The sequence below is a fragment of the Sabethes cyaneus genome, chromosome 2 (assembly GCF_943734655.1).
Source record: "Sabethes cyaneus chromosome 2, idSabCyanKW18_F2, whole genome shotgun sequence".
Taxonomy (NCBI): Eukaryota; Metazoa; Arthropoda; class Insecta; order Diptera; family Culicidae; genus Sabethes; species Sabethes cyaneus.
Window position 1 is genome coordinate 5874841 of NC_071354.1, and position 123104 is coordinate 5997944.

The window sequence follows — 123104 nt, forward strand, 5'->3', positions numbered from 1 at the left end:
TTCAAGTCAAGGGTCGCTTAAATTGATGAATTTAATGCAAAAAAATAACTGCAACATTTCTGTAATACCACATTGGTATTATTTTTTTAAAAATTTAACTGTAAACCGTTTTTGTAGACTATTTCGATTACCCTTCTCCTTTGAATGAATAGATGGAAAATGTTTGACATGCAATCCCGGAAAACGCCTGAAATCAGACAATTACTTTCGAGTCTGGTTACTTTTCACTTCCATGGCTTTTGAACGGTGGGTCGAAAAATCAAACAAGCGGATTTGAAAGCATACAGCAAGCTGTTTCGACCGGTCGAAATTTAGAACACAAACAGTTTCGCGTTTCAATTTTCGTACTTTTTTAAACGTCTTTAATTACATCATAAAAACAAATATGCACTGCAACAAATGAAAATTTGATAGAAATATTGCCTTTCCTTCTTCTTGCCTATAATAACATATAACATGAATTCAGTGTCCTAATATACACAATTTATGGAAATTTTGATTCCGTATCTGTTTTCACTAGACGAAAAGAAAACACTCGAACTCCAGTCCCACTTTAAAAACCTTGATTATTTGGACGTATAAACCCAAATTTTGGTGGGGTATTGCAAAATTTCTAGCAAAATAACAACCTTGACAATATCCTAAATAATAGCTTTTCTCTGCCTTTTTCTTAGGAATCTATTTGATGAATGTTTCAGCAGTGGTGCGAAAACTAGCACAGGGTCGAAAACTAGATCCCTTACCCTATTAGGTATTAAATTTATTAAATATTCTTAGATTTAGTTCTGCAAATTTAGTTTAGCTTGGAGATGCTCTTTCTTTTGATCCTTTTCCGTTTTCTTACAGCCTTAGCCCGTTCGTTTTCTTCGCGTTTCAATGTTATAGCCAGTTTATATCATGACATCGGAATCGCGTTTCTGCATTCTGGTCAGCCTATCCAATAGTTTAAGTTCCTTTTGCCTGATCAGTATTGATCGTGGTCCCAAGGCAATCTTGTTTGTTCCATTGCTCAAGCGGAACTGTGCCATAGATATAGGAACATATATTTGCAGACTGCAATACCATTTTTCTCTTTATACCAGGGCAATCCATATTTGATCTTTTGTATTATTTTACTGCCTTACACCTGTTGCAGCGTTTGAGTAATTTTTCCACCCTAACAAATAAAATGATTGTAATTGTTTAAGAGTGGTAGGGGAACTGTGGGTAAGACGAACAGGTTAAGAAGAACAGCTAATATAATACAGAGAACTTATGATTTATAAAACCTAAATACAGTTTACTTCAGTTCAACATATTGTTTTCAAAAGGAGCTAGTAAAATATTTAACAAAAAATGTTTTTCAATGTGTATTTTGAGTTTTAAAAATGGTCCGAAAAAGTGAACTTTTTTAGTGCTGCGGGTGAAACGGACAATGTGTGGGGGTAAGATGGACAGGTATTATGAATCGCCCCAACTGAGCGCATATTATTATTTTTAACCCTTAACAAATTGAATACGTAAAATATGGTGGTGTAGCGTGCAAAAAATGAGGGGGGCAGTCCACCCCCTCCCACTAGAGGCAGCCAATAGAAAGTTTTTTGGCAGCGGCAATATGAACAAGCATTCCAAAAACTGTTTCATGCCTGGCCGCTACTGATTTGTTTGAAGTTCACGTTTGCCGGTTAAATTTTCATTTATATGCATGAGATATCACTAAGAAGCAAAATCAACAATTTTAACATAATATGTTCAGTGACCATCTTACCCACACTAGCAGTTGTCCATTTCACCCCATCATTATACATTTTTTTAAAGCGTTCACAATTTTTCATACGCAAATGAAATTACGTATTATTTGAATGGAGACGTTAATTGAAAAGGTATTAAATCGAAATTCTTCATGCTATGGGCAACATTTTGGAACTAAACCACTCAAAAATCTTAATTCCGATGGAAAAAAAGTTACATCCAAACGCAGAATCTTGTCCAATTTTTAGTTTTTTTGTACTTTATCAAAATTGGAAAGTTTTAAATGATGATGGAAACGTTCAGACATCATGAGATAGGAAGATGGTTGGATGCCCATCAAAACATTTACGAATTTTAATGCTTAACTGGTAGAATCAACCACCTGTCCGTCTTACCCACCCTGTTCGTCTTACCCACAGTTCCCCTAATAGATAATACTAACCTGAAGTAATGATACAATATCGGATTATAACCACGAAAATTATCCTGAAGTACTACAGATAACGACGACTATCGACCACGTCCTTTTTATATATCAACCATCGAATTAGAACAAAATTTTCCAGAGATTAAACACAACGACGATTGTCGACATTGTTTGTTTATATTCACTATGGCGACAACTGGCATTGCAAATTTCTTTGCGCGCTATGTTCCACTTCGCATGGTGCCAAGTAAAGAACAAAACGTTTTTTTGCACCAGTTATGAAAATAGTGCTAAATTAAGAAATTTATCAAAATAATGAAGAATTTCACAGTTTATGCAAAAATACAAGTCTTTGCAATGTCTTAGGTGAAATCCATTACCTGGTATTGTGTTTATTCTTTTGTGAGTAACTATTTTAAAATGATATGTGCGTTAGCAAACTGATAGAAATATGAACAACTTGATAGTCGAGTACAGGAAAGCAATTCCTGCTTAGTAAATCACTTATAATAACCAGCTAAAACAAGCTTAAGTAATGCATTTGCCAATATTTTTCAAAGCTTGTAAAGCTTTATTGCCAGAAACTGTTTGATATCCTTATATTTTCGATTTTCGTTACACTATAACTGTAACTGGTGCTATCGCCATAACTGGCACACCTTCCCTACTTCAGGATTATTGATAACATACTGGAAAAGCGCAAACTCAGATTGAATTTTAAATGCAAAAGAAGGAACTAAAAATAAGCGCGAACATTATCAAAACGTAGTCGCATACTACGAAAAAACAAAAGTAAACTAGTGAACCGACTATTTTAAACTTACTAAAAGGAACTAAGTATTATTTCATAAAGATCTTACTACATATTTCTTTTCATTAGAACTTCTAAATACATAAAAATGTGTACCCTATATCCTGGACTGCATTTTTCGCCTTTGTATTTATCATTTTCAATGATTTTTAGGACTACTCAGAACAGTTAATATTTCGGAAAAGTTAATCGACCCATTCCCCAATCGATTAACTTTTTCGAGAGTCCACTGTATCTCTGTTATGCTTACCCAACTACAACTACGAGTATATATTGGTATTTGAGCTGTAAACCAATTGCAATTGTTTATTTCATTTAGTATTGGGGAACTAGCTGACCCGACAAACTTCGTATTGCCACAAATTTACCGGTGTTGTACATAAATCATGAATCTCGGATGATCTTTGTCACAATCTCGAGTTTTGCAAGCCCCCCAGTGGGCGGTGCTTCCGACGGCGGGTCACCGGCAACACTCACGACCGTCTCGTCCTGAATGATCTAGTGTTACTATAGATAGTTTTTGTGGTCTTGTATTGACTAATGTTTTATGGAAGAGTCTCGAATTTCTCGAGCTCGATTAGTTTTTGAGTTTCGCAAAAATTTCTGTTTTATTTGTATGAGAGTCCATATTCCTCTACCACAGGGGTGAGAGGTCTCTAACTATCGTAAAATAAATTCTAGACTCCAAAATCTCCCACATGCCAAATTTGGTTCCATTTGCTTGATTAGTTCTCAAGTTATAAGGAAATTTGAATTTCATTTGTATGGGAGCCCCCCTATTAAAAGGGGAAGGGGTCGTAATTCACCATAGAAAAAATTTCTGCCATCTAAAACTCCCACATGCCAAATTTGGTTCCATTTGATTGATTAGTTCTCGAGATAAGAGGAAATTTGCATTTCATTTGTATGGAAGCCCATCCTCTTAAAGGGGAGATGGGCCCACTCCAAAACCACTTACATGTCAAATTTGGTTCCATTTGCCATTTCCATTTCCATTTGCTCCTCTTAAAGTGGGGAGGGGTCCTAATTCACCATAGAAAATATTCTTGCCCTCGAAAACTTTTACATGTAAAATTTTGTTCCATTTGCTTGATTAGTTCTCGAGTTATGAGGAAATTTGTATTTCGTTTGTATAGGAGCCCCCCCCCCTCTTAAAGTTGGGAGGGGTCCTAATTCGCCATGGAAAATATTCTTGTCCTCGAAAACTTTTACATGCCAAATTTTGTTCCATTTGCTAGATTAGTTCTCGAGTTATGAGGAAATTTGTATTTCATTTGTATAGGAGCCCCCCCTCCTAAAGTGGGGAGGGGATCCAATTCATCATAGAAAAAATTTTTGTTTCCAAAAACACCCACGTGCCAAATTTGGTTCCATTTGCTTGATTAGTTCTCGAGTTATGTGGAAATTTGTATTTCGTTTGTATAGGAGCCCCCCTCTTAAAGTGGGAAGGGGTTCTAATTCACCATAGAAAATATTCTCGCCCTCGAAAACTTTTACATGCAAAATTTTGTTCCATTTGCTTAATTAGTTCTCGAGTTATGAGGAAATTTGTATTTCGTTTGTATAGGAGCCCCCCCTCTTAAAGTTGGGAGAGGTCCTAATTGACCATAGAAAATATTCTCGCCCTCGAAAACTTTTACATGCAAAATTTTGTTCCATTTGCTTAATTAGTTCTCGAGTTATGAGGAAATTTGTATTTGATTTGTATGGAAGCCCCCCCTCTTAAAGGGGAGAGGAGTCATAATTCCCCTTCTAAAGAGGGGAGGGGTCCCAATTTACCATAGAATAATTTCTTGTCACCAAACACACCCACATGCCAAATTTTGTTCTATTTGCTTGACTTGTTCTCGAGTTGTGCAGAAATTTGTGTTTCATTTGTATGGTAGCCCCCCCTCTTAGTGGGGGGAGGGGTCTCTAACCATCACTATAACCTTTCCTGGCCCCAAAAACCTCTACATGCAAATTTTCACGCCGATATGTTCAGTAGTTTTTGATTCTATAAGGAACATCCCGACAGACAGACAGACAGAAATCCATTTTTATATAGTAGATAACAATGCTAGGAATTATTTATAAAAGCATCTAAATGTTGTGTTACTCTTTTGCGCGGGGTAAAATGCCCCACCTGCAGTATAACATGCCCAAAGCGGTAATTTGAAACAGACCAACGCTATTTTGCAGAAAGTAAAACTATTTCCGATGTTTTCAAAATATCGTATTTTAATATAAAATAAACCTAGTTCCTGCCTTCTGGTGCACTTTTTCTTTTTTGCATGGGGCACATTATACTGCAGTTGTGGCATTTTGCACCGCGTAGTTGAATTACCCGCAATTTGGACGTTGGTAATAAATTATTCCCACCACGGTTACTCTACAATACTAATTGAATTAAATAATGGCAATTGACTTCAACTTAGATCTGTTTACCTATGTTTATAACCATATTTGCAAGGGGGCAAATTGCACCATCGCAATTTCTTTGAAAAAATATTAAATGCTAAAGCAAATCAAGCGTTTCATACCGTGTTTTTGGCAGGGTCTTTTTGAAGCTCACTTCATGCAATCTAATCGCAACAACCGGTTATTTACAGATTTTGACAAGAAAATAGCTTATTACATCGGAAGCTGCTCAAAAACAAATTTATTTTTGTTTTGTGTTTACAGCATGTGACAACTGTCATACTTGCATAGTAGGCTGGTTCCATCAAAATACTATCGTTTTTGGGTGGTTTTGCATTTTAATTCCGCTTGTTTAGGGAAAAACGAAGGGGGGGGGGGGGGTCCAATAGGCCAGGGAGCGCACGTTATACATAATTCCAATATACAGATATTGACTGAAGTTTTTGAAGCGTCTTAGAGGAATACGAAACCTGAAATTAAAGAAAAGAAAAAACTTTATCCAATTAAATTCCCCTATTAATATTTATTCGCGACAGATACGTATTTCGCCTACGACTTGCAGGCTTCATCAGAATCGGAAGAAATTTTTCCCTTTTCTTTAATTCCAGATATTTTCAGAAAGTCAAGCAGCTCTCAAGCTAATAGTACAGAAGTAGATCCAATGGCCAAATGTCATATTCAGCCGACAATATTCACGTCCTTCAACCAGCTCATATGTTGGGTATATACTGTGGTGCAAAATGACCGAGCTCCTCAGCAGTGTGCGTAAATGCTCGGTCATTTCATTCAACCGCAAAAAAAGTCCGATTCAATGGAACTACAATATCGATGGCGAGTCGCGGGATAGAGTCTTCGTTATCAAAGATCTAGGTGCACACCGCGACGAGAAGCTCTCGTTCCCTGAGCGTTACATAATAGCGAAGCTCAATAAAAATTTGGGATTTATCTTTCGAGTCACCAAGGAATTTCGGGATCCATATTGCCTGCGCGCTCTTTACTACTCTCTTGTGTGATTTATTGAATACGCAGCCCTTAGGTATTTGGTCGTCCAGATTGGAAGCCATCCAACGCAATTTCATTCGATACGCGCTTAAATATCTTCCATGGAGTAACACATCCAATCTGTCTTCGTATCAAGACCGTTGTCATTTGTTGCATATGGACACATTGGAAAGAAGACGAAAATTTGAAAGGATTCTCTTCTTTGGGAAGGTTTTTGAACAGCGAATGGGATTTGCCCTGCGATCCTGGCTCAAATCAAAATCAGATCAACGAAATAGAGAGCTTCCTGGACCGGACTTCAGACGCACCGAATGACTAAGGAAAGCGAATAAATCCTCCGTAGTGGCCGGCACTTTCGCCGATGGGTCGTCGGTTTGATATACTGAAAAACTTAGTAGAACATTAAAAATTGTGTGTAAACTGATTATTAAGAGTTGAATTGGTGTTAATTCTGCAGTGATTCTACGATTTGAAGAGGCCCACAAAATACAACTAGCGATGAAGGGTGTAAAACTGCGAATTAAATAATTAAAGCTCTTGAACCTGTTTGAGGCACAGTAGAGCATCTTCAGCGGTAAGGAAGGCAACCGTGATGCAACAACATTGTTGGCTTTCCCTTTATTAACGTCAAACGTAAACGTTTTTGTAGAATCCTCAGACGGCTCACTTCCCCCGGCGATGTACGCACTTCTAATAAAAAAGAAAATCCGTTTACCTACTATCTACTGTTTCTATTTACAGTTGCCCTTCCATTGACACACGTTGTACAAACATATTGACCCTCTTCTGTTACTCATCCTAGTAGCCCTAGCGTAATACGCTAGCTAGATTGATTGTACTCTCGAACACAGCAATAAATGGCGTCCATCTGACAGCACTGCGAACCTATCGGCCCACAATTGATGAAGATAATATAACTTTTATCCACATTCGTTGCAAATTTTTTCCGTTTTTCCCTTTTTCTTCTTTCAGCTAAATATAGACGAACGCGAAAAGTTTCCCACCCACTGGCACCGAGCCACCCGCCCACGGAGGGGGTGAGGGTTGGCTGGAAAACTTTATTACAGCAGCCAGCCTCTTGTTGAAAAAGAAAGCGAAGGGCGCGTGGTCAAACCACGGCGGACTAAATCGGTTCGTTCGGTTCGGAGGCTTTTTTTAGAATAATTGCCGTTTGGCTCTGTGGCCCTGTGCGAAAAAGGAGAAAAAAGTTCAATGAAAAACTCGGCTGTTCGATTTGCGTCCGCAGAGCGACTACAAGCGCTGAGATCGGATACCGGATGGACCGCCACGACAGCAGGGGAGAGTCCGGATCTTTCCGAAGGTCGGTTGGGAAAGTACACTATCCATCATCATGCCGGTGGTGCTAGTGATGATGATGTTCAGCCCACTCGGGGACAACAATAATCATCATCGCCGTTGTCGTCGTTCCCGCGGTCGTCGTCGTCGTCGTCACCGCTGCCGCCGTTGTTATTATTGTTGATGTTTGTTCGCGTTACACGCTGGTCGGGAACTTTGGAAGCATATATACAAAGAAAATATTTAGGAGCTAGAGAGGAGACAATACACTAAGAAAACCAGCGCAAACAACACACCGTCATGGGTAATGGAATGAACAAGGTAATGAACTCGTTATTGCTTGTCAGGGTCGGTTATTCGTTCGAACGGGATGGAGATGGGCTATCCATAACCTCCAGTTTGTTCCCGGCATTCGGCATGCGACATTGTTTGTCGAGCAAACTGATTGGATTCGAATTTCCCGATAGAATAAATAACGCCACACAGCGCAAAGCAGAATGCAAATAATTCCACTAGAGCTCAATGGTAAATTTTTAATTTCTCCTTTTTCTTTTCCTTTCATTTTTTCGGTTTTGCTTCGTTTAGGTTATGCCGGGATTGTACGTTGGCAATTACCGGGACTCGAAAGACTATCAGCAGTTAGATCGTTTTCAAATCACGCACATCGTCTCAATACATGATAGCCCGCGGCGATTTCATCCGGTGAGTACGGGGGGGATTGTTGGAGTGCGATGGCACCGGTAATGGGATTATGGGATAATCGGAATTGTTATTCATGCCTATTGGATGTACTGAAAATTGCACTTTTTTTTAGCAAATAGATTTCGAGGGAAACGTGTGACCTTTTTTAAGCGAGATGATGGCGGTCTTATTTATCACGAATGATTATCACTTGTCGAATGTATCAAAGCCTAAATCCAACCCCAAATATAAGTCCACCCTGTCCATCCAGAAACATGATTCAAATCCAGGGTCATATCCTAGTAAAGACTCAGATTCAAGTAAACGGCAGTGCCTGTAGCTGCCGTTTACTTGCGTCTGCACTGCTTGGAGAGATTTCCATCGTACACCTGGCGAAAGTTGGGAAAGTTGGGAGCTCGAATCCAAGTCCAATGACACATGCAAGTACAAGTTCAAATTCAGTTCCATGGCGTGGGTCTAGATCTAGGTCCAGGACTAGATCAAAGGCCCAGGTTCGGGCAAAGGTTCATCCAAAGGTCTAGTCAAAGGTCCAGGTCCAGATCCAGGTCCGAATACAAGCCTAAGTTCAAGTTTCAGCGCGAATAAAGCACTGCTATCCGTACAAGTCCAAATTTCAACTCCGTGTTCAAATTTAAACGCAAGTCCAAATGCAATCCCAAGACTCCAAGTACAGATCAAAGTACAAATTAAGTCCAACTCCAAGTCAAAGTCCAGGCTCAGATCCAAGTCCAGAGTCAGATCCAAGACCATGGTCAGATCCAAGTAGCCGCAAGGTTACCGAGTCTGCCTTGACAAGCGAATGGTCGTGGGTTCGAATCTTAGTAGAATCAGGTCATTCGATGTTAAGTGACTTTAGCATGGGTTTATTCCCAGGCCCCTCCTCATCCTTCCTTCTGCATTCTGCGTTTACTAACAATGAAAGCCTCTTGCCAGGGCAAGTTGTAAAAGTGGTACTTGCTCAAGGTGCGAATGAAGCCTCTTGTCCAAGGACAAATTATAACTAGTCTTCGCACTACCTGGCTCTAGAGCTAGATTGGTTGAAAAGTAGTAAGAAGCGTAGAGGGAAAAAGGGGTGAAAACACACCGACACTTTAAGGACGGATAATAAGCAGTTCGCTCACTCTATAGCGATACTGCAATAACAACGAAGTGCGGAACAACACCTGGATAAGATTACAATAGATCAAAATGCTGGTCGTAGTGATAATATCCACACACACACAAAAAATGGTCATATCCAAGTCCAGGTCCCGTTCCAGATCTAGGTACAAGTGCAGGCTTAGCCCAAGGTCAAGTCCAAGATAAAATCAAAGAGGAAATCCAAATCCAAGCCCAAACTAAAACTCAGATGCAACTCTATGCCCAGTCTAGATTCAAGAACAAATCCAAGTACAGGCCAGATTCAAGCCAAGGTCCAAGTTTAAATTCTAGCCTAAATCCGAACCCAAGTCTAAGTCCACCCTGTCCAGAGTCAGATTCATATCCTAGGGTCAGATGGAAGTAAAAGGTCAAATCCAAGTTCAAAGTCAGATCTGAGTCCAACCAAGGTCAAATCCAAGTCCAAGGTCAAGGTGAAGGTACAAACAAAGGTTCAGGGAAAGTTCCAGGCGAAGGTCTAAGCAAAGGTACAGCTCCCACCTTGGTCCATGTCCAAGTCCAAGTTCAGGTGAGGTTTAGGCCTGGGTCCAAGTCTTAATCCAACCTCAAGTACAAGTCCGCCTTGTTCAAAATCAGATTCAAGTAAACATTCAGATCGAAGTAAAGGGTCAGATCCAACTCCAAAGTCGGATCCAAGTTCAAGGTCAAATGTAATTCCAAGATCAGAAGCAAGGCCATGATCAGACCCAAGTGGGTGCAGGAATAGGGTTAGGCCTAGGACTAGGTCTAGGCCTAGGAGTTGGTCTAAGCCTAGGACTCGGTTTGGTCCTAGGATTAGGTTTAGGCACAGGTGAAGACAAAAGTTCAGATAAAGGTCCAAGCAAAGGTCCAAACAAAGGTCCAAGCATATGTCTAGGTCCAGGTCAAGGTACAGGTTTGGGTCCCGGTCCAGATCCAGATCCAAATCCAAGCCTAAAGTGCCAATTTGACAGTTAACCCATGGAAAAACTGTCAGAATAACCCTGAGGGACGTGTTGACGCAGCATTCTGTTTCTACCTTAAGTTCAATTTGCAGGACAAATTGAAGCACTGCTTCCCGTACAAGTCCAAATTTCAATTCAGTGTTCAAATTTAAATGCATGTTCAAATGCAATCCCAAGATCGAAAGCAACCCAAGCCCGAACCTAGGAGCCTAAGGCTAACAGTGCAAACCCAAGAGTTCAAGTCCATGTCTAGGTGCATGTATAAGTACATTTCCAGGTCCAAGGATCCTAGTTCAATTGCAATTCTCATTTCAATTCGAAATCGAAACCCAAGTTCAAATTTAAGTCCGTCTAAGTCCACATCCTAGGCTAAGTCCAAAATAAAATTAAAGTCAAAGTGGAAATCCAAATCCAAGTACAGCATGTAGTGTCTGTCTCGGTTGCCTCCGACCGAGCCCTCCAGAACACGGAACAACGTCCGTAAACGTCTACGTTCGTCCAAAAACTGACTCTTTGTTTTTAGAGCAAGCTTTATCATGCCATGTGTCAGTATACGTGAGTCTCATATTGAGCGATTCAAAATTGTTCTGATTGTCTCTTACCGTTCGTATGACACATTCTCGCAACACATGCAAAGCAATTTCAGTTACACTGAAACAAATGATTTAGTTTCATTAGATTTATTTTTACGTTAATTCTTCTAACTTCGTACGTTCCCTACATTCACCCCCTCTCCTACTCTTCTGGTAAATTATCTTGATAAAACATTATTTTCATCAATTTTTTGTCTTCATCATCATCTTCAGTTTCGTCATTATCATCACTTTTGTCATTTTTATAATCCTTTTCGTAATTATAGTCATTATTTTCGTCATTTTCACGATTATTTTTATCATAACCATCATCATTTCCATCATCACTATCATCGGTTGGGTCATTATCATCCTTCTCATTGTCCCGTTTTCATCATCATTTTTGACATAAATATCATTTTCGTCCTTACCATCTCCATATTCGTAATAACAATGATCATTTTCGTCATTTACATTATCATTTTTGTCATTACCATCATTAGTTTTGTAATAATCATCATCATTTTTATCATTACCGCAATCATTTTCATCATTATACGAGTAGTCTTCATTTCAATCATTACCATCGTTTTCGTCATTACCATAATCAGTTTGGTCATTCCTCATCACTTTCGTGATTACCATAATCAGTTTCGTCATATTCATTATTTTCGTCGTTACTATCATCATTTTCGTTATTGTTGTCTTCGTTTTCCTGATTACAATAGCCATTTTAGTCACTTTCATTATCATTTTTGTCATTACATTACCATCATTAGTTTCGTAATTATCATCATCATTTCCGTCTTTGCTATGGTCATTTTCGTCATTACCATAATCTATTCATCATTTTCGTCGTCACTATCATAATTTTCGTTATTATTGTCTTCATTTTCCTGATTACAATAACCCTTTTTGTTATTAGTATCATCATTTTCGTGATTCTCATCATTTCCGTCATTACTATTATTATTTTTGTCATTACCATCATCATTTTCGTAATTACTATAATCATTTTCGTCATTTTCATTATCATTTTTGTCATTACCATTATTAGTTTCGTCATTATCATCATCATTTCCGTCATTGCTATGATCATTTTCGTCACTACCAACATCATTTTCGTCATTACCATATTTTACATTACCATCATCATTTGCGTCATCACCACCATCATTTTCGTGATTACAATTAACATTTCCGTCATTATCATCATCATTTTCCTCATTTTTATCATGATTTCTGACATTACAGGCATCATTTTCGTCTTTACCGCCATCATTTTCGTGATTACAATAATCATTTTCGTCATTATCATCATCATTTATTATGATATCCGTCATTACTTTCATCTTTTTTTGTCATTACCATCATCATATTCGTCATTACCAAAATTATTTCCCTCATTACCATCATTTCCGTAATTACTATCATTATTTTCGTCATTACCACTATCATTTTCGTGATTACAATAATCATTTCCGTCATTACTATCATCATTTTTGTCATTTCGCCATCATTTTCGTGATTACAGAAATTTTCGACTTTGTCATCATCATTTCCGTCATTTTCATCATCATAAATATCATTTTCGTCATTACCTTAATAATTTTGGTCATTACCATCATTTCCGTCATTACTATCATCATTTTCCTGATTACAATAATCATTTCTATTAATATTATCTTTTTCGTCATCATTTCCGTCATTACTATCATCATTTTCGTCATCATCCTCATACCAAACTGTAAAAAAAATTGCGCTTTGGTTCGAAATTCCACTGTATTCCGTCCTTTTCATAGGAACTCAAAATACTCAGAGGAACATGTGGTAGAGTAAAAGTTGCCAAATTGCGCACACTAGTTACTAGAAAATTCCCCTCCGGGGAACTACAACCTGAATTCGTTAATTGGGCCACGACTGCACTCCAGCTGATTCGCTAATTGGGCCGACTTACAGTTGTTAGAAATTTCTAAACTCGAAAATTCCATACAATTTTGACATTCAAGTTGTCACATAGCCCAATTAGCGAGCACCCAATTAACGAACCGCCCAATTAACGAACCACCAATTAACGAAACTTTGCTGTATTGCACACAGGCGATTTCCCAAAGCCTTCCCAGAGGCGATCAAACTACGCATACCAGCGTATTCAATAAAGTAACACGCGCACAAGCGAATTACTAAAACCTAAAACTTCCCTCTCAGGGGAATTATCCAAGTAGCTGGCAGGAAATCATGTTTTCGATGCCAACATGTTAGCGTCAGCGTAAACGAGATATCATATATTCGCCACTCTTCACACAAGTTAGCTCTTCAGCTGTCAGTGGGGCCCACGACTCCTGAACCCGCAGTGATGTTAGCCCTTGTCAACGCAAAGCAAATGAGATAAAGGTGCCAGTTAGCTGGAATTAGAGGCGCACAAGCTACGCATACCAGCGTATTCAATGAAGTAAAATGCGCACAAGCGAATTACTACACATTTCTCTCATGGGAATTATCGCACACAAGCGATTTCTCACAGCCTTCCCAGAGGTGCACAAACTACGCACACCACTACGTCCACGGGAAAATTCTCATTCAAGAAGTTTGGCGCGCACACACTGATTGGGATAGCAGCGTTCCAGTAGAGATTGCCTCCCGTTGGATGGAGTGGTTGGTGGTTCTCAAGAAAATGGTCGAATTGCGTATTCCTAGATGCTATGATCCGCGGTATGATCCAGTAAGCTTCAATAACCTGGAATTGCACGTGTTTGTTTACGCAAGTGTTCAAGCCTTTGCAGCGGTAGCGTATTTCCGCATCGTAGACCAAGGACGGATCAGAGTTGCGCCTGTTTCGTCGTAAACGAAAGTGGCACTATTGTTGGCTTTCTACCATCGAAAGTACGGTCATGCTAATGATGAAACCATAGTCAACGAAGTGCGTCAGAAATTCCACGTTCCGCGATTGAGAGTCGAAGTTCGTTTGACCAGAAAGCGCTGTATGTGGTGTCGCGTATACAAAACAACGCCGGTTGCACCAAAAATGGGGCCACTTCCCGCGGTACGATTATAACCATACGTACGCCCATTCACTTACGTAGGCATAGACCTTTTTGGACCGTATCTAGTGAAAACCGGACGGAGCGTAGCGAAACGATGGGTTTGCCTTTTTACTTGCCTTACAATAAGAGCTATCCATCTTGAAGTAGTTGCCGGTTTAACCACATGCAAGATGGATGCCAGAAAGCGATCAAAAGGTTCATAGCATGGCGGGGAGCTCCGCAAGAAATTTACTTCGACAACGGTACAAATTTTGTAGGGGCCAGCCATAAACTATAAGATGAAATTAAAAGAATTCATACTGATTTAGGAAGTACTTTCACGAATGCTCAAACACAGTGGTGGTTTAATCCTCCTGCTTCTCCCCATATGGGAGGCTGCTGGGAGAGGATGGTTCGGGCTGTCAAATCAGCGCAGGGATGCGTCCCAGTAGAGCGAAAGCTGCATGACGAATCTTTTCTCACAGTACTGACAGAAGCCGAGAGCATGGTTAACTCCAGACCATTAACGTTCATCCCACTGGAAACGGCCGAGAAGGAATCTTTAACACCGAAACATTTTCTACAGCTCAATTCGAGCGGTGTGCGAGAACCAGAGAAATTTCCAACCAATACTGGAATGGCACTGAGAGGAATAGCTGGAAGGCATAAGGCATACACTGAACAATTTCTGGCGTCGTTGGCTAGTGGAGTATCTACCAACTATTATTAGGCGTACGAAGTGGTTTAAGGACGTGAAGCCGATCGAGGAAGGAGATCTTGTTTACATAGTAGACGAAAATATTAGAAACCGGTGGATACGTGGACGAGTGATTCGTACAATTCTAGGAAAAGATGGAGTAGCACGTCGAGCAGATGTATAGACCTCAGTAGGTGTTTTAAAAAGGCCTGTTGTGTTGTAGGACCTTGTGACGCTGAATCAAAAATTTGATGCGGCACGGGGGGGAGGATGTTCGCCGCAACAGACCCTTGAACTGAACAACCCTAGTGCGACTCAACATGAGCCACTATCATTGCCCAACAGAAGTTTAAGGTCAAATTCTGGGCCAAGTCTAAAGGTGAAATATAGGTCGAAGTAGAAATTAAACAAAAGAGAAACGAAATGAAAAGTAAAGTGCAAATAATGAGTAGAAGATATGGAAAAGCAAAAGCAAAAGAAGATAGTAACGCAGAAAAAGAAAAAAAACATAGAAAATAAAAAGAAATATAAGAAGAAAAATGAAAATATGGCAAAAAAATCAAAAGATAAAGGAAAAAGTAAAGAAAAAGGAAAAACGAATCGGAACAAGTTAAGAGAAAAAGAGAAAAATTAAAGAAAGGAGGGATTAGGGAAAGAATCAAGAAAAAAGGGAAAGAGAAAATGAAAAAGGGAAGTGAAAGGGGAGAGCGAGAAAAAGAATACAAAGAAAAGGCAAAAAAAAAGGAAATGGGACAAGAAAAATGGAAAGCAAAGTGGAGGGAAGGAAAAGAAAAAAGAACAGGGAATAGGGAAACCCCAAGGAAAAGGAAAGGAAAAGACGAACAAAAGGGAAAGAGAAAAAGAAGAGAAAAATGGAAAAAGAAAGGGAAAAAACAGGGAAAAGTGAAAGAAAAAGGAAAATAAAATATATAAGCGAAAAAAAGACGAGATGGACTATCCCACGGCTAAAAATCTCGGAAATAAAGAGAAAGAAAAGTTAGAAAAAATGGACAAGAGCCGAGAAAAGGAAGATAAATGAAAACAAGCATAGAAAGGATAAGATGAATAAAAAGGAATATAAAGATTGGAAAGCAAAAGAGAAGAAAAAGCAAAAAAAGTGGAAGGAAAAGGTATAATAGATAAGAAAAATGAAAAGTAACAGGAGATGAAGGGGAAAATTCAACTTTTCAAATGTTTTATGCTACCAAATTGAATTATTGCTGTTGTTGTTATTTTATTTGAGAGGTTTTACATATTCGTGCATTCGCCTCTACAATTAAATTATCGACCTGTTTTTTTTAATTGACATTGCAGCACGATATGTCGTTGTGCAAAATATGCCAAACAAACGGTGTCGAAATTTTATCAAATCGTATTAGTTTATCGTTTATTGTATTAGTTAATCGAGACCGCTGTCACCTGCAGCCAGCTGTCGATTTTGCTACGATTTTTGCGTGACGCGTTTCATCCGCCTGCTTTACATATTTATTTTGTTCTATAGAATAGAGTTTGATTATCAAATCAATAGGTTAAATCCCTCGATGCTTAATCTCAAACAACAATGACCATCTTAATGAAGTGCTAGTTTTACTAGACCTCCGGTCATTTTGACGTTTCAGGTTTCAGTCAGCGAGGTACTTGAGGTTCGATTTCATCGCATATAACAACCACCAACAATCACTTATAACGAAAAAATCAAAGTAGGCTGCAACGCTTCATGCAGAAAAAATTAACTTGTTTGTTTTTCACATTTAAAAACAAAAAATCTATCAAATATTACACCGAGCCGATTCAAATACTCTGAGAGTGGAATGTACCGATATACATATAACAATTAATATTCACATTTCATTCCATCCACAATCCACAGGACAAACACTACCTCTGTGTGATGGCCGCCGACACGCCGGACCAAAACCTGTCGCAGTACTTCTCGGTGTGCAACGATTTCATTCACGCCGCCCGGCTCAAGGATGGCAACGTGCTGATCCACTGTCTGGCCGGCATGTCCCGCTCGGTCACGGTGGCCGTTGCCTACATCATGTCCGTGACGCCGCTCAGCTGGAAGGAGGCCCTGAAGGTGGTGCGCGCTGGTCGCGCCATTGCCAACCCGAACCTCGGCTTCCAGAACCAGCTGCAGGAGTTCGAAACAAGCAAATTGTTGGAGGTACGATCGGTTGCAGATAAGTGGAGTACCGATAAACTGATGGGTTTTTTTTCTTGTTTAACTTGCAGGAACGAAAGCGCCTCAAAGAACGCTTTCCTAGCTTAGCTTTGGAAGAAAATGATAGACAGCAATGTTTTGTAGCTTTAGACAATTTCGAAATTTTGCTAGAAAATAAAGGTGTTTGTGAAGGCCAGTGCAAGTTTGGTAAAGACTGTCCTACAGGTGAGATCTCCAGCAATAGTTTGTAATAGAAAAGAAAAATAGTTCAACTAGTCATAGTTTATCTATCGCTTGTAGTGTGTATTAGAAAATCTTCATTGTAACCACGTAAAGTTGCTTAACTCACAGCATTTCATTTAACCATTTTTCACTCTTCCACTTTACAGCAAAGCTCATAATTATTTCATTCAAATGCTGAAACAATTCATTTTCACCTTTCAAAGGTATGAACACACATTCCATAGCACTAAGCGACTGTCTTAAGCATTCATACAGTCACTTAGCACCATCTTAGCTGTTGTTCGTTGTTGAAAAATTCATGCACACCGCCAAAAAGGTACCTTTTTGAACAAAACAAACGCTTGGTCGCACCCGCAGGAATCTGCCGGTCGGAGTCGCGCGGTCTCCGCCGGAAGGCAAGCCCACCGTCGCCGAAAAAGCAATACAACCTGTCATCGTCGCCGTCGACGTCGTCGCAGCTGTCGGTGCGGGGTTCCACGGCGCCCCAGTCCTGCCCGACGTCTCCACGTTTCTCGAAAGCCGCCGCTGGACAGAATAGTCCCAGTAATCCTCGCTCGGCAGGAGACTATGCGGCCGAAATCGATATCGGTGAGTTGGGCGAACTGCGGCGCAGTTCCAGCATCGTCAGTACGTTCCGACCGCGGAGTAGTCCGGCGGGTTTGTACTCGTACACGGGTAAGTGAATGAGAATGAGTCCTATCTCAGATTGAAGCAAAGTTAATTCCCAAATCTGTTTTATTTGCGGCAGGCTCGGCACCACCCTCCATCCACGGTTCCCGAGTCGATTTGGCAGGTAATGCCAAAAACACCGGCTCGGCCATTTATCTCGGGACCAGCAGTCCCTCTGGAGCAGCTTCTCCAGGTGTAAGCCGTCGCGTTAGTCTAAGATCAACACCAAAATCTACACCAAAGTCTACACCGAAGTCCACGCCGGACTCATCACCAAAGCCTTCGCCGAAACGGACCGTTTCGGTGAAAGCACCATCCAAGCCGCCAGCGGCTAACACTAATACCGGTAGTACTGTTAAACTTGACTGCATCGACACTAGCCCCAGTCCCAGTAGTAGCGCTTCTCCAGCCAAGAAAAGTGGCAGCTCAAAAAGTACTACTACAACCGCCACAACAAAGCCAACCGTCACATCCGTAAGTTCTTCTGTCAGTAGTAGCAGCACTGATGCTATTGCAAACACCAATAGCACAACAACTAGCAGCAGCAACAGCACCAAACCAACTGTCAAAACATCCTCATCGAAGCAATCGTCGGCTTTGGTAGAGAAAACCAACACCGCAAAAAGTAGCAAAAAATGACGGGCCATTTCTTAAGAATATTAATAGCTTTTGAATGCTTGTTTAAACCAAAACAACTAGCTTAAACCAATCACAAGTGTACACGTTAAGAAGTAGACCTTGCAGTTGCAAACTATATCCATTACTAGCAAACAAAAAAGCAAAAAAATCAAATGTCGATATTTTATCTCAATGATGATGAATCGTAAACTATATATTTTATCCCACACTGCAAGTGGAACACAAATGCAAACAAAAGAGAGTGTGTAAAAAAAGAGTATTTAACGCTTAGCGAACTTATATTGAGAAGTGATCGAATGCCACGCAAATGTGTTATAAACGCTACTGAAACGCTAGCAGAACAATAAGAAACAAGTTACGATATATGTAATCAATTGGTTAGGTTGATAGAAATGAGAACAGAAAGTGGAAAGCCCGAAAACAAACGGGATGAGTCGAAACGAAAGTAATCCACGCATACATACATGCATACATACTATACAGAATAACTTTGTGAACTTTTTATTTTATATGAAAAAACAAAGGCGCAAAAATAAAAAAGAAAAAATATTGGATTAGCTTTGAAGCGAGTTTGGGGGGAGGAAGTATAGGATAACGTTCGTTTGTTGTTTTTACAATCCTAAATCCTTGTGAATTGTTTTCAGTTCTGAACAAACTGAATCAAACAGTCAAAATGTTAAAATTTGGAAAACATATTTTATGTTTCCGGCTTAAAATGGAGTGTAACAACTACCTTGTAGTTGTATTTTTACTCAGACCTAATTAGTCGTAATTTAAAATTCACATTGCCCACACTTAAGGCAGTCACAAACAGAAACATTTACCCTGCAGCCAAATAGCCATACACATTGAAGACATCAAGTGTCCTATCTCATACGTACACGCATCGCTTTTCCGGCAATGTAATCCATCAGCCATCCTGCTGCGACTGCGACAGCGACAGGCCCCATTTATTGTGTGTGATGTGCAGTCCGTGCGCACTTGCTCTGCGTTTTTATGCATAACTTATACCTACAATGCCATTTGGTCATACAAAGTATGAATCATCATCACCGCCGACCGCCGATTCTGTGATCGCCTGGTGAATTTGACATTTACACCCTTCGCATAAATCACTGTTCTTACGCTTACACAACGCACTGTTGGTGTGCAGTGTCAACACGACACTCATCCTATCCTGCCACCCTCTACCACTACTACAGACATTCGTCGGATGGGGTGGCGCGCTCCCGACATCATGGGTGGCGCTGACAAATAGAAATGCAGAGCGTAGCTTGGGAACTCACGCTCGGGAGAGAAGTTTCGATAGTCTCTTATGGGAAGTTATCATAGTATGCTTCTTTTTGGTTCAAAAAACCGAGGGGTGTTTGGCGATGTACAGCATCATTGATGCATGGATAAATGGCCTAAGTGACTTGATAATTTGATAGAAATACTGTTAAAATAAACAGTGCAGTGTTCTTAATTTCTACTATCGAACGATGGTATGCAAGCTGACGCATTTTCTTGGGAACGTTCTTCAAAAGGTTCAGTACACACTTATTAGCAACAAGTTTTGACACTTTTTCCAGTCGTTTTCAAATTGTTAGATTGATTCTGCTAGAGAGACATGTTTCCTAAGAAGTGTTATGCCAATTCCCAAAATTCTTCAAATGGTCGAATTTGCGGGCCATTAGAGAGATTCATGTACTTTGGAACGAATGCTTTCTTGGAGAGAAATACCATTCTATCGTTGATTTTGCGTAATGGCACGACGTTACATCTAGCCAGAAAAGTACAGGATTCTTGTGGCTGCAAATCATGTCACAAACGGTTGCGAAATTTTATCGCAGTCACAAATAGCTTGCCAGATCCTTCTAACCTTTAACCAAATACTTGGCATTTCACGATTTCATTATACGCCGAATTGAACGCCTTCGTTATACGATAATCCAAACAGGGGCTATCAGGATTTTTTTTAGCCGTTTTCGGTTTATCCTCACTGAATTTTCTGATCGCAGTTCGCATGGATTTCTCACTTACAAGGTGTAAGTGTCAGTAGTAATAACAGGTGACGATAGTAATAACTGTCAACGTTTTTTGGACGTCAATGTGTCAATCACAAATGTGTCTGCATTCGAATGTCAACAGGCTAATATAGCCCCAATGATTGTCCGACACACAAAATACAGTCAAATCCATTATCAGTCTTGCATCAATGCGCATGAAAACAGATCTCTTCTCCATCAGGCACCTATGCAACTCGAACTGCTTCTAACCAATCACATCTTTAATAAGTCAATTTCGTTAGTTGAATTGTACAAACAATTGACTAATATAAATATGACATAGCGATAACTAAATATAGACTATACACACTTGTGTTTATCATCATAGGGACAACCACAGAGAACAGACTACCAGGTAATTGACAAAAAGTGTGTAAAAGGTTTTTATGTAATTTACGAGTAATCCTTCAATAGAGCATCCCTCGAGCAGTAACTAAACAGTGGCAAACTAAATCTTGATGTTGCCGCCATCGTTGCTATGTAACTCCAGCACAAAGAAATATTGATAAAAGGTACATGGATATTTTGTGATGCGTTTGGCAAACTATTTCTGGAGGGCGCTACCGACAGATTTTACACACAAAAAATCAATTACTTCCTTCGAGCCTGTTAATCTGTTCTCTGTGGGACAACTTTAACTGCGGATAGGTACCGTTGGTAGAATTTCTTTTCAATATCTTGTGGAATAAATGAGCTAATGACAACTTCACATATGTATTTACTGTCATTGGTACATAATGAATTCAGAAAGACAATGCAAGAGCGAAACAACCCGTTCTGTAATATTAGGAAAGATGGCCTATTTTCCGTCCATCGATTCTCCAGCTGACTTAGAAGAGGTCGTTGAGAAAACAAATTCCCTAATAATAGAAGCATATGAAGAAGCTTGTCCGCTTCGAACAGTGAGTGCTACAAGAGCTACCCCTTGGTGGAACGCAGAACTTGCGAAACTTAGGAAGAAATGTCGAAGGGCTTGGAACCGACGTTACAGAGATGGTCAGGATGCCTACAAGTTAGCTCGCAAAGCTTACAAAAAGGCGTTCCGGGCCTCTGAGAGAACTGGGTGGAGAAACCTACGCTCTAATGTCTCGAGTACAAACGAAGCGTCTAGAATTAATAAAATTCTCTCCAAGACGAAGGATTTTAACGTAAATTCACTAAAAACGGCCAGTGATGAATACTCATCGGATGAAGATGAAGTACTTAAGTGTTTGTTTGACACTCATTTTCCAGGTTGTACGGAGCCAACTCCAACGATTGATTGTGAAATCTTTTCGGCAAACTACGAGTCTTGGGCATTAGCCAGGAAACTCGTAACAACTAAATCGATTAAATGGGCAATCGAGAGTTTAGCTCCGTATAAAACTCCTGGAAAAGACGGAATTTTCCCTGCTTTGCTTCAGAAAGGGTATGAACATTTCAAACATATTTTGAAAAAGATTATTGCATGCAGTATTGCCACCGGTTATATCCCGACACCGTGGCGGGAAATAGTTGTGAAATTTATCCCCAAGGGTGGTCGCGCGTCTTATGAAGAAGCGAAAAGTTTTAGGCCTATCAGTTTGAGTTCTTTTCTCCTCAAAACTGTAGAACGAATTATTGATCACCATATTCGTGATGTTAGCTTGAGTGATTATCCACTTCATGATATGCAACATGCATATTAACGTGGTAAATCTACTGTAACTCTGTTACATAATGTCGTTTACAAAATCGAGAAAGCATTTTCTCACAAAAACTCCTGTTTAGGAGTATTTCTCGATATCGAAGGAGCTTTCGATAACGTATCTTTCAATTCTATACTGGAAGCAGCACAAAACCATGGAATTCCATCTACTATAATAAGCTGGATACACCAAATGCTTAGCAACCGGATTCTTTGCTCATCATTGAGACTAGCAGGAATAAGGAAGCTGAGCATCTGTGGCTGCCCTCAGCACTAAATGCGACAAATTCTAAATCAAAAACTGTAGTTGAATGTCGGACTCAACTAGAAGTTTTGAGCATCTTAAATGCTGTTTACCTTTTATGGGTTCCTGGTCATTCTGGTATATCTGGAAATGAATTGGCTGACGAATTAGCAAGAGCCGGAGCAGAAATCGACTTCATTGGTCCGGGACCAGCTTTGCCTATTTCCTGCTGTTGGATAAAGCAAAAGATTCGCTGCTGGGCTTCAACTGAACACGCCTCCTATTGGCAAAATTCTGAAACATGTCGTCAAACTAAAGTATTTTTGGCAGAGCTTAATCTAGCGTTTTCAAAGAATTTATTAAAATTTTCTAAGCAAAATATGAAGATTCTTGTTAGAGCATTGACTGGCCATTGTAAACTCAATTATCATATGGCCACTATTCAACGTGCAGAGTATTACTCTTGTGATCTTTGTGAGTCCGATTATGGAACTTCGTATCATTTGATATGTGTCTGTCCTACAAAAATGCAATTGCGTTTACGGGTCCTTGGACAACCCTATATAGAGGATCATACTGTTAGACAGTTGAAACTAAAAGACATTCTTATGTTTTTGAACCAGTGTGGGACAGAACTTTAGTTCTCTCTGAAGTTTTTGACTCGAAAGAGAAAAACACTTCTGATATATGTATGTGCTGTCGTTTTCCTAGTCCTCGCTATTCCCATATCCCTACTACCTATCCCTATCCTTCCCTTCCCATCAGGAAAATGATGAGAGAGTGCGGCAAGGCACAAATTTCCTTATAGGTATGGGGAGCGTGCCGTTTGAGCCAAAATATTCTGATTCCTGATTCCGAACCCCTTACTCTGCTGTATATTGTATAAGGGGCTTGTGGAAAGCAAACAATTAATCGGCATGCGCATCTGGATAACCCAATTTTTATTCGAAAATCACGTCACATCTAACATCGTTAACATAAACAACACTTAGGACAGCACAACAAAATCTCAACTAACTTATGTGGCCCTCATCATATCAAATCAGCAAAATGAGAATTGGTATATAAACTTAACAGATACATATGACAAACAAATGCCAAATTAAACCGATGTTACTCGCACTTCCCACGACGTATTTACGTTAGCAGAGCTGCTGGATGCAAAATAAGGGTAAGCGTAAGAGATAGAGATAGTTTCTGCGCAACTGTCTCTGCAAATGTGTGAGTGAAATAATATTTCTTAGATAGAAGTAGAGAACTTTGACTTGCGAAACCGCGAGGGGGCTGCAGAGTGCAGATGTAATGGAATCAAAGAACATGTAATGAATCAATTTCATTAACTGCGCTGATGCATTGCAAAAGCAAATCCAGATAAAAAATTAAAAGATTAGTTTAATGATAAATCTATACCTATAAAGAAGGATTTCTGTCTGTCTGTCTGTCCGTATGTTCCTTATAGAATCGAAAACTACTGAACCAATCGGCATGAAAATATGCATGTAGAGGTTTTTTGGGGCCAGGAAAGGTTTTAGTGATGGTTAGAAACCCCTCCCCCCACTAAGAGGGGGGGCTCCCATACAAATGAAACACAAATTTCTGCATAAAGGCCCCCATACACGTACGCATATGTTGGGTTGGAAATGAACAAAATGTTGGAGGTTCATTCCGACCGAGCGCCGAGCCGAACATTTCCTTCTGCCAGTTTGGTTCGTGGCACTCACACACAAGCGAGCGTGTTGGACGAACATGAATTCACCAACATTTTCGGCCAACATGTACGTACGTGTATGGGGGCCTTAACTCGACAACTAATCAAGCAAATAGAACAAATTTTGGCATGTGGGTGTTTTCGGTGACAAGAATTTTTTCTATGGAAAATTGAGACCCCTCCCCTCTTTATAAGGGGAATTATAACTCCTATCCTCTTTAAAGGGGGGGGCTTCCATATAAATTTCCTCATAACTCGAGAACTAATCAAGCAAATCGAACCAAATTTGGCATGTGAAGGTTTTCGAGGGCAAGTATATTTTCTATAGTAAATTAGGACCCCTCCCCACTTTAAGAGGGGGGGCTCCTGTACCAAAGAAACACAATTTTCCTCATAACTCGAGAAGTAATTAAGCAAATGGAACCAAATTTGGCATGTGGGTGTTTTTGGAAACAAAAATTTTTTCTATGATGAATTGGGACCCCTCCCCGTTTTAGGAGGGGGGGATCCTATACACATGAAAGACAAATTTCCTCAGAACTGAAGAACTATTCAAGCAAATGGAACAAAATTTGGCATGTGAAAGTTTTCGAGAGCAAGAATATTTTCTATGGTGAATTAGAACCCCTCCCTACTTTAAGAGGGGGGGCTCCTATACAAACGAAATACAAATTTCCTCATAACTCGAGAACTAATCAAGCAAATGGAACCAAATTTGACACGTGGGTGTTTTTGGAGACAAATTTTTTTTCTATGATGAACGGGGACCCCTCCTCACTTTAGGAGGGGGGGCTCCTATACAAATGAAATACAAATTTCCTCATAACTCGAGAGGTAATCAAGCAAATGAAACCAAATTTGGCATGTGAGAGTTTTCGAGGGCAAGAATATTTTCTATGGTGAATTAGGACCCCTCCCAACTTTAAGAGGGGGGGCTCCTATACAAACGAAATACAAATTTCCTCATAACTCGAGAACTAATCAAGCAAATGGAACCAAATTTGGCATGTGAAGGTTTTCGAGGGCAAGAATATTTTCTATAGTAAATTGGGACCCCTCCCCACTTTAAGAGGGGGGGCTCCTGTACCAAAGAAACACAATTTTCCTCATAACTCGAGAACTAATCAAGCAAATGGAACCAAATTTGGCATGTGAAGGTTTTCGAGGGCAGGAAAATTTTCTACGGTGAATTAGGACCCCTCCCCACTCTAAGAGGGGGGGCTCCTGTACAAATGAAATACAAATTTCCTCATAACTCGAGAACTAGTCAAGCAAATAGAACCAAATTCGGCATGTGGAGGTTTTTGGAGGCAAAAATATTTTCTACGGTGAATTAGGATCCTTCCACACTTCAAGAGGGGGGGCTTCTACACAAATGAAATACAAATTTCCTCATAATTCGAGAACTAATCAAGCAAATGGAACCAAATTTGGCATGTGAGAGTTTTAGATGGCAGAATTTTTTTTCTGTGGTGTATTACGACCCCTTTCCCTTTCAAGAGGGTGGGCTCCCATACAAATAAAATACAAATTTCCTTATAATTTGAGTACTAATCAAGCAAATGGAACCAAATTTAGCATGTAGGAGATTTTTGAGTCTTGAATTTATTTTATGATAGTTAGAGACCTCTCACCCCTGTGGTAGGGGGATATGGACTCTCATACAAATAAAACAGAAATTTTTGCGAAACTCAAAAACTAATCGAACTCGAGAAATTCGAGACTCTTCCATAAAACATTAGTCAATACAAGACCACAAAAACTATATAGTAACACTAGATCATTCAGGACGAGCCGGTCGCGAGTGTTGCCGGTGACCCGCCGTCGGAAGCGCCGCCCACTGGGGGGCTTGCAAAACTCGAGATAGTGACAAAGATCATCCGAGATTCATGATTTATGTACAACACAGGTTAATTTGTGGCAATACGAAGTTTGTCGGGTCAGCTAGTAAGATATATAAAGCATGTGCTTGAGCGTGATAGTAATTCCGAGTTTGAATAGGAAACTGCTCAACAGCTTCGATTGCAGTAAGATTTGTGCGTGCCATGATGGCTTTTATATTATTTTGTCTAGCTCGTTCAGGGTAGCTAACGTCCGTTGTTTTATGTGCTGCACGGCAGTATACACTTTTCCGGTTGATTACACTCGTTGAAATCTTCTTCCTTAACGTGTGTCTTTGAACAATTGTCACAACTTCGCTTGCTTTTGCAGTTTGTTGTTAGATGATTGTACCGAAGACAGTTCTGGCATATCACTACCCAGGTAACCAATAAGCATTTCCAATGCAATTTAAAAGCAAGCCAGTAAGCATTTAAGTTGCCTTAAATGCTACTTAAATGCTATTTTGGCAAAATAAGCGGCTAATTTACTGCTAGCCCTCTTATAGTGCTGACAATGCTTATTTGCAGCTAGTTACCAACAAGAAGAATTTAAATAGAATTGTGGATGCCAATTTACAACAGTTATGCAGTCAAAAAGCTGATAAACAACAACCTGCAGTATAAAACGCCAGGGATGCTAATAAACGACTGATTTACTGCTTATTTTAATGTTTATTGGTTACCTGGGTAGTAATCACTTTCACTCGCGTTGCAACACATTTAAAATACCTCCCCAAGCAGCACCATTTGTTGCATGAAGGGTTACGCAACTATAATTGAAACATTCAAATATGGTAAAAGTTCGCATCAGTTACCTTTATCGAACTGTTATGTGATTGAAAAAGCGCAAGAGGTGGAGCCTATTTGCAATCAATTGTTACACATATGTTTTCTGGGACATCAATGCGCGCTGTCTATCCATTCGCGACTACAATACTAAAAGAGATTTTAAGGATGTTCACACTCGCACGAAATCCTATATGTCGCGTTGTCAAAACTTTCGTGAAAACAAAAACAAAAATACTTTCTTCTCTTTTTTCCTCGCACAAAAACCAAACAATTATGAGCAACTTCGTAATCGCGAATTATGTTTAGCGGGAACCGGGAAACAAATTTCCTCTCTGGTCTCCAAGACGAAAATTATTTACATTAATATCCTTAATGCGAAACAAAACTTTAGTTTTTTGGGCCTATTATGAGCTAATCTTCATGCCATTCAAAATTGATCGTGCAAAATATAATTTTGCATTGTATTATTTGATGCGCCTCGTGAAAGTTATTAATTTATTGATTTTCAAGTTTAAAGAATTAAACCAGTGTAACGATGTTACAAAATAAGTAAGGTAACAAACCCTATAAACCAATCCCACACACAACCTTCACTAAAAGCCAGTTCGCGTTACCTGTCGTTATCCCCAAAAAAAGGTTAGGGTACCGCGACAGTAAACAAACCCTGTTAATGCCCACCGGAGGGAACCTGGCGAAACTAGCCGAAGCTGAATCGTCGGTCCCGTCGTGAAGTCCTGTGCTTGACAGGCCAATCAGTCTGGGGAATGAGCCATTCTTAAGACAACCACCTACGAGATAATACGAACGCACAAAAAGTTTAAGTAAGCCGGAAGACAGAAGAGAAGAAAAAATTCACTACTTAGAGTGAAAAAGATGCAAGTGCATATCTTGGAATCATATTACAATCATCTTCATTGAAAGGTAGGTTAGCGGGAAGCCAGCAGTAGTACAGGATTTTCTTACGCTACTTACGCTTCTTACGGATATCTTACGCTACTGACTATTTAGAAAGTTGCAGTCTTCGGGAAGGTTGTTCAAATGACTGTCATCTCGGAGATGGCACTGAAAATAGTTCAGAATGTTCTCAACATACGGCGGTAGTGTATATGCGACCTCGTTTTATTTGCTGTAGCTTATAATTCATGTAACCTTAGATATTACTTTCTTAGGGAAAGCTGTTTGAGTAATAGCAGCCTACCGTATATGCAGTAACACTGTACAGGCTGTAACTAACGCTACTGATTACCTAAAAAGTTGTGTTCTTCGAGAAATTTGTACAACTGACAATCACCTTCAAGATGGTATAGAAAATGAGTAACCAAAAATATTACTTTCTTCGGAAAAATTGTTTAAGTAATAGCAGCCTTGCAGATAGTATGGACAATAGTATAGAATTGTCTCACTACGTGGCGTCAGCGTACATGTAATATACTTGTGTGGGCTGTATCTTGCGCTGCTGACTTTCTAGAATGCTGCGGCCTTCGGAAATGTTGTTCAGGTGACTTTCATTTTTAAAATGATTTAGAAAATAGTTCATATTTTTTTCAACGGGCGGCGCTAATTTATATATCATTTTTTTGTAGTTATCTTAAGTCATGATATTAGAAATCCCCCTTCAGTAGCCCTACGGCGGAAGGACAAATACGTGCATAAACTACATAAAATATTTGTAAGGGCCTAACTTCAGAACAGCTGGGCCTAAGAAAAAAGTTTATACAGTCAGTCCACAATCATGGGTCACACACAATTGTAGGTCATTTTAACTTTAACTGTCGATTAAATGCATGAATGTTATACTAATTTATTGACATCGATACAATTTATTGATCGCAGTAAACAGCGCGTGTGGACGGCAGCAAAATTTTTCGCTGTCAAAATTTTTCTTACAGTTTGTAAAACAATATTTAATAAAACGAATTATCGGTTCCGTACGAATTGGGAAGTTGGAAATAATCAAGCAGACTAGTTGTTAAAATAATCAAACAGATTAGTTTTTCGGCCAGCGGCAGCAGATATAGAATTAGCATGTGCCTTGAAGATAGTGACAAACAAGTTACATGTTTGGATGCAGACGGAATTACTGGAGGCAACTGTTACTGGAAGCGGTCCGAATTTACGCTTGTGCATACGGTAGTGACTTTTGCGGTTTATGAAGTTCTACCCCGGAGGCACCCAAAACTGAGCTTTCGAATAGGACTTTAAACGGTTTCAAGTTTAATCGAAAATGCTGTTCAGTGGCGGGATTTAATGGAATGGACGAAGAAACAAATGCCGGTGAGGTCGTTTCATAACTTCACTCGTTTATCTATTTGATTTTCCTGCATTCATATATTTTATTATTTCTAAATTTTATTCTTTTACTAAGTAATTAAAATGATGCCAGGTAGACGGAATTTTTCAATTTTCAGAGAGCGAAAAAAAGGCGCCATAACCTTGGCCTATTGCAGCCAGACTATGGTTAATGCCATAAGTTCATCCCCGAGGGTCCGGAGTATCACTTAACCTTTATTAGCAAAGATTGACTACAATTTGTAATCTGTAATCTGGCCGTTGACAAAAAAAATGACCGATTTAAGCAATCGGCATTTTCCAGGATGCCTTCAAGTATTGGCTGCGTTAGTGTGAGATAAGTTAAGATAAGATAAGAATGTTATACTAATTTATTGACAACATTGTTACTCATAGGTAGAACTAATAAGGCCATTGCAAATCATTTTAAAAGTTTTTATCACCCCCGCCCCTTGGAAATTGGCTTGAAAAATCGGGGGGCAAAAAATAATTTGTAGAATATGAGTTAATTTTTTTTTTATAAAATCAATTGTCTGTGGGCTCTACAGCCTGAAAAATGAGTGTACGAGTTGAGTTAACGCTTCTAGCATGAAATAGAAATGGAAATTCAAACAGCGGAATTTCCGAAAATCGACCAAAAAAATTTTCTTTCGTTTTTGTCTTTTTTTCGTAGATTTTTGCATGGAAATTAACAACGTATATATTAAAAGCAAGAATAGATTTGGTTTTCACGTTTAAACTTAAAATGAAAATGCCTAAAATCCATATTTTTTTTGCTCGATTAAAAAATTATTTGTTTTTTTTCACCCCCCCAACACCGGAGGGACAAAAACTTTTTAAAACATTTGTAATGGCCTAATTTGATCAATTTTAGGTGGCATTTAAACGGAAATTAGCAGCTAAAGCTAAAATGACCCATGATTGTGGACTGACTGTATGACATAATTTGTTCAACATTATGCGTAGAATTTGATTTTGTTTAAATTTTTACAAAAAAAGTATAATTTGGATATTTTTGAAAAATTTGTCATATTAAAAAAAGTTGAAAGAGTGTACATCTATAACTCTTCGCCAGATTTTGCAAAACATGTTTTAAGCTATCTTTAATAAAAATGAGAAAAATCTAAGGGGACATATTTTGAGATAATTCACAAGTTATAATTTTTATTTTGATTTTGCAAATGTTTTTTTCGTTGTATTTTTTTCCGAAGATACACCTAATTTCCAACAACTTTTCCGTTGACGTCATTTTTTTTATAAAAAAGTAGTTTTCGAGATATATGTTGAAAAATAAATCTATACCTATAAAGAAGGATTTCTGTCTGTCTGTCTGTCCTGTGTTCCTTATAGAATCAAAAACTACTGAACCAATCGGCGTGAAAATTTGCATGTAAAGGTTTTTGGGGCCAGGAAAGGTTTTAGTGATGGTTAGAGACCCCTCCCCCACTAAAAGGGGGGGCTCCCATACAAATGAAACACAAATTTCTGCATAACTCGAGAACTAATCAAGCAAATAGAACAACATTTGGCATGTGGGTGTTTTTTTTGGTGACAAGAATTTATTCTATGGTGAATTGAGACCCCTCCCCTCTTTATAAGAGGAATTATAACTCCTCTCCCCTTTAAGAGGGGGGACTTCCATACAAATTTCCTCATAACTCGAGAACTAATCAAGCAAATGCAACCAAATTTGGCATGTGAAGGTTTTCGAGAGCAAGAAAATTTTCTATGGTGAATTAGGACCCCTCCCCACTTTAAGAGGAGGGGCTCCTGTACAAATGAAATACAAATTTCCTCATAACTCGAGAACTAATCAAGCGAATTGAACCAAATTTGGCATATGTGTGTTTTTGGAGACAATTTTTTTTTCAATGATGAATTGGGACCCCTCCCCACTTTAGGAGGGGGGTCCTATACAAACGAAATACAAATTTCCCCATAACTCGAGAACTAATCAAGCAAATAGAACCAAATTCGGCATGTGGAGGTTTTTGGAGGCAAAAATATTTTCTACGGTGAATTAGGATCCTTCCACACTTCAAGAGGGGGGGCTTCTACACAAATGAAATACAAATTTCCTCATAATTCGAGAACTAATCAAGCAAATGGAACCATATTTGGCATGTGGGTGTTTTTGGAGGCAACCATTTTTCCCATGATGAATTAGGACTTCTTACCTTTTTAGGAGGGGGGGGCTCCCATTCAAACGAAATACAAATTTGCTCATAACTTTAGAACTAATCAAGCAAATGGAACCAAATTTAGCATGTAGGAGATTTTTGAGTCTTGAATTTATTTTATGATAGTTAGAGACCTCTCACCCCTGTGGTAGGGGGATATGGACTCTCATACAAATAAAACAGAAATTTTTGCGAAACTCAAAAACTAATCCAACTCGAGAAATTCGAGACTCTTCCATAAAACATTAATCAATAACAAGACCACAAAAACTATCTATAGTAACACTAGATCATTCAGGACGAGCCGGTCGCGAGTGTTGCCGGTGACCCGCCGTCGGAAGCGCCGCCCACTGGGGGGCTTGCAAAACTCGAGAAGTGACAAAGATCATCCGAGATTCATGATTTATGTACAACACAGGTTAATTTGTGGCAATACGAAGTTTGTCGGGTCAGCTAGTAATTTATAAATACGCCCTTTTGAAAAGTTACTCGAAAACACGAAAACAATCCAGCTTTCCACGAGTGATAATGGCAGCTATCCAGCTTTCCATAAGCGATAATGGCGGCTATTGAGCACAAGTGGGCACAATCTTTTAACATTCATTGCAATTGTTTCATTTTGCAAATCATCTGAAGTGGAATATAACAGAACGGATTCAAACTTTTGTAGTGGTTTGCGGTCATAATTTCCTGAATGCACCGGCTCAGGATACTTTTTACAATCGTGCGAAATAAACACTCGAGTGCACTCGGAGGCAAACTTTAACTTCATATTGGTCGAGCCGTTGACAAGTTTACTCTCGAACAGTGTGTCGTCTTGATAAGAAACTTTCCGTTGCGTATTTGGCCATTCTCCCTGAAATGTCCGAAAACTGCGAAGCCACAATCCATAAAACTTCTTATCCCTACAATTATGTCGAACAACAAACAATCATGGATGTTTCCATAGTAACTTCGTCATGGCGAACTCGACGCTTCTGCAATGAATGTCAAAAGATTGTGCCTACTTGTGTTCAATAGCCGCCATTATCGCTCGTGGAAAGCTGGCTTATGTTTCATGGAAAATTTCATTTCAATAAAAAATCAGAGGGGTTGTGTACAAGACACGACCGCATATATAGGTGACGCAGAACTACGTAAGTCTCTTTGTAGTGATAGTAGCATGTATTCATGCTTGTAATCATTCTCATGATTCTTCATGTATACGTGCTATATGCAACATATATACATGCTACATGCGTTGTATGTAACATTTATCAAAGTAGTGACATTGCATACGTTCAATTCTCAAAAGATTGTGCATTTGAAAACAATTTAACAAAATCAAGAACACAAACTATTGCTTTCCTGCTACCTTACTGAAATTAAAGATTGTTTTTATTACCCATGCTTCCCCACGTTGAAGGGATTTTACCAATTCAATCCTATTTTTTCAACAGCACATCTTTTCAATACACTTCTAATGAAACGGTAAGCAGGCGTATTCACGGGAAACTAGCAGTCATTGACTTTTCGTCGGAAAGCCCAATTTCGGAAGCAGCTTTTCGGCCCAAAAGCGGGATTGTGTTTATAAAAATGTATATACTGCATTCTTCTTGCCAATCTGAACACAGCGAATATGTTTTCATAAACCGAATTTTTGTTTCAAACAAAAAAACTGCTTTTGAAATTGGCAGAATCGATGATGACTAATTTCACCTTCATATAGAGTCGTATTATAACCGAACACTACAGCTGTAGCACATTTTTCCAACACAGATATCAAGTTCGCCGAGGTTTAATCGTCTCGCAGTAAAGAATTTGCGTTCTGTTGGGACAACGAACTTGTGCCATTTTTTCTTGCACACTTCCCTAACACAGACATCAAATTGGACTAGGTTTAATCGCGTTCGTAAGAAATCTGTTGGCACGAAGGGGCTTTGTCACTCTTTCTGGCGTACTTCCCAAGCAAGGACATCAAAATGGTCTAGGTTTAACCGCGGTGTTAAGAAATCTTGTTGAAATGAGGAAACTTGGTCACTTGTTTTGGCTTAACCCCCCAAGCACAGATATCAAATTGGTATAGGTTTAGATCATTACAAAGAATCTTCCAACCAATCACGAAGCGAGAATTCCGGTAAAACATAGGTTCATTATTTTCAATGTTTCAATAGTTCAACATCAAGAATCCATACTTTTCTTCATTTGGGTCAATTCTTAGAAGATTTTCCGATCGATTGGTGTAAGAATATTGAAAATCGATAGGAAAACCGCTGAGCTATTAGCGCTCAAAACCTTTCATTTTTCGTGACGCTCGCATTTTTCGATTTTTTGGAATGACACCCTATCTCAAAACTTGCCGTAAGACGTAGTCCTACGTCAAAATATTCGAGATTAACCGTTTTGCTAGTTAAGCTGGAACATCTCACATTGTGCACTTACACCCCTTTCCTTCCAAGCGAAAACCAACTTTTATTTTGCTGATTTTTTCATGTTTCTAAAAACGTTTTGACGCGAATTTTCTAGCATGCATAAAACCATGCTCAACTATCGTTTCCTACGATTATCTCGATTTTTTCAATTTTGTCACTTACACCCCTTTCCTTCTAACCCCCTCTATTACCGAAGTATGTGAAACTAAATTGCCGAGATAATGTAAAATGTTATTTTTTAACGAAATATCGTTAAAAATAATTTTTACCGTTGGGGTCAGTCCCGGCGTAGTGGTTAGCATTCACGCCTCTTACGCCGAGGACCCGGGTCCACATCCCAACCCCGCAGAAGTCACGAATGACCCAAGCTGGTTAAAGTGACTATAATCTAACACAAAAAAAAATTACCTTTGAATTCGGCACGAAATTTTACCGAGAGGAAAAATTAAAATTAAGTGTGCATCGTAGTCTCACAGGCAAATTCATAATTTTAGAAATGATATTTGAGTGATCTACCATAGGTATCTGGCAACCCTTCGCTATCTGCCGTCACATTACGATAGACCTCACGGCGCGGCGTTGGGGTTTTTCCAGCGATTGTTTGGCGTAAATATTTGCACATGCTACTGCCTGCCTACAACCGTACCGTTACCCTCGCCTGGAGCAACCGACAACGGTGTTTCCATTCCAAATTCCATTTAATTGATTGGTAACTCACTCTCCCACGGACACTCAGCAGAAGCCCACCCTATGCGTAAAGACACCATCCCCGAAGGGTTGCTACATTGGACTGGGTTGGGTTGGGTTGGTGTTGCACGCATGTACCCTCACGTACACAGCGGCAAACGTCAAACGCATCCTCGCCGATCGTAAAGGGGTGGCTTGCACACACTTGCGATTGCTGGCGCTTCGTTGCGGAGTTTCCGTCCCACCAGGAAGGTATCTCTTCGTGATACTGTTCGCTCTCTTGTATTGTACTGTCTTCTCTTGGGGGTTTTTTCTTAAAGGAAAATGTCACTTCTCGCTACCCTGCTGCTGTCTGGTGGCGGTTACGGAAAGTGCCACTCTCGCTGCGCTAATCCTTCGCAAGGATTTCCATCGTAGTCACCATTGTCGCCGTCGTCGGGCATTGTCGAACGCGGTTGGAACGGAACGACGGAGCCTAATTTAATCGACGTGCAAAGTTGAAAAGTGGGCCGAAAGTAGTGAAATTCAGCTACACTGCAAGTGCGGAATCGTGTGACGTTCGAGAAAAAACGATTAAAAGCCAGGCAAGGCACAAAATACAACACACGAACAGGAAGACTACTGCCCCTTTTTCACCGAGATTGCTGCTGACAGGCTGCTCGGTTTGGCTCTCGGCGCTCCGACTGTGCTCCTCGCGTTTACGTAGAAATATTGATTTTTCCAATAAGGTGGAGAATTCAAGGCATTGAATTTCGTCTGTTTCGGTTGGTTTTAAAGTGGAAAAAGGAGCTAAGCGATGATTTACCTTCCGTGCGGTGATGGAAATTGCCGGATTCGGTGGTGACTAACCATTATGAGGCAGAAAGTGGTATTGTGATAAAAGTTCTCGATTTCCAATAGATTTCGCTATTCGGGAGCCCTACTTGTGCCGAACGTGTGCGTGATATTCCGAAACCATATAAAGTGGTGGCATTCGTAACTGGTTTCAGAAGATATTTTTGGGTAGTGAATCAATTCCTTCCTAGAAGGTTCTAGCTTAGAGTATTGCCGTGACCCTCGCCAGGATCGCTAGATTTCGTCCACAATGAGCAGAGAAGTTCAAAAGGAAAACAGCACCCCATCGACAGAGGCCCACCAATACGTGGGGCCGTACCGTCTGGAGCGAACACTGGGGAAAGGTCAAACCGGTAAGAGGATCGTGCTTCGAAAGTCCTCTCGAATTTATGCAGAATACGTCAATACCCTAAAAGTGCCGACGAAGGTCAACATCTCACTTGGCGATTTGTTTCTTCCCTTTTGCAGGCCTCGTGAAACTGGGAGTGCATTGTGTCACCGCGAAAAAAGTGGCAATTAAAATTATCAACCGGGAAAAGCTCAGTGAATCAGTGTTGATGAAAGTAATTATCCGTTTTCGTGGAACAAAGAACTCCACTCCAGGATGGCTACAAAAATCGTTCTAATTAATTTTCTTGTTATCCTCTTTCTGTCTTTTTCTCGATTTTTCCTCTTCGCTCGCCGCCTTCTTGTTGCATACACTCGCGCTAATGCGGGAATCCCCGATACTAACGACGACTGTTGTATATACGATTATAAAACCTTCGACGACTGACACGCGGAATGGAAAACAAATCCGTTCACCACACACTTGCCGACTCTGCCAGGTGGAAAGAGAAATAGCTATAATGAAACTAATTGACCACCCACACGTCCTTGGCCTGACGGATGTTTATGAAAATCGGAAATATTTGTAAGTTTCAACTTCCTCGAGCCACCCAGTCTACTGAGGTTTTTAGTTTATTTGTATCTACATTGATGTTTGTTTTTTTTTTTTGTTGCTCCTTGTCTCCCCTTTACGGGGCTCGTGTTTTGTTTAAGCGAATCGAACGAGAGCGCCTCTGCTCATTCGATAACCATTCATGGTTCGATCGGTCCTTCTAACCGCTGGCGCTGGCTGGCTGGCTGGAAACTGAAAGTGGAAGGCCAGCAGAAGCACGAGAAATTAAATATTGAAAAGTAAATCAATAATGCAGCACAAAACATGTGGCCCCTTCCCGCTACCCTGACGCCACCACCTCTTCCTTTCTTCGGTAAAATCCGCTTCCAAATTGGATGCTTTTTGCCTGCGCTCTTGTGTAACGTGGATAAACAAAGCTTATGTGTAGTGTTTAGCGAGAAGACGGCAAACGACCGACGCGCCGGCGGAGTCGTTGTGCCGTGAGGCGACGACTGCTGAAGTGACTGTATTCTGTTCTAAGCAAAGTATCAACTGCTTTTCGCAGATATCTGGTGCTGGAGCACGTTTCCGGCGGGGAACTGTTCGACTATCTGGTGAAAAAGGGCCGACTCACACCGAAGGAGGCGCGCAAGTTCTTCCGGCAGATCATCTCAGCGCTGGATTTCTGTCACTCGCACTCGATATGGTGAGTAACGATCGTTTTATTTGGGGAAACTGGGTGCTTTGAACCTCGAAAATTATTCTAAAAGCCTTAACAGAGAGTCTTAACGGAATAAACGAGAAAAGTTTGAAGGAATCTCTTCTGCAAACAATTTGTGGAACACATTAAGTAAAAGTTCTTCTTAAAATCTGGCATAAAACTTGTTATTATTGCATAAAACTTGTCATATTTTTACAAAACTGCGACAGGACATCCATAAACACTATTAAGACGAAGGAAGCTCTCAAGAAATGTTTTATTTTGCATAGGCCTTAATGAACTACGATGTATCGACAATCTATGTTCAGTTTTTTGACATTTGCTGGGAACTTCGAGTTCGAGTGTGTTGAAATCGACCCCCCAGCACGTCACCTTTTTCTGTGACTGAAATCTCGTCAAAAGTTCTGGGTGGGAAAGCACTTCATGAAAATTCTATACAGCGGTCATTGTTGTATCGAGGGGTCCACCAGTATGAGGGTACTGGGTATGGTCAAATGATATGTGAGAGTGTATTGGTGATAAAGAGCCGGTCGAAATAAACCTTCTTGGTCATTATACTATCAATGAACTCATGTGCCGATGCCATTCCATAACGTCTAGTCCAAAACAATGATTCTGCATATGAAGAAAATGTGAAAATTGATAATTCTATAATATACGTCTTCAAATAAAATCAATGGTCAATTAGCTCATGTTGATTGACCACAATGTTGAATGTTCAAATGTTGAACCACAGGTTGAACCGCTTCCACACTAGCTTCCCCAGACATAAACAAAAGGGGTGGCACCCGACCTTTCAGACAAAAGTTTCGGACTGGAAGAACCGAGTAATCCTAGAATGGCAAATCCAACGAATAAATATCGGCCAAAAATTGAATTGACAAAGTTGAAATTGCACTTTGGACATAGCATAGGATATTAAATTAGACTTGGGCCAATTTGGGCTTGAAGCTTTACTTCATACTAAACTGGAAATTGAACTCAAAATTGGATCTGAAATTGGACTTTAATTTAGAGTAATTTGGACTGAAAGTGTTACTTGGAATTAGCCATGAAATTGGATTTAAAACAGAATTTAAAGTTTTTATTTGAAATTGGACATGGAATTTTATTTGAAATTGGAATTGAATTAAGATTGGAAATTAAAACTGAAATTTGACTGGAAATTGGGTTGGAAATTAGGCTCAAAATTGAGCTTAAAATTAGACTGAAATTAGAATTGGAATTACATTTGAAATAAGGCTTGATATTGGAACTCAAATTGAAATTGAAATCAGAGATAAAATTTGACCCAAAATTTAACCAAAAATTAAAATTGAATTAAACTTGAATTTGAACTTAGAGTTTTACTCGTCACGAAATTAGGCACGAAGTTTTACTTGATATTAGAACCGACATTTTTCGTCACACGTTTTATATCTTTTCTGTTCCGTTTTTTCTCTTTTCCACTTTTTGTTCCATCCTTTTCTCCTGTTCTGTACCGTTTTTTTACCTTTGCTCTCATTTTCCTTCTGCTTTTCCTCCTTTTTCTCGTTTTTCGTTTTTTTCTGTTCCGTTTGCCTATTTCTGATACCCCGTGTTTTCATCTTTTCTGTCATGTTTATTTTGCTGTTGGTTCCCTTTTTTGTCTTTCCCGCTTTCGTACTCGTTTTTTCTTCAGTCCGTTTTTCCTGTTCTTTTTTCTCGTTTATTTTTCTCTTTTTGTCAATCGTCAGGTCAGGTCAATCGTAGTGACCTTTTCGTCACATTTCGTTTTTCTCTTCTTCTCTCTTTTGTTTTTCCCCTGGTTTCTCTTGTTTTCTGTTCCGCATTCCCTTTGTTGGCTCATTTTTCTTTTTTATCGTTCGTTTCTCTTTTTTTTGTCCACGAGAGGAAACACTTCTCTGCTCCTTTTCTCTTCTTTTCTTGTCCTGTTTTTTGCGCTTTTTCTAAGTACTGATTTTCCTCTGTTCTGTTTTACGACTTTTTTCTTTCGTTTTTTCCCGTTTGCGGGCCCTGTTTTCCTATTTTTCCGTCTCGTGTTTTATTCCTTTTTAACTTTTTTTTGTCCCGGGTTTCGTCTTTTTTCGTTTTTAAAATTTTGTTTTCGGTCAAGTTCTGTTATTCCTTTCGGTTTGATTACTTTGCTTTTGTTTTCGTTTTTTTCTTCTTTTTTCTGTCCCGCTGTCGCCTTTTTCTGTTTTCGTATTCTCTCCTTAAAACGTTCTATTTTATCCAATTTTTTCTTTTTTTCTTTCCAATTTATTCTCATTTTCTTTTTCTTCGTATTCTTTATAGTTTTTTCTTCCTTTCTCAAATTTTTTTGTCTACCGATCGTCATTTTTTTGTGCAATGTTCTCGTTCTTTGCCTCGTTTTCTCTTGTCTCTCTTTTCCTCTCCGGTTTCTTCTTTGCCACTTTTTTCTCTTTATGTTATCTTTTTCTTTCCATTTATTTGTCCATTCTTTTAATGCCAGTTTTAATACTATTTCTTGTTTGCGTTTTTTCTCGTTTCTATTCCGTTTGCCCAGTTTTTGTCACGTTTTCCTACATGCTCTTTTTCGTTTTTTCTCCTTCTGGGTCATTTTTTCTTTTGACGTAGGACTACGTTTTACCGCAGGGTAGGGTCATTCCATAATTAAGATTTCAGTTTCCGTTACGAAAATATGACAGATTTTGAATGCTAATATCTCTTCCCCATAAATGAAAACAATTGTGATCATAATCATATCGTTATTAAAATCTCGATAATCACCATAAAATCAAAGGTCCAAAAGCAAAATTTTGCAACGACGCTACCATTTATCATTTGTTTTCGCATGGTGTACATCCTTAACGACCTGCTGTTTCTATGGTTACTTAACGAATAATCATAACTATTATAGTTAACCGTTTGGATATGGTACCCGACTATTTGATAAATGGTTCTAGATTGAAAGTAGGTGATAATATTCATGGTTAGAGTTCGGTTTCAGTTAATGCGGGCTGTCAAATTTAAATGGATTGTCATAATTTAGATATCGATCATCTCATAATAGATGCAGCTAGATGCTCAGATGCTCAGTTTACATCAAAAAAATTCAAACGCAAGCCTTCTAAGCTCACATGGTCTAATTCGGAACTTAAACGCCTGAAAAGAGCTGCCCTTAGGAAATACTGCAAATATCGCTCGGATCGTACCAAAGCTGACTATGCAAATGCTAACTCCAACTACAAGCGCCTAAATAACAGTTTGTTTATTGCCCATAATTCGCATCTGCAGAGCTCTCTTAGAGCAAATCCCAAGAAGTTTTGGACCTTTATAAACGAACAACGGAAAGAATCTGGAGTACCTTCCAATATGACTGACGGCGTTAAAGTAGCGGATTCAGTCGCAGATATTGCCGACTAGTTTCGCACGCAATTCAGTAGCGGTTTTTTGATAAGATCGCCCATGCTCATGGTATTGTGGTAGCCACAACCCACTAATAATATTACTCGCTTAACCGTTTCCAGTTTTCCGTTCAACGTAACTAGCGGTGTGGTGATCTCTGCTGGGAAACATTTCAAATCCTCAACTGGATGCGGCCCAGGAATGCCATCCTTCCATAGTCTTGAAACGCTGTCTAAATACTCTTGCATTGCCCTTAGCAAAGGTTTTCGATATATCATTGACGATGGGAGCCCGAGTGCTGGAAGGATTCCTTTGTTTTCCCTGTGCACAAAAAGGGATGCAAAAGAACCTTTGCTAATTACCGTGGTATTGCTGCCTTAAGTGCTGTCTCCAAACTATTTGAGCTAATCGTTCTGAAAAAGTTGATACAAGATTGCTCACACTGCATCTCTGCTGACCAGCATGGATTTATGCCAAAGCGCTCAACGATAACCAATTTAATCGCCTTTACATCGTTCATCATCCGTGCAATGCAAGAAGGGAATCAAGTTGACGCCATATATACGGACTGCAGCTTTCTGCAGCTTTCGACCGTATAAACTATGAGATAGCCATCTCTAAATACCACGAATTGGGCATTCACGACAATCTGCTGACTTGGCTATCTCATCGGCAGAACTATGTCAGTAAAAATCGGCGATTACGTATCGTCACCCTTCGTAGCAACTTCCGGCGTTCCCCAAGGCAGTCATTTAGGACCGTTCATGTTTCTGCTGTACATGAATGACGTGAACATTATCCTCAAATGTTCGAGATTATCTTATGCTGACGATTTGAAAATGTACTGTACAATAAAAAGCCCTAATGACGCCCATTTCTTGCAACAGGATTTGGAGACCTTTGACGAATGGTGCCGGATTAACAATATGTTACTAAATGTGTCCAAGTGCTCAGTCATCTCCTTCGGTCGCAAACGTAACATGCATCTGCACGATTACGCCCTTCGTGAGAAGGCCCTAAAGCGCGAAACAACTGTTAAAGACTTGGGAGTCTTGCTTGACTCGAAACTAACGTTCAAGAACCACATTTCTTTCGTTATATCCAGGGCTTTCTCGCAACTAGGATTTCTGTTTCGCTTCGCGAAAAGCTTCAAGGATGTATATTGCTTAAAATCTCTATATTGCTCACTGGTTCGTCCTATGCTGAAATACTCCGCCATTGTTTGGTCACCTTTTTACCAAAATGCGATTCATTGGATTGAAGCAATTCAGCGCAAATTTATTAGGTTTGCTCTGCGACACCTACGCTGGCGTGACCCACGTAACCTGCCGAGTTACGAAAGCCGTTGCAAGCTGATAAATTTAGAACCGCTGGAAGGAAGGCGCAATGTGGCTAAGGCGTGCTTCGTCGGCGATCTTCTTCAAGGAAATATCGATTGTCCTGAATTGCTTAGTCGCCTAGATATCAACACTAGAAGACGTAGTCTTCGTCCGCACGCCTTTCTCGTCAATCGACATTCAACACGAACCAGTGCTAAGTATGTGCCGGGTTTTTAACAGCTGCTATGAAGTGTTTGATTTTAATGTGTCTCGTGAAAACAATAAGCGTTGTTTTAATAGATGTTTGTGCTAGATTAGTTCATATATGTTTTAAACAGACTTTATCTGTTGACTATAATAAATGTAAATGTAAATTAAAGAATTTCCCAAACAGCTACTCTGTGATTTCTATTATAACTTTCACTTTAAGTCACTATAATTAGTGAAAATTAACGTTTAGTTTCAAGGTCAAATATCCCCATTCATTTTCTTCGTAATTGCCTTGCTTCCCAGGCAGGCACGACAGTTGAATACACCATTTGTTTATTGTGATTTCCATTGCTCTGTTTAGAAAAAAGTGACAGAATGTCCTTGTCCCAACAGTCGAAAATTCTCTACGACCAGGACTAATTTTATATCTCTGCTTGGGAAAAAGTGACAAAGTCTCCTCATACCAACAAGATTTCTTTCGATCGATTTCGTTTCGATGATTAAACCTAGACCGAATTGATGTCTCTGTTAGACAAGTGTGCCAGAAAAAGTGGCAAAACTCACTCATCCCAATAATTTTTCTTACGACCACGATTAAACCTAGGCCAATTTGATGCCTATGTTGAGAAAGTGCTTTACATTTGTAGTGTTCGGTTGTTAACCTTCTAACGGGTAAGACCGTCTGTAGACGGCCTTCGCTTTTGGAGCTCCAGAGCCACATATGAAATTTGTCTTGAATTGACAATATGCGAAATATGTTCAGAACAGATTTCATGACATGTTGATGCTAATATCACAACATTCTGACCATGCGTTCAAAAGTTATCATCTTTCAAAAACAAGAATTTCGAAAAATTTCGAAAAAATTATGGTGCGAATATTTTCTTTTTTACGTTTGAAGAACGTTTGAAATTCGACTATTTCGTACCTAGCGGTTCTCCAGATAAATATTTTCCCATGAAAATCAACACTCGAGCTTCTTTTGAGTGTACTTTCATGATAAAGTAATCATTTGCTCGATCGCATCGTTTTTACAACGTTGCCCGTTAGAGGGCCAAATGATTCTATATGAATTGGCAACGAACGCCATTTCAGTGGAAGAGTAGTGAAAAGAGAATGTATTGTATTGTGGCAAGGATGTGCTATTGATAAAAAGTGATCGAATTGCTAAAATGTCTTCAACGTGGGGTAAGGATCGGTAATAAAAACCATCTTTGCTTTCTGTAAGGTAACAGGACAGAAGTTGATTTGTTCTTGGTTTTGTTAAATTCTTACCAAGAGCACATTTTCGTCATGTGTTGGTTTCACGAGGTTTGGTTTAAATGTCTTAATGCTATTAAAGGCTCAAAAGCAGGCGATTTTAATCTAAAAAAATCCAATGCATGCTATGATCTTTATGAACGATGATTCGGAACACATCAATTTAAAGCTGTTTCCCCGATACTACTAAGCTGCAAACAGCGAATTTAGTAGACGCACATAGCCAGTGATGGATACATTCCTGCGCTGGGTTTACGAAACAAAAAACGTTTATTTTCTGCTTTATTAAAAGGCAGAAGCAGAAGTTGGTTCGTTTATGTGCTCTAAATACCCACAAATTTCTTGTAGGTTATAGAATCGCAACATTCAGTTGGGGACCATTTTTTGTGATAAATTTACAGTTGACAGCTACAGCTTGATTTAAAACTTGCGGACAATATATCAAAACAGTGCAAACACTTTTAAATCTATCAAAATCAGGTGTTGAGACATATCAAATTGTAGCATACACTTCGACCTAATAATGTTCAAATTTAAAATTTTTACACGAAATTTGTAGAAAGGTCCGTAGTCTTAAAATTAAGAGGAATGACTGTACCTATCGGTGTATACATTCGCAGTCCTACGCCAAGCCTGCGTAAGTGTTTTTCACCAGTGAACAGGCTGCAAAGAGATGTGACCTTTGCAGTTATAAAATTTGTAATAAGCAGAATCGGCGAATGACGGTATTTTCAATTGAGTTCTATCCTATTAAAGCTACATAATTACCCGAAAGTTTTACGGCGAAATCGTCATGAAATTCAAAGCGGTATAACGAATTGAGCCATATTTTACTGGGTGAAGCTGAAAGGTAATTTTAGTGTAATCAATTCCTGCGCTTCATTCATATAATTATACGAGCAATAATCGATTTCGTTGCTTGTGTGGCTCAGATATGCTGAGAACATAAAATTTATCGAAACTGATGTCATTATTCATAGATTTATATGCATGGAACCGACGCTAAATATATTCATTTTGGATTATTTACGAAGCGCGTCGCTGTTTTTGATGCTTTATTATTAACGGAAAACTGAAATATGTTGCTAATAATAACTGCGCACCTCTGAAAATGTTGTTATAAAAATCATATTTATTATTGTCAGTATCACTTGAACTTTATTGCAAGTACATTTATAGAATAAATTGCAAGAATAGTTTGACAGATATTTGAAAAAATGATGTGCAAAGCTTCATTGTATATATATAATGGTTTTGCGTACCATCACCGTTTCAGTGCTTTCGTGCATAAACGTTCTTCGAAGTTGCAAATACGTCGGCGTCGCAGGTAAAACCGACACAAGCTTTATGCTTCTAAATAGTATGTGTTTTAAGTTTGATGCATTTGTTTTTATGTGCTAGCATAAAACTGCATCTAGATCGAAAAACAAGTGGAAAATATTAAAAATGCTATTGACCGTTGAATCTAAAACGAATAGTGCCAGGATAAACAAAAAAAAAACCCGAATTAAGGAAAATTTCACGACTTGGAACTTCACAAAAGCTTACTCGATGGCTTAGCTCATAGCTGCGTGGCAGAAGTCTGCGTGTGAATCTCAATTCCTACCATTCGTCACGATTTACAAACAACTCTGGTGTGCCCCTAGGCGGTAATATGGGGCCTTTGCTATTTACACTGTTCTTTAATGCCATAACCTTATTGCTGGGTGTAGGTGTGTAGAGCTAGTATAAGCCGATGATCTGAAACTTTATCTTGTTGTAAGATCTATCGATAATTGTCGCCGATTGCAAGAGCTGTTGGATACATTTGGGAGCTGGTGCCGTAGAAACTATCAAATCGACGACCAAGAACTCAAGAACTCACGGGAACGTTCAAAGAAAATAATACCAAAAATAGGATTAACAGTGAATTGTTTATATTTTCTGTTGTATTTAACGGTTACACCCCACTTTTACTGCATAGGTGTCAATCCAACAACGCCTAGCTGCTTAGCCGCAATAACATACACATCGTACCGTTCCTTGAGATAAGCTGAATCCTTGTCACCCTCTCCATTCAATGCTCTCATAATCGTGTAGAAGGTAGCCGTTGGCGACCTGTCCAACAGTGGTTGAACCCTTTTCCTCCAAATCCACATCGATGGAACGATACAGTTCGTAACATCTACAGGGGTTGCACCCGTTGTCACCAGATCCGGATTCTTAACCAAACGATCATCGCCATGAAGTTCTTGCGAAGCTTGCCTGTAGTTTGCTCCACCTCTAAGCTTAAAATAGCCACGTCCGTTGTACGGAGCCCAAAACGAACAGGTGCGTTCGTACTCGGTGCAAACGAATCCGTCACTCTCGACGATTAGGAATGCAATCAGCAGGGCCGTTTCGTTTCTGTCTCTGGCACAGAAGTTTACCGATTCGGCTATTTCCTTTGCTTTCGGTTCGTCCAGCGATTCCAGGTGGTAGTATTTCGTCTTCTTCAGGATGGCTTCCAGAGTTGATCCCATTTCCTCGGTAGATGCACGAAAGCATTGAAGCTGCCGTTGGTGCCACAAAGCGCTTTTAAACTATCCAAAGGGCTTAAGCCCGCCTTTAGGGTTAATTAATAATTAGTTCCATACGGCGATTATGAACGTAATCAGTAAATTAATAAACATTGCTGGAATACTTCAATTTTACAGTTTCAAATTAGCTAGGGAAAAGCTTTTAGTTGTTGTTGCCCAAACGTCTGTCAAAACTTTACATAGTTTCCCACCAGATTGCTACGACCTGTCAAACTTTAAAATCATTCAGTTATCATTCAATAATTCAGGATTGAAAAATCGAATCGTTTTGTGACTCCTGCGGACCAGTTCCTGGCTATAATTCTTTTCCTTTGAATGGTTTTTGTGAATTCTGATGAAAACGAAAGTGTAATAAATTCTAGGTTTGTTCTAGTGTGCTTAATTTTCTGTAACTTAGTTTCGGTAATCATCGTCCAAAACAGGCTCGACTGGCACTGGAACAAAACCTTACGGTTGTTGAATATTATCGTTCCGGTTGTGGCATATTTATCGTTTCCGTGTGAAAATGAAACCGTTCCGAGGTTCCAACTAGTGGTGTTGTGATTTTGCTTTTTGTTTTAATTTGTTCTGACCACGGTAAATTACCGGAACCGTTCCGACTGTATCGATCTCGAAATTGCATGAAGATTCGGTTTTCGTTTCAATATAAACAAACCGGAAACACGCAGTCTTGACCTTGTGATCCCGCAGCACGTCGTCTGTACTGTATCGGCAGATTAATAAGAAATGAAGCTGCCACAGAGCAGTGAGAGTACAGACAGCCACAGGTGCATTACCTAGCGGCTTTCCTCTGTGACCGAAAAAAAACCACAATCGAGCAAAGTCAGACGTGTCGATTTCTTCCACTACTGTGACCGTCAAATTCTTATTGTCGAATTGGGAAACATTTTCCTTGCAATGACTGTGATAGTGTATGCTGGATTTTCAGTAACGGAACTTGAAAGCAAGACCAATGTCACCTTCAACGTTATAAATGTTTTATACCCTTGACACGTGCAATTTCATTGATCTGTCATTCTTAGATATCAGCTCACATCATCAGTTCGATATTAAATTCCTTACCAAGGGATGTGTGCTTGTGCTGATGTTTGCAGCACCGGAAAAGCCTCTTTTCAGAACCTAAACACCGAATGTCCGAAACTCATAGGACCGTCCGTTTCGATGCATGTTGACAGCCAGTAATTTCATCTGGAGCAGTAGGCAATGCTTGGACTTTCTTCGTCTGAGGCTTCACAGCACATGCTGGAGCAGCATGCCCCGAAAGCGTCGGTGGTGTTTCATGTGGTGCCACTACTAGTTTCGCTTTATCTTCAAATTTATCTACCCAACCCGGCAAGTTCGAAGCTTTGCACGGATCGAGATGCAAGCGAAACAACGTAGCCCGTCCCTACCCGCAGCCCGCACCAGCCTTAACCACTAAGGAGCCTCTTTCATGTCGAAAACATATTCATGCGACCCAATAAAAGGATGGTCACTGAAAGAAACACAGTAGGCTCCGCCGGGCTGGTTACCCGTTTAGTGTATCATGACCTATTCATTCGTGATAGAAACTCATTACGTAATAAAAGGCACTTTTTCCTCGCAAGCTTCGAGGCGGAGATTGAGCGAGGGGGAAACATCATACGGTATTTAAAATACTAAACTGAATGAAGAATGTGTGTGTGTGCCGATGTGAGACTGGAGGCGGTGGGGGGTGGTAAGTGGTTTGACTTAGTGACCCTGTTTTTTGTGCCTCTTCAATGTGGCAATGGATTTGGAGCCTTTTTTTCAAGGACCTTTTTGTCACAGAGCACTCTATACTCCGTCGTTCAGTGACTGACAGAGTACATTTGGTTTTAGCAAAATGGAATTTAAATTTTCTGGCTGGTTTTTGTAGTGTACAAGAATATTGCCCGGCAGTTTTGCCAAATGAGTAGCTACCAAACCAGTCCCCGATGGCAGTGTCTGATGTTTGGGAGGATAATTTACGAATGACGTTAATGAATTCAGTTGTGTATTGTGAATTTTGTTCAAAAGCCAAATGGACAGAAATTTCAACTAGCTGTAACCATTTAGGTTCTGCCAACAGTTAGACTCGACTTCCTTCGAAGACGGTAGAAGAAAACAAAAGAGTCACCAAAGGAAATATACAACTCGATTTTCTTGTTTAAATTCAACGTTTGTTCTGCATTCGGAATTGTGCTATTGTGAAGATATATTGACAGTGGAGTTTTTGGTTCCATTTTGTAGAACATCAGCGAGCCCATTATTGCAAGTAGAATTTGTTAAAATCATGCTTTGACCTTTGACGGTATTCAAAGTGAGTGAAGAATCATTTCATTTCATAGAAAATTTGCAGCCGGCCCAATAATCGTCATGAAAAACAATCATATTTGACACATTTGATGGGAAAAAACGACATAAATTACTCAAAAGCTTGCAACAGAAATTTCCAATTTACTGTATTGCACTAGATTCATAGAAACATTTCCAATCTATTTAAGCAAAATCTTTTAAAAAAATTGGGAAATTACCAAATTGGCCGATTGTTTAGTAAAAATTATAAGCCATGTATGAAAATTTTACTTTAAAGCATATCTTTAAAGTCCGTCCCACTTTTCAAGTTCTGCCATTTCGTAACTTACGTAGCTGAACCTTCTCATCGGCTGCTTGCTCCAGTATAGCGTTATCCAAAATTCGTTTCGTGAATTGTATTAAGAGATGCCCGAAAGTAATTTAAAATTAGCAATGCTTGTTCCAACCAACCAGCGAGGATTTATAATAAGACATTGTTTAATTCCATTCGTTGAATTTGCTTAATAGCTAGATCGAAATTTTCTTGACGGTATAGTCTTCTAGGAAAGGATTTCCGTTTACTGTAACAAAAATAATTAAATTTTGTCGAATTCAATAATGATAATCTGTACCGTGACCTTTAAAAATCATAGCGTAATAAAGAATAATTCTTATTTTTCGTTTATAAATCTACTAGCTGATCACCCGATCTAACTCGGGGTCCCTTTGCCTCTCAGTCACTTCTACATCTGTTATTGTAACGAAAATTCTTATAATGCAAAAAACAAAACTCTTTTTTTCATTTTAATGTGTCTGCGCTCTTTGTCAGTTTCCCTCATTTTGTTCCCCAGCCACTTGTAAATCTGACTTCTTCTCGGTAATCCCCATAAATCGGCAAAAACCGTTTTTAAACCTTCCCTTTGTTAATGGCCACCCTATCCCACCTTTCAGAAGTCCAGCAGCTTGTACAACTGCTATCATTCCAATTTCAAGAAAAACGCACCCGTTTACCCATTTGAACCTTTCTTTCCCCTTGTAAGAGACCATCTTCCTCTTTTGTCAACCCCCCTGCGCTGATTCTTTTCTGCCAAAACACATGTGTTTGACAAACGACGTTTAATGAAGAACAGTCCAGAAGTTCCGGAGCTATGGCGAAACATACATTCATACTCACTTTGTCGATTCTTTCCCAGTCAGCTCCCTCTTCTGTCACGTAGCTAATTATTCATTGGTTTGCTCTATGAAAATCACTATAATGGAAACTAAACAAAGATCTTTTTTATCATATATTCCTATTCGGTTGAGCCCCCTCTTTTCTCAAAGTGCAACAGAAACGCATCCCCTTTTACTTAGCCCGTTGTTAGGGCCCCCTTATGTGCTGATTCCCTCATGTCAAGTGTGCCAAGTTTGATGAAGAACCGTCCAGGCATTTCGGAGTTATGGCCTTCCCCCTCCAGTTACCCCCCCCCCCTCTCTTATCAACCATCCAGTGCTTATTCCCTTTTTTTCCGTGTTGGGTATTTTTATCACTGCGACCATTTGTCTGATCTATTGTGATATATTCCCCGTTTTATTATAGCTATGTTGTCAAGATGACGCACCACTAGCAGAAGTGATTGTCATTGTTTGACTAATAGCATTTGTCCAGCCCGGTGATGCACTTCGGATGAAGTGCACTACTGCGCTGGGAGTTGTTCTCCAAATATCAGAGGGTTCTAACAGCCCTCTTTCGAAGAACCTTAATCTTTTATTGAGAATTGCCGGACATCGGCATAAGAGGTGTTCCGAGTCTTCTTTTTCTATGCCGCAGAAGCGACATATATCATCATGAAGTTTTCCCATTAGCTTCAGATGATAGCGGCTCGGACAATGTCCTGTTATAAGACCAGTATAAATGCTTAGATCTTTCTTCGAAAGCTCCAGTATTTTGCGAGTAATTGAAACGTTTGGAGAGATGAAACGTTTCGACTGCCTAGCATTGAAAGTGTTATTCCATTTTGATTCCACTTTCGTACATTCCCATGCTTTTAGCTCCATTTTTAAAGTAGAAGCAGATAAGCAACAGAAGGACTCAGGTCCTACAAATTGATGAGATGATCCGAGTCTTGCTAGTGCATCAGCTCTCTCATTTCCATCAATTCCACAGTGACCTGGGACCCAGTACAAGTTGACTTGGTTACGACGAGACAATTTTTGGAGTGATTGAATACATTCCCAGACAAGTTTTGATGTGCATGTCGCCGACTTTAGAGCGTTTAGAGCTGCGTGGCTGTCGGACATGATGCATATATTTGAATGTTTATAGTTCCTGCGCAAGCACACAGTCGTACATTCTAGAATTGCTTGTATTTCAGTTTGGAATACAGTTGGCCATCTGCCCATAGAAATTGACATGTCTATTCCTGGGCCAGTGACTCCTGCTTCCACTTGATTGTCCATTTTTGAACCATCTGTATAGAAAACTGTCGAGCCTGGACGAATATCGGGACCACCATCTTCCCAGGAATCACGTCTAGGCTCAAATACACGAAATATTCGGTTGAAGTTGTATTTTTTCTCCATCCAATCTTCATTACTGGTTACAAGAGGATTTATACTAATAGTTTTTAGAATACTGAGATGACCTGTTAAGTCCCCTTCAAAAAGGTTCTTTGATCTTTTGATCCTCAGAGCACTTTTTTCAGCTTCTAATTGTATAAACTGATGCAATGGAAGTATATAGAGTAAAGCATCCAATGCCTTCGAAGGTGTACTTCTCATTGCACCTGTTATTGAGAGAGTGGCTAGCCTTTGAAGTTTTTCCAGCTTTATTTGGGTAGTTTTCTCTTTCGTTTTTGGCCACCAGACCAACGAAGCATAGGTAATCCTGGGTCTGACAATGGCCGAATAGATCCAATGGATCATCTTCGGTTTCAGTCCCCATTGCTTACCAAAACGTTCTTTTACATATCCATAGAGCATTTGTTGCTTTGTTTACTGCTTGCTCTAGATGTGTGTTCCAATTGAGTTTTCTGTCAAGAAATACTCCAAGATATTTAACAGTGTCTGAAAGTTTTAAAAGTGTTCCTTTCAATCTGATGTTATTTAATGTAAATTTTTTCCTTCTCGTAAATGGTATGATAGTAGTTTTATTGGCATTTATGCTGAGTCCCTGCCTATCACACCATGATGAAATCAAATTTAAAGCCATTTGCATTCGGTCAGCGATAATAGAATCAAATTTTCCTCGAACAATTATGACTATATCATCTGCAAAGCCAATTATTTCAAAGCCTAGCGCCGTCAACTTTTGAAGAAGATCATCAACTATTAAAGACCACAGTAGAGGTGATATTACGCCTCCTTGTGGGCAACCTTTTACTGCTCTAATGCTTATAGATGAGCTTCCAAGGCTTGCTGATATCTCCCTTTTTGATAACATTTCGCTAATCCAGTCGATAATGGATATATCGAAACCACGTTTCGTCATAGCCGTAATCATTGAATTATGAGATGAATTATCAAATGCGCCTTCTATGTCAAGGAAGGCACCTAGTGAAATTTCTTTCGCTTCAAAAGACTTTTCTAGTTTTTTTACAACAGTTTGTACTGCTGTTATTGAAGATTTGCCTTCTTGATATGCGAATTGATATTCGCTCAAAGGATCTTTGGCTAAATATGATGATTTTATATGCTCATCAATTATTTTTTCCATTGTTTTTAACACAACAGACGATAAGCTTATCGGCCTGAAGGATTTTGGTGAAGTCTTATCCTTCTTATTAGCCTTCGGAATGAACGTGACCCGTACTTGTCGCCATACTGCTGGTATATGACCTAGTATCAGGCTTGATTGAAAAAGGTTTGTTAGAATAGGTGTTAAAAACGCCTTGCCCTTCTGTAGTAGTACAGGAAAAATTCCATCCCTACCCGGTGATTTGAAGGGTTCAAAAGTGTCAATCGCCCATTCAACCTTGCTTCTTGTAAAAATTTTTTTGGCCAAAGTACAAGCATCATTCCTGTTTCTATCTAACCCAGTCATTTCACTCGCTATTTCGAGAATGTCTGTCCTGGTTTCAAGATTTACAGTTCTCAATGCCGGTGCACTTTGGTCTCCGCATGTATTAATGATTGAACAGGGAAAATGTGTTCTCATCATTAACTCTAATGTTTCCTTAGTTGAGTTAGTAAAAGAGCCATCCTCTTTTTTCAAAGTACCTAACCCATTAGAATGATCTTTAGCGAGGATTTTCTGCAATCTAGCAGTTGCTGGAGTATTTTCAATGTTTTCACATGTGTGCCTCCAGTGAATCCTCTTTGATCTTCGTATTTCCCTATTATAGGCAGTGAGAGTTTGTTTATACTCCTCCCACTGTTGTGTTCTTTTTGCCCGGTTAAATAATTTCCGAGTTTTCTTTCTAAATTTCTCCAAAGGTTTGTTCCACCAAGGTACATCTCTATTCGTAGAGCGTTCCTTTGCAGGACAGCTTTCGTGATAAGCTTGTTGGATCAGGTTTGAAAGTTGTTTTGAGTTGTCCTCAAGTTCTTTACATGTCCTTGAGCAGCCTTTCAAGTTCTTGACTCCAACCTTCAGTTTCAAATTATACTGATCCCAGTTTGTTTTCCTGGGATCTCTTATAATTTCCTTAAGTTGCTGATTAGTTTCGTAATCAAACATGATTTGCTTGTGATCGGACAAAGATTCTTCATCCGATACGTACCAATTTTTTATTTTATCAGTCATCGTTGGACTGCATAGTGTTAAGTCAAGTACTTCTTGCCTTATTGCGTTTACAAAAGTTGGCTCTTCCCCTTTATTGCATATACATATCTATGTCATTGGATGATATATAGTCTAAAAGGAGTTCACCTCTGTTATTGGTATCTGTGCTGGCCCAAACAGTGTGATGGGCGTTTGCATCACATCCAATTACAAGTGCTTTGTTTTGTTTCTTGCAGTAAGAAACCAAATTTACTACTTCTGGTGGAGGTACTTCACCCAAATCTTCTGGAAAATATGCAGATGCTACGCAAATTTCAGTCGTGCCATGGGTCGTTGGAACCTCCATCATTATTGCTGTGAGATCTTTTGTAATCAATTCTGTAATTGGAAAACTTTTTATGTTTTCACTTACTAAAATGGTAGCTCTTGGCGTGAGCTCACCTTCGGCGTAAATCAATTTACACGACTTTGTAGGAATTCCTTGTATCCTACCTTTATAGGTCCAGGGCTCCTGGATCAGTGCTACATCCAGGTTGCTTTCTGTGAATCTTCTACAAAGTACAGCAGTTGCTCCCTTTGCATGGTGAAGATTCACCTGGACAAATTTAACATTTTTTCTTTGTAATTTTATATGATTTGTGGTACGACCGGGCTGTTTTGGGTTTAGTCCTGCACCGTTGACACAACTGGGTCCTGGGATTTGACTGATTATATCAGCATCGCCAGTTTCCTCTTGGGTCTTATCGATGTCAGGGTCCCTCCTGAGTGCTGATCCCCCACTTGATTTGTTATTTATATTTATATTAAAAGTTTTATTAATTGTTTCCATCTCAATGGTCTTAATTTGCTGGGAGAAAGAATCAGCTGTCCGTTACCAGCTTAGAACAGAGGGAGCAAATTACTGCACGGGGTGCCCTGGTACCATGCAGGCTCCGTTCGTCCTTGGGAGACTTAATTAGACCCCCCCAAGCATTCATCCTTAGGCACGGGTCGCGTTACACCGAGGATTGGGGTCCTCCTCCGCAATTTACTCAGAATGCAGCATGCTCCAATGTTGCTTGCTACATTGGGAGCAAACGTTTTTTTACAAGATTTGCCGCGGAAGAGACTCGGTGCAGATCTAGATGGATCCATCACGTGTTTGTCATGGAGCCATCCAGCGCTGCACACCAAAAGACAAATCTCAACACTCCTCCTTTATCCTGGCTTGTGACAGACAGTTTGGGTCCCGATCCAATTTCCCCATCACTTGTTCACTCTTTTTATGGAGTCACACGTGCTAGTTCATCAGCGTGGTCCCTCACTGGCGGAGTTGCTTATTCCCTTATATCAATCTCCACCAAACTTGGCACACATATTCCTTGATATAAGGGAATATAAGGCTTATTCCCTTATATCAAGGAATATGTGTGCCAAGTTTGGTGGAGATCGGTCAAGGTGTTCTGGAGTTATGGTGGAACATACAGACTCACGCTCTCTTTTATATATATAGACTAGCTGAGAGCCCGATCTTACTCGGGACCCCTTTGCCTCTCAGCCACTTGTACATCTGGTATTGTAACGAAAATTCTCAGAATGTAAGAAACAATACTGTTTTTCTTCATTTGAATGTGTCTACTCTTTGTCAGCTCTCCCCCTGTTGTCTACTAGCCACTTGTAAGTCTGTTTTCTTTTCGGTAATATGCTTTATAGGCATAAAGCGTTTTGCAACGAGTTGAACAGTGTAAGGCATCGTTCCCTAGATAGTGCCTAGCACAATGTTCTCAGCGACTTTTCCCTTGGTTTGGATCCGCTTGGAAAAGTGCATTTAGCATGATGGGCCGTGTCGCGAAGAAAAAACTACTTTTGAGATTTATAAACAAGCAGAAAAGGCTGCCACTTGTTCGAGCACATGCAAATTGGACGATTGATGATTGGAAAAATGTATTTTGGACAGATGAATTGAAATTCGAATTGTTTGGCAATAAACGGGGCAATATGTGTGTAGAAAATTTGATCACCTATCATTTGAGCCGGTCGAAGGCCGAGAATATTTTCTATGACATCAGGGCCCAGGATACTTCCTTGAGGCACATCTGCAGGGATGTTAAATGTTTGCGAACAGACACTATTCGGAGATACCTGGAATGCTCTGCCAGACAGATCTTCTGATGATCTTGATAAGATACATTGAAAAATTGTATCGATGCAGCTGGTGGCCGTCATGCCTCACATTGTCGAATGCCTTTTCGATATCCAAGAGCGCCATTACGGTCGTCTTGGATACGGACTTGTTACGCTATATTGATGGTGGAACTTCCTTTGCGAAACCCAAACTGTTCCTCCTGGAAGAATCCATTCTAATCAGGAAACTCAAGAATCCGGTTTTGAAATGATATCTCAAACAGCTTGGAAAGGGCAGAGAGCAAGCTGATGGGTCGATAGCTTTTGGAAACAGCAGCATCTTTTCCCGGTTTCAACACTGGGAAGACTTTGGCTAATTTCCACATTGAACAAAAGCAGCCAAGCTCCCAGCACTTGTCGAATAGGTTTGCTACAAAAGTAAAGGAGCCGTAGCTCAAGTGCTTGAGCTCGATGTTGAATGTGCTATCGAATCCGGGGGCCTTCATGCTTTTAGATCCCATTAGCTCATCAGCGGTAATTTTTCTTCCTCAGATACCAAGCTGTCTGATCGATCAACCTCGGCGACTCCTTCAGCAACAAAGTACTCGTGTGTGTCGACGACATTCCGTCCCAGATTGTGAGACATTACCAACTGTTGACCCAGCGTGTCCGCTTTTTCACTAGGGGTGATCAGTAGAATTCCATCGCCCGAGTCACAACACGAGACAAGCGTAGGGTAGGGGCATGCTTTGGCCTCTTTTTGAGGCCCTTAATTGTGGACCAGAATGGTTTTGAATGCGGTGGAATTTGTTGGAGATTCTGTTGGAATTCTTGGGTATAGAATCCGCTCCTGGATAATCCTAGAAAGAATGTTTGTCATAGATTTTTTTCTGCTGGTCACCAGTCCGCTGGTATTGGCGTCGGTATACATTGCGTAACCTTATAAGAAGTTTGGCAGTGCAATCTGTTTGTAAAGAGGTGTTCACCAGATGTTGTTGAACTTGAACCGCTCTTGACCAGGCAGCGGCAATTACTCGTTGGAGGGATTCCAGCGCCTGGCCGATCAGATCCGGTGTATGCAGAGGCTGTTTGGAATCGATGCTGTCGTCGACGATACGTTGAAATCCGACTGCCTACCGTGTCGGTAGAGGCAGCAAGCTTCAGCATCACATGGTAGTAGTCGGAGGATAGTTTTTCGAGAACCGAATCTACAAATAGGGTAGCTGCAGAAGCGATGCTGGGCTGAACGGGAGTTGGAGGCCGTTTGATGAGCTGTTGAATTCGTGACGTTGGGAGGGAGCGGAGGTACATTCTGGACCTTCCGACGAGGCTGAAGAGCAGGATACTCAGTATCCGTGATGACTATCCCGGATATTATGTAAAGCACCGATGTTGGTGGCACTCTTGACGAAGTGGGCCAGTAACAACTGATCCCGAGAGATGGCCTTTGGCGTCAGTCCAACCCTTTGCAGTTCAGTTTGCACGTATGCTACCTCGATTGGCGGCAGACCACGTAGGACTATCTTCAAAGGTTTCATCGAGGGAATGTCCTGCGTGTAGTGCGGCGTTTGGGTTTTAACAAGAAATTTTTTCATCTGCTCGAGCTGTTGCTTGAGCACCTAATTTTTATACCCAATCTGCACAGCTGGGTGCGCGGTCGCAGGCATGCTTTAGCCAGCTCGGCCTCGAGATTGATGATATCTCTAATGGGGGTGAAGAGCGGGGCAACGCGTTCCTTTTTTGCGACAGAATCACCGTTACCAATGTCCTCCGGGAGGACCGAAAACTTTTTACTCTCAAGGAGCCGGTCTGTTGCTGCGTCCGCGGTGGCAGCGAACTTCGTACGGGCCCTCTTTGAAGGGGGCCCTGAAAGTGGGAGATTGGATCGATCACAAAGAGACTCGAATGCAGGCGTAAAAAACACTTTTAATTTTGTCAAACACACTTCCAATTGACTCAACTGTCAAGTCTGTCGTTAAAGAAGGGTCAAGTCTAAGAAAGACGCTTAAGCCCAAGGCTTTGCTTTTTTTTGAACCACAAATAACGTTCTACAACTCGTTCTTAGACGTGAAAAGCACTTTTAATTTCATTGCAATTGAATTTTGAACGTATGGTGTTGGATGTTGAATTAGTATCTGAAAAATGCACGAATTCATACATTAGGCAGAGCACACTAGATCACCGCGTGCTTTGGCCTGTTTTTATGGGTGCGCGACGTTAGGTATACGGACCTTAGCTGATTGGACATTAGGTATAATGGATGATACGCATAATGGACGATTCGCATTATGGACGGATGGTACTGGTGATAATAGACATCCTATCGCACTTCGAAGTGCTTTCTATTTGTTTATTTGTCAAAAAACGTCGAACTCTTGGCGGTCTACAAGATATAAACGCATACGACAGTAAATACATACAATAGTACAATTACAAATTTATCATCTACTACAGAGTCGTCGTTGAAAGTTATAAGTTATCGTCAAATTGAAGTCGAACCACCCGTAGAATTCGTTGAACCGCATTTCGGATAGGGTCGTATAGTCCGTATTTTGCATTCAGTCCTTGTAGGTGCAGGAAATACCTAGTTCTGAGGTGTCGTTCAGGAGCATACAAATTCAGTTGACGCAGAAGTGCGGGGCAGTCTATATCTCCTAAAAGCAATCTAGCCAGCAACGAGGTTTGAGCGTTGGTAGATCTTCTTTCAAAAGTATACAAATTAAGCAAACGTCAGCGTTCCACATGGCGGAAGGTTTCTGGGATCGCGCCATGGAAGATTGTGCAAAGCATACCGTAGGATTTTATTCTGTACTGCTTCGATTCTAGCGATCCAAATTTGTTGATATGAAAACCAGATCACTGATCCAAATTCCAAAACAGACCTCACAAGTGCATAATACAAAGATCGAAAACAGTACGAGTAATAGACACGTTGTAACAAATGTAACCAAAAGCTACAGGCTTATTTTTACGGTTAAAGGAGCATGTTATTCGAGCACTGATCCTCAAATTTATCCATAAGGCGTTGCTGTTCAATGTTCAGTTCGGAGTCCATTTTAATTACATTAAAGATTTCTACAACGTCGGCATAAAAAGGCTGATATCCTGGTGGCAGGAGAGCTGATAGTTTATTTATAAAAAGAGAAAAGAGCAGGGGTTCAAGGTTGCTCCCCTGTGGTACGCTAGAGATGTTGCTGAACGAGTCGGAAAACTCGGACCCGATCTTCACACTCAGCCTACGGTGTGTTAGGTACGAGTGAAACCACTTACCGATTCCTTCCATAGATTAGGGAACTTCCCAACAAACATTTATGCGCTGAATAAACATTTTAGCAGCCATAATTATACAGCCATAGCTGAATACGCATCGAATAAAATTTATGTAAACAACTGTACAATATTTATTCAGCCGAAATTGGAGAACTTATACAACCTATTTTATTCGAGGCGGAAAAACACTTGCTAAGCAGTTATATCGCTTAACAGTTATAGCAGTTATATCATTATATCTGTGCGCTTGTTTCCAGCTTTGCGCAAATGGGTTATTTCAAAACGCACAAAAGTCTCTATTAAGATACATTACAGCTTCAAACAGCTATTAGCAAGCCCGAAGCTTGACTTAGATGTTTAAGAGCTGAAAGAAGGTTTTTATACTAAACCATAGTTCAGTCACAGGTTGAATAAATTCAGCTAAAAAACGTTTGATCAGCCTGGAATTGTTAATTGGGTAGCTGCTTTCAAAGCTGCAATGGAGCTTAATAGAGGATACAATGCTTTTTCACTCGCTTAATCAACGTCTTATCAACCTTTATGCAGCCAAAAAATGATCTATTTTTAAATTTAAAAAAGAATAGAACGCGTCATATTTATTTTGCTAAGGCGTCGTATGCTATGTTTTAAATTTTGAATAACTTGAATTCGTATATGCAAACTAATTAAAATTGCATGTCGTCATCTTTCGGGAATTGAACCGCCATCTTCTGATCTATAAGCACTCATCATATGATCCGCCCCATCTGCATCTGCAGAACAGACAGTGAAAATGGCTTTACACTTGAAGCAGACGATAATGTCGATAACTGACATATTTTTTCTGCCAGTCGAATTGCGACACTCTATGATCTGGCAGTATGTGTGCTGTGAACCGAATGAAAGCTTGGTATTAGTTTGTAAAGCCACTTTAACACCTTTAAGCAACCGTAAAACGGTTCTATGTTTATGGCTGTTTAGAAGCGGATTGTTTAGCATAAAAATCCGCTATTAAGCTTGTTTATCAGCTTTGGAAGAAAGCGGGTTTGGAAAAACCCAAAGTAGCTTAAACATCGCTTGGTCAAACGCCATTTGAGTGCTTACTTTATGCAGTTTGAATCGCCTTAAATCAACTCGTAAACATCAATTGCTCTTGCTGTTTACGGGTTGGTTTAGGGCGATCCAGTGTAAAAGGTTTTTCGAAAACAGACACTGATGAAGCCTGCATGTCGAAGGCGAAATACATATCTGTCACGAATAAATATAAATAGTAGAATTTAATTGGAAAGTTTTTGGAAATTATTCGAAATTTCAAATATAGCTTATGACGCTAAAGCAAAATAAATTGGACGCGTTCCATTTTTGAAATTTAAAAATAGATTATTTTTTGGCTGCATAAAGGTTGATGAGACGTTGATTAAGCGACTGAAAAAGCATTGCAAAACTATTTCTCGTTCTAAAAATGGAATTGACAGCATTGCGCAAATTGGTTATTTAAAAACACGCAAAAGCCTCTATTAAGCTCCATTGCAGCTTTGAAAGCAGCTACCCAAGTAACAACTTCAGGCTGATCAAACGCTTTTATAGCTGAATTTATTCTACCTGTGGCTGAACTATGGTTTAGTTTTAGAAATAAAAACTTTTTTTCAGCACTTAAACATGTATATTTAGTGATTTTATCAAGCTTCGGGCTTGCTTATAGCTGCTTTCCAAGTTGCAATCGAGCTTAATAGAGGCTTTTGCGCGTTTTTAAATAAGCAATTTGCGCAAAGCTGGAAACAAGGCGCACAGAGGTTATATAAAAGGCGATATAATTGCTTAACAAGTATTTTTTTCTGCTTCAAACGAAATAGATTGTATAAGTTCTCCAATTTCGGCTGAATAAGTATTGTAGAATTGTTTACATAAATTTTATTCGATGCATATTCAGCTATGGCTGAATACTAATAGCTGCTAAAATGTTTAATCAGCGCATAAATGGTTGTTGGGAGGGCTTTTTATTAAGATGACAATTCGTTTATTCAGCTAGTATAGCACAATCAATTATTGAGAATATTGACGGGTTGTGGAGAAGTTGAAGATGCGCCTAATCTGCTTGTGACACTATTATGTGAAGCAGCTGATTTACAGCGCATTCGTTGGTTGCTTAATCACTTATAGAATACAGAGGCCTTTACTTTAATTTATTCAGCGTCTACCACCTGTATTCAGAGTTAAATCAGCTGTGACCAAATCAGTAGCATTTTAATTCAGCTTCGGTGCTTGTTGGGTTACACTGCTGGATTGAAGCATTGAACAAAAGTGAAAGAGGTCCAGCGAAAACAGTAGAACACTTTTTCAGGATGCAAGATGGAATACCGTCAGGTCCTACCGTAAACGAAAATTTTAATTTTTCGATGGCAGTTTCCACATTTTCCTCCGATACACTAAAAACGGTGAGGTTGATATGACTTCGTTAGGTGGGTTTCTAAACAGCAGAGGGAACTTATTCCAAGGAAGTAGGAAAACGGTTAAAAGCCTGCTTGAAGTGTGTAGCAAAGAGGTTGCATTTATCGCGAGCAACGTTGGCTGTACGATTGTCTAGAAACAGATCAACAGGCAAGCCGTCTTCCTTTCACTTAGATCGGCTTTAAACGTGGTAATAGGTTCGGACGCCTTGATAAAAGAGCAAAGTTGTATGGTGAGATCATTGGGAAGTATCAGACCTAACAAGCGATTAACCTTTGGTACTAAATTAATTTGTGTCAGGTCGTAGAAACAGAAACCGTCGAGCACATTGCAAGCTGCGGAAGCGGAGAGCGTTGGTAGACGATGCTAGGACAACCGTTTACAGGAACATTCGAGAGTAAACTGGACTGGTTGTAATCACCGAACAGCAGCGCTAGGTCATTCGACGCTAGATGAGAATAAACACTACCGAGTGAGTCGATGTGTGGGGTAAGGTGGTGCAGAATGCACCGCTTAAGCAAAACTTCATTTTTCAGAGCAACGGCGTGTTTGTTCCACGTTTTTCAACTTCTAGAAGACTTTGGGATCTTTTTTTACACTTACTCCTGGTGAAATTTCCTAACAAAAACCAGTATTTTTTGTTATTTTTGACGATTTTTGGCAAGAGTCAAAATCATTATGTGAGGCAGAACGCCACAGCCCGTGGACAAAACCAGGGGCGGACTGGGAGCCAAAGGGCCCACCGGGCCTTTGAGATTAGGGGCCCCAGCTTGCAATATTCTTATGATAGTAAATTAACACGAAAAACGACATCTACTCAAAAGACATCAGCGTTACAAGGACAATAAATCGAATGATTATGGGCTCTATTTTGTAATTCATGTCGTGCAACTTGACTCGACTCAGGCACTGTCGAGTGTTGAGTTCCGGGAGAACGGGCAGCATAGCGGCTCGATGCACGAAACAAAACAAACTCAGTCGTTATTAGGACCGAGTTACCAGCTTTTAGTGTGTGCGTCATATTAGCGGTTCACGGTACTTTAGCTTGGACGCATTTTTCTTTAACCCAATTTTCGCTACTTTGAGTTTTAGTTTGTTCAGCCACCACCACAGATGTTGTTCTGTCGACAATATCCATTTCATTGGCAAAGCAGACGAACTAACTAGATTTGCTGAAGATTGTGCCTGTGTGTTGCTCCTTTCATAACATCCTGTAATGGCATGTTGAACAGCCCACATGAGGAACCATCACGTTGATAAAGTCCCCTGCGAGGTTAGAATGGCCATGATTTTACGGTCGATGGTATCATACGCAACTTTGAAATCAATGAAATAATTGTGCGTTGAATTCGGTATTCATGGACTTTTTGGAGGATCTGCCGCAGCAAGAATGTTTGATTTGATTTGCGTGATAAATGATAGGATGTCAATAGTTCAATATATGAGTAGCTTACTGCGTCTACACGTCAGAACAGAACAGTTCATAGTGCAGGCGATTCCCGTGCCGGGTCGTAGCTATCCCTGGGATTAAACTCTTGGATTCTCCTATAAGAATCCTGCATCTATAAGCAAGGTATTTGTGCGATGTCTGATTCGCACTAGCACTAAGATTCGCCCAAGACTTACCGCTTCGGATGACTGCGAACGACTGGCAGAGTGCCGGCTGCTTAGTAATTAGCACTATCGACGCGACTGGAATGTCGGCGATACCGATGGCTGCTGACACGATAGCGAACCGAACGCATGGTATTCGTCGCGATATTAGCCCGGGGCATCATTGCAAAGAGCTGTATGATGCTCGCTCCTATACTACAATAATGCAATGTGATATTATATTCCAGGGATACTCAACCCCCACATCTCCCCTCTTCTTACAAGGTAAAATGTGATGAAAAAAAATCTGAGGAGTTTTCCAAGCTGGTCAATCAGTTGGCGTATGCCAAGCGAATGAAAACTTGGAGATGGCTTGGAGTTCTCCTCGTCCTGGAAGTCCTTCGAACCGGGTCTTCATCCCTGTGATCCTTCTCCTACATGGGTGCTGATTGGCCACGCCATTTGAAGACTTGTTTGGTCTGGGAAACATGGCGCTTACAGTTCGTCCGTCGTCATCTCCCAGTACCAAACTCCCATTTCTCTCTTCAATGGCCGCATAACGCTGAGTACCAAACCGTTCAATTCTAAGTCATACAGAACTATTTTATTTACCTAAAGTCGTACCGAACCATTTTGCCTATCTGTGGTCATACCGAGCCACTTCATTTACTATTGATCATGTCAAACAATTACTCCTTTTCATTTAACTATGGTCGTACCGAACCATATACTTATACTTTACCAAGCAATGACCGTACCGAATCATTTCATTTGTCAATGGTCGTACCGAACCATTTTGTCTATCTGTGGTCGTACCGAGCCACTTTATTTAGTAATGATCATGTCAAACAATTATCCTTTTCATTTAACTATGGTCGTACCGGTGGGCCAGTCCGCCCCTGCTTAGCGGTTTCGAAAACATTGCTAGAAATAGATTTTTGATCTACCTTCTTGGCTTTCTTCAGGTTGCCTATATCCTTCAAAGCCTGCAAGGACTTCAGCTTATTCCGATAAGGGCTTCCTGTAATATTGCATGCCTTTTCCCTCTTTCTACCACAAACGATTTTTCTGGTTCTTGTTTTCGATAGAGGCATGCTGTCAGAAGGAGAAACCGTGAGCAAGGTCGATCGCAACGATACAGCGGTCGAAATGGTTTTATTTGCAATACTGCCAATCGAACTGTTCATGTTCTGAGATGAGCCTGGCTTACAATCCAGAGCGTTGAACTCGGCACGGCAGCTGCATCGTGTTTACTGCTTGAGGGCGCGTTGTCTGAGATTGGATCAGATTCTTGGAGGACATCCGTAACATCTGCGGGGGCAAAATCTTTATCTTCGAACACGAATCTGTTCAACGGAACAATGCCGGTTTTACTAAATCCGCTTTGGGCCGTTTTTGCATTGGCCGTTTGCATGTATGCAAACCCAAATAGCTCGCTGATTTCGTTAAGGGTAACAACTTTACCAGGATTCGCTTTCAGATAATTTTCGACTGCTTTCGAAAAAGCAGTTTTCAGTGGTCCCATGAAACTCACATCTATTTATTTATTTATTTATTTATTTATTTAGCAGGAGCAGGAAATGCTCGAACCAAGAATTAAATTCGATCATTGTCATCCACCCAGATGAGTTGCAAACAAAAAGCGTGTCCGGAGGGGCACCTTTTTTAGGACCTCGGTCAGTCGAGCTCTAGGGAATATCATCATCGGCGGAATGAAGCATCCGGAAGCAGACATGCAAATGCATGCTGTAGATAATAGCCCTCTCTCAGCAGTTGTTACCGATCCGACTTGTCGCCGACCCTTCAAAGCAAGGCAAGGCCGTGGGTTTCAACCGTCATTAGACATTACCCTTCTTTATCGACAGACTTCGCAGCCGGCTGTTAGAGTACCTGAAAATTACGGGGCCAGTGTAATAATCCTACTGACTCTATCTAGCAAGCACCGCCTAGCCGAGATTCGAACATATGACGACTAGCTTGTTAGACCAGCATCGTACCTCGAAGCTAACTGGGCGATTGCTACCCTTCAAAGCAAGCACCTTGGATCTTTTTGTTTGCACCTAAAAACAACATGAAACCTAATTTAACCGGATTTTAACTTAGGACAATATTGCTCAAATTACGATAAGCACGAATGTTTCGTCGACGTTGAATGTTCTGCTTGCAGCAAAGTTGCCTTCCGCCATCGCACTATGGGCCAGAAATCAAAATTTCGGGACAAAAATATTTGCGGTTAAACGGCATGTCTCAGCTCAATGTGGCCTTCGGCAACTTTTTGAATAAAAAATTGATGCATATATTGAAAGGGTCGTCCAATATTTAAGCGTTACTTAAACAACAATTTAAGTAATAACTTTTTGAGTAAACTTTTTTTCACCTTTCTGGTTTCAAAATATCAAAGATAAACCAATTTCAAGTAATTTTTCTGAAGATATCAAACTTCTACCTTTTACCCATTTTCAGCAATAGACCTTTGTTAATAAACGACCCCTCGAATCACAATTCTTCTTGTAACATGTTTATTTCAACAGACAGTTCAATGTGATGTTCTAGAAAATATTTTGCGCATAAAAGAGGAATATTTTTGCAGAAGACTGTTTTGCTTTAAATGCATTAATTAATAAGATATAACTGATTTTAGGTTAAAAACCATCTGATGAAAAATCCGAATATCTTAGCCATCTGCAAGTATCTGCAATTAGTTTGCATACCATTTTGTAAGGAATTATTAAAGCTATCTACCCAAATGTGTATTTCAGAGAATACCTGGGAATATCATCGCTGGGAATACCTGGGAATAGTGCGGATTTTTTTTTCATACATTTTATAACTTAATAAATATGCATCCTAGCGTCAAACAGTCTTCACAGAAAATATGTATTTCAGCATACTGAATAACTTTGTAGAACATTTTAAAGCAATAAAATAATCGTGTAAAAAGTTTCTGAGTGTAATTGATTTTTAAGTGGTCTTTTTTAACACATCATTATATTTCGCAACCAGTAAGAGATAGATAGTTACTTTATTCAGCAAAGTTGCTTATTTTAGTATGTTCTGCAACTTTTGGAGAAAAAACTTTTTTTTTAAATTATTTAAGAAAACAAAAGTTTGTATCACCCTAAAGGTGAATTCATGGTCACCCTAATAATGCAGCAAGATGCGCTATATTTTATAATTTTACTTCTCCGAAGACACCACCCTTGAAAAAATACACATTTTTCATCAGAGGGTATTTAGCCTAAAAACAGTTATATCTTATTAATTAATACAGAAAAAGCAAAACAGTCTTCACCAAAAATATTCCTCTTTTATGCACAAAATGTTGTCTTGAACATCACATTGAGCTGTCTTTTGAAATAAATATGTTTCAAGAAGAAATGTGATTCGAGGGGTCGTTTATAAACAAAGGTCTATTGCTGAAAATGGGTAAAAGGTAGAAGTTTGATATCTTCAGAAAAATTACTTGAAATTGGTTTATCTTTAATATTTTGAAACCAAAACGGTGAAAAAAAGTTCACTCAAAAATTTATTACTTAAATTATTGTTATAGTAACACCTAAATATTGGACGACCCCTTCAAAAGATGCATCATTTTTTCATTCAAAAAGTTGCCGAAGACCACATTGAGCTGAGGCATGCCGTTTAACCGCAAATATATTTGTCCCGAAATTTTAATTTCTGGCCCATAGTGCATCGTCTGGACCAAAACATCAAAAAATTATTGACCGCTACCCGATTGAAGCCATATAATCGAGCCGCTGAGGTTGCCTCTGGAGCACACAACGAAAGTTCCGGATAACGCTTTCGGAAGCCACGCAGCCAATCCCAGCCAGCTGACTGTTTTTTGGTGTTGAACACAAGGGCTTTTCCGTTTTTCTTCGCCAGCTGATATGCGAGGCTTCTGATTTCACGGGTAGTAATACCGTAGCATCGTACTTCCATTTCCAAAATATGATTCACTAGGTTTTGTTCTTCAGCAGGAGTGAAAACGGTCTTGAAAGAACCGATTTGGAACACTTCAGACCCCGATATTGCCGCTTCATATCTCTTCACATACCGAGCTAGCGTCTGCTCTGGAATCCCGTGGTACTTGGCCGCTTGTTTCGTGGATGTTCCGTCTCGCCTTACAGTGGTCAAGACCGCTTGTAGGGCCGTTTTTGACCAATTCTGTCTTCTGGAATTCCTTTTATATGTACGCACCATCACTATAAACAAGCACTGACGAGATGAACAAGAAAATTGACAAGCCTACTAAGATGAATTTGAGATTAGTTTATTCGACATAGTGTGCTCGTTTCACCCCACATAGAAGTGCTCATCTCGCGCCTAGTCAATTAGTTAAAGTAAAAACGAGTTGTTACACTGATTACAGTTTAAAATCAAAACTTTAACGAAGGTGAAATGTGAGGTATAATGCATACATCATGTTGCAGTGTTCGCATAATTGATTAAAATGTTTAAACGATTGTAAAAGCTTATTTGGTAGTGCTCCAAAATTATAAGTTTTTCATCGTTTGAGAACCACTTTAAGTTTTTTAATATATCTCCGTGTTTTAAAAGGAGAGATCACTATCGTTTTGAAAAATAGATACTGTAGTACCTACAGTAATGTATTGCGTATCATGTTTTATTACAAATTTCGTACTTTCGCAGAAAAAATGGTGCCCATTTCGCCCCGCGTGCTCATTATGCCCATAATCCCTATCGCATGGCACACTGTGAGGTACAATACATATGTAGAATATTTTTTGTAGAGACAGTTGTACAATATTGGAAACTGTAAATTTGTGTATCCATTCTATGATATCATAACCGAGTTACAAATATTTTGGAATAGTTTTCGATAAAAAAGCAGGAGTGCAAAAAAGTCACTTTTTACGCGACTTCAGAGAAAACTTGGAATCTATCCCTCGCGTAAAAAGGGAATCGAGTCTATATCAAAATAGTTCAAAAGATGCATTGGGACGAAACCTGGGTCCACTTTCTTTTTTTCAAATAAAATATGCATATTCATTTTGATACCATTACAATGGTTTTTCCATCCTTTGTTGCTTCATCACAGGCAGGCTTCGTTTTAATCAGCAAACACACACGAACGACACACCAGTAGGTACAACTTCCCATCACATGAAATATCCTGCCCAGGAGGATATCCGATTGACAGCAATTAGTCGCTCTCAAGGTGGTTTTCCGAAGGGGGAGAGCTAAAACGTTGCGTTCGTTAAGTGTTTCGTTGTGCTTTTTCCGAGCTGCAGCTGCAGCTGCAACCAGCTTCTTGCTGCAGAATTGTCACGGAAAGTATAGTTCTTTTTTCGCGACTTTGTGAGATGCGAGAAAACTATGTTGGTGTAAAACAACAAAAAAAAATCACTTACCATGCCATCCACTTGTGTCCGTTGCCTACTTCGATCGTAGGCTACAGAACCGTTGTTGGTAAAGGATGGCTTTTACGTTTGCACGTTTGTTGAATGATGGTCGAATAATTTTTGTTGATTTCTGTTTGCTGTGTAAAACGAACCATTTGCTCCATTAGAATATTTTGGTGCCAACGTGGTAACAGAATCATCAGGCGGAGATTTAATCTAATTATATTTTATCGTCCTGAATTTTGAACGGGTTCCAAAATCTTAGTACGGACAGCAAGCGATACGACCGACGACTGGCTCATAGACTGGAACAATATACCTAGCAGGAATAGGCAGACCGAACAATCCTCGCCTTTTTCCGGAATCAATTGAAAATAAATCCAAATCGAGGGAAATTTAATTTAGCTAATTCCTACAGCCAGGTCCAGGTCGGATTTCCTTATTGATTGTTACGGTTTTTCTTCTCTTCGACTGGGTGTCTTCTTTCAGCCATCGTGATCTGAAACCGGAAAATCTGCTGCTAGACGACAAGAACAACATCAAAATTGCGGACTTCGGAATGGCGTCACTGCAGCCGGCCGGATCGATGCTGGAAACGTCCTGTGGGTCTCCGCACTACGCCTGTCCGGAAGTGATTCGGGTAATTCACAGCATTTCTCCGATTCGTTCGAACTTGCAGACAATGAACGTTTTCGATTTTTCAGGGTGAAAAATACGACGGCCGACGGGCGGACGTGTGGTCCTGTGGGGTCATCCTGTACGCTTTGCTGGTCGGTGCGTTACCCTTCGACGATGACAACCTGCGGCAACTGCTGGAGAAGGTGAAACGGGGAGTGTTTCACATTCCGCACTTCGTACCGCCCGACTGTCAGAGTCTGCTGAAAGGCATGATCGAGGTGAACCCGGAGAAGCGACTGACGGTAGGTTATGATAGATTTTTTGGTTAACTATCTTCTAATATGTTTATTCACAGTTATCGGAGATCAACAAGCACCCTTGGGTAACCGCTGGCGGCAAGGGAGAACTGGAACTCGAGCTACCAATGATGGAAGTCGTTCAAACACATGTCATTCCCAATGCCTCCGCCGTCGATACGGATGTGTTGAATGCAATATGCTCGCTAGGTTGCTTCAAGGAAAAAGATAAACTAATACAGGAGCTGTTGAGCCCAAAGTAAGCAAATCTTCCAGAATGATAGGTTCCAACCTCAGTGCTGAACAATTGTTTCTCTTTGATTCTTTCAGCCACAACACGGAAAAAGTTATCTATTTTCTACTGCTGGATCGGAAACGACGGCGTCCGGCAGTAGAGGACGACGAGGATGTACTTAGGCCGCGGAACGACATCATCGAAATAGCCGATCCACCCCGGAAACGGCTCGACACCTGTAGGATCAACGGTAGCAGTGGCCTTGCCTATGGTCAGATTAGCGAAGGATCGCCGATGACTTCGCGAAGGCAAACATTTAACAATGGCCGCAGTCACAGCGGCAGTAGCCGACGCTCGCCCTCGTCCGTTCCACTGTCGCGCAGCTCATATCAAAGTCCGACCCGTGGAGTGGTCATAAACTCCAGTCAACCACTTAGTGAGAGTTTTACCGTTTGTCCCAAATTTTATGATTACTTATCGACTTTCATTTCAGCTCAACTACACCCTCCATCCTCGCCGAACTCTGTAGTGAATAGACACGCCAATTATGCCAGCAGAGACCGCAAGTCACAGCTTATCGATCCTGCTTCCCCGGTGCACCATCGGGCGAACTCAGGTCCCGCAATTACGGTGGGACTTTTCTCGGAAACGGACTCCAACAATAGTAAGCCTCCGTTTAATTGCCATGTTACCGACAAACAAACAAGAAACACTTCTTTCGCAGTGACATCCTCGATCAACGCCATTCCGGGATCACCCATTTTGGGAAGCCCACAACTCGCCGGAGTAACCGCTGGACAAGGGCAAATGTGGAAAACAAGGCTAACAAACATTAAGAACAGCTTCCTGGGAAGTCCAAAGTTCCATCGGAGGAAATTGCAAAGTAGAACTTTTTACCATTCTTTTTGCTGCTTCTTTTTGATGCTATGTTAATTTACAGTTTCCACTGAAGAAGTTCATCTCACGCCGGAGTCGTCGCCTGAGCTGACGAAAAAATCGTGGTTCGGAAATCTAATGACTACGGAGAAGGACGAAACATTTACGGTGTTGGTCAAGGGGAGACCCCTGGCGACGGTGAAAGCCCAGCTTATCCATGCTTTCCTATCGGTAAGAGTTTAGGTCAAACGTTAAGCCGTACCTTCTAACCCCCCTTTTTGTTTGATTCATTCACAGATGACCGAACTGTCACACAGCGTCCTTTCGCCGATGTCGTTTCGTGTGGAGTACAAGCGGGGCGGCACAGGGCCGACCATGTTCCAGCGGCACGTACGGATACAAGTGGACATCAATACGATCTGCAAGCAAGGCGATGTGAACGATATGTTGTTCGCCATCACGTTCACCCTGATCTCCGGCAATATTCGACGTTTCCGGCGCATCTGCGAACACATCCAAGCGCAGGTCTACTCGAAACGCTACCCGGCACTAACCAGTCCGACCAATCAGCTCAACAATAAGGTTTCCACGAGTTCGGTCGCCGAGAGCATATCGTGCGGGTCGGATTCGAGCGATCGGGTGAACTACAATAAGCACGTAAGTATAGTCAGTGCGTTTGAGGAGAAGTTACGCGCAAATTTTAATATCGCTATTTGATTAACTCCGTAGCAAGAGTCGGACATTGAGACGGAAACCTTCTACGATAACAGCAGCATTGGAAAGGCGAGACGATCTTCGGCTACGTCCTCTAACAAGAATTCCGTCTCGTCGGACGAGATCGAGATTAAAACCGTGCGATCAAGGTGAGTCAACAGATTTTTTGCCCGGATATGCTGGGGTTTTTATTTTTACCAAGAATGAGCGTAAAATCCTTGATAAATTTTAATAGATTGATTAGGAAAATTCAAGCGCGTAAACTGTTTGATTAAATTAAAAAGGGAACTGGACAGAAAGTCTGCTGAACATGTGATAGGCTAATTTAACTAGAACGATTCATTCCACCAGCTACTCCGCATATGGGTGGAGCATGGGAGAGAATGGTATAAACAGTCAAAGAAACGGCGATGGTGTTAGATGATAAACAAAAGCTAACGAACGAACTGCTTCTCACTAATACTTTGACTGAAGAATAGGACATGATAAATACGAGGCCTTCGACCCACGTATCAAATAACCCAATAGATCTGGAAGCGCTTACTCCGAACCACCTCCTGCGAGGAACGATGGAGGTCCCAGATTTCGATATGGTTGGAACAACAAAATCAGTTGAAGTTTTGCTTGAAGTAAGTTGAAAATGTGGAGACAGACAAACGCTTAAGGAGCCTGTACAAGAATACCCGGATGAACCAAAAAGATTCGTGTGAAGGAATCCTGCAAAGGATTCGCACAGATTGCCTTGCTTTAGAACCAGGACTCTCACATGACAATCCAACAGTTGAATCCCCGGGATATTTACAACTCCTAAGCATCCTCTAGATTCTAAAAAACAGGAATCCTGGTATATTAGTAAGGGTATGCTGACGAAATAGGATATTGTATAGTTATAGTTGACGGTCGTTTTCGGTGAAATTCGTGAACAAAAATGTTATACCTCATTCGATCATTCTTTCTTAATTTCTGGTCCCATAAACTAGGAATTTTATCAAAAGGGAAATCTTCGGAAGAAGGTGCTACCTTTTCAGGAGCAGCATGAGCTTTACTGCCTTCCATGACCCGACATAAAGAGAAGGAAAACCTAGTCACAAACGAGCGCAAGGTGGAAGCAGTGATGAGCATCTCTACGGCGGTATAATAGAAGGAAACGGAACGAGCCATTGCCGATAATGCAAGAGTACGGTTTTCCGAATAAACTGACGCTGCTGATCAAAGCTACCAAAGGAAGCTATCAAAGGAGTGATGTGTTTTGGGGGCACTATCGAAACCCTTCGAATTGCACAGAGGGTTGCGGCTAAATCGCTATTGAAGGTGTGATCTAGCGAGCGGCCATCGAAACGGGAGGATCTTCAGCTAAAGTAGCCAACTCCTTGCCTTCCCAGAGAACTTCGGCATCATTACTAGAAAACTTGGGACAGCGGAGGCAATCTAAACCAGATTACAACCGGAGGCTAAGAGGAATGGGTTATAAATCAATGCTTCGAAAATCAAATATATGGTTGGAAGAGTCTCCAGAGAAAATAACGTTCACCTCCCACGGACAGTGACTATTGACGGCGATGAGCTCAATAATACGAGTAAGAAGGTTAAACGACGCTTCCCATCGCAAGACACGCCGGACGACTCTGCAGTGAAATCCGTTCTCTTCACGAGCCGCACCGGCACCAGGAATAGAGGGGCTCAACGTGCTAGATGGCTCGACCAGGTTGAAGCCGACTTGCGTGTATCGGGACACGCAATGAATTGGCGGCGAGTAGCCCAGGAGCGAGTACAGTGGAGAGGATTTTTGATACGGCAAGAGTTACCCCGGCTCTCGGCTGGTAGAATAAGGAAGAAGTAAGCCTTCTAAACCCAAGACGTTTATAAAGCCAAGGCTTTGCTTTTACTCCGAATCACCTCATGCCAGAAACGATTAAGGCCCCAGATTTCGATATGCTTGGAACAACAAAATCAGCTGAAGTTTTGCGAGATGAGCATCTCTTACACTTACGGCTTGTTGGTCGATTATAAATTTGTGACATTGTATAGAACTTAAGTACTCACATTAGCGAACATGAAATACGCGTATATACGAATGTTGCACTCATTTATTAACCTGAAAATTTCTGAAACAGCTGGAGGATTGGAACTTTCCGGAGAATCCGAAAACTATGCCGAAAAATAACAATTGGTAAAGTTACTCCGATTGCCCTATACCGTAGAGCGTAGATCATATATTTCGATTAATTTTCTCATCCTCTTCAAAATTCAAGCGCATAGCTTGAGAATAAGCTGGCATTTAAACCACAAGGCCGTTGTTTTTCCTGTTATACATGAATGATGTGAACTTTGTCCTGAATTGTTGAACAAAATCTTACGCTGACGAACTGAAGCTATACTACAAACGATTCCGATGTCTCGATCGCTAGTTGGCGCTTAATTTTGAACCATCAAGGGTAGCACGTATCAGCCTAGTCACTTTTGTTGGAAAATCATATTCAACATAATCCACCACAACTCATTTCGTTTAACTGAATCGTACATAGTCTTAAAGTCTATTTTATATTTTTTTTGAGTGTTTGAATGATTGTTCGACCATCCAATTGGCCATGACTGTTCGACTCTCCCATTGTTTCACCTTCAGCACACAGTCAGGTATTCCGCAGAATGGATTTGGACCCGTGAATTGAGAGTTAGAGCTATAAGTTCATTCCCCTCATTACCGCAATGACCAGGAACCCAGTATAAATTTACCGAGTTCACTTAACTTAGTTGCCGTAAGAAGCAAATGCAATCCCAGACAATTTTTTATAAGCATTTAAACGCTTTAAAGGCTTTTAGTGCCGTTTGGCTGTCACAGAAAATGCAGATATTAGCATGTCTGTCCTATATCCTTTTAAGACAGACGTTTGTACATTCTATTATAACTGCTATCTTTGCCTGGAAGACTGTTGGCCAGTCTCCCATAACTACGGATATTCTTGTTCTGGGGCTGGGGTGCTGGAGTACCCGTTTTGAATCCCATTTTTGACTCGTCGGTAAAGAACTTGATTGAACCACTGCAAACGCTAGGTCCCCCCCTATCCCATACTGAACGTGAGGGTTCGTTTACCGTGTATGGTATGGGATGTCATAGTTGGTTCTATCTTCCATCCAATGACTGTTCATTTCCGCAACTGGACCAACAGGTAGAAGATTTAGGATACTCAAGTGGCCGGTTTTATCCCCGTCGAGGATTGTCTTCAATCGTTTAAGTGTTAGGGCGCTTTTCTTAACCTCTAACTGAATATGTTGATTCAGTTTTTGGAGCGTCTTATTAGAATACGAAACCTAGCATTAAATTGGATAAGTTTTCTTCTTTTTTAATTTTATGTTGATTCAGGCTCAGGGGTAACAAGTGAGGGATAGCCTCTCAAGCCTTTAAAGGTGTGCTTTTCATTGATCCTGTTATGGCCATACATGCTAATCGTTGAAGTTTGTTCAAATTTTTAATAGCTGTGGCTTCCTTAGTTTTTGGTCACCATTTTAGAACATACCCATAGCCTATGGGCCACAGGACAGTGATTTCCTTGCTAATTATTGAATTTAAGTGTTCGTTCTAAGATAGTTTAACGCCTAGGATTACTCTAAGATATTTAACTGAAACGCTACATTTAATTTTTTCTTCCCCAAGATGTAAAGACTGTAATTTCAGTTTCTTCTTTCTTGATGCAGAGGCCTTCCCAAGTAACAAATTCAATTTTAAGATGCACTTGAAGAGGTTTCCAGCATTTGCTCCTTAAAACCGAATATAAAACTTGCAATTCTACAAATCTGCGATAAAACACCCATAAAACCCTTATAAATCTGGGGAGGCCCACACTAAAGAAGGTTCTCAAGAATATTTCTAAAGGTCCTTTTAAAACTTGTAATTCTTATCGATATGTATTTATAGTGACTTCCAAGAGTCAGTTGAAACTAAAAGAAAACCACCACAAGTGGTGATGATTTTATGGTTGTCGTCTCAAAGAACACTTGCAAGACATCATACACTTTTCACAGTCTTAATTTTTTTAAATTGACTAAAAGCTATAAGAGAAAAAGAGAAATTCACAGAGATTTCCGAAATGGATGTAAATGAAAATTGAAAATAAAAGCAGCTGCTTTGTTGTCAATCAATGAGAAATTTTTCATGTCACGCTCAGTGTGTCGATGTTTTGTGACATGAAAGTTAGAAAATTTTAACGCGCCGGTTATTTTCGCTAGATTATTAAAAAAATTAATTAATAAAAAAAATTCAATAATTTCATGAAGAAGTTGACAGCTACCAAATTTTTAACAAATTGCGGCAAAAAGTCTTTTAAGTGTCCGAACATTTATTTAAAAATATAAGATCACTTATGGTATTGCATAACAACATATTTATAAACGCCCATATGTAATTGGCTAGAATTTCAAAAGTAATCAAAACAGTCCTGTTCGCCATTTTTTCAATGGTTTTATCTAAATCAACCTCAAACCGCTTAATAGACTAACATTTCTTGCACAAGACAAAGAAAAATTTTCCAAGAGGTCGATAAGTTTATCTATACTTGTTGTATTCTTGAAGAAGACAAGTTGTGCTTGAACAAGAATTGTTTGAATTACTTAAGGGGACCAATTTTTTTGCAAGATAATCATTCGCCGAAAAACGTCGATTAAATCGAACAAACATAATCATTCTCGTATAAACAAAGAAAACGTCAACAAAGTGTCAATGTAAGATGTTTTTTGTGCTGGTGGTTCACCTACTTATATTGAGTTTAATATTTTTTTAAGTACAGCAGACATTATGATTACCCATATAAATTGATTTTAAAAATTAAAATAGGGCTGCACGGCAGTTACATGCGTAAAGTTTAATCTGCAAAATTTTTCATATGCTTTGTCGTTACAATCGTCTTTAAAAAAAATATGCTGCAACCCCTTCGAACATTTTCCCAACACCGGCTAATGACCTCTATATTCAGTTTAAAAAATACAAACAACGCTACAAACCGGCACCGGCACCGCCTCCGCCAAAATACAATCGAACCATATTTTCTAATAACATACAAATCTACCATTGATGCATTGTCACCGGCATAGTCTTTCCTCAGCTCATTTGGAAATCTTCATTGTTTCGCTGTTTTTTCATACGAAATCTTGCTAAACTTTCGATTAAAAGATCCATATTTGTTCAATTTTCTCCTGCTTCAGATGCCCATTTTGACAGATCAGTTGTTTACGCTCGAATGTTCTTTCTTCAGAGTATGATTTCTCTTACAAGAATATAGCGCTTTAAGACGGTTTTATGGTAGCATTGTTCAGACAAACCAATCTTGCAGAAGAATGTCATAAATTTTTGTCAAAACTATTGCTAGGTTTTAAGGAGCGTCGTTTTTGAGCAGAAATCAAGTATCCTTTAAAACCACTTATAAGGTGAATTACACTTATTGATATTTCAGTTTTATGCGTGTTTCTTCAAGTCTCCTTCAATCATACTTCAGAAATGTTAATCATTCACTTGAGGAAAAACATTATAAAACCTGATAGATTTTGCAATGCTCTGATAAAACTACTATAAGAAATGCATAAGACCAATTTGCTGTTGGATTGTTACTTGGGTTCTTTACTACATCAAGATAGTGTAAGGTTTAAGATGCTCTGCGAGGCCACCCACCCATTGGAAAATGTGTCTGTGATAAGACAGCGAAGCTTCGTCCGACATGTGCCAGTCCAACCTGGAGATAGGCGCTCATGACTGGCAAAGCTATTCCTCTTGCCAACAATCAGCGGAAGCATGAGTGCCTCCTTCCCTGTCGGCATACGATCTTAATTTCCACCGGGGTTGGTTACTCGATATCCGCTAAGGTTGCTCGTATTCCGGCTGGTACCACGAGAGGTACACTCAAAATAATCCGCACATAACTAATGGAAAATTTCCATATGAAAATCCTTATAATTATGTGCCACATATAAACACAATCCGCCCAGAAGTACACATGAAAATTATATGCATATGAATAGTATGTGCAAATTTTAAAGGTAAATTTTAAAAACACAAATGGTAACTGTTTGGCACATAAAGTTCATTTACACGGCGCATGGAAAAAATCTATGTGTGAAACACATAGAAACTACACGAAAAGTTTTCTCAGTGTAGGAGTAAGAGTTGTTGGACAAGAGGCTAAGGACCACTACGGGGTCTGTTTTATGCCTACAGGTACGCGTAGCACTGATGGAATGTGTTATTCACCTGCTTGACTTCCAGGTCCGTACACCTGGAAGTTGTTCCATCGCTTGACACCAGCTGCTGTATAATGGCTATCCGTTGTTTCATGACTATGCGGGGTTTACCGCAGTGTATCATGACCAATAACGGGACTAACTTCACTGCCCAGATAACACAAAATCGTAATAGAAAGTTCACATTAAATCGTGTTCATGTCAATTTCACATTGCAATTGTATAAAGATTAGAGTATGTTCAATCGAAGTGAACAATCAGTTGTTTTGCAGTCGTGCGTGTCTTCATATACAATTCATGACTGTGAATTATAAAGCAGGATAGACAATTGCAATATTTGATTATATCTATATCATATATTCAGGAGTATTTAGTTGTGTTATAAAAACTGCGCAAAATAGAATTACAAATAATTGTCAAAATTTTCGCACGTATATCGCCTCCACTTTGGTACATATATGTTCTTATCTAGCGTGGAATATAACTTTTTCGTTCAGTTATGATGTCGTATTTCTCAGTTGCAATCGAGATATACAAACCAAATGGTTTACTGGGTGGCGCGGATCAGGAGCTGAAGAAGCTGATAAGAACTCTGGACCAGCCGCAGATTGAGGATTATTTAGGCGTACGAGGCGTGGAGTGGAAATTCATTCCACCTGGTGCTCCCCATTTTGGAGGTTGCTGGGAGCGTTTGGTTCGCTCCGTAAAGTATGCTCTTCGTGCGATGCTGCGAGAAAATCATCCAACGGATTTAGTGCTGCGAACTGCTTTGTGCGAGGTGATGAATATCATCAACAACCGACCGCTGACACATGTCCCAGATGATCCCCTGGAACCTGAACCGCTATCGCCAAATATGTTGCTGCTAGATAGAAATAACTTCATCCAGTTTGATCACGAGTTTGATGAGCAGGAGCTGGATTGTCGCGCAGCTTACAAGCATTCTCAAAACTGAGTATCGCCCGAGTTAATTAGGAGTCGCAAATGGCCTGACAATAGGAAATACCATGAGAACTGTGTCGGCGATTTGGTAATGTTGGTGGAGTTGGTTACGAGCAAATCGAGTGTGTACACAAGCGCGCCGATTTGTGCAACCATTCCGTGACACGACTCGGCGCGCTTGTACACACTCGATTTGCTCGAAATGGTTCCGCTGCGACTTGAACAGGACTTTATCTCTCTAATCTTTATTTCTCGTTCACACTTTCGCTTCAGATATTCCATTTTTCTTTGCTCCGTTTTTAACCCCAGATCTTGCTGAATCTGCAACGCAGCCAGTTGCTTTTCAGCCAGGATTCTATCCCTTTCCATTGAAACCTTCAGTTCATCTTCCTGGATTTGATCCTCCAACTCCAGGGCTTTGAGTTGACAATCATTATCGCTATCTTTGGAAAATTGGCTTCTAACTGAACGCCTTTCAGGAGAGGCAGCACAGTTCACAGTACAGTGAGAACCAGGAATAGACTTGTTCTCCGTGGTGTTATCAATCAACTGGGGCAAACAACATTTGTCCGGCTTGTGCTTCCGGTTCAACTTGCGGATTGTGTACTAGAGTACGAAACATACTGGATTGTTGTGGACGTTCTACGACAAAACTTTCAAAACGTGTCGGCAGGACACCTTGGTTTACTCGACTTGAGTGGCGAGGCGGATTTTGCACATAAACTGGCAGAAGTTGACTTCTTCCGTTATTTGCTGGGGAACTTCAAGGCCACAACTTGAAGTCAACAGCACACTACACTCAAAATATTCTGCACATAACTAATAGTAAATTTCCATATGAAAATCCATATGATTATCATGAGCCGCATATAAACACGATGCTTCCAGAAATACACATAAATATTATACGCATATGAATAGTATGTGCTAATTTTTCGCTTGCACATAAATGATTACTATTTGGCACATAAAGATTATTTACAGGGCACATTGCAAAAATCTATATGTGGGACACATAGAAACTATACGAAAAGTTTTCTCAGTGTACTTCTTACCGAAATAATTTATCTAATTTATATTTAACTATTTGCAGATGTTGAAAGAAAAAACTTAATGAATTCACGAGCTTGAGAAAACTGCTTTTTGTCCAGGCTTCAGATTGTTCGAGAATGTGGAAAATTTTCATTTCGCCTACTGCGATCACCAAACAACTTCTGTTGCCAAGGACACCTGTTGTTCCGGCGCCGGCATGGGAACGTTTACATTTTACGTACCAGTGTCGCCAACAGTATGCGTTATCCAACCATTTATCAGTCGATTGGTCTGTTGAATTAATACAAATCCACGGTATGACATTCTGGTACGATTTCGAGAACGCCCGACCTTAGACAGGAAATTTGGAAGCTGTAGAAAATCAAAATCGGGCGACCCTAGAACTCATTAGAAAACGGAGACGTTTTATCGAGGGATGTGGCGATAATTGCAGAAATTTTGAAACACCCATGTCCAGAAAGCACAAGGGTCAATTTGACATGTTTCAAGGTTTAAGTTGCACGCTCTTGGCGAGATGAATCATGTCTGCTCTTACCCCAGAGTCATTGAAGTACGCCAGCAAAAAAAAATGCTTTAGGAGCCTTCATGTTAATACGCTGACGGAATGGGACTGTACGGTTATGGTTGACGATTGTTTTTGCATAGGATAAGAAAGTGGATAAGAATGTTCGATCATCGAAGCCTCGTTCGATCATCAGAAGAACTGGGGACTGAAAAGTGATGTTTTCACCACTTTTTCGTATCGTTAACTAGGAAATTTATCAAAGTGAGAATCTTTGGAAGACGGTGCTACATTTTCTGAGGCAGCATGATTATCTTTAATAGCTAGACATGGCATGCAATGGTACAGCGATTTTCAGCAAACTAGTCAACTGCTATGTTTCACAGATGACTTCGACGTTGTCACTAGAAACTTTGCGATGGCGCAACTGCTAACGAAGGCTCCCACAATAGCTTGCAATTCTGTTTCAAGAAGTGCAACATGAACTGAAGTAATTGAGCTTTGTGTGGCCAGTCATTCACACGGTTCACGTTTTGGTCAAACATGGGAGGCTGACGTAAACTCGGTAAAATCGCATCTTATTGGGAAAATTATAATTTTTACAATTTTCAAACCGGGTTGGATAGAAGTCTTCTTGAATTCGCTACATTCTGCTTAACGGGAAACTAGCAGTCATTAACTTTTCGTCGGAAAGCCCAATTTCGGAAGCAGTTTTTGGTCCCAAAAGGGTGGTTCTGTTTATAAAAATGTATTCACTGCATTCTTCTTGCCAATCTGAACTCTGAGCATCTGAACATCTGAAATCTGATCTGAGCAAATATATTCTCGTGAATAAAATTTTTGTTTCAAACAAAAAAACTAGTTTTGAAATTAGCAGAATCGATGACGACTAATTTCACCTTAAGGACCATCCTTGTGTTTTTGTCTTGACTTTTATAATGAGGTTAAGAATTTCATCAAGCTTTTGTAACGGTAGTTTTTTTTACGATTATAATAAATTACAGTTTTTACAAAAAGAGGAGAAATTGAGTTCGAATCCGGTTATAATTGGCTCCTCTTATAGCTTCGTTCGATCATCCAATTTGGGAAAAGAGGAACGATACACATACTTAATAGAGAAGGGCGGGGCATAAGTGCGATGTTGTTATGCAAAATAAATTCTTCATTCTTCTAATCAAATGCCGATTGGCACTTTTACCCCACTAGCGGAGCAAAAGTACGAAACTCGAATCCATGAAATTAGCACAGCAGTAGCTAACAAAACCATATTATCTTCAATCTGCGGTATGTTTCGGAATAAGGAATATTCTCAATTTACACCTTTCCCTATTTTGCGCTGGTGTATTGCAGCCTCCGTCAGATCGAAACTTGTTCAAACATTTGTTTTTTGTTGTTTTCCTTCGGCCAACATCTGTAGAGCACAGTTTTCTGCAGATCTTCCATTTCTAGTATCTGTAATATAGTGCCTAAAGCTATATATAATTAGCTATACATTTTTGCCTCGTCCATGAATCGCACTTTTGCCTCGTCTGTGAATCGCACTTTTACCCCGCTAGGCGCTTGACGGGGCTTGGTTAAATTATGGAAAAGCGAAATATATTTTGTAAATTCTTTTCACCGTATTTTCAAAACAGATATGTGAGTGATGTAAAACGCTGATTCAAATTTTCAGCAAGTAATATCCTAATTTTCCGCTCTTTCCCCTTCATGTCTTGTCCCACTCTGTTTGGATACTATAAACAGCTTTGTTTCTTTACTTTGTTCTACCTACGGAGGTGACCGTCTTATTGACAATATTATCAATTTGCGTTGTTTCCTTTAAGTTTTGGGGGAATCGAAATATTTGAACACATCAAGCAGCGTTTACAAAGAGCTTAGAACAAAGCCACATAGTTCACTACATTTCTTCATTGTTTCCTTATTTTACAGCTCAGAATCGACGGAACGTGACCGGGAGCGCAGCGCCGAACGAACGGCGGCAATGTCCGGTAGCGCGCTAGTATGAGAGTTATTTCTCTGATAGGATTTACCGAACACCATTCCCGTCGACGGTGACGATTCGGTCGAGTCCCAGTCTAGAAGTGTGCTCCGCCAGCCACAGCCACACCCCTCGTCACCGTCGATGGTGGAGGCAGATGCAGAACCTTTTGGCATCTATGGTACACTATCCGTATCTGCTATTGGTAATGATCCTACTGCTCCTACCAGCGATCCCACGCGCTTTCTCGACCCTGAAGCTGCGAGTGATGAAACCGCTGCGGCCCTGCAGGGCCCGGCAGCGACCTAATCGAATAAAACGAGCAAACTAGTCAAACCGTTCAAGAGAGACGGACCCGACGGCGTTTATGTCCTGTGTTTTCAGTGAAAAAAAAAAACAGTCAGCTATAAATACTTGCTAGGCTTATGACAGGTAATACAAAGTTACGAACATTATAAACACTAAAAGATGTAAAACTAAACCCATATTATAATTTTTTTCTAATATGGGAAAAATCCCTCATCCAAGCAACCATACCAAAATGAGTTTTTAAGTTAACAGTGCAGTCTATGTTTAAAGAGTGAAAAACCTTAAATTTTCAGCTAGTATTCGGTCAATGTGTTAACAAAGAGACTTGTTTTTTGATTCAAATTATAGGAAATAAAGAAAAAACAAAATAACATTTTCTATAGCTCGAAACGTATACAGGCAGAGTGACCGACATGCTTTTCAGAATGGTAAGGATTCAAGTACAGAAACAGGAGGTAAACAGAACCACCAATCACAGAAGAAGCGATAGGAAAGCAAACAGAACAGAAAACTAGCCAACACTATTGCAGAATCAAACAAAACCGTAATCATAACAGAAAACAAAAATCAGTTACTAAAAACCGACTGCAGCTGGTGTAAACGTAGAGTGGGCTTTCGAAACAAACCAACCAAGCTTTTATGGTACGCACACACAAACAAGAGTGAAACCCCAGAAGGAATCGAAACGAACAAACTATATTCAACTCACGTTTATACACTTTCACACTGACACACACACTCACACATGAGACAAACTATGTAACGAGAAAGAAAAACGCAGGGCTTGCTAGATTTCTAGTTTTCTTCTGATGAAAAATTGATCACAATTTAGGAAGCGAGCGGTAAATATGGTATATTCGATTCACCAAAACTAGTAACTTTCAAAACTTAGTAAAACGATACTGTAACGAATCAATCTTTTTACATAACAAAGCATTATTTTCGTTGTAACAAAACGACAACTAGTAATCGCCACTGTTAATCATAAAGCATTCATCGCTGATGGAAAACAAACATTCAATGTATAAGTAAGAGTGAAATTGCTTTCCGTTTTCCAGTTTATAAATTCCAACGCATTCAAAACTGTTTGAGATTGTATCATTTCCCGGCTTGCATGTAATAAACACATAACCTATATGTAAATGAGAGAAAGAAAGAACGGGAGAAAATCAAAGAACTAAACGCTTATTAGTTTTTACGCTATATAGTTACAGAAAAAAAACCATGATTGACACATCGCATCGGCTTACCTTTAGATAAAAAACTAAACAACTAAACCAAAGTGAAGAATCATGATATACTCGGGCGGGCTGGCTGGCTGGGGGAGAGGCTCGCGGTAACAACAACAACTACACAGCAAATATTAATCAAATATCGCTTAGTTAGTATAACTTTCTATCACATTCGATGCAGAATCCGCCACGCATTTAGAACTTACTAAAACTACATTCACGGAAGCAGCGAAACATACAACACACACGTATAGAGGAAACAGAGAAACAGAAGAACAGAGGAAAAACAACAGAACAAGCCAGTTTACTCATTCAAAAGAAACAGGAAAAAAAACTGAGAACTTCTGAATAATTGTGAAATAATTTTCATAAACTGCTATATTAACTATTTATTAAGAATCTAAACAAAGCAAAACCAAGAAACTCACTCCTAGTGAAATGTGAAACAAAACACAAGCAAAAAGCGATCGATCGTGAAAATGTTGAACCGACAGGAAAACGTTGAACGGTGAACGCCATCTTGGACAAGACAATTGGACAAGGCACTGTATAAAAAAAATAGCGAGCTAATAATTGAGTGTAACGCATAGTGGAGTGTGGAACAGGGCAAAAAAAAACTGCAAAGCAAACTTAGCAAGTAGTAAGGGAAAAGAAAGGAAATTTGGATGAATGCGCGCGGAAGTGGGGAACCTAAAACCTAATTAGGAATGTGCACATGAATAAACAGGAAGATAAAGCAAGCAAGCAAAGTAGCAACAACAAGCAAGTAAGCAGCAAGCAGAGAGGCTGACACTGTATAAAAAATGAGTACCATGTTTTGTAAAGATAAGTATTATTGTTCTCTAATGACAGGAAAAGACAGAAGAAGAAGAAGAAGAAAAATATACATTTGACATACACGCGCTATGGGGAAAAATCAGTAAGCATTGAAATTGTGTTTTATTTTTGGCTTCGAACAAGCGAACTGTCAAACAACGGTGTTGCTAGGGAGTTTGTGCCACGTGTTTTTTGAGATGAATTTTATTAAGAACCGGTTGGAGCGTCGGCCGGATCCACTTCCGAAGCCACAAGTGTTTCGTCACATTCAACCGACTTCCAGTCGGGGAACGACACGAAGGTAAGTCGGTGCCTTATTGTTCTACAAATTGACGCTTTACGGTTCCATTTCCACGTGGTGGACGAAAGCATTCATGACAGTTTGAATGAAACGCTGGCGGCCGGTGAGCCGTATGTTGTGTGCGCCATTGCGGAAGGTCGTGGCCATGCCGTGCTGGAGGTAGGACTGGCCGCAATTGATGTATCAGCGCCGGTGCTGCGGATGACCCAGTTTAGTGACAACTTTTGGTACTCGAACGTACTAACTTCGCTGAAGGCACTGGATCCGGCTGTGGTAAGACGAGGTTTACACGATCTTCCCTTAGCATAATCTTTTTTTGTGGGAATTAGATCTATTTCAGCGAGCATTCGCTGAACAGTCAATCATCGACCTTGCCGGGCGTCATACGAGGTCACATGCCAGCAGTTCAGATCGTTCCACTTGCCAGACACTTTTTCAACGATGTTAATGCCAAAAAGTACATGGAAGACTTTTGCAGTTCGAGTTATCGGCTGTTGAAGGATTCGATTATTTCCAAGTACTACGGACTGGCGGCAATCGGGGCCCTTCTGAGGCACTGCTTCGAGAGTAACATACTGCGAATTGCTTCGAAATCTTTGCAGTTTCGGTACCTAAACAAGCAGAATACTCTGGCAATCGACATTGAATGTGTTGGGCATCTGGAGTTGATCTATTCGCTGCAGAAGGTGACTGACAAGCACTCGCTGTATTGGCTGTTGAACCACTGTATTACCGGTGTTGGAAAGAGACACTTGCGAGCCAATCTGCTGGAACCCAGCTGCTGTCAACGCAAGCTGGAAGCTCGGTTGGAAGGCGTAGCGGAGCTACTCGCAAAAGCCGATATTTTGTGTGGTGTTCAAAGAATTCTTCGAGATCTGGTGGATATTGGAGGACTCATGAGACTCTCGGTTGATGTGGATGTCTTGGTGAGTTGTCATTTTTACTGATAAATCGTCGTTGAGTTGGTTAATTGAGTCCTTTTACTTAGAAAACTACCAAACAGAATACGATACATGTTCTTAATCAAGCCTGTACTTTACGCAGCGCTTTGCGCTGTGTTCCGGAATTGAACTTATTACTGACGCCAACTGAATCCACGGTTCTAAAAGTAATCAGGCAGGCGTTAAGTAGTCCAGTTTATCAATTACTTTCGAACAAAATTGGTACGGTCTTAACTTCGGGCGAAAGTGTTTCGTCAACCGCAGACTGTCACCGTCTATTTCTGGTGAAATCCGGGGTTTGCTCAACGCTGGATGTACTTCGAGGACTGTACTCGGAAATGATCGACGAGATTCGTGGTAATAATTCAGTTTGTCGGTTGATTCTATCGATTCAATCACTCACCTTTCCATGTAGAATACATTGCCGTATTGTCTCGAGATTACAGCATTCCCCTGAAAATGTCCTACAGCCGATCGCACGGCTTTCACATTCAAACCAATCTGAAGCAGAATGGAAATGCACCTCCTCCGAACACTTTTCGTGTTCTGAATCGAGCCGGTCAACGTTTTAGCTTAACTACCGGACATCTTCAGGTGTTGAACGAACGAGTTAATGGAATTATTGGAGAAATTGAGACCGTCAGCTATGTCACCATCAAAGAACTGATCGAAGAAATCCGGCTGGAAGTGGACCACGTTTACATACTCGTAGCACACGTAACCGACCTGGATTTGCTGCAAGCGCTGACTGTCGTCAGCCAGACCAACAACTATTGCCGTCCCACCTTCGGAAGATCAACTAAGGTGGTAGCCGCACGCCACCCGTTGCTCGAAGCGTACGGCGAGAACGAAAAAGTTATCAAAAACAACATCGTAAGATCCACCTCTTTGTACGAATAGGAAAAAATACATCCCAAAAATTCCAACTTCTTTCAGATAGCAACCCCGGAATACAACGTATTCATCGTAACCGGACCGAACATGAGCGGCAAGACGGTCTACATGAAGACGATCTGCCTGCTGCAGATTATGGCCCAGCTGGGTAGCTACGTTCCGGCGACCCGGGCCGAGCTGCGCATTGCCGACCGGTTGATGGCCATTTTCGGCGCAGCCGAAAATGTCGAACAAGATGCATCCAACTCGTTGCGGATGTCACGAAAACTGGAGATCATCGGCGAAAGTTTAACCGTGAACAGTTTGGTAGTGATCGACGAGTTATTTGGGGACACTCCGTGTCCCAGCACGGCTAGTCCTCGCTGGAAACTGCTGGAACGGGTTGTTACGTTTATCGATTTTCAACCCACGGCTGATTGCAAAAGTTTAGCTGCCATTGGGCGACCCTTCGTTTACCTCACCACTCACTGTCATGACTTGCTGCGATCGCTGGATCGATTTCACAATGTGTCACAGCTCTGTATGCAAACGGAAGCGTTACAGGTGGACGGCGTCAGCCGTTTGCGCTATAAATACACGGTAAGTGAGGGTAAAACGGCGGAGAAGAACTACGGCATTTCGTTGGCTAGATGCGTTCGCATGCCGGAAAGTGTGATTCTGCGAGCGGAGGAGATCAACAAGCGCTTAAGCGCTGAATTCGCGTCACACAACACGACTACGTTGAACAGCACCTTATCGACAGAAGCCAATCGAACCCTTTTTGATAAACGCCTTTACGAATTGTATGCCCAGGTGGCGTCGGTACTTCCAACTGCCGTTGACGGAACCTACGTCGATGATGAACGTTTGGGCGAACAATTGGAGCAACTGTTGGGTGAATTTGCGAGTTCACTGTCGCCGGATGTTGTTCGCTTCCTGAAGGAAACTCCGTTGGAGATGTTACTTCGGCAGAACGATCAGACGATGCAGTGGAGTAACTCCACGATGCCCAACACACCGAGCGAAACGAGTGACAACCGAGCAACTATGGGAAGTGAGCATTTCACGGTTAATGAAACTGAGTTTTCGAGTCAGGAAAGTTCAGACGTGTAACTTAGAATTGGATTTTTCAGATTTGCGCAGATTCTCACAATTGCTTTCACGTTATCAAGATATTTTTTTCGTTCTTGACCTATATGTCCAAACACACAGAAAGACGGTGAAAAAAACGATGTTTGCGAAATTTCCGGAACTGCAACAATAAACGATACGGTACATGACTTGCGAACCTCAAAATGATAAGCCAAACAAACCGGTTTGTTGAACTGACTACTAGAGACTACACAATCCGCATTATCACGGCTATTCACAGTTAAAAGTGACCCAAATGACCAGCGATTCTGAACCAGTTCTGACCGGTTCTGGCAGAAGCATGTGCAAACAACACAGTATCTGCGTAAGTACAGTTCGGACTGTAGCTCATTGCTGCTGGTGCGTTATCAGCTGAATACGGGCTACGATTTCTGGCAATCTATTGACTATTTCTACACTTAACCGCAGGGTCATCGTGTGAACCAAGAGTAGTGGTAGGCAGTCGATTACTGCCCTGCTCGGCAACTTCGTTCGCATTTATAGAAATAATCAAAATCTCGTGACTAAATTGTACCTACATCGTTCTGCTAACATACGTCAACGAGGCAAAAGAACAGTAGGCATAGGCCACTTTATGCGTGTTGTAGAAACCTTTGCATACGTCAAACTGATTACGATTACACCGGATCCAGGAAGACTAGTTTGAAGTAAAATTGGTACAAAGCGGAAGGTTTCAAACCAAATTTTCATGCTCATATTTTAATTTTTTTTTCTATCTGAGATGATTTGAATTAATTAATATTTCAAATGCGTCGTACTTCCAACGTTTGAAGTATTTGCCGCACAATGGCCGTTCATTAAACTTTCTGACACTCCCCGCCGTGTGATCCGGCGAACGGGAATCGAACAGAGAGCAATGATGTTCAACAAAAGTAGCGAACTCCTAGGTTTCGCAGACGACCTTGACATCATTTCTACAAACTACTTTGGGACGGCGGAGGCAGTCTATGCCGAACTAAAAATGGTGGCCTGGGAGAATTATATTAAATATCAAGCAAATATATGGACAGTGACGGACAGCTACTATTGACGACGATGAACTTACACGGTGTAAGGTAGCTTAGTGCAAAAAAATCCTTCTACGCATATGGCCGAGTCTCATTCGTTACAGAATTATTAAACAGTTTAAGTTTTCGGTTCTGTTTGCCTCAATTTAGCTTTAGTACAAAAACTATGCTAGCTAGATCAATTCTGTTACTTTCTTTAAATGAAACTAAGAAAATTGTGTATTGAAAATTGCTCTTAAATCTCCTACTGTATGAAATTTAGTTTTCAGATGAAAAAAGCATTGAAATAAGTGTTTTCATCAAATTTCTCCTAAAATGGTGTGATAAAACTGACTGCAAGAAACAACCCCCTTTTTCTTCATTTGAATGTGTCTACTTCCTTTGTCAGATCCTCTCCTGTTATCCCCCAGCCACTTGTAAATCTGTCCTTTTGATAATCCCTATAAATTGACACAAAGCCTTTTTTACTTTTTTGAACTTTAATGACCACCCTATTCCTCCTTTCAGAAATCCAGCAACTTGTACAACTGCTATCGTTCCAAATGCAAGAGAAACGCACTCTTTTACCCACTTGAACATTCCTCGTGTAAGAGACCGTCAACCCCCCTGCGCACAGTGATCCCATTGGTATCAAAACAGGCGGTTTTTAATTGCGCCGAAATGGTTGATTATACTGGTTAAGTATATTCAGGGAAATTTTTCAGCGTTAAAAGCTATTTCATATGAAATGAACGATTATTTGATTAATCGCCTTAAAAGTAAGATAAAAAAATTATTTTTTGAACAGTAAGAGATACGGCAAAACAATGTTCTACAAATTTTTGGAAAGATTATTATAAAGAACTTTGCCAAAGAAAGTAACCTTCTTGCTATTATAGTTTTAGAGATAAGAAACAATTTTTGACCACAGTTCTTTCTAAGGTATTTATACACATTTGACATGTTCGGCAAAGATTTTCAAACAGTCAATTTACATAATTTTCTAGAATATAGTAACTTATTATCGTCAATATTTGAGGAGAAAATTAAAGTTTTCTTTTTGAAAATCTTTTTCTGAATCTCTACAAATAATCCATGCTGCTTGGATTACACATTTTCATTAATTATTTTGCATACTTACTTGATCGGGGTAACACGGTTCTTACACTACGCCATATTAAGTTCAACCGAGTAACAATTTTCAATGCGAGTGTTTTACCTAGAGGGATAGCCAGGGTCAAGCTAATTTGTTTTGCATTTTGTAGTATTTTTGTTGTACTTTACATGGGTAATAAATGGCTTGAATGTATTTGCATGTTTAGGAGTAATTGCTATTTAAAATTGTATGATTTTTAAAAGAAAACTTTAATTTTCTCCGCAAATATTGACGATAGCAAGTTACTATATTCTAGAAAAGTATGGAAATTGACTGTTTGGAAATCTTTACCGAACATGTCAAATGTGTTTAAATACTGTAGAAAGAACTGTGATCAAAAAATTGATTTTCGTAGTCTCCACAAAAATTGTTCCTTATCTCTAAAACTATAATGAGAATCATGCGATTTTGAATTTTGAATTTTCATCAGAAATATAGCAAACGGAGACTACAGATTACAGAGGCGCCGATACACTCAAAAACCGCTAAATTTTGAACGAAAGCGGAGTTGCCTTTATTTATGATGGTACTCTCCGCTTTCGTTCAAAATTTAGCAGATTTTGAGTGTCTCGGCGCCTCTGTAATCTATACTCTCTGTAGGGGTATCAAATCAGAAGATTTTTCAACGTGAGTTCTTGGGTAGACTTTAGGATGCATTTTGACCCGATCTGGACATTCCGGAATATCCGTTGTTTTTCTTCGGAAGTGTGGAGGGGTATCAAATCAAATTCCAAATTCAAAATGGCCAATTTTAAGTTCCGGTAGAACCGACAACGAATATTCCGGAATGTTCAGATTGGGTCAAAATACTCAAAATACACTTAAGTCGCTTTTTACGCGAAGGATACGTCCCGCGTAAAAAAACCGCGTAAATTCCGAAATTCTCATAAAAACCGCCTAAATTCCGAAAATCGAGTAAAAAAAATCGCTTTAATTCTGAAATTCGCGTAAAAAAACCGCGTAAATTCCAAAATTCGTGAAAAAAAAACAAAATTTCGCATACAAAAAGACTTTGTGGATTTCAACACTACGCGAAAAAATAGACGTTTTGAGCACATCCGCGTAAATACCGAAAATCGCGTAAAAAACGCGTAAATTCCGAAAATCGCGTAAAAAAACCGCATAAATACCGAAATTCGCGTAAAAATAGTCGCGTAAAAAGCGATTTTAGTGTGCATCCAAAAGTCCACGCAAGGACTCGTGTTGAAAAATCCTCTGATTTGACACCCCATTGGCCATACTACTGAAGAGAATTCAAAACAGTCAATTCCCAGTTCCGGTAGAACCGATACCGGATGTTCCTGAGTGTGGGACAAGAACTTTCGCTCTACAGGATAGTGTAAGATTCATTTTTATTGCCCACAAATAAAATGGATAACTTTTGCGCATTCTGTTAAGCAGATTTCTAGTTTTATTTCACATGCTACTTATGACGTCAAAAAAAAATTTGGTCGAAAACGGCTTTCCGGGTAAGCTTACTAGACTTATCATGGCTACGATGGATGGGATCCAGTGCTGTGTGAGAATCTCGGGTGGATTGTCGGACCCATTCTAATCTCGCAGGGGACTCCGACAAGGAGATGGTCTTTCCTGCCTGCTATTCAACATTGCGCTTGAAGGTGTTGTAAGACGAGCGGCGGATGGTAAATGGTTGAATAATGCGCTCCAGAACCACCACGAAGTTCCACAGCCTCTTATTCAGCAACTCCTATCTCTACCTCCTCGTGGTACCATTCGGGATACGTTTCTTAGTGGAAATCGGACAACCGGTGGAAACATAGGTCGTATGCGGACAGACAAGGGGCACTCACTCGAAGGCTGAGTGTAAAGTCTCCGCCTGCAGGACGGTTCTTGTAGAAGATATAACTGCAGAGGGTCCAAAACCCCTAGAGGAGATGGTTAGCTGTTATCCATGGCTATAATGTAAAAACCTGAATGGATAAACCCCTAATCCAAGGTGTGACGCGATCCGTGCCAAGGGATGAATGATGGAGGGGGTAACAAGGTTCAAAACAAGTCACCTCTGATTGGCACCTGCCTCGCTTCAGCTACCAGCCTATCACTTTCTAATAGGTCAGCTTGAAGTGTACAGAGTACTAAACGGGGCATACCACAATAGTTCAAAATAATGGACGCAGTGGTAAGGAAGTCATGTCGAGCAACTCGACTCGACTCAGTCACTGTCGAATGTCGCGTACGCAGAGAACGGCTCAAACATAGCGGCTCAATGCACCACCAAAATAAAACAACTCGCTCGTCATTTCTGATGATTGAGTCACTCACTTTTTAGCGGTTGCCTGGGCTGAGTTGCGCAACAAAATCTTGTCGAATGTGACTTACATAATACCAAAAGTAGACCAGTCAAGAAAAGTGAGTGACATTCGACGTGACAAAATCGGAGTCGAAAGGTGGTTCTATGGGAATTTGTTACAACAATAATCGTCAACCCTGACTCTCTTACTTGAACAAATATTCGAATTTAAAAAACGAAATAGGGTGATTCATCTATTTTGAACAGGCGTCATGGACATTTTGGGCATTTTCATTTCAAAGTCAAACTTTTGCATACAAAATCAAGTTTAGTTAACATGTACATCCGCCTATAATGGTGAATCACGGGGCTTGACAGATAAGTACGAATCCAATCATATTTGTCTCCCATTATAGCTTGATTCGGGCTGGTATTTCGGCCATTTGTGTTTCGGACATTCGTAGGTTATCCGGATTTCGATAAGTGTTGTTTTAATGCTTCTCCCCGGATCAAAATTTCGCTCTTTCCCACGTCACGTCTTGTCTCGTTCTGAAAATACTATAAAACACATATGTTTTATTACTTTCTTCTACTGTTTCCTTCGACTCCTAAAAAGAATACTGTTAAAAAATATATATTTTTTAAGCTATCGAATGATAAACTTGAAATGCAAACTGAGTTAAGAACTGAGGAAGGTGTCAAATTTATCAAGGAGACTGCAGTATCTCAAAAAGGGCCTCTTAGAGCCTAGAGAGGTCTGGTTTGTGTCGCAGATCAGGGTCACTAGATTTATAAATAAAGACATTCCTGTTTGGAACCTTTCCCGCTTCAGCTTCCAGCCTATCACAAAAAAATTAGAGAAATTTGGTTCAATTTCGCGAAATCTCGACGAAATTAAAATGTAATTTCGTTTCGTTTCGAGAGTTCGAAATTGGTCATAATTTCGTTTCAACTAATTTCGCCTGAAAGAAACTGAGCATGAATTTCGTTTCGTTTCGTCTCGACACCGAAAAAGTCAATCTAGCACAGCCTTGGTTTCACCCTCTACCCATCAAGTTTGAATAATAAGCTCTGTTGAATGGTTGAACAGTTGTAGTTTTTTTCGTCGTTGGCGTCGAGAATTAAAGAATCCACCTTACACACGTTGGAATCTGGAAGATCGGAAGAATTGCACCACCTGCGGAAGGTGAAATCTCAAGCAATACGGACAATCAAGACATCCTCCAGCAGATTGCGGGACTGAACGAAAAAAATCTCCCGGGGATATACAGGAAAACTGAGTTAGAGCATCATCGACGTCTTACGACACTTTTTACGAGGCTGGAAGAGTACGAATTCCATCGTCTGGAAGAGAAATGCATTAGCTTCGATATCCACTAGATCGGCTTCCTGATGGTTCCGTGAAGGTAATCGCACATGCTTCCCGTTCGCTGACTCAAGTCGAAGTTAGATACAGTCAAGTGGTGAACGAAGGGTTAGCGTTGGTGTTTGGAATCACGAAGCTCTACCGGATGACCATTGGTTGGAAGCTCACGCTGTAAACCAACAACCAACCCTTGATGAGAGTCTTCGGTTCGAAGAAAGGTATTCCGCCGCATACAGCTAACTGCTTACAACGGTGGGCGCTAGCTCTCCTATCATGCTACGACTTCGAAATCGAAATCGAAATCTTCACTACCCAATCGACGATGCGGATGAACTATCACGCCTGATCGACAGTCACACGAATCCGGATGAAGACTCCATCATCGCTGCTATCGGGGTCAGTTCCGGTGTAGTGGATAGCATTCAAGCCTCTCACGCCGAGGAACTGCGTTCAAATCCCAACCCCGCAGAAGTCACGAATGACCCAAGCTAGTGGCTATAGTGACTATAATCTAACAAGAAAAAATCGCTGCTATTCAGTTAGAGGAAGATATCGAAGTTCCACTGAATTAAGCTGTCAGATCCTCACCAATCACTTTCAGCGTGATCCAAAAAACTACGCTCAAGTGTCCAGTGCTAAACCAAGTAATCCAGTACAACCAGTGAAACCCTTGCTGTCGTGAAAGGGTGTGCCTGATGATGTCGGACCGGTTGGTAATTCTAACCAACCTTCGCCATCGCATTCTAAAGCAACTCCGAAATCGAGAAAATGAAAGCTGTCGTTCGTAGTAACGTTTTCTGCCCGAAAATCGACTGCGCCATCGAAGGTTTCGTCAAAAAGGACAACAACTGCGCCACCCATTCAAGTTTGTCCACACAGGCACATTCAAAATGGCCTGAAGTCAAAATTGTTCAATTCTCTGCCGCATCAGTAGCACTGCATTCCTGGAAGAAACGTCTGCCGGATTTGGAGATCCAGAAACGGTAGTATCGGACAATGGTTCACAGTCCACCTCGGATCATTCTGGTCTATATGTTTGGACTTCATCCTGTACGAGCAACAACTATAGCTGACCAAACAGTTCGACCGGACCTTCCAGAAGATCCAGTTGAGGTACCTGTCGAAAACCCAATAATTCAAGAGATCTTAGAGTTACAAACTGATGGCCATGAGGTCATAAGAACGAATCAGCTGCACCACATGAATCGGAAGTAGAAGAGGCAGAAGATCCAGAATAAGCAGTCACTCTAGCTGTTCTTACGCCGGAATCCAGTTTAGAAGTCCAAAGCCACCTGCAACGCTTCATCAGGTTCGAGCCGTCCGTATCTTTTCATTCTTATTTCGCCGTTTGTAGGGTCAAATCAAGATCATTATTTAATAAATTAATAGTCCTAGTTCGTCTAGTTCTTTTCATTTTTCCGGAAGTGATTCGGACGTAACAGTATTACTGCACTTTTATTTAAATTATGCGTTTTAAGAAAATTTTGGTTTTTCATTATACCTTTCATTTACCTTTTTAAGCAAATTTCAAATAGTTTTTACATTTTTCTAATCCCTTGAAGCTGTACTGCAAGGTGGATTGAGTCAGCTAATTCTACCGCAATCATCAACCAGGAAAACCTTGAAAACCGTTGCAACGCCGTTGTCAACCGCAACTACGTAACGCTGCTGTAGCAGACGAGAACGCGTTACAGTGGTACACATTTTTTTCCGGTTGCCCGGGTAACCGCACAGTCTATCGTAAACAGGCATCAAGTGCAGAGGGTAAAACTCCTCATTGTCATCCTTAGCGGTAGTTGTTTAATGTATCGTGAATTTGTTGAACCTAGGTACGATAACCCGTGCATTGTGTACAGCGCTTTCTGCGCTGATATCTGATATCTATCCGCTCGTTTTCGTTATTCAGCGCTCAGTCATTTCACGATCGTTGAAAAGTGCAAACATATGATCGCGAGAAAGGTTGCGCTTGCGTGTTCGGAGTAGCCATCGGAGCGAGAATACAATAATTTCTTTCAATAACATCCAGCCAGACCGGCAGACAAAGCAACGTGTGTAAGGTTGTGCGCGTGTACTTTTGTGTTCAATTGAATGCTGCTGGCGAAACAACGTTATCTTAGATTCACTATCAACAGCTTCGGCCAATCTTATCATCAGTGTCAATTCCATCAAGGAACCCCGAGACGGTAAGTGAACGTGTACTCTACGGACCACTTCAAGTAAACAGTAAACATCTGATCGTGGAATCGCCCCCCTCGAACACGGGCCGCGTGACAGTGCAATGTCTGTGCTGTGTGCAGATTAAGTCATTCGCTAGAGTGGAACGATTAGGATTCTGATCGAGAATAGCGGAAGTTTTATTTAGAGTAAAGTGGGGAGAAAAAGCGCGTTTAGTCACTAGGCAACACCACCAGCCAGCCAGCCAGCCAGCGCAAAGAGCATGTGCAAGTGATTGCCGTTCGAAAACAACAAAAATGTTTGCTGTTTGCTGGAAAACATGTGATTATAATCGCACATAAACACCCCATTACAGGGAGCAAGGTAAAATCTTCCATCGTTTATCAGCTCTGCAAAAGAGTGATGCAACGTCAAGTGTTGTGTTCATCAACCGGTTGGTTTTAGGATTAAGTTTCTTGTAGCGAAAACTTGAATTGAGAATTAGAGTAAGACACGAAAATGGGTACTCAATGAAGTTTTGGCAAGCTTTTTTAAATGGATAGTATTTTTGCAACTCTCACGGACCTTAAAAATATTTGTCATCTGAGGGCCATGGTTCGATAAACTGCACAAACAGAACTCAAAGATAACGGTTAAACTAATTTAGGCTAAAGCCTAATCTAAGAAAAAACTGCGCTATTTCAGTTTACAAAACCTCAAAATTTGTACAAAAATAGTGCTCCTCATATTCGAGCAAAAGCTGTGATTGCTTTGTTTATTCCACCAGTTCGCGGCCAATCAATCAGCTGTGCTCCGTGTTGCAGTGCAATGTAATGCAATAACCATTTGCAACTGCACACCCAGACACAGACACCTTCCGTCGGTCGGTAGCATCTAAATGACCTAGATCTTCCGGCGATTCCTACTTTTAAGTGGGCAATTTTCTCGACAAACAACACAATTATCTGCATTGAATATAACGAGGTTCAAAGACCTGCCCGTCGAAAGCTGCTCTCAACGAGGTAGGCATGAAGTGGAAACGAATCACAGAGCAAGCCTTATTCCAACTGGTTGTCAAGGCAGTTTTGCGGCATGGCAGTACACACCCTCCAAGTGTAATCAACAACAAAAACAACGACAACAACACTACTGATGCTGTGCTGTTTCCGACTAGAAGCCCTTTGGTTCGTCCGTCATGGTCAATTATAATATTATTGTTCGAAGCAAATCTGCGTGCGCTGACGAGTGCGGATGATGCAATTGACTCGATCAAAGCATGCGCCTGCGCTGCATCAGCAGGAAGAACAGACGCAGCACGAGCCTGTTTTCGAAAACAAGACGCGAACGCGATGCGATATTTTTCCAGTGCCTCCTTGATCGTGCATCTAGTTTCAGACGAAGGGCCTATTTAGGTTACATATAGTTGTGATGATGATAATGATAATCGACGGACGGACGACTACGTCGTCGTCGAGTGTGTTGTTCCATCACGCTACACACTGATTGCGCGGTTTTCAAGGAGCAAAATATTTGTTCAATCGAATGTCTTCACCGCATCATCACCGAGTACCGGCGTGAGAGACGACCGCTGATTACTCCCTTTTCCCTTTCCCCCGCATCATCATCAGGGCGGCTGACCAACCGGTCGCGCTGATGGTTTGAACGTGTTATCAGAACGAGCGAAATAAAGAGCGGTTCCGATCGAGGGCTGCGATCAGTCGTGCACTATAATTTCACAAACGAGGACGTTTGCTTTAAAGTTGCTCAGTATTTTTTTAACTAAACTCCAAGGGAACAGCGTGTTTTCGGTTTTTGCATGAATATTTGAAAAGTGAAAAGAAATACAGTCAAGAAAGAGAGTGATATTTACCTAAAAACTGAACATCTGTGTGTTGTTAACAGAGAAATTACCTGATCATTTGAAAGCATAATGAATCGGTGAGTGGAAAATAGAACTAGTGAAAAGTACCAGTACTGCAGGAACAAAACAAAAACCGCGAAGCGGTTTGACCTTAGTTTTTAATCTCTTGATTCCTATCGCTGTTCAGTGGAAGTTTCCTATTCCGAGTGCCGCGAATAACTGTTAATACCTTTGGTGGAGAGTTCTGTTATGAACTGGTTGTGGGTTTATTTATCGATTTATTGTTTCATACTTTAAAGTTTTTCTTCTATAAACGGGGAAAGCTAGAAAACGTTCACAAAAACTGAGTTACTGAGAGTCGGTTGGTTGAATTGCTCTTGTTTGGAATACAAACAGGTTTAAAAATAGGTTATTTTTGATTTTATCTCAGTGCCTATATTTAACTACCTCCAAGCAGGCCTGGAGAACAGACAGTCTGGGTCTGCCTAGTAACAAGACAACAAGGCGTCAACGACGCGTTTGTAATGGTGTGGTCTGAACCTCAGAGTCTGAACTACTAATCGGAGTAAAACGTGTTGATTTTTCCATACTGTAGATAAGCAACTCGAAATAACTAAGATTTTGTTGAATTACAACAGTACGAAAATGTGAGATCGACATTGGATTGCACATTGCAAACGAAGTGAAAACCATGAAACAAAGTATTAAAAAAACTGATCGCAAAACAGGCCGCCGAAATTTCTCTTGAGACGTTTTAAACTTGTGCAAAACGGTGAAATCATGGATGTCCAATTGTCCACTGCCACTGTCACCCAGTTATGGCATTCGCTTGTCTTCAGAAAATATTCTCGTCAACAGTCTGGATGTCACCGGCTAAACCGCCTTGCCATGAACCTTACTCCGGGTCTTCGTGATCGGTGTGGCCATATTCGTTTTAGTACCACCATCCGGGGGTTTCCGGCTACCAAAATATTGAAAGGTTTTCACCTGCTCAGTTGTCCCGCCATTGTGAAGAAAGAAATCCGCCAGAAAAAGTAAGAGGGAAAACAACTCGATCGGAATTAATTTCACTGCATTGACTACATTAGGCAGGTCTGCATATCGATTCAGCGTTGGCTGGGTCAGTGACATTGTGTCAAACGATCATATCGTTGTCAAACACTTTTTTAAAGCCAACAAACACCAGCGGAGCAGAATCCTGGAATTGATTTGCTCCAATATGACGCGGAGCGTTGTAATGTGGTCGGTAGACACGCATTCCGGCTTACTACAAGGGGCACAAAGCTCCCTATAAATAAAGAGAACGTGCTGCCTAAGCCAAAAGTACTGATACAATACAAACGGATAATATCCTAGATCTTCTCCTGGATGCGATTGCGCATTACCTTGCAGAATACTTCAAGAGTAATACAGTGCAGCGTGATCCCGCGCCAGTTTTCATGCTCAGTTGGACATCTTTTCTTGTTACAGTGATAACTATTCCCCGCATCCAGTTCACAGGAAAATTCGATTGACAGTTGGCTGGGCTGACAAGAATAAGGGGGTGTCCCAGATCAAATTGCACCATGGAAAAAACGCTGTAGAAAATACCCATCCAGTATTTTCTCTTGAAAAGAAAGCCGACCTATCTTATCGGGACATCGGAAAGCAACTCGGAATCGTGCACTCAACTGTGAGTCGTGTGGTTAAACATTACTACGAAATTCTGAGCATCGAACAGAATGATAAATGCGGTCGGAATGTATGTTCTATTAGTGATCAGGATTAGAAGCGTTTAAGGAGAATTTCAATGCTTTAGTCAGGAACAGGGATGGAAGATCAGTGATTTTGATAAAATCTATGAGTTATCGCCACACGCACAGATCACGATCCGTACAGACCATGACAAACGGTGAATCTTTAGCGTTGATAACAAGATTTCTTCTCTAAACAGTCTCAGCAGTCGATCATAGTGTTACATTTTACCTAGCTGCGAGAAAAAAGGTCACACATGTTGTTTGTACTGCGTTTCATGCGATGCACACAACCAATCGTCTGTATCTGTTATTATTCTCAACGCGATCATGCAATGAACATGATCTGACATGAGGTTTGTCATAATCTGTGCGGATCGCGACAAAGTGTTTGTCGCTTGTAAGTAGTGATGTCAATGAATCTGAATCTGATCGCTCCTATGATCTTGATCGCTAGAAGCGAATTTTTTCCATCCCTGGTCAGGAATGTGGCCAAAAAGTTGATTCCGTCCAAGTATTTCGTTCAGAGAGCCAAGGAACGGGAGGGATTCTACTCGTACAAAGTGCAGAAGGCTCTAAATCGTGACAAACGGCAAAATACGGTGGGAAAGTCACGGGCTCGGAAACTGTACACCCAGATGCTGACGAAGCCTCATTATCTCATCATGTATGATGAGACTTACACTTCTATTCTGTATTTCGAACGAGTCTTTATTTCGTTCGACTTGCTTCGAACGAGATGTTTTGCCCATTTGATTTTGCTGGCGGAAATTTTGTTCGAAAGAACTTTCGTTCGAAATACCAAGTCGTTCGAAATACAGAATAGCGATGTTACTTCAAGGCGGACTTCCGGCAGCTTCCGGGGCTACTTCACCGCCCAGCGCAAATTTAGTGTTCCGGAGGAAATAAGGAGGCAGAAACTTTCAAAGTTTGCCAAGAAAAATATGATTTGGCAAGCGATCTGCTCATGTGACAAACGGATTGCACCGTTCGTGACTACCGGGACTGTAAACGGGCAGATCTACCTCATGGAGTGCCTACAGAAGTGTCTGGTTCCTCTGTTGAAGCAACACGACCCGAGCAGGAGAAAATTACTGAAGAATACCTGATCCAGATATTTCTTGGGTGAATAACTGAATATCTGAATTAGGTATTGATGAGGTTGATATAAGAGGTAAAATAGCTAAAATAATAGCTAAAAAATGTTCTATAAACACTTAAATAATAACTGATTTTGCTATTGCAATACCTAAATAATATCAAATGTTTTTGCACACGGGACGTCAATCGAATATCTCAGTTTGGTATTACTATGCTATTCAATACTAAATCTATATCTCATTTTGACATTTTAAGAAAAAAAGAAATATCTCGTTAAGTTATTCAGATGATATTTAATACTAATTGAATATCTCCTTTTAGTATTATAAGAAAAAATAATTAATATTTCATTTTGTTATTGCTATGGTATTCAATACTAACAGAATTGCTCATTTTAGTATTTTTACCTAAAATTAATATACACTGAAATCGCTTTTTACGCAAATTTAAGAATTTACGGGGTTTTTTCGTGATTTTGAAATTTGCGCGGTACTTAACGCGAATTTCGGAATTTACGCTGTTTCGATTTACGTGGAACGCATCATTCGCGTGAAAAGTGACTTGAGTGTACCTCATTTAGCCGATACTTAGAAAAATAAATAATACCACAGTTAGCTTTGTAAATTTACATATTCTTCCAGCAGTTTTCTGAGTTTCATGTTTATTTAAAAACATCAATCAGAGGCATCATAGAGGCCTGTCCGGCCATACAGGACTTCGCTCTATATGATTAACAGTATTGATAAAAATTTTAATTAACCTTAGACGTTCATATGATAATTTTAGAACATTTTAAATGCAAAAAATAGATTTAGGTACACAAAATTACCACTAAGTGGCATTTTAGTATCTTCGGACAACTTGTTTATTTTTGTCCAGCTTTTGTATGGAGAGGATCCATAGTGCGTCGAAGCAGCGCTAGCATCAAACATTGGTCCTTGGCACATGGCCTTGGCACATCCTCGCACGTGCTGCATTCTTCTCCTGCACTAATTGCTCGCATTCGCCGTCGAACCAATCGTTTCTTCGGTTCGGATTCATTGTACCTAGTGCCGCTAGTGCAGTGCTACCGATGGCGGTCTTAATGCCTTTCCAACCATCTTCAAGAGTTGCTGCGCCAAGTTGCTCTTCCGTTGGTAGCGCTGCTTCCAGCTGCCGCGTATTCCTGGGCAACTCCGGTGACTCGTAGCTGCTCGATGTTGGGTCGCGGCGTACGACTTCGACGCGTGTTATGCACCGTCGAGTTTTGAGCGCATGCAAACTGCAACTAGGAAATGATCCGAATCTATATTCGCACTGCGGTAGGTGCGAACGTTTATAACATCAGAGAAGAATTTACCGTCGATTAGAATACCGTGCCGTATCGAAATCCGTACACCTAAGAGCTAGATAATTTTAAATGGTCAATATAAAATTATGATATTGTAATAAGCAATTCGTCATGTTTTCTTTTGACAGTATAATGCTCATTTTAACGTTATTTGGAATAACAGGAGGCTAAAATTAATCCTAGTTATAAAAAAACGAGATCAAAATGTGCATCTCTTGATTCAAAATCCGTACACTTTTTTATGCCTGATTCAAAATCCGTACACCTGTGACTCAAAATCCGTACACTATGTTAAAAATCAATCAAAGTCCGCATAATTTTGAATCTAAATCCGTGTAAGCTTGATCGAAATGAGTTTAAAGTTTGTGGCTAAGTTGTTTTTCTTTATTTGACTAATTTCTTTATAAAATATGCTTTTCTCGATAATTGACGCATTGTATTTTAGTTCGGCTCATCTAAGAGTCGTTCACACGCACAGTAGGAACACTACAAGGAATCAATCTTTTTGTTTTTAAGCCAAATTATGGGTAATTGTTCATTTTCGGTCGGAAAGTTAAAATATCAGGTTTGGTACTGATTAGATATTGCCTCTATCCATCCCACTTGTAACAAAACCTCGTTTGTGTTAAATGTTCTTACATTCTTTTCCTTATGCCTCAGGAAATATTAGGCTTTTTTAACATTTTAGAGTAAATTCACTTCACTTATAAACAATATATAACATTTTTTTTATTTTTGTTGCAAATTATACGGAAAGCTGAAAAATTGCACAAGAGACTCCGGTATTTCGAGAGTACCAATTCAATATAGTAGCTCTTATCGTAGTAACCGGAACTTAAACTATCTCGATACTTTTATTAAAGGATTATCCACCATGTATTATCGTAATTGCCATCTTCCAGTTTATCGACATATATTTAGCTTTAGTTATTTCCATTTTGTTTGGCAAAAAATAAAATAGAGTTGGATTACTAAGGATACTGCACAGGTGTACGGATTTAGATTCAACTAGTAAAACTGAATCAAAATCCGCACAGTACTAATTATGATGAATAAATATTATTTCAATGCCATAATGAATGAAATTAAGCTGTAGAACGATAAACACCTTTAGTTCAAATTGATTTTCGGGATTTTAAATAGGAAAATTACTTCAAGTGCGCTTTACACTTCATTTTATTGGAAGTTATTTTCTTAGCAAATTGCTAACAACACAGCCAATTTAGAGGGAAATCTGATAGGCATTAACGATTTAATTTTTATTACTTGTATTTGATGGCCTACTACCTATATTTTGACATTGACGTAATGCTAATAAACCACGAGTCTAGGCCTATTATTAATATTTTGCATTTAGACTTTTTAATACATATAATCAAGCAAATTGTATTAGGTGTACGGATTTCGAAGCTGTACGGATTTCGATACCGCATGGTATGGTCAATTTGGTTTTCTGTTCGTTGGTCTGGTGATCTCCAGGTGGCCTTGTGGATATCTTTGCGGGGGAAGAAGGTACTTCGGACTACCATTCCGCGGGGGGCTGCAAAATTTACGCATCGTTGGCCGTTGTCATTCGTTGCGGCATGCAGGCTGTTTAGCCCGATTACCGGTCTATATATAGCTTCCCGTCCTACCTGCGCGTTCATGTCACCGATGACGATTTTCACGTCACGTCGCGGACAGCCATCATACACCTGCTCCAGCTGCGCGTAGAACGCCTCCTCATCATCGGGTCTCCCTTCGTGTGGGCAATGCACATTGATGATACTGTAATTGAAGAAACGGCCCTTAATCCTCAACTTGCACATCCTTGCGTTGATCGGTTGCCAACCAATCACACGCTGGCGCATCTTTCCCAGTACTATAAAGCCGGTTCCCAGCTCGTTGGTGGTGCCACAGCTCTGGTAGAAAGTAGCCGCTCGATGCCTGCTTTTCCATACCTAAAGGGGCCTCAACATCTCCCTTTTTATCTGTAGAAGTACGGGTTGTATCTAGTGGGTATCCGGCGGATCCGAGTGGACCGACGGAGCGGAACAAGTGGGCGGTTATCCCACGGTAGACGTGGCGCAGCAGGAACCGGTTGATCTGCAGCGGTCGACGACCCTTCGATGAACTTGAACACTTGCAGCAGGATATGTAACGGCAGATGATGGTTCGATGAAGCTTCTTCCATATGGACCTCGACTTTAGTGTTCCCACGAGCACGGAGTTGATTGGTGTGTGATCTGGTGTCTGTTGAATTGATTTTCCATGTGCTGATTTTTCTGGAGAACGAAATCTACAGGTGGTTTCAGCAAATCCAATGTTGTCCGGTGTCCTCCCCATCAAAACTTCAGCCAGTGACAGTCCATTCGGAGCTGACTTGTTTGGTGTTGACCGGTAAGCGGACAAGAAAATGTGCAGAGAACGGGAAATGCGGGAGTTTTGCGTTTCTGGCATTATTTTCCTTAAGCCTCGCTTCAGAGTATCCACAAAGCGCTCCGCTTGTCCATTGTACTGCCGGTAATACGGAGCGGTGCGTATGTGCACGATGCCAAGTGACTCGCAGAATTCTTTGAATTGGCTGCAAGAAAACTGCGTTCCATTATCGCTGACAACAGTTTCTGGCAGTCCGTACCGAGCGAACGTTTCAAAAAGTAGTTCGATGGTCGTCCTACTGGTGATGGTTGATCTCTGGCCACTTACTGTAGGAGTTGACAATGACCAGAAAATAGTGTCCTTTAAAAGGACCAGCATAATCCACGTGTAGCCGTTGCCAGGGATGACTAGCTTGTGGCCACGACGAAATCATCATCGTCACCGACTTCATCCGCTCTTGACCAGGGTGTCCTTTATGGATGGCCTTGAGTACGGGTTGATGGTACACTTTCGGCACAACGATTCGACCAGCTAGCGTGAGGCAACCTCGCACGAGAGAAAGTCCTTCGGAGATCATTATTGACTTGCTTAATCGATTTAGGCCAACCAGTTTGTGCGTGTTGAATCACTTCCAGAAGCAGCTTGTCCTTGTTAGTAGCAGCAGTTGACCGTAACGCTGTCGATCGTTTCGAGGTTAGGGTCGTAGTGTGCAAGCAGCAGATCTGAACGGAGCAAACTTTTGAATTGCTCAAACGAACGTTGGCAGCTCTCATCCCAGTTCCATTTTGAATCCTTTTTAAGAAGTGAAAGAGAAATTTGTCATACAAATTTATAGCGCCGAGGTGTGATCCACGGAAAACGGGCTGAACATCCGGCTTCACATAAAGTTTTGCTTCTGTTTTATTGCAGCAACCCAGTGAATCCGAAAACAGTTGCGGAAACGATATTTTCAACCATTGAACGTTGTCGGTTGCTGTCGTGACGTTGTTGCAGACCGTGCCCAGGGCAACGTGCCACAGGTTGAAGAGGTGATTGTGAACGCGGGTTTCACATCTCATCCTCGTCGCTAGAATGTTGCGCATTTAGACTAGGAAAAGAATGGTTTACTGCTGAGGACTACACTTAGTTTATTACAATTAGTACGTTCAGCTTTTAATATTTTTCTTCTTTGGCAAATATCGTTTGACAGTTTTGTCAACCTGACGGATGGTCGTTCGTATATCCCGTAAGCAGTTTATTTCGTAGCTGATCTAACTTGCCGGTCTAGTGCCAGCTTGGTGGCAATCACTCGTCTATTTAACCAGCAGTTGCGAGAAAACGTGGTTTCGACGATGATTAGAATGTTGTTGATTAACAGTAGAGAACCAATCGTACCCAGAACTGGTTCGCTACGTTCTGCGACAAACGCCAATTTCGCTTCAATCGCGTAGGGCTGTTATCGATGCAGGGCCTTGAAAGCATCCCATTTGACGAACCAATCATCAAGTGATTAGGGGTCCATACAGGAGACTGATCGTCATCTACGGCGATACCTCTATCGGGATGCTTCGCAGTGTTTCGTCTGATGGTAGACCATTTGAAAGCAGCTTCTGCAAGTTTCGCTTGACCGTACGAATCATTCTTTCCCAAGCTCCACCCATATGGGAAAACAATTGAGTTTCCGAAGTGAAGTTCCACTTCGTTTGCGATGAAATATATTTTGTGATAATTTCGCTCCTCCTCTTCCTCGCATCCGAAGCGTTCGTCTTCCAAAAGAAGCGTAAGAAGTGCTGAGCTTTGGTTTCATCCAAACTTGAAGGAAGGTCATCGAAATCTCAAACTCAGAATTCGTGAAACCGTACCAGAACCGACGGAAGAGAGTCCTCGCTTTCCAGATTTGTTAGAGTTCACAGACTGGGAACACTAGAAGGTACTAAACTGGGTTGTTAGTTCATTCTACCTCCTCTGGCAGTGAGTTTTTGACATAGGACTATGTTTACTATACTGGGACTGGGTAGCACTTTGTAAAAACGAAAAATAGAAGTGTAACGTTTGAATGAAATATTTCAAACGCTAATAGCTACTATACTACTGAACGAAACATAACAGTTAATATGTCGTTGGATAGATAAAATGTCCAGCAATTTTATAGTAACATATTATTAATAATTTTTTATACGCTAAATAGTGAAAATGTGTGTAAAGTTTTAAGGCCGAATTTTCCCATACATTTCCCTGGTGATCGCCTAGCTTCACAGGCATGGACGACAATTAGATACACCAAAGGATTTGGATCCAAATGATAACCTTTGAGACCACTTTGTAAGCCACACCCCTTTTCCAATCCAATTGGCAACATCGATGGCTATTGACGGCAACACCGACCCCGAAGACAAGCGGAATCAGCGGGCAATGGCCAACGTGAATCCCACACGATGCACTTTACGTTACATTTTGCATTTTCCCCATCGCAGACATGCGAATTTGTTCGATAGCTTACTCAATCGGTGTCGGACAATCGTTTAAGCAGCAGCAGCCGGTTTCCTCCACCACCTACACTAGCTTACAAGTAGCAGCGGCAGTGCCAGTGACTATAAAATGGTACACTTGGTTCGCCGCCTGCTCATTTATCGCACTATCGCACTGACGGACGGTCAGCATTTTATTTATCATCGACGGCTATCGGACACTGAAGGCAACTGGAAACGGATCGACTGACGGGCAGCAAATTCAGCAGCAGGCCGTTGTGGTCTTAAACAGTTCCTATAAGAACTATAGTAATTGAAGAATGGAAAGATTTTTCTACATTTTCTAAAATGGTTAACGTTCCATTTTGCGGTATACCATGGTAACATGGGAAATGCTTGCTCAATCAGCGTCGGATAATCATTCGAGCAGCAGCAGCAGTTGATCTGGTTTCCCCCACCACCTACACTAGCTTACAAGCAGCAGCGGCAGTGCCAGTGATTATAATAAAATGGTACTCTTGGTTCGCCGTCTGCTCATTCATCTCACAATCGCACTGACAGACGGTCAGTATTTACCATCGACGGCTATTGGTGGCGAAAGCAACGGCATTTGGCGGCAACACCACCGATCGGAGGCAACACCAATAGCAATTGGGAGGTAAAAACGATAGCATTTTGGCGGCAATTGGAGGCAAATCCAAGGACTTTTGCGGCAATTAAAGTCATCTTCGATGACAATTCGAGGCAAACCCAATGGCATTTTGGCGGTAATTTTCGCAAACCAACACTGAAGGCAAATGGAAACGGATCGACTGACGGGCAGCAAATTCAGCAGTGAGCCGTTGTGGTCTTAAACAGTTCTTATAAGAACTATAGTAATTGAAGAATGGAAAGATTTTTCTACACTTCCTAAATGATTAACGTTCCATTCGGATAATTATTTGAGCAGCAGCAGCAGCCGATCTGGTTTCTCCCATACCTACACTAGCTTACAAGTAGCAACGGCAGTGCCAGTGATTATAAAATCGCACACTAGGTTCGCCGTCTGCTCATTTACCGCACGATCTCACTGACGGACGGTCAGTATTTTGATAAAACTAATCCATTTCTACTTTACAGTGATTTGGCATTTCCTATCACTCCTGTTTATTAGCGGGCAACCATCATCCTAAAGTCTAAAGGACCGAATAGCGACACCCATCTATATATTGGCAACAGTAATTATAGTACTGATTTTTAAGAAGTGCTATCAGCTCAAAAATAGTTCTTTTCAGGGCCACCAAACAATTTCAAACGGTTTTTTTCAAAATCACCATTGATTCAATGAAGAATTAAATCAGAATATTTCGCTCTTCTTTTACAAATAAACACTCAAACAATGATACTCACAAATACTCAAATATGCATATGCCAGAAATGCAGTTTACATTAGTCTTTGATTTAATGATCAGACATAAAGTTATACTTCATCGATTAAAACATGTTATCAATATAATGAGTATTATATGACACAGTCCTACGTCACCCTTTCGTACAACCCTTAGGGCTATATACCTTGTAGTTTTTAATGTAGCCTACGGCTAAGTAATCGCAAGTAGTGTATGGGAAATAGTGTCGTCCTTCTACATTCGTCGATTTAGACATTCTCATCGTCGTATAGGGCCATTGATCTGCTGTCTGGAGGTTTCTTTACTCGTCTTTAGAAAGCAACCGGTTATCCGCTTTACTAATTCCCAGCCTTTCTCGGTATACAGAAGATCGGCAACCATCCGGTAAAGACTGACACACATCGTTGAAAAACAGTAATGTGCCTAAATTACTGCCTTGTGGGACTTGAACCAGCAGATAAGGTTTGATGACACGAACGGTCTGATTGAATCGAACGGTAGATCTGCTAGGGAAAAATCCACGGTGCTGTGGCGAGAAGCAATGTTTTGCAACTGAAAAAAATTGCTTGCTAAAAAGCTCATCTCAAAAACGGTTAGAAGTCGCTTTTGAAGACTGTTAATTCTTGTAGATTTATCCGTTTACGGTCCAAAATACGATGAAGGGTTGATTAAATCTGTGGCGTCTAAAAGCCGCTTGTAGAATAAGTCTCTTTTTGGCAAAGCTGTGCTGTGGCTGGTGATATCATCACGAATAATTCTTGATTTTATCAGGAGCAGCTAAGCGCAGTTTAGTGCTGTCGTGTACACAAATCTTGTATGAGTAAAGATGCGGTGAAAGTCAGCCAAAACATGAGCGCTTCTAGGAAATTCAGTTATGAAAAATAACTATTTATTCCTTATTCGGGGTTTCGGAACCAGTAACGCTTAACTTAGTTATCTGCTAGTCTAGGAATAGGAAATGCCGAATAATCAATTTTATTAGTTATGATTAAATGTAAAAAAAAATATAATTCGCTAGAAGCATTTGTCTCACACTTCGTCCACGTTTCAAAGGCGTGGTCTATTCGGTAATTAAAGTTAGCTTTTGTAAATCTTTCCATCAGTTTAGGTGCTTATCACATATCTAAACGCTTGTTCTGGCTCTCTCTCTCTCTCTCTGTATGATCTCACTCACCTGACAACTCATTTGCCCGTCCAGCCCTTCCAGAACGAGGTCACGGAAGCAACCGCGCTGGTCATCAGACTCGTCGTCGTCGTCGCCGCCGTCACCTGCGGACGGTGATGATTGAGATACTGTGCCTGCGGTCGCTGCTGCTGGAATCGATGAGTATTGCTGTACGGTTGCTGTGTGGCTGTCCCCACCAGAAGCAACGCATCGGCCTCCACCGAAGCTGGCAGATTGCTCGGAACGGCTTCCCACTCCTGGTGGAGGCTTGATTCTTCTGAAAAATTAGCGTTCAATATTAACACCATCTAAATTAGAAGCAGTTTTTGATTTTACCATCTGAATCGGAGTCCTCTCCGACACCCAGGTTCAGTGTTAATACATCTATTTGATCATTCAGGCAAAGGTTTCTGTCCGTCGGTCCGAACCGACCCAGATCGGCCTGGGTCGGATTCAGCATCCGTTGAAGGTTTTCCAACGTGTGAGTGGGATGTAGCTCAGCCAGCCGGCAACCCTGCGCGTAACACAGATACAGAATGTTTGCATTCAACCGAGCAACTTTTCGATTAAAGGTGGCCTCCGAAAGGGCCGTTGTGCAGAAGTCGCCGTAGGAAACCTTATACGGGAGACGTACGTCCAAATAGAAGCACATGATCTGAACCAGTTGTGTGGCGTACGTTAGAGCCCCAGCAATGGTGTGTGCTGGATTTCTGCTTGCCATAGTTTTGATGGGGTCTTCATTTTTCATTGCACTGGAACTCACATCGGTTGCCGGGTTTACCGTTGCCCAGTCATTGTAAGCGGAATAATTTCCGTTCCCCGGCAGAACCGGAGCAACGATTATGTGTTGAATCTCACCGAAACTGTCCTGGAGGACCCACTTCCCCCGCACGTACGCCGTTCGCGTTGCCTCCGAGATTTCACTAATCCTGTTTTTGCTTTCTCCATCACTGCTGGAGAAGCTGCTCTTATTGCTGATCGCTTGCGAAATCGGAAAAATGTATTTGATCAGCTTCTCGATGTTGTCCCGTTTTATTATTTGCAGTTTGCTTTGCAATTGCTGCAGACATTCCCGCCGTCTTTCGCTTTCCTCCAGCTTCGATAGGACGTAATCGCCCAGCTTTCGTACCTGATCGTCGCACAGAGGCAGCTTCATCCGAAGCTGACGGTTTGAGTTTTGATATTCTTTCTTCAGCGACTGCAACCGTACCAAATTCTCCCGTTTCTTAACCATCACCACGCGCATTTTTTCAATAGTCTCCGACTTTCGTTTGATTTCGGCACGCAACTGACAGCCGAGTCTTCTGCGAGCCATCAAGTGGACACATTTGTCCTCCAGGATGGCGTGAGCGGTTTGGAGGTTCTTGTAGCGAAGCTGCTTCTCCGAAAATCTGAAACGATTAAAAAACATATTTCAGTGTTTTTCAAACGCCGCCTTTCTTTGTCTTGTCGATTAATCACCTCTCCAGCAGGTGGTGAGACGAGTGCAGAAAGTCCCCATTTCGGATGCAGTTCCGGCAGTGGAAATTTCGTTTCGAGTAGCTGCAGACCGGGCAGCGCATCGAACCAGCGCTCAGGTTCGAAACGTCGTCATCGTTGCCGAACGATATGTGGAAATTTTCCGGGGCACCACCTTCCGACGTTAAACTGATGGCCATTTCGTCGCTGGAGGGAACCGAACGATGATAGATGATGAAACTGCGCACAATTTTATATAAGCCTTTCCGGGGTGTTTTCACTTTTGATAGGCTTGATTTTTCTGCACGGAATGGTTCAAGGATCACACACTTTTGACTGCACAAAAGCGTAAAAATTAAATGGAATAAAACAGCTTTTTCCTCTGACGACGACCCCCACCTTGATGGATGCGAAAAACCAAACCTACGTCGCACTTCTCACTGCGCTTTTCGTTTGACTGACGAACAAAAAATCACGAACGAATGACAACAATATACCAGCTGCGACGGCTGCTAAAGCGAGACTAAACGAGTGCGCACGGAACCAACGTGCGATGCACGGCGGGTGCGAAACAAAGAACGCTGATATCTGCCCACCCTGCTCGCTGCTCGTGTCGTGTTGTTTATGAAGTTTGCTGTCAAATGAGGCATGAATTCACACACGTACACATTCGCAAAGCGATCAGCTGGAGACTCAGCTGTGAGTGGATTGGTGAAAGTTATTGAAACAGGGATGTAGCCTTTGTCGTGATTTAAATTTTAAATGACCGATAATAAATATTTTCGTGGCTTAACAGTTTGCTTTCGTAAAATTGTTTTGACGTAGGACTACGTCTTACGGCAAGTTTTTAACTTTTTTTAATTTTCTAGTTCATTAAGCAAGGCTGAAAAAATCTTTATCGAGTTTTATGATAATAAATTTACTAATGATTCTCCCAAATTCGTTTTTTTTACAGCGCACTTTTCGGCAGTCTGGTGGCAATATCGGCCACCGAGTCGTCTGCTGGTGTATCACCGGTGACCCTAGCGAACGGTTCCGCAGCGGTAGTGGACGTCGCGGCAACCAGGCGGAACAGTCTACCGGCGGCACCGATTTGCAAAGCGCTCAAACACACATCCGCCACGCTCGGGAACGGAAGCAGTAACGCCGTCCGGATGACGAACGACAGGGCACCGGTGGCGGATCACGCCAAGCGGACGCAGGAGGCACGTGATATGCTCCGCAAGGCACAAATCGTTTGCTTCGATGTCGATTCGACCGTTATCACCGAGGAGGGTATCGATGAGCTGGCGCAGTTCTGCGGCAAAGGCGCCGAGGTGGCAGCACTGTACGAAATGACCTATCTCCCATTAACTGGCGGAAGCTAATTTTTTTTAAATTGTTTCAGTACCAAAGAAGCCATGGGCGGTAGCATGACCTTCCAGGAAGCCTTGAAGCGACGGCTGGACATCATCAAACCTTCGCAGAAACAGATTCGCGAATTTCTCAAGACGCACCCGAGCACGATTTCCGCCGGCGTCCGAGAGCTGATCGACCAGCTGAGGCAGAACAGTGCCGAGATCTACCTGGTCAGCGGTGGATTTGATTGCCTGATCGAGCCGGTTGCCGATGCACTGGAGATTCCCCTGTGCAATCTGTTTGCTAATAAGTTGTATTTCTACTTCAACGGTGTGTTGCTTTCTGTGACTAACTAACGCTTATCAGACTAACCATGGTTTCGTCGCTTACAGGAACCTACGCCGGTTTCGATACCACGCAGGTGACGTCCAAATCCGGCGGTAAAGGCGAAGCGATCAAGATCATCAAGAGTCGCTTCAAGAACAACAAGGTGGTGGCGATGATTGGCGACGGTATGACAGATTTGGAAGCTAGCCCACCGGCCGATTATTTCATTGGTAAGTGAATGTGATTGTGACGTATAGGACTACGTCTTGTACGGCAAGGATTAGCTAGATAGGGTGTCATTCAAAAAAATCTATCTCGAAAACTGATCAGCTTTGTACGATTTTTTCCAAGCTATCATCGTGACAGATACTCCGAGTTTATCACATTTAGCACATCGCATGATCGAAACGATCAAATTCTGCCTTCAGATCAGTGTACACAGCGTTAATCTGGAGACTCCGTTCATTGCCGTACAAGTAAAATGACTTACTTACTTACTTACTTAATTGGTCTAACGTCTTACGACAAGGCCTGCACAGTATAATTTCTCCATCTGTTACGGTCCATGGCAACTGATCGTCAGTTCCGCGGGCACTCAGTGCTCGCCAGATCTCGCTCCACCTGGTCTTACCACCTCGCTGGCTGTGCTTCTCTTCGTCTTGTTCCTACCGAATTCGATGCGAAAAGCATTTTTGCAGGATAGTTGTCCGACATCCTAGCAACATGTCCTGCCCAACGTAACCGTCCAGCTTTAACCACTTTCTGAATAGTTGGTTCGCCGAAGAGACGCGCGAGCTCGTCGACGTGATTCATTCTTCGCCTCCATACACCGTTCTCTTACACTCCGTCAAAGATGGTTCTTAGCACCCGCCGTTCGAAAACTCCGAGTGCTTGTAGATCCTCTTCTAGCAGTGTCCACTTTTTGTGCCCGTAGAGGACAACCGGTCTAATTAGCGTTTTGTACAGTGTGCACTTTATACGGGAGCTCAAATTGTTCAACCGCAAGTGTTTGTGGAGTCCGTAGTAGGTCCGACTTCCGCTGATAATACGTCTTTTAATCTCACGGCTGGTATTGGTGTCTTCTGTTATTTATTATATTATATTATCTTCAACTTAGAGTTGTACAGACAATTTGTTTTAGTCTAATAGTTGTATCCTACGCTTATAAATAATTTTACTAATGTCGAAATCGTACACGTCTCCAGCATCATTGAAGACACGGAAGCACATGGCCCAAGGTTCGTTGTACCCGTAGTTTGTACGATGAGAAGGCTGCCACAGAAGGGTAAGATTCCGGAGTTGCCTTCGGGGGACATGGATGTTAACTTGGTTTAAAAGAGAGCTGCAATCTTGGCTGCAATCAACATCTCCGTTTAGTAGTCCGAAAACAAAAAGTCTTTGCAATAATTTCCGTCTCGCAGCTAACGAATGCAGGTCGATCAGTTTACAGCGTTCCCCATAGGCCGGTAGATTTAAAGGATCGTCCCAGGGCAGAAAACCCAGAGCGTATCTCAGGAATTTTTTTGGATAGTCTCTAATCTATTGATATGCACAGCATGGTATGGAGCCCATACAACAACAGCGTATTCCAGAATGCTGCGGACAAGTGCACAGTACAACGATTTAAGTGCGTATATATCCTGGAATGCTTTAGTGTTTCTTTTCACGAAACCTAGAATTGCGAAAGCCTTAGCTGTTATTGTAGAGATGTGATCATTGAACCTAGCTTTACAATCAATAGTAACGCCCAAATCCTTAATAGCCTGTACTCGACGTAAATGGTTTTGCCCGATAGTGTAATCGTTTTGCAGGGGGTCACGTAGGCGGCTAAAAGATATGACGCAACATTTCGTGACGTTAACTTCCATGCCGTTCAGAGTGCACCATCGTGAGAGAGAATTAATATCGCCTTGAAGAGCGCACCCATCAAGTGCGGACTTAATTTCACGGAATATCTTTAAGTCGTCTGCGAACATAAGTTTAGAACAGCTCAAACGGCTGCATAGTTCGTTAACAAAAAGTACAAATACCAAGTCAAGGGTCCTAGATGACTGCCTTGAGGCACACCGGATGGCACCTCGATACAAGCCGAATTAGTACCATTGATGCTGATAAAAGCAGAGCGTTCGGTAAGGTATGATTGGATCCACTGTGTTACCCAGGTTGGTAACCCCACACACCTAATTTTTTCTACTGCCAGTGCGTGTGGAACTTTGTCGAATGCCTTGCTGAAGTCGATGTATATCGCATCGACCTGTCTTCTTTTTTCAATGCTCGTGATTAGTGAGTTGAAGAAGACCATCAAATTCGTGGCTGTAGACCGTTTTCTCATAAAACCGTGTTGGTGTTCCGAAATTATCGGGTGTACTGCATGATACACATCATAGACCATCTTTTCAAGAACCTTGGGGAGACAGCTCAGAATTGAAATTCCTTGATAGTTCTCAATGTCGGGGGCATTTCCAGTCCTGTGTATAGGAGTGATGGACGCGACTTTCCACATTGTTGGAAAAATACCACAATCTAGTGAAATCTAGTGTGGCAAATTGTTTAATGAACGATGGTGGCAGACTGTCTGGACCAGGACCTTTTGAGGAATCTACGGACGAAAGTGCTTGTTTCACATCCTCGATGGACACAATCAAGTGTCGCAGATAGATGTTGTAATGCGCTATGCCGGTCAGCCAATCCCGATGTTCATCCGGCGTATGAGTAGGATGAATGTTCGAGAACACACTCTTGAAGAACTTAGCAAAAAGTTCAGTAGCAGCCACCGCGGAGTCCGCGCGAGCTTCTTTCAAGAAAACATCGACATCGACCGCCATTACGTCTAAGCTTCTTCACAAAAGTCCAAAAAGTCGATGAATCCCGTTTTGCGTTCGCCTCATTGCGCAACACGTACTCATGGAATACAGTGTTCAACCGGCTGGAGTAAAACTCTTCCATGTCGCGAAGTAGCTGCTTGTTTTCCTCTGATCGTAGTTTAATAAACCGTTTTCTGGCTTTTCGTAATCTGTTTCTAAGATTTCGCAACTCAGGGGTCCACCAAGATTGGCTGAATTGCACTCGGGGCAGTTTTTGTCTAATAGGGATACAGTCGTGGATGATATCGAAGATCACATCATAAAACCGGAAAACAGCGTAGTCAACGTCACAATCTGCTAAAACTGTTGTCCAGTCTAAGGATTGAAGGCGTGTATGAACTGCAGCTTCATCGCAGGAGTCATAGTCATAGTAATAGCGAACTGTAGCGAAGTCTTCAGTAGCCCGAATGTAGTCAAATTTAACAATAAAAGGTCTATGATGAGCGACAAGTTTTAAAATTCCACTGGGCGGTTCGAAGAGTTCAATTTTGTCAGTGTCGCTAACGAAAGCCAGGTCAAGTAGTGTGTCATTCACATTACGAATATCCTGAATCTGTTGTAACCCACATGCTAGAATGGATTGATTCAGGACCATTTCTTGTTCAGACGAGGCGTTAATTGGAATATAACAGTGCATGTCGACGTCAAATTCCCACGAGAGCATAGGCAAGTTGTAGTCACCCAATGCAATGACTGCATCAGTCGATTTAGCGATATCGCATAGTTGTTGCACACAGGATGCATGATCAGAGTACACAAGTGGGTCTGAGTTTGGTCTAATGTAGACACAGCATATATATACAGACTGCATTGGCAATGATACGCACACCGCGACTTGCTCCAAACTGTTTGCGTTAGCCAAGGGAACCAACTTTCGTCGCAGGTGCTTCTTAACGCCTATCAGCACGCCACCGCCCCGCAGGAGCTGAGACGTAGCAGGATTACGGTCCAGACGGTAGATCTCGTAGTCAGACGAAATCTCAGAGTTTAACACGTCGCTGCTAAGCCAGGTTTCAGTCAGCGCAATGACGTCATAGTCGCTGGAGGAGAGAGCCAAGCGAAAGTCCTTGGTCTTCGTTCTCAATCCACGAACATTCTGGTAGTATATTGTTAACAAAAGAGCAGCTTGAGGAACCTGACGAGGGAGTGATTAAAGAGATACCGATGGGCCGGAAACTGGATCACCGGGTAGGTCAGGCGGACGGCTAGAAGCGGAGCAGGGATCAACGCTTTGATGATTTGAGGAATAAACATACTTGCCATTCATGGCTGTTGCCAGTGAGCCAAGGTATACGAACTCGTCAACTACCTCGAACTCATCCCCGTCGATTACCACGGTACTGCCCAAGCGGGCCCTGCCGCGCTCGGTCCCGCCCGCCAGCATATACTTCGTTTTAGACGTATTTATCTTCAATCCAATTTTCTCTGCTTCGCGTTTTAGTCTGGTGTACTGATCTTCCACCGCCTCAAAGGTTCTGCCGACAGCATCCACGGCGTCAGCAAAGCAGATAAATTGACTGGATTTATTGAAAATCGTGCTCCGCATTTCGATCGCCGCTCGTCTTATAACACCTTCAAACGCAATGTTGAATAGCAGGCAGGGAAGACCATCTACTTGTCGAAGTCCCTTGCGAGGTCCGAATGGGTCCGACAATTCACTCGAGGTTCTCACACGGCACTGGATCCCATCCACCGTACCCATGATAAGTCTAGTAAGCTTACCCGGAAAGCCGTTTTCGTCCAAAATTTTCTATAACTATTGTCGGTTTACGCTATCATATGCGGCTTTGAAATCGATGAACAGGGGAACTCGGGATTCGCGGCACTTCTGGAGGATCTACCGCAGGGTGTAGATTTGGTCCGTTGTAGACCGACCCTTCATGAAGCCGGCCTGGTAATTTCCCACAAATATATTGGCTATTGGCGATAGTCGATGAAAGAGGACTTGGAACAGCACTTTGTAGGCGGCATTCAGGATAGTGATGGCTCGGTAGTTCTCACAATCCAGCTCATCACCTTTCTTGTAGATAGGGCAAATAACCCCGTCCTTCCACTCCTCCGGTAGTCGTTCCGTATCTCAAATCTTGACAATCAGTTGATATGCAGGCAGCCGGCCAACTTGTCCGGGTCCATTTTAATGCAATCCTTTCCCGCTGCTTTGTTGTTCTTCAGCCGCTGGATGGCTTCTTTAACTTCCCTTATCGATGGGGGTGGCACATCTTCGTTGCTTGCTACACCAATGTGGTCACTTCCTCCGCTATCCTGGTCTGCCGCCTGCACGCCATTCAGGTGTTCATCGTAGTGCTGCTTCCACCTTTCAATCACCGTAAGGTCGTCAGTCAAGATACCTCCATCTTTATCTCTGCACATTTCGGCACGCGTCACAAAGCCTTTGCGAGATCGAGATGAGAACTTCCGTGTGTCGTGAAAGCGGTACAGTTGTTCGAGTTCTTTGCACTCCTTCTTCCTCTTGGTGGCGCTTCTTCTCCTTGAAGAGTCGGGTTTGCTGCCTCCGCTTCTGTTCCACTAGGTAGTGATCCGAATCAATGTTAGCGCCTGGATAGGTTCTGACGTCGATAATATCTGAAAAGTACTGACCATCTATCAGAACGTGGTCGATTTGTGATTCTGTCTGGCTGGGTGATCTCCAGGTGTACCGATGGTAGAGGTTATGCTGGAAGAAGGTACTACGTATGGCCGTGTTCTTGGAGGCTAAAGTAAAATGAAGTGAACACTAATAAATTGGTAGTTACGGATCTGCTGGAGAAGACCCCATGCTGTGCAGTTGAAATTCAGTTTTTTTAGACGATCGTATACAATAGTTTCTAGAACTTTCGAGTTTATCACCTTTCTTGAACACCGGGAATATATAATACTTATAATATAATACAGATACTAGGAAATAATTGGCATTGCCAAGAAAGACTAAAGATGGAAACTAGCGGTATCTCTAAAGCTTCGTAACAATTTTTAAGTATGTCAACTTCGGTTCAAAATACGAACGGCCTTAACAAGTTCTTCGTCAGTTGGCCAAGCTCTCCCTAGTGGCAACGCTCAAACAATTTTTCCAGGTTATTTTTTTTCTCTTCAACGCTTCTTGCCATTTCCCATTAAACCAATCAGTCTACAATGGGCGAGCGAGCGTATTCTGCCCCAGCCAGCTTCGAGGTTTAAGGCACCTAACTCCTCGGAAGAAGGCATTGCGCCGTCCAGTATTCTCACGTAGTTCTCGACAGACTGCCGGTTATCTAGCTACCTGATATTTGGCCGAGGAGATTGGTATACGGTTGTGAGTTTTGAAGGCGAAGAACCGGCCATTTATCAAGGCTATCAATTTTTCTCATGGGAGAGTTGATTCGAAATATTCAGATGACAGAGCTCGATCATCGGAAAATAAGTTCATGCAAACTGCACCGCCTTTATTAAGCATTTGAAGCCTAATCAGTCCCTACTAGAAGTGTTAAAATCTTAAAATTTGTCATTGAAGAGTTAAATCGACATTTTCGAATCGAAAAATTACAGAGAAATTTGTTCGATAAAAGAAGAAAACAGTTTTCTAATTAATTTTCTGATTTGACAATTTCCTAATGTTTCGAAGATTTTTGCTGCCATGTGGTCTTGTCTTGTACCCACTGACAATATCCCACTGATTTTTTGTTCACTTGTAAACTTACCTGAAAATTTTTAAATTGTAAAATCACAATCTGTTCTCCAGATTATTTTAAACTTTTAACACCAAACTGATTTTCTATCACCATAAAATTAGCTATAGGGTAGTTGATCTAATAGTTGTGGTAGTACCAATAGTTGCGCTACTATTCATTATTAATGCATATTTTCGTCACCGTAGCATTTTAGACAAAAAAAATAACATTCATTATATAAAACAGGTTTTTAGAAGTATTGGTAGTTAGACTACACCATTTAAAATTAAAGCATTATTTGCTAAAATGCCAATTTTCCAAAATCTAACGCGCTGTTGAAGAGCACAACTATAGGCGCTCATCTATAGTTTTGCTACGATGTTTTTTCACTTAGCAACCTAGCAATGTATATGGAATACCACAATTAAAGGAACATCAAACTTAATTAAGGAAACATTAGCGCAACTGTTGGTACAATATAATTGAATCGGAAAATTCATTTTTTCTTTATAAATCTTCTCGTACAACGAAAGCAATTATCTTGCCTTGTGACAAATACCTTGTATTTAATAAATTTAAATCCCACAAGCATTAATTGAAGCATATACCTCAATAAACAAGCAAAATGAAGTTATATTGTGCTTAGTGGCGCAACTAATGGATCATCTACCCTACCTCCGTAAGAATTGGTTTTCTTCTCGCCACGAAATGTCAGAGCTTAAACTTTTCTTGGCTTACTGAGATCGATCGGCAATTTTTTCACGTTTGTGATAGGCATTCTCCGTTCTCCTCGTCTCTTTGACGATGTTGGCAGGGCCTACTATGTTATTGAATGGCAACCATCGAAAAAATTAATAAGTAAATTTGTTATTTTCTTCCAGGCTACGGTGGCAACGCGGTACGCGAAGAAGTTCAGAAACGGGCGACATATTACGTGACGAATTTCGGCGATCTCCTGTGGTAAACAATCTAGAAGCGCCAAGTGCCACCGAACCAACGAAAGCCCCCCCGCCTGTAAATAACCCGCTAGCTTATTAGTTAAGTCGACATATTTCTTTCGCATTCGTATCAGAGAGCATTGTGAGTTTGCCGAATCCACTAATCCGTGAAGAGTGTTGTGTTGTTGATTGATGTTTAATTATTTTTCTTGTTCTCGGTTGATAGACAATAAGTTAGCGTTAAACGTATTAGCTTAAGAAAATCAATAAACAGAGGAAACAGTGTAATTGTAGAGTGCATTCATTGGCCCGAAAGTTCGAAAGAAAATGCCCCTCAGACTCGCTGGTACAGATACAGATAGCCAAGCTCCTTGGGTGGGCTCTGCGAAATCGCCACCTTGTTGTCGTTGAAGATCACCCACTGGCCGTCCTTGAGGATGTGACAAACGTAGTGACCAACCTGCGAGGAGGTGCCCATATGAGAGATGAATGCCACCAGTTTGTATTCTGTAAAGCAAAAAGTTTAAATAATGTCAGTCTCAACGTAGCTGGATGGAACCTACTTCCAGTTCCGTCCCGGTATTGCGCTGCACTCGAGGTGGAGCAACTGGCCTGCGCTTGCGAGGATTCTTCCAGTGCACCACCCAGGGCCAAACTATCGAGCTCATCGGTATGCGACAAGATCCAGTCGACCGCCCGTTCGGTGTTGTTTTGGGTTTCCTTCAAAGCCTTGGAGGCTTGCAGCTCGGTGAAACCCATTCCCATCAGCATCTCCAGTCCCATTGCGTCGGGCACGAAAGAAGAAGCAGCTGCGGATTTGTTCTTGCCGACATCCGTCCCCGGCGGAACGAATGGAGCGGTAAAATCAGCATCGGCAATATGTTCCATAATCCATTGCGTTGCCGCTTCGGCACCGGAATTTTTAGTGAAAAAGATCGCTCGTTTGCAGGCTTCCGGGGGGAATCCCATGTCGGTCAACTGCTGCATCACTGCCGGATCCATCGGCGGAGGAGTCGGAGCCTTCTCAGCCAGCTCCGGCAGCTCTTCCTCGTTCGGTTTCTTTCCCGTACCGCGAAGGGTTTCCAAATCAAGTATCTCGGGAATGTCAATTGCAACGTCCAACTTGACTGAAGTCCAGTTTTCCTTAAGAGTAAACTTTTTCAAATGCAGCATCAAAAAGTCTGGCATGGTGGCTAGTTTGGTCGTTTTTTTGGCCGTTGTTCTGGCATTAATAGCCGAACTGTAAAACTGTTCGACAGTTTCCGGCTTAGCGAAAGCATCCAAGCAAGCGCTGAGAGGAATTTTGGGACGCACCAAAGCATCCGGATCAAGTCGCCGACCTTCTTTTTCCGCCAGAGCGAGATCTTCTTCGTACTTTTTAACTTCGGCGATGTTGGTGGCCAGGTTTAGAGGAATCTGCAACGGTAGACACCATTCGTCGCGCCGATTGTACATCACTTTTCCGCTGGCGCAACATTCAACTCGATCCTCAATGCAGAACTTAAAGGCGTCAGACGGATTCGTCTGGTGGCGACTATGCTTTTGTAGCGTATTAATCAAATGCAAAAAGAACTCTTGCGCATCCTGCTGGTGCTTGGTTGAGAAGTCCGGATGACCCTTTCCAATCAATGCTTTAAACATAGTGGGAGCAATTCCCGCTCCTGAATCAACCGTATCCATGCTATTCTCCGTCAGTACGCTGTATCGACCACTGCACAAGCCCGTTCCAAGCTTAGCCATTTGAATGTTGAAATCATTTGCCGGATCAGCAGGATAGGCATTGAAATACTCCTTCCCGCCTTCAACAAACCGTCGGATAAAATCCGGAACAGTAAACATCACCTGCATGACACTGTTCAAATAGCAAGAATTACCAAGATTTCTCATCCCTGTCAAACCCGGACCGGCGATCGGCTTCAAATTACTGGCCGTCTCGCACAGAATACCCCATTCGCCCACCTTCTGATTCAAATCCAACTCCAACTCGATGATAGACTTTTCCGTTTTCTCCAGCTGACCAACGTTGATTCCCCAGTGTGCCAAATGCTTGACCAAGTACGGATCCTCCACCATATCGTCCTCCTGATAGCTGTAAACGTCTCCCTTCCCCTCACTGGTAATCGTTCCAAGCTTGACAGCCAGCGGATAGCCGACCTCATGGAAATGCTTCAAAGCGTGCTCATTTCCACCGGAACCATCGAAAAACTTACGTCCGCACAGAATCGACCCATCGGTCAAATTCAACCACAGATTACTAGTCAAATCGCACTGTTCGCATTTCCACCCGGTCGGTGGAATCTTTCGACCATTATCCAACTGCAGCAGATTTTCCGCATGTCGGGAAACCTGACGGACCTCGCCGTCCCATGTACCGGTCAGCTGTTCTCTTTCCCGTTTAACGGAAGCTGCTTCCGCGGTTAGTACGGCTTCCACTGCGTTTTGAACGAGCAGTGGTAACTCCTGATTCGGATAGCCGAAGCAAACCCCATCCGGCAGGATGATCACCTTGTAGTGCTCCTTGTACTCGTACTTTTTCTGCTCGGACGGATTGTAGCCACCCTCGACTCCGATAGCCAGCCGGGTTATCTTTTTCTCCGGTCCTTCTTCTGGCGATTCTGCCACCTCAATCTTGTCCCGCTTCAGATGCAGAAACACTCGGTTGCCAGTTTTTTCCGCGTAACCCCTCGCGTATGGCTCGCCAAATCCGAGGAAAGTCGTCAGATTTACGTACAAACCGGAAGAATATTCCTGTAGCAAACAGAAACAGAATCCAATTAGTCATGAGCTTTGTCATAACCAACAAAAGAGAAAAGGCCCCCGACCCACTTACTTACCGGATTGTCGAAACAATAAACACACTCCTCTTTGTAAACGTTATCGTTGCCGCACGGCACCCTGATCAGGCCAAGATACTTCTGCAGTACATCCATTGTTTGTTGATTGAACGTTTGTCCCGAACGGTGCGACTCTTGCTAGAAAATCTGCCAAATCACTTTTTTTCCCTTACACAAGCGCCTTTCCGTATCGATACGACAGAGGAAAAAGAAAACAAAATGATGCAGCTGAACGCGGTTCAATTGAAATGCAATGCACTTGGGGCCGCTAATAACGCGCACGCAAACAACGGTGTCCTTTTTTCTTCTTTTGTGATGTTGCACAAAAATGTGACAGCAAAGCCAATGATGGGAGGCGCCGCGTAACGCCTGCCGTAGCGTTACGCTTTGTTATCATGTACAGTATCCCCCCGCTAATCCGACACCCAATAATCCGACGACTCGATAGTCCGGATCTCGCTAATCCGGAAAATTGCGAATTAAAAAGCATTGTACTTAGCTTCATTCAACCGAACACTGCTTTCATTGGGTGCCTTTATTTGAGTCAAGATGTTACTCATTCCAACTAAATGGAAAGGGTAAATGGTGCTCCTTATAACTGCGTTCAATTTTGCCAGGAGCTCCATTTTTCATCACTCTTCTCAAAAGATTGACGTTCTTGCGCTCATTTCTAAGCTAAACAAGAATTTAAAAGTATTTTATACAATAAATTGAGCATTTCTTAGTACAACACAAATTTATTGCGTATTTGCAGCATTTTTTTCGGAAATTTCCGGAGTTGTTTATGTCTGGATGTAAACAACACGACATCTCAAAACCCCGCTGACGTTAGTATGACTGCCAGATTATCGAGTCAAAATTCGTTAATCCGGCCATGAATTTGTCGGATTAGCGGGGTGGTACTGTAGATATCATAATAGGGTGATTCACCTATTTTGGATAGAGCATTACCACTTACACGAGTATAATCAATATATATAGAATGCCAGTGTCGCTGGTGTTTCATGGATATTTTGGTGGCAAACATGTTGCTGGTTCGTGTCTTGGATACGGGAACTACATTGTCAAATTGCCCAATAGAAAATTTTCCTGCCGACGAAATACCCCAAAACGACCAAATCGGGTGATTTATCCTACGTGATTTATGGAAAAGCAGGATTTTTTATTGGGTTGCCTTTTTAGTTTGACAATCAGATTCCCGTTTCAAATCGATCACTCACACATATGCGCATACAGTGTAAATACGTAATTTTCAAATGTGTGATGTTTACCACGAGCACTGCAGCGACACTGGCATTCTATATATATTGATTCAACTCTTACACGTTGCGAAAAAATTCCAGTTTGTTTCAAACGAAATGATTGTTGCTCTAAACCTCAATCACAGAGAACAGACTACCAGGCAAAAAACGGAAAGTGTGTAAAAGGTATCAATGAGATATAATAAAAAAACCCCTCGTTTAACACCCCTCGAATAAACGTCATGATAACTGGCAAACTAATGCCGTTTTCGTTTTTGTGGTGTAGCTACACCGTTTCGTGCTACACTTTTCGCTGGATAAAAGAACGCGGTGCAGCAGCAGTGATGTGGTATGGGTGGGTTGATATTTTCCGATCTGCACCAGCTACACTCTCTTTTTTTCTGGTGTAGCTGGTGCAGAAAAAGTGTAGCAATGGTGTAGCACAAAAATCGAAAACGAACAGTTTTGGTACAAAAAACTTCCACCGGTGTAGCTACATCGCAAAAACGAAAACGACATAAAACTTGAGGTCGCTTCAATCGTTGTGAAAATGTAATTCTTCACTCCTTAAGTACCTACGCACCTAACCTAAGGTGCAAAATTTGCTATTTCTTTCACTTTACGGTGTATGCGAAGATCACCCAGGTAACCAATAAGCATTAGTATAAGCAGTAAATCAATCGTTTATTAGCATCCCTGGCGTTTTATACTGCAGGTTGCTGTTTATCAGCCTTTTGACTGCATAACTGTTGTAAATTGGCATCCACAATTCTATTTAATCCGGTAGTTCTTTATGGACTTGAAGCCGTGACGCTGCTTACGGAGGACATACGCGCCCTTGCCGTGTTTGAGCGGAAAGTGCTGCGGACGATAT

The 123104-nt window shown here is 41.1% G+C and overlaps 6 protein-coding genes across 7 annotated transcripts; 4 read left to right on the forward strand and 2 right to left on the reverse strand.

Annotated features, from left to right (window-relative positions):
- Nucleotides 1-7967: 7967 nt before the first annotated feature.
- Nucleotides 7968-18457, forward strand: LOC128738980 (uncharacterized). The gene is made up of 6 exons (XM_053834505.1): nucleotides 7968-7988; nucleotides 8253-8369; nucleotides 16613-16909; nucleotides 16978-17131; nucleotides 17507-17824; nucleotides 17898-18457. The coding sequence occupies exons 1-6, from the start codon at nucleotides 7968-7970 to the stop codon at nucleotides 18455-18457; spliced, it is 1467 nt and encodes a 488-aa protein (XP_053690480.1).
- A 16986-nt stretch (nucleotides 18458-35443) lies between these two features.
- On the forward strand, nucleotides 35444-80693 carry LOC128738985 (serine/threonine-protein kinase BRSK2). The gene is made up of 14 exons (XM_053834510.1): nucleotides 35444-35546; nucleotides 35662-35756; nucleotides 36021-36106; nucleotides 36639-36779; nucleotides 67717-67867; nucleotides 67932-68147; nucleotides 68201-68400; nucleotides 68472-68812; nucleotides 68870-69040; nucleotides 69101-69259; nucleotides 69317-69483; nucleotides 69550-69909; nucleotides 69982-70115; nucleotides 80618-80693. Exons 1-14 carry the CDS (start codon nucleotides 35444-35446, stop codon nucleotides 80691-80693), a joined length of 2400 nt encoding a protein of 799 aa, XP_053690485.1.
- Nucleotides 80694-83220: 2527 nt separating this feature from the next.
- LOC128738987 (mutS protein homolog 4-like) lies at nucleotides 83221-86251 on the forward strand. Its single transcript, XM_053834515.1, has 6 exons — nucleotides 83221-83324; nucleotides 83393-83597; nucleotides 83654-84250; nucleotides 84313-84622; nucleotides 84681-85138; nucleotides 85202-86251. The coding sequence occupies exons 1-6, from the start codon at nucleotides 83221-83223 to the stop codon at nucleotides 86249-86251; spliced, it is 2724 nt and encodes a 907-aa protein (XP_053690490.1).
- A 7686-nt stretch (nucleotides 86252-93937) lies between these two features.
- Nucleotides 93938-118445, forward strand: LOC128738461 (phosphoserine phosphatase). 2 transcript variants are annotated; one of them, XM_053833610.1, is made up of 5 exons: nucleotides 93938-94232; nucleotides 110000-110371; nucleotides 110432-110712; nucleotides 110775-110939; nucleotides 118099-118445. In XM_053833610.1, the coding sequence occupies exons 1-5, from the start codon at nucleotides 94138-94140 to the stop codon at nucleotides 118179-118181; spliced, it is 996 nt and encodes a 331-aa protein (XP_053689585.1). In that variant the 5' UTR covers nucleotides 93938-94137; the 3' UTR covers nucleotides 118182-118445. The 2 variants fall into 2 exon arrangements, with proteins under 2 accessions (XP_053689585.1, XP_053689586.1); XM_053833611.1 differs by lacking the exon at nucleotides 93938-94232 and adding an exon at nucleotides 95905-96141.
- On the reverse strand, nucleotides 107338-109548 carry LOC128738460 (beclin 1-associated autophagy-related key regulator). Its single transcript, XM_053833608.1, has 3 exons — nucleotides 109048-109548; nucleotides 107923-108977; nucleotides 107338-107863 (listed from the first exon to the last, which is right to left on the reverse strand). The coding sequence occupies exons 1-3, from the start codon at nucleotides 109242-109244 to the stop codon at nucleotides 107604-107606; spliced, it is 1512 nt and encodes a 503-aa protein (XP_053689583.1). The 5' UTR covers nucleotides 109245-109548; the 3' UTR covers nucleotides 107338-107603.
- On the reverse strand, nucleotides 118322-121278 carry LOC128738459 (ubiquitin carboxyl-terminal hydrolase 5). Its single transcript, XM_053833607.1, has 3 exons — nucleotides 120990-121278; nucleotides 118719-120903; nucleotides 118322-118662 (listed from the first exon to the last, which is right to left on the reverse strand). Exons 1-3 carry the CDS (start codon nucleotides 121083-121085, stop codon nucleotides 118490-118492), a joined length of 2454 nt encoding a protein of 817 aa, XP_053689582.1. The 5' UTR covers nucleotides 121086-121278; the 3' UTR covers nucleotides 118322-118489.
- Nucleotides 121279-123104: the final 1826 nt, after the last annotated feature.

Excerpts from the sequence above, each read along its gene's own strand:
- LOC128738980 (XM_053834505.1), top strand. The coding sequence starts at position 7,968 with ATGGGTAATGGAATGAACAAG. Across the intron at positions 8,370-16,612 it reads GCCCGCGGCGATTTCATCCG|GACAAACACTACCTCTGTGT; the intron begins GTGAGTACGGGG and ends CACAATCCACAG. Across the intron at positions 16,910-16,977 it reads AAACAAGCAAATTGTTGGAG|GAACGAAAGCGCCTCAAAGA; the intron begins GTACGATCGGTT and ends TTTAACTTGCAG.
- LOC128738985 (XM_053834510.1), top strand. The coding sequence starts at position 35,444 with ATGAGCAGAGAAGTTCAAAAGGAAAACAGCACCCCATCGACAGAGGCC. Across the intron at positions 68,148-68,200 it reads ACCCGGAGAAGCGACTGACG|TTATCGGAGATCAACAAGCA; the intron begins GTAGGTTATGAT and ends GTTTATTCACAG. Across the intron at positions 69,910-69,981 it reads GGGTGAACTACAATAAGCAC|CAAGAGTCGGACATTGAGAC; the intron begins GTAAGTATAGTC and ends TTAACTCCGTAG.
- LOC128738987 (XM_053834515.1), top strand. The coding sequence starts at position 83,221 with ATGAATTTTATTAAGAACCGGTTGGAGCGTCGGCCGGATCCACTTCCG. Across the intron at positions 83,325-83,392 it reads AGTCGGGGAACGACACGAAG|CATTCATGACAGTTTGAATG; the intron begins GTAAGTCGGTGC and ends GGTGGACGAAAG. Across the intron at positions 83,598-83,653 it reads AGGCACTGGATCCGGCTGTG|ATCTATTTCAGCGAGCATTC; the intron begins GTAAGACGAGGT and ends TGTGGGAATTAG.
- LOC128738461 (XM_053833610.1), top strand. The coding sequence starts at position 94,138 with ATGCTGCTGGCGAAACAACGTTATCTTAGATTCACTATCAACAGCTTC. Across the intron at positions 94,233-109,999 it reads CATCAAGGAACCCCGAGACG|CGCACTTTTCGGCAGTCTGG; the intron begins GTAAGTGAACGT and ends TTTTTTTTACAG. Across the intron at positions 110,372-110,431 it reads GGCGCCGAGGTGGCAGCACT|TACCAAAGAAGCCATGGGCG; the intron begins GTACGAAATGAC and ends AAATTGTTTCAG.
- LOC128738460 (XM_053833608.1), bottom strand. The coding sequence starts at position 109,244 with ATGGCCATCAGTTTAACGTCGGAAGGTGGTGCCCCGGAAAATTTCCAC. Across the intron at positions 108,978-109,047 it reads TCTCACCACCTGCTGGAGAG|ATTTTCGGAGAAGCAGCTTC; the intron begins GTGATTAATCGA and ends TAATCGTTTCAG. Across the intron at positions 107,864-107,922 it reads AGAGGACTCCGATTCAGATG|AAGAATCAAGCCTCCACCAG; the intron begins GTAAAATCAAAA and ends CTAATTTTTCAG.
- LOC128738459 (XM_053833607.1), bottom strand. The coding sequence starts at position 121,085 with ATGGATGTACTGCAGAAGTATCTTGGCCTGATCAGGGTGCCGTGCGGC. Across the intron at positions 120,904-120,989 it reads TTTATTGTTTCGACAATCCG|GAATATTCTTCCGGTTTGTA; the intron begins GTAAGTAAGTGG and ends TGTTTGCTACAG. Across the intron at positions 118,663-118,718 it reads ATACCGGGACGGAACTGGAA|AATACAAACTGGTGGCATTC; the intron begins GTAGGTTCCATC and ends TTTGCTTTACAG.